This window comes from Sciurus vulgaris, assembly GCF_902686455.1.
Source record: "Sciurus vulgaris genome assembly, chromosome: 14".
Taxonomy (NCBI): domain Eukaryota; kingdom Metazoa; phylum Chordata; class Mammalia; order Rodentia; family Sciuridae; genus Sciurus; species Sciurus vulgaris.
The window spans coordinates 9356632-9489209 of NC_136475.1; the positions used below are offsets into that span (position 1 = coordinate 9356632).

The 132578-nt window shown below is 49.7% G+C and overlaps 3 protein-coding genes, 1 long non-coding RNA gene and 1 pseudogene across 14 annotated transcripts; 3 read left to right on the top strand and 2 right to left on the bottom strand.

Moving 5' to 3' along the window:
- The first annotated feature begins 19396 nt into the window (after positions 1-19396).
- COX5B (cytochrome c oxidase subunit 5B) lies at positions 19397-21221 on the top strand. Its single transcript, XM_079110359.1, has 4 exons — positions 19397-19556; positions 20136-20209; positions 20370-20469; positions 21024-21221. The coding sequence occupies exons 1-4, from the start codon at positions 19454-19456 to the stop codon at positions 21134-21136; spliced, it is 390 nt and encodes a 129-aa protein (XP_078966485.1). The 5' UTR covers positions 19397-19453; the 3' UTR covers positions 21137-21221.
- Positions 21222-26896: 5675 nt separating this feature from the next.
- ACTR1B (actin related protein 1B) lies at positions 26897-33930 on the bottom strand. Its single transcript, XM_079110702.1, has 11 exons — positions 33747-33930; positions 31873-31937; positions 30356-30431; positions 29260-29385; positions 28802-28926; positions 28346-28562; positions 28132-28224; positions 27855-28029; positions 27470-27531; positions 27254-27294; positions 26897-27128 (listed from the first exon to the last, which is right to left on the bottom strand). The coding sequence occupies exons 1-11, from the start codon at positions 33792-33794 to the stop codon at positions 27026-27028; spliced, it is 1131 nt and encodes a 376-aa protein (XP_078966828.1). The 5' UTR covers positions 33795-33930; the 3' UTR covers positions 26897-27025.
- Positions 33931-34085: 155 nt separating this feature from the next.
- LOC306644128 lies at positions 34086-51589 on the top strand. Of its 2 annotated transcripts, none has more exons than XR_013759175.1 (4): positions 34086-35350; positions 36718-37265; positions 40837-40899; positions 51231-51589. It is a non-coding gene; the product is annotated as an uncharacterized lncRNA (long non-coding RNA). The 2 variants fall into 2 exon arrangements; XR_013759176.1 differs by lacking the exon at positions 51231-51589 and adding an exon at positions 44942-45107.
- Positions 51590-52263: 674 nt separating this feature from the next.
- Positions 52264-120801, top strand: LOC306644429 (uncharacterized protein C2orf92). 9 transcript variants are annotated; one of them, XM_079111384.1, is made up of 7 exons: positions 52270-52324; positions 52523-52606; positions 58805-58888; positions 64765-64836; positions 116458-116568; positions 118006-118156; positions 119314-120801. In XM_079111384.1, exons 1-7 carry the CDS (start codon positions 52297-52299, stop codon positions 119444-119446), a joined length of 663 nt encoding a protein of 220 aa, XP_078967510.1. In that variant the 5' UTR covers positions 52270-52296; the 3' UTR covers positions 119447-120801. The 9 variants fall into 9 exon arrangements, 1 of the variants encoding a protein (XP_078967510.1); XR_013759377.1 differs by lacking the exons at positions 52270-52324; positions 116458-116568; positions 118006-118156; positions 119314-120801 and adding an exon at positions 72529-74517 and having other exon boundaries at positions 52343-52606; positions 64765-66204; XR_013759375.1 differs by lacking the exons at positions 58805-58888; positions 64765-64836; positions 116458-116568; positions 118006-118156; positions 119314-120801 and adding an exon at positions 57514-57930 and having other exon boundaries at positions 52264-52324.
- Positions 95297-96521, bottom strand: LOC306643967 (glyceraldehyde-3-phosphate dehydrogenase-like; annotated as a pseudogene). The gene has a single exon. The product of its transcript is annotated as a glyceraldehyde-3-phosphate dehydrogenase-like (transcript).
- Positions 120802-132578: the final 11777 nt, after the last annotated feature.

Here is a 132578-nt window from a genome sequence, read left to right on the forward strand (position 1 = left end):
GGGCTGGGGTGTGCTCCGGTCCAGGGCTTGCCCAGCATGCCCTCAATTTCAGCACCTCAAAGAAAGGAAAAGACAGCTAAAAAGAAAGAAAGAAACAATTAGAAGATCAAAAGAAAACAGAGGGTCTGGGCTGGGCTGAGGCTCAGTGGCGCAGCACTTGCCGAGCACACGTGAGGCACTGGGTTTGATCCTCAGCATCACATAAAATATAAATAAATAAAGTCATAACAAGAGAAAACAGGACTCGAAAAACAATATAAACCAACTAGACCTACAGATACACAGAACACTTCACCCTACAACAGCAGAATGCACGTTCTTCTCAAGCACATGTGGAATACTCTTCAGAAGAGATCACCTTAGGTCACAAAGGAGTCTCAGAAAGTTTAAAAAGACTGAAATCATACAGAGTAACTTCTGCCTGCAGTAGAAGCTCCTAGGTTTACATTGGAGGGACTTGAGATGTCCACATAAGACCTACCCAGCATTATTCATAATAGCTCCAAAGTGCTAACGACCAAACGCCCAACAAACAAGATGTGGCCTTATGACAGAGTGAGATGCTGGGCAGCCACAGAAGGAGTGCAGTTCCCACGCGCCGTCGCCCTGGTGAAGCCGGGAAGGAACCCAGCCACCAACTACAGACTGCACACCTGAACCCAGGGCGTCAGAAGAGAGCTCCAGGGAGACGGCGCACCCTGCTGTCTAGGCCTGGGAGAGAGGAGAGAAGTTGGACGTGGGGCTCAGGGACGTGGTGTCCCTCCAGGAGGTGAGGAAGTGTCCTGAAACCCTGGCAAAGGTAGCGATCCTATGGATTACACACTTTGAGTGAGTGAACTGTATGATACATGAATTATGTCTCAGTAAAACTGGTTTTTGAAAAGTAAGTAATGGCTGGGGCTCAGTGGCTGAGCACTTGCCTAGCACGCGTGAGGCACTGGGTTCCAATGCTAGTACCATATAAAAATAAATAAGATAAAGGCATGCTGTCCATCTACAACTACAAAAAATTAAAATTAAAAAATAAAAGGTGGGGCTGGGGTTGTGGCTCAGTGGTAGAGTACTTGCCTCGCATGTGTGAGGCACTGGGTTCGATCCTCAGCACCACATAAAAATAAATTTAAAAAAATTTTTTTAAATTAAATAAAAAAGTAATAACAGCCAGGCGTGGTGGCACATGCCTGTAATCCAAGTGGCTCGGGAAGCTGAGGCAGGAGGATGGTGAGTTCAAAGCCAGCCTCAGTGAAGTCGAGGCACTAAGCAACTCAGTGAGACCGTGTCTCTACATAAAATACAAAATGGGGCTGGGGATGCGACTCAGTGGTCGAGTGCCCCTGAATTCATTTCCCGGTATCCCTCTCCCCACTCCAAAAAAGTTAAATAACACAGCCAGGTGCAATGGCATGCACCTAGAGTCCCAGTTTCTTGGGAGGCTGAGGCAGGAGGATGGCTTGAGCCCATGAGTTGAGGCCGGCTGGGCAATATAGCACGACCCTGCCTCAAAAAAAAAGTCAATATATGTAAAGAAAAATCAAAGATGACCACTGTGGATAAAGCTGGAGCTTCCAAAAGGACAAAGGAACACAGTCAAACAAAACCAGGACAAGGTGGGCCACGTTCTACCTGATGATCAAGAGAAGAAGGAGAAACAAAGCACGGAGCAGAAAGCCATGCTCAAGCTCCTAGACAAGCCCACGTGAGCAGTGATGCCTTCCGAGGACCTGCGGGGGCAAAGAACTAGCAACTGCTCTTCAAAACACTTCCATCCCAGGACCTTAAAAGCACCAAGCGAATCTACAACATCTGCCACAAACGAGAAACTTCTACCAATGAAGCCAGCGAACGTTCCAGTGTCCCAAGTCCCTAGAGATGCTGAAATGGAATATAAAAAGAAACTGCCGGTGCACCCAGGAAACAGTTCCACGCAGAGGGCTGCCGGGCGGAGGAGGGCACGGGTGAGGACACTTCTCCTCCTTAGATCAGTTTCTTTTCTGAGCACAAGGGCTCTCTGTCATCCCAACAATGCACAGCCCACAAGTTCAGGCCACATAATACCAGCCTTTGTTCCACTCTGGAGTGGACGGTTTGCTGTTCCCGTTTTGGCTGCCCCTCAAGATCCCCAAGCCCAGAAGGCTCTGCTTTTGCAAGTTCAGCAGTCCATGAGGGGTGGGGGCATTCTTTAAAGTGGATCAGAGGAGCAAATGTGTCACTGCTGACTGCAAGAATGACACATTTCTCAGGCCCACTTCATCCTTGTGAGGAAGCTGTGAGTGTCTCTGCACCCCAGCATGCAGCCAGGCCCGGCTCAGAACAGATTCTCCGATAGTAAGGTGGTTGGGGCCACTGTACATCAAGATGCAATACACCAAACCCTGCGGCTGGGCCAGATGGGCCGACTGGAGCTAACAGTATGAGACACATGCATGCCAACCAGACCAAGAATGCAGCTCAGCAAATGTGCACAAATAGACCCACCTAGATGACATTACCCAGGCAAAAACAATAGTACGTTAGCAGCATCCAGAGTCCGCCCTGTCTCCCTCCCAGCCAGCACTCCCATCTGCTGCCCCAAAGGTGAACCATAACACCGTAGGCTCATTTTCCCTGTTTTAAAATATGGAACCAGACAGTATGGATTCTTGTGTCTGCCTTCTTTTGTCCACTGCTACGTGTGTCAGTGTTCACCTTTATTGCTGTATGGTATTCCATCATACAAATATCAACTGAATTGTTCTGCTAATGATAGACGTTTCTTTTCATATTTTACTATTATAAATAATGAACACTGTTACACCTCTCTCTCCCCGTCTCTTCCCCTTCCTCTCATTTCTTTTGGGAATGTACCTGTCAAACTGATGAATCATGGGAAATAGATATTTTCATTTATGTAGATAAAGCCAGATAGTTTCAAAGAGATAGAATGAATTTATCCTCCATATTAGTCAGTTTTTCATAACTAGCCTGGGGCAGGCTACTTTCTAAGGATAAACAAGTGAGGTATGTATGTTTTACCATCACTCTTCTCCAGTGTGTGTGCGCCTTTATGAGGTCAACACAGGATTCTGCCACTGTTGTGCACTGACCAGTCATTCTGCAGTCCATCAGTTGGAGCTCTTCTGTTGCTTCCTTATGACTACATTAAGGTCACCTGTTTTGGGCAGGCATACATGAATGTGACACTGTGTCCTTCTCAGTGCACTATATCAGAAGGCACACATGGCTATAGACATCTGTGCAGAAGACTTGTTTGGGCAGCCCTAGGATGGCAGCTGGCACTGAACCAAGAGGTGGCACATAATTAGTGTTAACACGGCGTGATCTACTTTTGCCTGATTAGTTAGTATCTCCTCTGCGCTAGTGGTCAACAGATATTCCTCATTCTTTCTTGATTGGTACCAAGGGGCATGCTTCAATTGTGCTAATCCTAAGCTGACTGGCTGCCTTAGGTATATGAGACACGCACCTATAGGAAGCACCTCGGATAAGCAGCACCTCTGATAGATCGCAGAACGCGGGGTTGCAGGTTGTAGGACGTAGGTCGCACGCCGCACCTCCAAGAAACGACCCACCTTTAAGAAGCAGTAGATATCTGATAAGCATAGAAGCCTGTCTTTCTCTAAAAACTTCCTCTAAAAGCAAAGTCTCTCTTCCTCTCAAAGAAGCCTCTCTTCCTCTAAAAAAGCAAGCAAGCAAGGAAGCAGCACAGAAATAGAAGTAGTTTATTTCCAGTCCACCTCCAATAAATACCCGCGCAATTGTTGCTGCAGGCGGTAACAAATATCTGCGGGATTGTTGCCAGGGACGGCGACACATCTGTGGGTCACGTGATGAAGGTGTACCTGCAGGTTTCTCTGCTATCATCTCGCTGTCTTTCCCTTGTAATGGACGAGGATCTAGGAGATGCATTCAGGTCCAATGCTGTTTCTCATGTCACTCTCAGCCCTGGGTCACTACCCACTGATGATCTTTTGTCTATTTTTCACAGCTTCAGTTTCCCCACAAACCCTGCGGTGGTCATCGGTACTTCCAAAAGATCCAACTGTGATCGGAAAGACCATGGGGCACTTATCATACAAACAGCCCCAAAGACCTCCTCCAAGATTAAAAAAATAAAAACTAGCAGACCGGAGGTGGCTGTGGCAGCATCCTCAAATGAAGTTGCCCTCCCCCAGGGCCCACATCCAAAAGAAGAGAGCAGTACCTCCTCAAAGCCGCCTTTCCACACAAACAGCCCCGCACCACCTCCGCAGCAGGCTGAGCTATGTCTTGCATGCTCCATGTGTCTATTTCTAGAAGGATCACAAGTCAGTCAGAGAGGGATGGTGGGGCACAGGAGTCAAGTCCAGTTGCTCCTGAGTGTCCTGTGGGTCCAGCCCAGGTCCCTGGAGAGAGGGCAGAGGGTGAACTGGCCTTGTGTTTTCAGGAGATTTTCACGCGGATGTCTAACCTTTCCCAGGCTGGGAAACTGCTCACCTGTTAAACACCACACCTGGCACAGGTAACTTGCTGTGCAACCTGGGATTTGAATACTCTGAAGCTTAATTAGTGCAGCTCTCTGGGGACAAAGTCACCAAGTGAGGTGACACGCAGGCGGGTTCTGATTCATGAACGGACTAAATCCCAAATCTCACTTGACAAGCCACGTGTTAGAAAAGAGTGTCTGGGGAGGAAGGCGGTCTCCCGACTGGCTCATAAAGCCAGGAACCCCGAGCAGCGGCAGGCAGCCCGCTTACAACATGAGTCCTCCGAGATGCAGGGCTTGCGCTTGGGTGCCAGGAAGGCAGCTTATGCCAGCCTGTTCAATACAGTTCCACTCTGCAAGGCCCGGTTCAGCATCTGTTATGTGTCAGACCCTGGGAAGCCGAGGAGGAGGAAGACAAGACCTCTGTCCTGAGGAATTAACAGCAGACGGGAGGTCTCTGTCATGGACAGACCCAGGATCACTGCTCACAGACTCAGTCAGTGTGTTCAGGCTGGCTGGTCCAAGGCTCGAGGACCAGGTTCCTGCTCGGTGGACAGATAAGCCTGGCTGCCTTGAAGCACATTTCACTCAAAGGTTCTGAACTGCCTGTGGTCACATGGATTTCCTACTTCACCTAGAAGGGAGATGCACACCAGCTCTTTCTTCCCTCTCCAACAAGTACCTGTTGTTGTCAGGCTTCACCAAGCCCTTCTTTCACCTTTCTTGAAAACAAACATTTTCAAAGAGGAAGAAAGAGTGACACAATTGCATAAGAGGCCATCTTTCTGGCCTAAGTCTCCATCTCTGACATCTGCAGTCAACCGCCATGACAGCTGACCATCCTCCTTCCCTGGAGGAAACCGCCAGTGATTTTCAGGGCTCTGTGACGTTCTGAGCCACTGAGACAGACAAAAGGTCACCAAGTGAGAGGTGACACAAGGAAAGACACCACTGATAATGGGACCCAACCCAACTTCAGAGCTGTCGTGTGAACACCATGCGTCTTGGAGTCAGTGCTAGACAATCCCTCGGGTTAGCCCCCCACTCTCGAGGCCTGCACGCCAGGTGTCAGGACTCAACACAGCAGTGGACAGAGGTGCTGCACCGTCAATCGGGGACACAGAGGAACATTTACTTCCCTTCTCCTCAAGGCCCTAAGGCCCAACCAGACACCCAGGACCAGATCTTCCTCAGTCTCACTTGGATTCTTTCCAAAGGACTGCAATTATCTGTGCATGTATATATATGCAAACTGTGTGTATGTGATGTGTGTACATGTATGTGTATGTATATGTGCAAATGTGTGCATGTGATGTGTGTACATACACACACGTATACATGCAAATGTGATGTGTACACAAGCGCATGTGTACATGTGGAATGCATGTACATGCACGTGTATGTGTAACGTGTGCATGTGCGTATATGCAAACGTGTGTGACATGTGTACATACATGTGTATATGTGTGCATATATGTAAAGGGGTGTATCTGCAATGTGTACATATGTGTATAAATGTGCATGCAAATGTGTGCATGTTATTGTGTACACGTGCACACATATGCAAATGTGTGTGATGTGCACACATACACACATATACGTACATGTGTGTATAATGTGTATATACGTATATATATGTGTGTATATGTAATGTGTACATGTGTATATCTGCAGAGATGTATGTTATGTGTATGTACCTGTATGTGTATATATGCAAATGTGTATTGTGATGTGTGTACATATGTGTGTATACATACAAATGTTGCATGAGTGATGTGTACATATGTATGCATATATGCAAATAAGTGTACACATTGTGAGTATATGTGCAAATGTGTGTACATGTGCATGTGTATACATATAAATGCCTGTGTAGTGTCTGCACATACATGTGTGTACATGTAAGCGCATGTATGTGTGCACATATATGTATATACATGTGTGCATGTAAATATGTGTATTATGATGCATGTGTACATATATAAGTGTGTTTGTGTGCACACACGTGCACATGCTGGGGACAGAACCCAGTGCCTCAGGTATGTTAGGCAAACACTCTACCATGGAGCTACAACCCCAGCAACTTTCTTAAAGCTCAGTGCCCCTGGCTGGTTCAGCCATATATGTCCCTCTCAAATACAGCCCAGGGACTGTGGCTTCCTCTCCAAATTCTGCAAACCCAAACCCTGAGCCTGTGCCGTTTAACCTCCCTCCCAACCTCCCCCAGTCTCCACTGTGGTCTCATAGTGTGGTTTCAACACATCACCTCAGTTTTTTGTTCTATAAGTAAAATGAAATAATCTATCTCAAAGTATAGCCATGAGGCCAAACAATTATGAAATTCAAAGTGCTGTGAGCTTTGATGTCAAAGGAGCCAAGATTAATTCAGAATATTACAGTTGCCCTATTTCTGTGATATTGCTTTCTAAAGATGCCTTATTTCTAACACCATGTTTTATATCTGTCCTTTTAAAACAAATACTTAGTAGCCTAGGGGTGCTAGTAAGGCCAGTGGTTTGGTCAGCAAGCACTCAGCTCACAATCTGAAAGATGAAATGAGATGAGTTTTATCCACAGAGAAAATAAAACAGTCTCCAGTGCCATAAACTCCACAACTATCAAAGTGGGCAGTGACTGGGAGTGGAAAATCTTTATGGAAAGAGCATACCATCTGTGCCCTGGAGATAATTAAGAAAGAAAATACACTGAAGTAGAGGTAGATGCCTGTAATTCCAGCAACTGGGAAGGCTGAGGCAGGAGGATCACAGAGTCTGAGGCCATCTGGGCAACTTAACAAGAGTGTGTCTCAAAATAAAAAATAAAAAGGGAGGAAGATATAGCTCTACCACCGAAATAAATTAATTAAGATTAAGTTCAAACTTTTAAAAGAAAGAAAATAAAATACAACAGGCCCAGTCAACCAAATCATAAGCCATTTTTCAAGCGAGTTTGAAGGGGGTTCATCTCAACAAGTCAGGCCTTGGCACAGGGGACGAGGCCTGTCATTAGGGCTTAGAGAGTGGGTCAGGCCAGGCCATTGTGGTGGGGGCCACCCCTGCACCCAGCACGGGAACGGCTCCGAGGAAACACAGGCGTTACATGGCCGGTTGGGTCACGGACAGGCCGTGCGCCCACCACCAGCCCCACAGGCCCCGGATCCTCGGCCTCGGTTTCTCACCTGTCAAGTGGAGCCTCAGATCCCTCCGTCTGGGCTGCTATGGACGCCGAGCCTTCAAGGCAGGGCGTGAAGGGCACGGGCAGGAGGCCAACGCCAGAGAGCACAGCAGGCAGCGGGGACAGGTAGGGCAACAGGCGCCGTGCAGCGCATGCGCAGTCGGGAACGCACGCAGCCACGTGCGCAGCCACGTGCCCGCGCAGGACGTGCGTGCGCCACGCCCCTGCAGGCCACGCACCGATGTGTGCCGTCATCCCGTGCCGTCATCCCAGCCTGTGGTGGGGTCTGCGCTTGGGCCTGTGAAGTCATGCAGCCTCGGGACCCTGACTTGCGTCTTACGGTTGAGGACAGTGAGGCACGTTTGCGGAGGACACTAGGGGTGGCATCAAGACTTGAATCTGGAACAGACCATAGGCCACTAGACCGTCCAGATCTTTCCAAAGTTGAGACACCACAGTCGTGAGCGTGCAGTGCACTCGGCTCATAACTACCGGTTCACTTGTGCCACATTTTGATCTCTTGGGCGTGTACCTGTGTGTGTACGAGTGTGTGCATGAACTTCGGGGCATGTTGGCCCCCAGAGTCACACTCTGCAAATACTGGTTGAGCCCCGGCACTGTATCTGGCATTGAGTTAGGCCATTTACACGTGTTTTTTTTTTTTTTTTTTTTTTTTTTTGCCTTAGCCTCAACCAACTCTGTCATCAGTGAAAATTCCCACCCTAAACTCTGGGAAACTGATTTTTAAGTAAGCATCGTGGATAACTAACGAATGATCCTCCAGGACCCTAGGGCTGAGTTGAACAGAGCTTTGCCACAGTGTGGCTAGCAATCTGGCAAGGTCTGTCCCCAGAGGGAGCCCCACTTCTGAGGCCAGGCTAGCATGCGCCAGAAGGCAGCTGCCTGGTGTGTTTGCACGTCTTCCCAATTACTACTTGACCTTTACTTCTTTTGATGGATTCCTCCAGGAGTTTGGGCCCGTTAATTCATCTGACTTCCAGTTGTCACAAGAAATCTTGAAGAGGTTGACAGCATCCCCTCAAAACTCCTTCCTGTTCTTTGGAGAACTGCTACCATTTTAAATGTTTAGGTGAATCCATTTAATGAGCACCCTTTGAAAGTTTAATATAAAGAGACAGTAGATCCCAGGCAAAATTGAGAATAATAACCTATACAAGAATAATCCTTTTTCATTGTACAAATTGCTTCCAGAAACATCACCTCATCTGATCCTCACAGCAGCCTGGACACCGCTATTACTAGAAATATTTTTCAGATGTAGGAGCTAAGGCTTGAAACCACCTGCCCTGCATATAGCCATAAGCTGGGTAATGAGAACTGGACTCAAGCCCAGGGGTCTTGTTGGTGTTGGCCTGTGTTTCCTGTGTCTCTCAGGGTTTGGTCCTCATTTTTTTTTTTTGGTAGTGGAACTTGAAACCAGGGGTGCTTAACCTTCGAGACACATTCCCAGCCCTTTTTATTTTTTTTATTTAGAGACACAGTTTCACTAAGTTGCTGAGGGCCTCGCTGAGTCTCACAGAGTTGCTGAGGCTGCTTTTGAATTTGAGATCCTCCTGCCTTAGCCTCCCAAGCCACTGGGATAACAGGAGTGTGCCAATATGCCTGGCTTGTCCTCACTTTGAGACCCCCGTCTCAAAGGAAAAAAATTATCTTTCCCAGAGAAAGACAGTAGGCAAGGTGGCCCTGCTCCTTCCAAGTCACCCTATGTGAGTGAAGGCTTATCCTTCCAAAAACTCGACTGGTAGAGTGATGCTTTGAATTATTTTATTCACTTATAGTCTCCTTTTCATGTGAGTACCATTTATTGGTCATCTACTATGTGCTACGTGTACCATATACATTGTAATTTAACCTTTAGGACACTCCTACTGTTAAATACAGTTCATAGGAGGCCTTTGTTTTGGAACAGCCTCCTGTGCAGAGGTCCCAGCAGACCAGACCAAACCAGAATAGAGACACTCATGCGAGGTACCAGTAATCAAACTGAACTCTGAACTTGGAAACCAGTCCTTAAGACACCAACAATAGGAGCTTCACGGCAACTAATTAAAAGGGGACAGTTTACCTGAGCTGGCATGCTGAGGGCGTCCCCTCAGTTTTAAACCTATAAGGAAAGTAACTGAAACAACCAATCCACTTTTTGTTCGGTTTCTGCTTTCTTCAGCCCTTTTCTTCTATAAAGCCAAACTTCTCTGCTCAGCATATTGGAACACACATTCTTTTTATGGACTCAGATGCTGCCCTCATTCGGGAATCACAAATAAGAGCCAATTAAGATCTTTGAACTAGATTTGTTGTAATTTTGTCTTTTGACACCAAAAAAGGGAAATTGGAGATTCGCAGGGGTTAAGCAGTTGTTATGCAGGCGTGAGGCCCAGGGCTGTTTGAAGTGTGTTTCTTTTATTCCGGAGCCCAGGCCTTTCCCCCCATATTCTACTGCCTGATTCCAAAACGGCTATTAGAGAGGGCTGGGGTTGTAGCTCAGGGGTAGCACGTTTGCCTAGCCAGCGTGAGGCGCCTGGTTCCATCCTCAGCACCACATAAAAATAAAGGTATTTTGTTCATCTACAACTAAAACAACAACAACAAAAACGGTTATTAGAGAAACGATAGAAAACAGAAACTGCAAAGAGAAGGAAGAGCCCGATTTTGTTCAGGAAGTCTGATGTGATTGTTGTGAACAAGCAGTGAGTCTGGCCCTGAACTTTAATGAAGGCTCAAAAAAAGAAAAGGAGTGGGAACACAAGGAGCATCCGGAGAAACAAATAGAATTTTCTTTTCCTGAATTTAAATTCCACAAAAGTAATTTCTCATGTCGGCTATCATGCAGAGTCTTGGCATCTGAGTGGGGATCGGCAAGTCCTCTGTGAAAGTAGGGAACGCACCAATGAAGAGGGAACAGAGTGTGCAAAGACAGGAATACGGATGGAGCGCGTAGGACAGTGACGTCACTCGCCAACAGGTGAGTGCAGGACTCCACAGAGGACCTCTCGGGGGTGGCAGAACCCAGTTTAAGCTCAGTGTCCAAAGAACTGAACCTGTGCCAGTTGGAAAGGTTTGAAACAGGAGCCCCAGCAGCGCCAGTTGCAAGAGTGTGCAGGGGAGCTGGTGGGACTCTGGGGTTGTTGCTGAGCAGGAAGCCCTGAACTGACAAGAGAGACAGGAGGGGGACCGAGCCAGCTCAGGACAGACCCCGTTATGGGCGAGTGGACTTGAGGTGAGCTCCTTTGGAAGCCACGTCAATCTCAAGAGCCCACGGAGGATTCAGGGGCTGGGATCAACAGGAGGTTAGTTATCCCTGCAGTCTGAGCATCAAAGCAGGACAAAAGCCAGTGAAGGACACATGGCAAAACTCCAGGAACGGCCAGCAGTCCTACTTGGTGGGGAAGTGCCTCCTCTGAGACAGAAATGATGTGCCAGGAGGAGGGATGTGTAACCAGCACGTGCCATGGCCTGTCTTCCTTAAGAGTCTTCCCGCTGGACGTGGTGGCACATGCCTATCATCCCAGCGGCTCAGGAGGCTGAGGCAGGAGGATCACGAATTCAAAGCCAGCCTCAGCCAAAGCAAGGCACTAAGCAACTCAGTGAGACCCTGTCTCTAAATAAAATACAAAAAAGGGCTGGGGATGTGGCTCCATCCTTAAGCCCCCCTGAGTTTAATCAGTGATACCAAAACAAAACAAAAAAAGTGCCTCCCTCCATTTATTTTCTTCCTCCCAAATCCACATAGGCAGAGGAAGATTTGAGCTCAGGTTCTCCGATTTCCTTTTGGGAGAACCTTCTAGAAATTTCCTTCACTGAATATCCTGCCTGTCTGAGCTGGACTGTTGTTTGAGATAAGTACTCAGTTCAGATGAGCTGTCCCCCAAGCCGGGCAAGTTCCTTAGCTTATTCCTTGAATGTAGACACTTGAGGCGTGCTTATCTTCAGTATCTTCCCCTGGCCTTACTAAACCAGCGTGGCTGTCTTTCGGGCAGTCTAGAGTGAATACTTCCTGTGTGCTGGATCATGTGCAGGGCACATGCATGTGTCCCAGGATGCCCTGCTTGGTGAGCTCATCCTTTAACAGGAGGGAGGAGCAGACACAGCCCCTTGCAGCACCAGTAGCAGCTGAGCCACTTCCCACCCATTGCCTCACTAGATCTGGCCCATTTGTCCCCTTCTCTCTTCTGCCTTCTGCAAGGAGGCCCTGATCAGAAGTCAAGAAGATGCTAGTACCATGTTCAGAAGTATGAGTTGAAGACGAATACCTTTCCTTCATAAATTAACCAGTCTTAGGTATCATGTTACAGTAACAGAAAATAGACCAAGACAGTGTTTGATTTTTTAAAATTAAGATGTAATTCAAATATCATAAAATTCCCCTCTCCTCTATTTTTGTTTGTTTGTTTGTTTGTTTTGTTTTGGTGCTGGAGATTGAACCCACGAGCATTTTACCACTGAGCTACATCCCCCACCCTTTTTATTTTTTATTTTGAGACAAGGTCTTGCTAAGTTGCTGAGGCTGATCTTGAACTTGTGATCCCCCTACCTACCTCAGCCCCAAATTGCTGGAATTACATGTGTGTGCCACCACACCTGGAGAAAGTTCACCCTTTCAAAGTGTACAGTTCAGTGGTTTTTAGCATGTGCAGAAGATTTCACAATCATTAGCAATATCTAATTTCGGAGCATTCTCAAAAGAGAACTCAACTTACCCATCAGCAATTACTCCCCGTTTCTCCTTTGTCACAGCTTCTGGAAAACACCAATTGATTTTCCTTCTCTATGAATTTACCTATTTTAAAGTTTTGTTCTTTTTTGAAGCGGGGGGTAACCGGGACTGAACTCAAGGGCACTCTACCACTGAGCCACATCCCCAGCCCTGTTTTGTATTTTATTTAGTGACAGGGTCTCACTGAGTTGCTTAGTACCTTGTTTTGGCTGAGGCCGGCTTTGAACTTACGATCCTCTTGCCTCGGCCTCCCGAGCCACTGGAATTATTATAGGTGAGCTTTTTTGTTTTAGTTGTCGATAGACCTTTATTTTATTTATTTTTATGTGGTGCTGAGAATTGAACCAGTGCCTTGGGCATGCAATACAAGCATTCTACCACTGAGTTACATCCCTAGTCCTTTAAAATTTTTTTTTCTTTTAGATATCAATGGATCTTTTTATTTTATTTTGTTTTACTTCTGTGTGGTGCTGAGTATCAAACCCAGGGACCTCACACATGCCAGGCAAGTGCTCTACCACTGAGCCACAACTCCAGCCCTCCCTAGTCCTTTTAATATTACTTGGTGACAAGGTCTTGCCCCCTGACTGCTCTCAAACTTGAGATCCTCCTGCCTCAGCCTCCTGAGTGGGATTATAGGCATGCACTACTGCTCCAGTTTATTCTGGATATTTTGTTTAAATGGAATCACAGAGCTGGGCACAGAGGCACACACCTGTAATCCCAGTGACTTGGGAGGATGACATAATTCAAAGGGTGGCAATTTCAAAGCCACCCTCAGCAACTTGGATCTCTAGAACTGTGAGCCAAATAAACCTCTTTTCTTTACAAATTACTGAGCCTCAGGTGTTTTGTTGTAGCAACAAAAATGGACTAAGACATTCAGTATCCTTGAAGGCAGAGGGAAGGTGCCTGATGCAGGGAGAAAGTAATTAGCTGGCAGGTAAAGGGCAGTCTTAGTGAGGAGAGGCCTGAAGGGGTTTTTTTTCAAAGACCCAAGGGGAGAGATGAAGGAAGAGGAAGAGGAGTGATGGAGGCTGATGCAGTGCCTACAAGGTAGGCAGGGCTGGGGACTAGGCTCAGTGGATGAAAGAAGCTCCGGGCTCCCAACCTCCAGGTCTCACCAGGGGTGACGATCCATCTGATCATGAGCCTGTAGTGGTGCCAGCAGTGCTAAGTCCTTTGGAAGCAAAACCCAAAAGAATAGATGGTTGGGCACATTCATTCGGTGTTGGGTACCAGTGGGTCAAGGGGCAAGGAACTGAGCCTGCCAGTGGCAGTGTGGCCGGACCACATGCCCAGGTCTGTCCTGAGAGCGCACAGCACTGTTAACCCAGCTTGTGCCTTTGCAGCCATCCTCTGCCCTTCTCGCTGCCGCTGTGCCTGGGGCTGTCCTCCACAGCTGTCCTCCACAGCTGCAACCCTCACCCTCTGGTCGTCGACTGGGCTGGCTGCTGCAGCTCGCAGGTGGGAGGGGAGAGGCTGGCCTTGACTGGCGTCTGCACTCTCCTTTTGCTGCCAGCCTCACCAGTGGCAGATGCCACCATGCCTAGGGTGGTCAGCCTCACCAGTGGCTATCCCCCGCAGCTCCCTCAGGCCTTCCTGTGCCTCTGTAAATAGCAGGAGGCTTGGAAGGTTGAAGGAGGGGGTCTTCCACGGGAGGAAGGAGAAGAAGGGGCTGGAAGAGCAGGTGAGGGAGAGAGGGCTGCTGGTTTCCCAGGGGGACTCATGGGGGGATCAGTGGCACTCCAGGGAATAGGGCTGGGGATCAGCAGGGAGGAGGAGAGTCCTGGGTCTTGGAAGGTGTCCTGAGATGCTCTGATCTTCCACCGGGTTCTTTTGTTTCTTAAATTAAAAAAAAAAAAAAAAAAAGTCTTACATAAAAAGCTTCCTCCGAGCCCTCTGAGCCCTGCTATAGCCAGACCCCGTGCTGAGAGCAAGTCCAGATGACCCATTTTTGGATTCGTGTTGTCTGCATGTGAAACGCTCTGCTCTTCGCTCTGACCTGAAGCTCACAGGAGGTCTGGGTGCTCTGTCCTGTCTTCCTCAGGCCTCCAGAGGGGTCCTTGGCAACCAAGCTGTCCTGCATTGATGGCGGAGCACAGCAGGCCTGTGGGCAGCGGCCCTTCTCCCTGGCCATGATGACAAATGGGCCCCGCTCATTCCCCAGTGCTCAGGCCCATGAGGGCTTGGAGCTGCTCCTCAGGCAGCAGAAACAAAGATGAAGACCGGTTCTTTTTTTGGGGGGGGGGGGGCAGGGGTTGGGTGAGTACCAGGGATTGAACTCAGGGGCGCTCAGCCACCGAGCCACATCCGCAGCCCTATTTTGTATTTTATTTAGAGACAGTGTCTCACTGAGTTGCTTAGCGCCTCACTCTTGCTGAGGCTGGCTTTGAACTCGTGATCCTCCTGCCTCAGCCTCCCCAGTAGCTGGGATTATAGGTGTGTGGGGCGAATCCTTTTTTGACCCCATTACTTCAACTTAATGGAGTTTGCTCAAACCAGGAACACCTTCCCCACCCCTCTGCCACACACAGGGCCTCTTTCTTGCCATTGATTCAAGGCAGAAACTGGGTTTTACTCTTGAAAAGTGACCAGCCTTGGCTGGTGAAAAGGACTCAATATACTTTCCCTAATGTTCAAGAAGAATCAATAAGATAAATAACTCCCCTAAAGATGAGCATCAATAGCCAATTTTGAAAATGTTTGTATTATTTCTCAAATAATTAAAAGAGTGTGCTAGGTGCGGTGTTGCGCACCTGCAATCCCAGCGGCTGTGGAGGTTGAGGCAGGAGGATCACAAGTTCAAAGCCAGCCTTAATAACTTAGTGAGGACCTAAGCAACTTGTGAGACCCTATCTATAAATAAAAAACAAAATGGTATTGGGATGTGGCTCAGTGGTTAAATGCCCCTGGGTTCAATTCCTGGTACAAAATAATAATAACTACTAATATTAATAACAATAACCTAAGAGGTAGGAAGTGAAAAGTCTCCCTTCTGCCTAGTTTCCTTCCCCCATCCGCACCTCTCCGTTCTCACGGACAGAACAGCTTTAGTTCCTGGTGAATCCTTCCAGATCTCCTTTAGATAAATATAAGCAACTACAAATACAATGAATGAGAATTTATTTTGATACCCAGGAGTACTTAACCACTGAACCACATCCCCAGCCCTCTTTGATTTGATTTTGAGAGTCTTGCTAAGTTGTTCAGGGCCTTGTCAAGTTGCGGAGGCTGGCTTTGAACTTGTGATCCTCCTGCCTCAGCCTCCCCAGCCGCTGGGATTACATGCATGTGCCACTGCACCCAGCTGAATGGATGATTTTTAAGGTAACACATTTACTGAGAACTTACAATTGATAGGCACTTGGGTGGAACTGAAGGACTAGTGATTACTAGAGTTTGAGAAGGGTGTGGTGGAGAGGTGAGGGAATAGAAGGAAGTTGGATTTGATCAGTGCATGCTGGATGCATGTGTGGAAATATCACACCAAACTCCACTAGTGTGTACACTTGTTACATGATAATAATAACAAAAAGAAAATGAAATTAAGGCAAAAAGAGGTTAAGAAGTTTGCCTGAGTGGCTGAGCCCAGCAGTTCACAGCCCCGAGGAAATGCAAATAATCCATAAATATTTGAAAGATGCTCGGCTGCCTTAGGAGTCAGGGAATTGAGCACTCACATCAAAACAGCATCTCATTTTTTTCACGCATCCAGTGCAAACTTGGCCAAAGGCCCAGTAACTCTCTCCTTAAAGGCGGGAGCAGATGCGCACCCTCCTGGAGGGAGCACGAATGGCTCCAGACTTCAGGGAGAACAATCCGGCAGTGCACGAAAACGTTGAACGCAACAGCCTTTCACCAAATCCTCAGAAGCAAAGGCTCCAGAATATAAGGCCAAGGCGCATAGACAGACGTGCACTACAGCATTGTTTGCAAGACAAGACACTAGAAATCTGAACAGTCACCGAGGGGGTAGGCTGGGTACATTGTAGTATATTCATAGTAAGGAATACTGCATATGGATGATATAAAATGCTAGATCTGCGTCTTGATCTGGAGGGATGTTCACAAAATGTTTTGTTAAATGAAGAAAGTAATTTACTAATAATAGGTTGCGTTTTTATTTTGCATACAAATACATTTTGACATCTGCTTATATATGCGTATATATATACACACGCATATATATATGTGCATATATATACATATGTGTATACATATACATATGCACATATTTGGGCTTTATTTTTGTGTTGGTACTGGATACTGCACTCAAGGTGTTGAGCTACATCCCTCGTCTTTTTAAAAAAATGTTTTTAGTTGTAGATGAACACAATGCCTCTATTTTATTCACTTATTTTTATGTGGGGCTGGGGATTGAACCCAGTGCCTCATACCTGCTAGGTAAGCACTCTACCACTGAGACACAAACCCAACCCCTCGTCCTTTCTTTTTTTTTTTTTATTTTTTAAATTTTGAGACTAAGTTTCTCAGGGTCTTGTTAAATTGCTCTGGCTGGCTTCAACTCACGATCCTCCTGCCTCAGTCTCTGGAGTCGCTGGGACTACAGGAGAGTGCCACCAAGCCAGCTTTGACACAATTGTATATTTTCAAGAAACTTCCCATATATGTATTTCTTAAGAGCAGGGAACCTTAATCAGGAGTGATTTTTGTCCTTCAGGGACACATGACTATGACTGAAGACATTTCTAGTTGTCACAACTGGGGAGTGTTCATAAATGGCACAGAGGCTAAATCCTACAGACCCACACAGGACAGCTCTTCCCCCGCCCCCTGCAAAGTTTCCAACCCCCAAATGTTAATTGTGCTGAGGCTGAGAAACCCTGGCATGAAGAAAGGAAAAAAAGAACAAACATCAAACTGTTTTTTCCTTACACATCTGTGTTGACTTAATGCCATGTGTATTTATTTTGACAACTAAGAATTATGCTATAAAGAAAAAAAAAAAAAAAAAAAAAACACAAAACTCAATAAAAGTTTATTGTTTTGGCAAAGACAATGACTGAACAGGAGTGGCAGATTGTTCCCCAAGCTAAACTGTTTCCCAAGGAGACCTTAGGGGCAAGGGTGTGAGTGGAGGGTGGTGGGAGCTGGAGGCAGCAGGGGATGGGTGGGGACCCCCTGCAGCCTGGTCCTGATATTGGTGCTCTCCCACACAATCTGAATAATCTAAGTGAGTCTGGGGTTTTCCTGAGCTGGACATGGGCCTGCAAAAATTTCCTATTATTAGGAAAGCTGACTATGAAGGCAAGGAACAAGCCTAAACTTGATTTTCAATTTATAGTCTGGAATATTTGTTCTTATGGTGAGGCAGCAGGGAATCCTAACATATCAGGTTGCCTATCTCACTAGTCTACTGAGGGGCAGGTGGTAGATACTCAAAAGTTTTCATAGTGAAAACAGAAGAAAGTCTGGTTTAAACCACAGCTTAATTACACACGAGTCTTTGGTGCAGTCCTAATCAGAGCCTTTAACATGAGTGTGTATATCCAAGAGGGTGGTCATTGGGTGCAGGGCTTCCCTGTTTTGATCAAGTCCTTTTTCCAAATAGTGTATCTTCAGACTTGCATTCTATGGAACCCACTTTGTGAAACACTAACCTAGTCTAATATTAGTTTTACTGATGAGAAAATGGTTACCCAAAGAAGGAAAATATGACTGGTTGAGCTACCTGGTGGAGCTAGGTGTTTTCTACATCAATGCTTTTTTCCCTCACCAAACACCTAACCACAGGTATAAATCAACTATAAATCCTTGGGGAACATTCCTTGGAGCTAAAGAATTTTTTTTTTTTTTTTTTTTTTTTTTTTTTTTGTGGGGGAGGATTTAATTTGGAGAGGTGTCAGTGTGACGGAAGGAAGTTATCAGTGGAACCATGCACAGCAAAACCCACTTTCAAAGAGGATCAAGAAACTTTTGGTCTCAGAATAGAAACCATTTTATTTTTCTTGGTGGAGGGAGCACCCTGGAATACCAGATGTATTCCTGCAAAGAAATGTAACCTGCATGGAACAGACAGGAACGCCTGGGACTTCAGAACTGTCCAGTTTGCCTCAAATTGACCTCAGTGGGCCAAGAGGAGCCCTGTAAATTGATTCTGTACATTGTTTTAAGTAGTAAAATATACTAAGAATTAACAGATCTTATTATATGCCGTGTCTCTGCAAGGCAATGAGACTTCAACGTTAGAGCATAATCGAAGGGATTTTCAATCCAGTCGGGAGACAGACTTGGCATGCAGCCAGACTGTTTCAGAGCTGTTAGGACAGTGGGATGGAGGGCACGGCGTTCGCCAAGGTTCTCAAGTGTTCATCATGCTAGAGGAGACTTGTGCACTTTCCCTGTGGGCAATGGGGAGCTACGGAAGATGTTACCCGTTTTAAAAAATAACTGGCCACAGCACGTTCTGACTCCAGTACCCACTGTCAACTTCCCTTGCTGCTCCTCCTCCTAACCTCCGCCTGGGCTAACAGCGGAGTGGCCCCCAGCTCACTGCACGTCATGAAGGCCTTTACTCCCGGGAGGAGTCCACATCTGCCCTGCTCCGCTCCTCCCACGGTACAGATGTAACAAGAAACTGCAGCTACGCCTGCGGGTGGGCCCCGTCCAAGTTCTGGGAGTGGGGGCCAGGCGAGCCGCATCGCGATTCACGAGCATAACGAAGCACACAGAGTCACTCCCAAATTTATATCATGGGCGCTCCAGCAAGTCTTGACAGGCGCGGACTTGAGACCCGCATCAGCCGCCTCCGCTACAGAAGCACGGCTCCTGCGCCAATCAGGAACTCCAATGTGGCCGGCACACTGAGTCCCAGAGACCCAAAACGATCTCCCCGGGCTTCGAGAGGCTCACTGTGGTGACCCTGAAATCCTCCATACCTCGGGAGCCACGCAGCGAAGGAACAGGCAGGACCGCGCATGCGCAGCACCGCCTCTCCCACGTGACTCTGCGGGGGCAGGCAGAGGAAGCGGAAAACTGACGGAGGAGAAGTCCCGCCCCCGGAAGTCCCGCCCATTTCGCCTCTGTTCCCGGAAGTGCCGCTGCTTGAAGCGGGCGTGATGGCTTCAAGGTTACTTCGCGGAGCAGGAGCGCTGGCTGCGCAGGCCCTGAGGGCCAGCGGTCCCAATGGCGTGGGTGCCGTGCGCTCCATGGCTTCTGGAGGTACTCGGCACGGCGGGCGCGCCAAGGACCCTAGTGGTTATTCTCCCGGGGTGACCGGTGCCGGGGCAGCAAAGCGGTGCTGGCGGCGTAGCTCCTCGGGGCGCCACTGACCGCTTCAGGGCCCAGAGCGTCCTAGGCTCCGCGGGCATCTCCCAGTCATTTCGGGCGGTCGTCGCCAACCGCCCACTAAACTGACTTGGTGGGAAAGGGTCCTAACTGGAGAGTGTCGGGTGACCTTGTCGTGGGGGCGGGGGCTGCAGCCGGGATGGGGAGGGCCTGGGCCGCCCTTCAAAGCTTTGCCTCCCCTAACCGAACAAACTGATCGATATCCTATTAGAAAAATGTTCCACCATTGGCCTCTCTGAAGAAATGCTTCCGTTAGTGCTGTCATATTTGGGGATGGTGACTCTGTGGTCCTTTGGTAACCATGGATCTGGATAGCCTTTAAGAGCCTGTGAGCCCGTTATAACTTATGCATAGGTTTATGTGTGGCCTTTTCCATCCTGATCATTCAGTGTGTATTTTTTTTTTAATCTTGATTATGTCAGTGAACATCATAAACCTCGCATCTTTCTTTAGGTGGTATTCCTACTGATGATGAGCAGGCCACTGGACTGGAGAGGGAGGTCATGATGGCTGCAAGGAAGGGACTGGTGAGAAACTCTTTTTTGCGTCCTTTGTGGGGCGCATGGTCTTGGATGGGATCAGACTCCTTTCCTGATATTTGGTTCTAGAAAGGTGACTGGAGGAATCCTGTGCTCCTGGAGGGATGGGACTCGTTTGACATAATGGATCTGCTCTTGCTTTTTTCAGGACCCATATAATATACTTCCCCCAAAGGCAGCTTCAGGCACCAAGGAAGACCCTAACTTAGTCCCATCTATCACCAACAAGCGAATTGTGGGTTGCATCTGTAAGTATCTCATCTCTATATTTTCTTGTCCATTTAAAAAATATGTCCTACTGTACAGGATGTCTGTTAGCTGCTTCAGACCTTTTTGTGCGACTGTATGTGTGTAAAGAGGGTAGATGTGCAGATAAGTTGTTCTGGAGCTCTGACTCTCTTAAGCCTCATGCATGAATAAATTGTACTTACTGGAAAGATACAGAACAGCAATAAGACTGGCTCACTGGAAGTGCGTCACAGAGTAGTATTCATTCAGATGATACTTATTCATCCAGATGATACTATTTCTGGGCCAGGCACTGTTTTAGGCACTGGGTATATGTTCCAGTATAGACCCTGCTTTGGGATTCCATGTAGGCAAAGAAATTATTAGAACTTGATGTCAGTTCACTCATGGGTAAACTGGGGGCTTCAGTTTCTTCATCTAAAAGGCAGGACAAGAGCTTGAACTGATTTCTTAAGATGTCAACCATAGTCCTCTCAGATGCGGTTGAGGGAAAGAGATTGATGTTAGAAGTCTCTCTAGGCTAGGTGATCTTCAGCCACCTTTTCCCTTTCAGGTGAAGAGGACAACAGTGCTGTCATCTGGTTCTGGGTGCACAAAGGCGAGACTCAGCGATGCCCAAACTGCGGAACCCACTACAAGCTGGTTCCCCACCAGTTTGCCCACTGAGCCTCTGTACTCACTTACTCAGGATGTGCTGTAAAATTTCTTCTTTCCAATAAAGTCCAGCCACTGTAGTGGCTCCTCCCGCAGATGGCTAGTCTTATTTCTCTTCTGTATTTTTGGGTAGGCGCGGATAGCTTGTATTTTGGGAATAGCTAACTGTTAATACTACTTGTCATCCACTTACTTAAAGTGTACCATCAGTGCTCAGTAAATAGTAATAAAAATAGATTGGGGCTGGTTGTGTAGCTCTGTGGTGGAGTGGTGCTTCGCGTGCCATAGTTCATTCCCCGTATTGTGATTGGGATCACCTCATATAGGGGAAAGGATGGCCTATGGAGTCAGGCTGACTGTAGGCTGATGACCTTAGCTTTGTCATTGGGCCGTGTCACCATGAGCATGTTCTCAAGATGGTTACATTTGCAAAAAGGTACCTTGCCAGGTGTTAGAAGTAATATACGTACAGAGCCTGGCAGGTAGTACTGGCAGGGTGACCTTTTCAGAAAAGCTTGGGTGACTTTGAAGTCTTGAGGGATTGGCTTCAAAACAAATTTATGGGGATGACAGTAGCAAAATTCAGAATGTGGGATAATTTCAGAAACCAAAGACCAGGTTAAGTTGTGAGGTGTGGAGGGGGAAAAAGTAGGGAGAACCTATAGAGTGAAACCAATCAACAGTGTGGGAATGTTGCTTGGGTCTTAATTTTGAGAAAAAACAGTTGTGGGAGTTGGGCTCGGTCCCTTCCCCGCTGCAGGACCTCACTGTAGTGGTCCCTGTACCGATCTCCAGTAGTCCAGCTACTTGGGTGACTCAGGTGGGAGGACCGCTTGTGCCCAGGAGTTGGACCAGCCTGGCAACATGCGAGACCCTTTCTCAACATTGTGAAAGAAAAGATCTGGAATAATTTAAACTCTGGGTATTTGATATTTAGGCATTTATTAAACTTTTAGGTATGATTTTAGAGGTTTTTTTTTTTTTTTTTTTTCCCTTATGCTTTAGAGATACATATGGCAATATTAGGAGCACTTGAGAAAGAAACTGTAAAGTCCCCCACTAGGAGGATCAAACCTCTGCTCCTCGGTAGAGGTGGGCTCCATCTGAACCTATGGCTAGTTAGCTGTGTAGAAATTGAATCCCATCTTCCCTTGCCAAGGAAGAGTACAGGCTTCACTCCAATGGTATTAGATAAACTGTCTGCAAGTACAGAATGAGGAACTTTTTTCCTGGCCCACTTGAAAGATGCTAATCTTATGCCTCTTCACATTCCAGGGTGTCTTTTGTCTTTTGTCTTTTTTTTATTTTAGTGCTGGGGATTGAACTCAGAGCCTCATGTATGGAAGGTAGATACCACTACTGAGCTACATCCCCAGCCCTTTCTTGAAATCTTGAGACAGGGCCTTGCTCAGTTGCTGACAGCCTCAAACTTGAAATCCCATCTCAGCCTCCCGAGTTGCTAGGATTACAGGCATTAGCCACCACACCAACAAAGACATTCTCTTGATATTTACAACATAACTGTCAAAATCAGGAAAGTATGGTTCATATATTTTGATCACATAATCCTTATGCCCTATTAAAGTTTTGCTAAAAGTTCCAATCTTTTTTAGCAAAAGGGCTGAGTCAGAGTCAAATGTTGTCTCTGGTTATCGGGTCTAAGACAGTTGTCTTGATCCTCCTGACCTTGGCACTGCTGTGAATGACAACTTGGGTTTGTGCGTTTCCTCATGGTTGGCTTCAAGTTACTCATCTTGGGCAGGAGTGCCACTGAGGTTGGTGTCCTGCCTGGAGGCACATGGTGCTGACTTACTCCATTGCTCATGAGATTTGCTTTTGGTCACTGAGTTAAGCTCTAATGTCTGCCAGGCTTCTCCACTGTGAAGTTGCTTTTTAATAAATACCTTGTAGGCCAGTACTTGGAGGTGTTACCACTTTGTTCTCCATTACACTTTCAATTTATTTTTACCAGTATGGTTTCGTGTTTTCTTATTTTATTCAGCGGATTGTCATCCGCAACTCATTTATTTAAAAAAAATTTTTTTTAAGTTGTATATGGACACAATGCCTTTGTTTTTATGTAGTGCTGAGGATGGAACCCCAGTGCCTCACATGTGCTAGGCAAGCACTCTACCACTGAGCTACTCCCCCAGCCCTCATTTATTTTTTGATGTTTCACTTGTTCCAAATTTGGTTAGTGGGAACCTCTTCAAACTGGCTCCTCTGGCCTTTTGATATGTCCCTCTCATTCTTTCAGAGCTTATTTTATTTTCTGGTACAAAATGTTCTAGGTTCATCTTCCAGGCTGCTAATAAACCCATGAGGCAGGTGCCATTATCACTCCCAGATTAGAGATGGCAAGCCTGGGAATGCTCAGGATTATGCAGCTAGCAATCCGTGGAGTCAAGATTGTGAACCCAGGCCACTTGGCTCCAGAGCCCAACCCCTTTTGTCCCCCAAGTTTTTATTTTGAAATAATATTAGACACAGAAAAATAGTAAAAGTAATTCCTATTAGTTTCAGAGTTCCTATTTATCCTTCACCAGGTTTTCCCTGGTGAAGCACGGTATAGTCACTGAACGTAGAAAATTATCACTGATAGAGCCCTTACTGTTCATTCACCAATACTTTTTTTTTTTCTTTTTTCTTTTTTGGTACCAGGGATTGAACCCAGGGGTGCTTAACCACTGAGCCACATCCCCAGCCCTTTTTTGTATTTTATTTGGAGACAGGGTCTCATTGAGTTGCTTAGGGCCTTGCTAAATTGCTGAGGCTGGCTGTGAACTTGTGATCCTCCTGCTTCAAGCCTCCCAAGCCGCTGAGATTACAGGCATGTATCACTGCACCCAGTTCTCATAGGGATTTTGCTGGCTTTTTGGAAAATCCTTTTTCCAACCCGGGTCTCACGTTTCACTTGGTCCTTTGTCCTCATGACCTATTACTTTTGAACAAGAGGATTGATCTGTTGGTTTCAGTTTGAGTTTGCCTGCTGCTGGTGCCTGGTTCAACTGACATTTTGCAAGAATACCACAGGTGAAGCTGGGCCTCTCTCAGTGCCTCATCAAGAGACAATGACTTGTCACTGGAGCTATAAAGTTTGATCATTTGGTAAAGGTAATGTCTACTAGGTTTCTCCACCATAAATGACCATTTTTCCTTTTGTAATTAACCTCATGTGCACACACCAACACAATGCAAATATCCTTATTTTTGCCCACTAATGTTTGCATCTTTTCTTGCCTGCAACAATTATTACTGTTTGCCCAGCAATGATTTTCTTTCTCCATTATTCCTTCTACATTTATTGGAGGGGAGCAGGGAGGGTTCTCTTCTTCCCCATGGATGTATTTATTCAGTTATTGTTTTCCCTGTCCCAGGGAATTTTAGAATGGCATTTGGAGACCAAGACCCAACACTTGATATGCTCACTGCTTCTAGGCCCTGCCAGCAAACAGTTAAGTGCATGTACACATTGTAACCCTGGTGTGCTCACACATGCGTTTGCCTCAGCGTGTATGGCACATGCGTGTGTGTTCCACCACCAGGTCCAACACAAGGCTCATTTCAGCCATTCTGCCCTCATACCTGCAGCTTCACCAACAGAGAGCAGCCTGGCAGAGCCTGAACTCTAGCCCATCCCTGCTGGAAGAGGGTGCAGGGAAGATATGGCATTGGGCTGAGATATACGGCAAGGTCATTCTGGTGGAGACTGGCATGAGTGGAAGCTGGCAGGCAAAGCAGGGCACAGTGATGGGTAGGTCTAAGACAGAGAAGGAACAGTCCCACTCCAATTGGGCTTGATTTCGGCAGGCAGTAGAGGACTGCTTGACGTGAGTGTGAAGTTACCCTGCGTTCGGTCTGAGGGCAGGATGGAGCGGTGGTTGTAAGCTAGGTGGTAGTGGCCCTAATGGAAAAGAAAGGACAGGTGGGAAAAGGATAGCAGAAGACCACTGCTTGCCACCTGACAGGGTGGGGGAGGCTGGAGGGGAAGAGTCAAGCGATCAGGCTCAGACCCGGTGGTTTCATCAGCGGACCCAGGAACAGGACCCTATGGTAAGAGTTGGCCTGCAGGGCCACCAGGAAGGGCTCGTGGTATAAACTGACACTGCTGTGACCTGAAGGTCCCACAAAATGTGCAGCAGACACCCAGTCCTCCCCTCCCACCTGATCTCAGTTCGGTGGCCCTCAGTCCCGAACAACGCCAACTGCTCTGGTCAATATTCTCCATGGCTGGCTGCCCAGCACCCGTGACGTGGCCAGTGACCCTCTCCAGGCCCTGCTCATGCCAGTCCAACCTAGTCCTCAGTTCAGTCACACTAGAGCCAGAGACCACTTGCCCAGTCCTCTGAGTTGTCCTCTCCAGCCCCACTGCCCCGCATCTCAGCTCTTACCTCTGCCTAGAACGTTCCCGTTACCTGGCTCACCCTGAGCCCTCGCAAATCAGTCTGACCCACCTGTTGGGGTGCGTGCCTGTCCTGTGGCCCCTGAAGCCTGTACGTTCATTGTGAGGACAGATGTCGTTTACGGTGGCCTCAAGCATTCAGCACCCTCAGAGCTACCGTGGGTGTTCATGTTCACATACTTCCCCGAGGCCCAAACCTCCACCTGTCGGGCCCCCACTGCCTCCTGCACCTCCTGCGCAGCCCAGCGCGGCACTCCCTGCCAGTCCCAAACTGCCTGAGCTGATGACTGATGTCTGGCTGCCTTGGCCAGTGTGGCCCCACTGAGGGGGCATGCGCAGGTGCTCAGAGTAGGTGAGGATGTGATGCCTAGGACCCTGTCCAGGACCCAGAGCCACCTTCTCTGCCTTTCCTGGTGGGCCACAGCAAGAAGGCAACGAGCCCAGCCTGCTGGGGCCTCCTTTCCGCGTTGCCCTGCCAACAACCAAAACCCTCAGGCTTCTGGGCCACAGCAGTACCTGTGCAGTCCCTCTGGTCTCTCTGCAAGTCCCCAGGATGGTAAGCAAACAACGGCACTCAGAGCCACAAGAACACAGCCACACGCTGGGCCTTAGTCGTAATTATTACTATAATGATTTACAAAAGTTTTTTTTCCAGGCAACTGTGTTAAGTTATTGTACAGATCTGGGAGAGGGAGAGGGGGCCCTGGCCACCTGAAGACCTTTCTAGAGGGAGGTGAGAGGAGGAAATGTCCCCCACCACCTCTGGGTCCAACTCCTGATTAAGTGGCTTCCCCTTGACAAATGAGACCATTAACCCTTTCCCGTCCAGGGCATGGGGCCAAGGAGAGGGAGCAGCATTCAGTGAGGTGCTTAGATGGGGAGAGTGACACACACGAGCCCTGGCTGCCCGTGGCTCTGCCACTCCCACCCTGGGCCACAGCTGCCTGCTGGGGATGGAAGACTACCTGGTTCTCAGCCCTACGCCAGGGCACACTGTCCAGGAGGCCAGAGGGCAAAGCGTGCGAGGGTCTGGACTGCCCCGTCGAGTCGGGGAAAGGAGGTGGCAAGAGACACTGTGGTGCCTCACTGCACCAAGGGGCTGCTGGCTGTCCCTCCTTTGGCCTGCTTCCCAGGCAGCCAGGCACTCTGGCCCTGCCTGGGGGCCTATCAGAGGACATGGGGTATCTGGGTGTCTGGCCCTGTAGCTAGGGGAAGCAGTCCAAGAGTCAGAGCAAGGAACCCTGGGCCCAGCTTGCCCTAGCAAGGGGACACCCAGAACCAGCAGCACGGGTTCCTGGGCTGCTCCGCTGCAGCCTGAGGCGCCCACCATGCGCTGAACGTTACTGCGTGCAGGAAGGGCTGCCCCCCATGCCCGGGGGTCCAGGGCATGCAGGGGACCCTAAGTCTGGAGTGTGAGCCCAGACCAGAAGGGTCCAGGGCTCTGCCCCCGCCCCCCACCTCTCCGCCCGCTCTCCCAGCATGCTCTGCCTCTGTGGGCATTAGAAGGTTTTGCGATGAATAGCACGGGAGCCGTCCTCTTCATACTCCTTTTTGGACACCCACATCTTCTTAAAAGTGTCCAGTGAGGCCAGGATGGAGCCCCTGTGAGGACGCAGAGACAATGTTCTTGTGATCTGCAGCCTGGGCCAATCACCCTCTGGCACTCAGAGCTCCGACCCCCCACCTCCACCTGCCTGGGCCAGAGCCTCCCCTGAGCCCCGCCTCACCCGATCCACGTGGAGTAGAGCCGTTCCTGAGGGGCCGAGATCTAGTGGGAGCAGAAGCTGTGTCACTGCCCAGCCCCACCAGCAGCCAGCCTTCCTCCCAGAGCGCAGGCCCGGCTGCGAGGGAATGAGGGGAGGGGGGGTCGCGCAGGGAGGCACCCTTCCTCCCCAGGTCGGCTGGCCGTGCACCCTGTGCCCCCGGGGTCTCCACAGCCCCACCTTGATCTTTACGTCCTTTGGGGCAAGCTTCTTCACTTCACTCAGTAATCGGTCACCGAAACCTGTGGACACAGGACGCTGGGCCTGGGGTCCAGTCCAACCTCCACGCCCCGGGCTCCCAGGCACTGCTGCCCCTCTTTCTGCAGTTCTTTTCAGGATTCAGGGTAAAAAGAGAGCCTCCTCCTCACTGATGTCCCACCAGAACATCTCAGACCTCGTAAAGGTGTCCTCTAGTCACCAGGTAAATATTTACTTTGAAAGCTTAGTGTCTAAAAAAAAATGGGCCCACAGAGCACCACCACATCCCTGGCTCCCGGGTGAGAGGGCCCGGCCGCCTTGGTCTCTGGTCTTGTCACCACCAGTGCCCTGCCACATGCCACAGCACCTTTGAAGAGCGTCGAGCCTCCTGAGAGCACGATGTTGGCGAACAGCGTCCGGCGAAGGTCCATGTCCGACTTGTGGATGGCGAAGGCCAGCACCTCGTGGAGCCCCTCGCTCTCATCCCCCACCAGGTCCGGCTGGAACAGCAGCTCGGGGGCCCGGAAGCGTGCGGGCCCCACCTTTGGAGCAGAGGGTTGGGCAGACAGGCCCCAGAGAAGCCGGCCTTCCCGTTCCTCCAGGCCAGCCTTGGTGGCCGCCCAGTGCCACCCCTGGTCACTTACATCCAGTGTGCTGCCGTCCGGCAAGGTGTACTGCACCTTCTCCGTCTCCAGAGCCTCGTCCTTCTGGGGGTTGATGGACAGGTAGCAGGCGCGCTGTGGGGGCAGGGACACAACCCTCAGAAGGCTGAACGGGACACTTGCAGCCAGGGCTTGACTTTGCACCTCAGTCCCAGGCCCCTTCCCCAGGCTGTCCTCATGTCCCCTGACCCCTCACCTCTTTGATAGTCCGGACGACCTCAAACTCAGCTGAGGTATGAAAGTCAGTTCCTTCCTTGCGCAGAAGCAGCCGGAGGTAGCGGGAGACGTCACGGCCAGCAATGTCCACCCTCATGATGGAGTGAGGCATGGCAAAGCCCTCATAGATGGGCACAGCATGAGTGACCCCGTCCCCAGAGTCCAAAACCACTCCTGTCGTGCGTCCTGTTGCGTACCTGTTACCAGGTCAGCATCCCCTCACCTCAGCCACTGAGGCATGGGGACCTCCTCACCCCTGGGAGGGACCTTGGGACATCTGTATTATCTGTGCTGGAAAAGTGGCACAAAGGACTTCCTAAAGGAGCAGTCAGCAGAGGCAGCAAGGGGTTGTTCCTCCTGGGAAGTCAGACCCCTGGCCACTGCAAGCAGGAGGACAGCATGGGCGGAGGGGGACCGGGGGCCTGGGGGCACTCACAGGCTGAGCACGGCCTGCATGGAGATGAACAGGGCCGGCACATTGAAGGTCTCAAAGAACACCTCGGCCGCCTTCTCGCGGTTCTTACTGGGGTTGAGCGGGGCCTCCGTCAGAAGAACAGGGTGCTGTGAGAGACGGGAGTGGGCGCATGCGGAGGACCACAGGCCAGGCAGCAGGGGCCCCAGTCAGTCCGGAGCCCTGCTTCCTGCACAGGTGGCTGCGGCCTCCTCTTTTTGAGGGCTCCATCCTGTTATCTGTGGCAGGTACTCTTCCAAAGATCTGGCTCTGGAAAGTTCTGCCTGGCTGCCCCTGGCTGTGCGGGCACACAGACACACAGGGAAGCGCCAGCAGCACCACCAAAGGCAGGCAGGCAGGGGGAAGCCCGGCCAGGGGGGAAGCAGAGGGACAGGGCTCAGCAGGGAACGCTGGGGCCTGGGGCAAGGGGCCAGCCGCCACACCTCCTCAGAGAAGGTCTGCAGCTGGTCCTTGGAGTAGACGTACTGCCAGATGCGCTCCATGTCGTTCCAGTCCCGCACCACACCGTGCTCCATGGGGTAGCGGATGGCCAGCAGCCCCCGGTGCTCCTGAAGGAAGCGGGAAAGGCAGGACGTGGCAGCGGGCTCTTCCCCCAGCAGCTGCTTCCGGCCTTCCTGGAAGCTGCCCCCTTCCTCTGCCTTCAGTAGAGCCGCCCTGCCCACTAGCTGTCCCCTGCTCTTGGCAGGATCTGGATGGGGAATGGGCGCATGTGCCCGACAGCGTCTTGGCTCTCAGTGTTCGGTGAGCTTCAACTGGCTGCGGCCCGGAGGAAACCGCAACCTGCCCCTCAGCCGAGCCGCCCCTTCCTCCCACTTGCTGGCCACGCGCTCCCCACTCCTGACCTGCTTTAGGCACCGCTCCTGTCAGCACAGAGTCCTCCTGTGGAGGCCGGTGCCCACTGCTGCCCCAGGATCCTGACCTGCCTGCCCCAGCCCTCGGCTCTCCCCCGGAAAGGCCGCCCCCACCTGCTGTGACATCCTCTTGGGGACACCCCCTCACTGGGCCACTCAGCTTCTCGCACCCACAACCATGGCTCCTACTGACATGCGTCCTGCAGCCCCACGTCTGCTCCTCCAGCACAGGCTTCCTCTCTTGGGGCCCAGATCCATGCCCGCACTCCCCCGAGCCCCACACGGCACCCCCAGTGCCTACGTGGCACCTGCCCAAGCTGGGCCGGTTCCCCCACCCTAGCCGGCTCCCCGAGGGCCTGTCTGGGCATGATGAGGGGCTGTGCAGTAACTTGGGGGCTCTCCCAGGAGCGAGTGCCAGCGTCCCCCCCCCCCCCCCCCCCCCCCCCCCGTGTCGGGGTCATACTGACTCTGAAGCCACTTTTAATAATCACTTATTTTCTCTGTAGTCTCCAAAGAGCTTCTAAAAGACAGGACGTGAGGAGGTCTGAACACGTGCCCCGGACAGACCACCACCCTGCCTCTCAGCTGGGGCCACAAGGGCACTGGCAATGGGCCAGCACTCTGTGACTGGACCCCAGGCCCAGGGAAAGCCAGGCCGTGCGGTCACCTCTGCTTTTGGTCCGATGAAGAGGTCTCCCTCCAGGGCTCCAGCCATCACCCGCATGTGCTTGGGCCGCCCGACGCTGCAAGGACGTGAGATGAGTGAGTGGCGACGGCGGTCTCCAGAGGACCCGGATGTGGCCACAGGGCACAGACTCACACGGGGTCTATGAGCTGCGGGACTGGAGTGGGCCTGGACAGCAGGGGCGCCCAGGACCCGAGGATGGGTCTCCCTCCTAGAGAGCGAGAGCCTGAACGCCAGGATCCTTATATGGCCCAGCCTGGCAGAGGATCAGCCTTCTGCAGGGACAATGACTCAGCCCGCACTCTTGACTTCAGGGGGCAGGGCTGTCGCCACCTTCCACAGACTGAGGGAAGATGGTCCCACAAAGTTGGCGGTGGCTCCCTTGGGCACCCCTCCTTCAGTTGTGGCCTCGTCCTACCACCAGGGCTTCCGGAACAGAGATGCGGCTTTTGGAAACTAAGAGCTACTGCTAGATGAGCTACCACTCCAAATCGTGACCCAGGTCCCCCGACATCAGCAGGAACCCCTCATCACACCCACGAGGGCCGGAGGCAAGCTGAGGCCACGCGGTGCCCCACTGGCTCGACCCCACACCGGGCTGGGTTCTCGGTGTAGCCAGTTACTCTGAGGGCTTTAGGATCCTGCTCTGCCCCAGCCTTAGGTCACTAGTTCCAGAGCCTCCAGATTGGAGAAGAGGCGCTGAGGAGGGAAACTGCCCTCATGGGCTGGAGGGGTGGAGCACTCCAGGTGCCCTCTGGGATGGCATCGCTCTAGGGATGGTCCAGCACCACACAGGGAAAGACCGCTGTGTCCAATGGACGCACACAGGAAAAGGCCCCTCTTGACTAAACAACATTTCCCAGGCTAGGTATGGTAGCACCTGTAATCCCAGCAGCTCAGGAAACTGAGGCAGGAGGATCACAAATTCAAGGCTAGCCTCAGCAACTTAGTGAGGCCCTAAGCAACTCAGCAAGACCCTGTCTCAAAAAAAAAAAAAAAAAAAAAAAAAAAAATTTCCTGGAATCTGAAAACAAACAAGCCCTGGAGAAACCATTTCTAGGGGAACACACGCAGGTAATGATCAGGGAAGAGCTGAGCCTGCCGAGGACCTGGGTTCAATGCCAACACCAAGATCAAAAACCACAAAACACTTCCAGGGAAGAAGGGCTTGCCAACTCTTTCTACAGTTGTTCAGCTGTCCCCTGGGAGAGAGCGCCCTTTTATTCTCGCTGCTGCTGCCACACCCTGTCCCCAGGGCAATGCTGGCTGCTTCTCCTCGATGCTGGCTCAGGGAGACAAAGATGAGAGCCCCCAGAGGAAGGGGAACCCAAAGCCCTGGTCTCTTCAGAGCCTCTTGGTGGGGTTAACCTCACATATCTGGTGTTTCCCTTGCAGAGAGGGGCAAGAGTTGTCCTCAAAGAAGAGAGCCGTGACACAGGGCTGGCAGTCTCCCAGGAAGCAAACAGAAGAGGAAGGGCTGCGGCCCCAGCCACACTTACTAGTTGGGGAAACAGTATTTGGGAATCTGGTCTCCCGCAAAGCCAGCCTTGATCACCCCCGAACCCTGCAAAGAAAAACAATGTTTAGTTCCTGATATTCACCTCCAGGCGGTGGGCCAGGGAGGAGGCCACAGACCCTGCCCGGAGGACCAGCATTTACAAGTACTTGTAAAACTGGGTGTGATCTGTGTCCCTGTGTGGGAACATTTGGCAGTGTATAGTTTCTGAAGGAGGTACATAAAAGAGGGGTTCTGGTGGCGTCTAGTGGATACAGGCCAGGGATACTGCTAAACATCCTACAGTGCACAGTCCACCTTCATGAATGACAATGACCCAGACCAGAAGGTCAATTGAACAAAGAATGGGAAACTATGCAGTGCATCCTCCTCTGCAAGCTCTAAGGCTGGTTCCCCCCAAAGAGAGCTAGAAGCAAACCCTCAGGGCAATTTTCCCCAATGGCCCCCCTTTTCCTTCCCCAAGAGACATGGGTCACATACAGGGCCTGCCAGGGAAGATGACGGGGTACACAAAGGGACTGGCACTTCTCAAGTGGCTTCCCCAGAGACTCCTAAGAGAACTTGGTTCAGCCACTGCTCCAGGCTGGAAGCTGGACTTAGGACTCAAACTGAACCTACATCTAGAAACTATGAGGGAACCAGCTTCTGGACACCTCTTCCCATCCGTCTCCACCACAGCCCTCTGAGTCTGAAGGACAGAAATAGACATCTCCTAGTTATAACAGAGGGGCCAGATGACAAGAGGGGCCAAGTGGTCGCCCTCTGAACTCACGGGCTTATTGATTAGCCTATGTGAATCATTTGCCCACCAAGAAGGGAAGTGGCTTGTCTGACAGCATGTCCCCAATTCCAGTTCTAGCCTCAGTGCTCATTGCCTGCTGACTCAGGCAGCCCACATGGGTACTCCAAAAAAGACGGCCATTCAGGGACCCCCATCTGGGTCATGCAGATGGGAGCCAGACCCCAGAAAGAACAGAAGTGAGTCATTATTAAAAACTCCAAGGCCTGCACACCAGAAGCATCAGCTAGGGGCAGATTCACAGACCCCAACCCTTCCCTTCTCCCCATGTCAGGGCTCTGAGGCCAGAAATCTTCCTACAGCAGCTGAAAGCAAGCCTGAGCCCCAGTGCTGAAGGACAAGGCCATGGGAAGCCAGACACCATCTTTCCTGAGGCTTCCAATGACCCCAACCTGCATCTTGTCGCCACAGAGTGTGGCCCTGAACATTCCACTGTCCCACAAGCTGTGGAATTTCTGCTCAACAGAAGAGTAGTTAAGGAGAGAGGGACAAAATCGCCAAGAGGCCAACCAGGTGATGGTGTTTATGTGTCTGGTGGAGAGTAACCTGCATTTTCTGCTACGGGGCGCAGACCCCTTGTTAAGTGTTTTAAATATCACCGGGTCAACCCGCTCCAAAAGATGAGGCCAGGGGTGTGCAAAATGGCAAATGCCAGCCCACCTCCCCCCGGTGGCCAGAGCCAGGGAAGAAGGATGAGCAAAAGGGGCTGGGGCCGAAACTTGCCCAATGATTCTATTCTCAACCGAGCAGGGTCCGGGTTGCGTCCACGGGTCTGATGCACAGGTGCACCGGACGGACGCCTGGCGGTCGCTCCAGCTGTCTGGGACTTCCCGGGTTCGGGACAGGGGCTCTACTGCGCGGGCGGGATGCTGGTCCAAGGACAAGGTAAAAGGGCCAGGTGGCCTTTTCGCCCTGGCCTTGGAACCGAGCTGCCCTGCAGGGCGACGAACGCGCAGTGACCTGGGGATGAACCGGGATCGGCTGGGGTCCCTTCCCGCGCCGCCGCGTGCACCCCCGGGGGCGGGACACCCAGCCTCCCCCCGGCTGCCGAGCCTCACGTTGTCGATGACCACGGGCTGGTTGGCGATGATGTCGTAGTACTCCATGGCCGGGCAGGGCAGGCCCTGCCCAGCAGGCGGGCTGCAGGAGGGACCGGCGAGCTGGCGGACAGTGACGGCTGCGACTCCCGACGCGAGGCTGCGCCCCTCCCCCCGAACGCGCAGCCTACGCAAGCCCCGCGGGGCTTTCAGGAGGGTGGCCGGTGGCCAATCACAGCTCCCACCTGGCCCGATGGACGTCGGGCGCCGGGGCCGGCCGCGGGGGAAGGGGGCGGGGCCTCCGGAGCCGGTCGGCCAATCGAGGCCGTCCGGAAGAACGGCGGGGCGTTGCCAAGGTAGGCTGCGCTGCGTCGGGGTGACGTCATGGCTCCGTTCTTAAAGGGCACCACGGTGGGTCTGCAGGTGCTACCGGAGTCGGTCGGCGGGTTCGTGTGTCCCAAAAGACGCTTTTCCGGTGCCCCAGCACCTTGACCACCCTCTTCGTGTGCGCACCTTCCAAGGCGGCCAGCTCTGGATGTTTCATCCAAATAATTTCTTTATTAAACACGGAGAGGGATCCCATTCCTTGGAAAAATATACTTCCGTGGCGTGTATTGAGCGCTTGCTGTGCGTCTGCAGCGCGCTTCTATCGACTTTATATAGGTTATATATTAAATCCATGTAACCATTCCATCACGCAGTTGTACTGTTACTCCCATTCGACAGGCGAGGTAACGGAGGAGGGTTCTACTTGTGATACCGCCGTTTACGGGTGAGGAGTCCTGCGTCCTCAGGTGTTGGAGAAGCACGCAGAGGCAAGCATGTAGCAAGCAGGTTTTATTTAAAAGTAGTAACACGGACTTCTCCCGAGAAGAGGGAGAAGGGGGCCGTGGCTGATGTTCTAGAATCCCAAGAAGTGAGTGCACCCTGCATCTTTTATAGATTAGGGTCTTCTTTGTTCTGTTCTCTTCCCCTTATCTTTCTTCTTCCTACCTAGGTGACAAGGCAAAAAAGGTGAGAAGCAGATGGCAGGGGTCAGGGCCGCGGGAGGACTCAGGCAGGTAGGGGTCCAGGGGGCATTAATTAGCAATTCCCTGCCTGTAGTTTTTTGGGAGGGGCAGTTAGGCAGGTCATCTGGGTGATCAAAAAAAGCTCTGGAGACACTGACATTCCAGTCTCCCAGGGGTGGTCTCCAACTTCCCAGACTCTGATGGCCTCCATTCCTCAATTAGACCAGATTTCCTATTCTACACTAACTGCCCATCCTCAATTCTGGCTTCACTTGTATAATTTGTCCAAGGTTATGCAGCTGCTTTGGGGTCAGCTGCTGCAACCTTACAAGATAGTAGAGTCCTAAATTCATTTACCAGACGGATCCGTAATTATTTGCCTCAATATATACCTTTCCCATTAGACATGAGCTTGAACTTTAAAATTTTTTATTTTTTGAGACAGTCTCTCTCCAAGTCACCCAAGTTGGCCTCAAACTCTCCATCCTCTTGCCTCAGCCTCCTAAGTCTCTGGGAGGCATGTGCACAGTGCCTGGCTGATTTTAGGCCATCTCAGGTTTCTGTGTTTCCTTTTTGTAGAGACCAGCAATCAGAAGTGAAAGAGCTGTATCCTAGGTCAGTAGTTATTTTTCTATTGACTGGTCATTTGTTGTTGGACATTTTCTGACTTATGATTATTCTGAGGGTGTGGGTTTTGTGTTGTTTTATGTGTTCTTTTTATACCTTTTTGTTCTAGTTTTTGTTTTTCGAAGGTATTTTAGAGAAATAAGACTTACACTACTGCCAAGTTATAAATTATACTGTGTTCCCCCAAGTTCAGATGTTGAAGTTCTAATCCTCGGAACCTCAGAATGTGAGCATATTTGGAGATCGGGTCTCTATAGAGGTAATTCTGTTATACCGAGGTCACTAAGGTGGCTCCTAATTTAATATGACTGGTGTCCTTGTAGTAGGAAATTAAGACACAGGTGTGTAGAGGGAAGGAGAAGTGAAAACAGGGAGGAGACAGCCATCTGCAGGCCAAGGTCCTGGAAGGGACCCTTCCTTCCCAGCTCAGAAGGAACCAACCCTGCCAACACCGTGATCTCAGACCTTCAGCCTCAAGGACTGTGAGATGATAAATTTCTGTTTTAAGTTACCCATTTTCTGGCATTTTGTTATGGCAGCCCTAGAAAATTAATATACCTGGACTATCCGGCATTCTACTACATAATTTTTGTGTAACTTTTTGCTCCTATAAGATCTCCTCCATCCCAGTCATGGCTACATAATTTATGGGACCTGCCACAAAATGCAGAAAAAAAAAACAAGAAAAAACTGCAGTTAAAGATTCCAGGGCTGGGGATATAGCTCAGTTGGTAGAGTGCTTGCCTTGTAAGCACAAGGCCCTGGGTTCAATCCCCAGCACCATAAAAAAAAAAAAAAAAGATTCCAAAATACAAAGCTTTTTCCTTCAAAAAATAGTCTACTACTTCCAAAACGTAATAGGGGAAATAGTATTTATGAGTAAATATATCAATGAGTCAATGCAGTTTTCAATGTTATAATTTTAGAGCATTGCAATAGTCAGCTGTGACAAAACACCAGAGATAATCATGTTAATAGGAGGAAAGGTTTTTTTTCAGTTCATTGTTTCAAAGCTTTCAGTCCTTGGTCACTTGGCCCTGTTGCTTTTGGGACTGTGGTGCATAGTACATCTTGACAGGAGTATGTGGCAGAGGAGGCTGTTCAGCCCGTGGTGACTGGAAAGCACATAGGAAGGAAAGAAGGAAGGGGCTGTGGTCCGAATATTGCTTACTTTAACCCTATCTCCCAAATATTTCTCTACCTCCCAAATATTTCTCTACCTCCCAATAGTGCCACAGACTGGTGACTAATCCCTTAACACATGGACCTCTGAGGGACATTGCAGATCCAAACTATAGCAACCGTAAGTAACGACACTTTGTTAGTGATGACTTTTTATCTTTATTTTTTTACAGTGCCGGGGATGGAACGCAGGACCTCATGCGTGCTTGGCAACCGCTCAGCCACTGAGCCACATCCCCAGCCCCTTAGTGTGATACCTTGATTAATCCTGTGATTTTTGTGGCCACTCTGGCTGCTTGGGTTGGATTTTTGTCCCTTGCACCTTGAGAGTTCTGTTGATATCCAGCTGCCTTCAGACTGCAGGACGCACAGGGTCGGAGGATGTCAGAGAACCAAGCTGTGAGCGCAGAGGCCGCTGAGGTCGCCAGCGCCCCCCAATCACAGACTTGGGCCCCCTCCCCCTCACTTCTGGAGTGTTACCTCACAGGCTGTGGGTTCCGCCGTATCCTGGAGTCTGAAGGATCCTCAGGAGACTGCTTTCTCCCTGATGGTGTGCAGATGGCAAAGATGAGTGCAGTCGTGATTCTCTTTTCTGTTCTCCTGGACCGCCTGCCGGGTGGGGAGCCCCATCCTTGCCCCCTGCTGGGAGGTACCGTGGTCGGCATGCTGCTGTGGCTGCTGGAGGGGTGTGAGGCTGAGACTCACCGGGAGCCCACTGCAGGTAGGGGCCCCCTCTGCAGGCGGCGGGGCGCAGGTCTGCTCCCTCATGCCTCCCTTCTCAGACACAGAGGGACACAGCTGGGCAGAAGGGAGGACCTTTCACCGCCTACCTGGCTTTGAGGCCTTACCAGATGCTGAGCTCTGCGGGAGGACAGCACACAGGTGCTCTCTGGCTTTTCATTATACGAAAGTAGAGAGATTGGCATTTAGAACTGCCACCTGCCAATCATCCTACACGCCCCAGAAATGATTTTTAAAATAATGGCTTTATGGAGATAGAATTCACATAACTGTAAAATTCACCTTTCTCTTTTTAGGCAGGCAGGTATTGGGGAGTGATCCCAGAGAAACTCGGCCACTGAGCTACACCCACAGTCCTTTTTATTTTGAGAAGGGTCTCACTGGCCTCATGTTTGCAATCCTCCTGTCTTAGCCTCCTCAGTCACTGGGATGACCAGCGGGTGCCACGGCATCAAGCTAACATTCGCTTGATCCCATGAGTTCTAGTCAAGCCTGGGCAATGTGGTGAGAACCTGTCTCAAAAAAAGAAAAAAAGAAAGAAAGAAAAATTCACCCTTTTAAAAGTGTGTAATTGCTGTGTGTAGTGGGGCACACCTGTAATCCCGTGACTTGGAAGCTGAGGCAGGAGGCCTTAGCAACTGAGTGAGACCCCATGTCAACATACGCATGTCTCAGTGGCAAAACACCTGGGGTTGAGTCCCAGTACCCAAGTATATAAGTAAGTAAGATTGTTGAATTTTGCAGAGTTTAGTAAATTCACAGATTTGTGAATCACTTATCTATTTTTTTTTTTTTTTTTTCCCTCCAGTGCTGAGGATGGAACCTGGGGCTTCACATGGGCTGGGCAAGTGCTCTGTCACTGAGTTACATCCCCAGCCCCCATCTAATTTTTGGAACATTTTCACTGTTCTCCTGATTGTTCTAGATTGTTCGTGTAAATGGAGCCATACAACACATGGTCTTTGGACTGGCTTCTGTCACTGAACATGTTTTCCAGTTTCATCCATCTGGTAGCATGTCACAACATCATTCCTTCCTGTGGCCAAGTTACACTGTAGTGTGTGGATCTTGTTTTGTTTATCCTGCCATGCAGCACAGTAGATCCATCATGCAAACGATCAAAGGTGGCCAGTAGGTGTCCTACCGCTTAGGAGCTCCGTCATTTTAAATAAAAAAGGCTGGGAAAGAAGCTCAGTGGCAGAGGGTCCCGGGGGTCCATCACCAGCACCCCCTCACCCACACCCAACACACAAAAGGTGAATTTTATAGTATGTGAATTCTGTCTCCATAAGTGACATAGTCAGGGTGACAGCAGGAAAAGGGTAGAAAAGATCTTCTCTTATCAGGACCTACAGGGTTTCTGTGATGTAATATTTCATGTGTTTACACTTACACTTCCTTTATTGTTGATTCTTAGTGATTCACAAACATCTCAGAAAGAGAAAACTTGTTCTTTCATTTGCCAGAAAGTCATCACACCTGGAAGCAATATCCATGTGCCATTAAGGACCTGGTGGTCAGTGAGGCTTGATGGCATGCACCTGTAGTCCAGCTACTCAGGTGGCTGAGGGACAGGAGGACTGCTGAGGCAGCAGTTTGGGATCATCCTGGGCAACATAGTGAGACCCTGTCTCTTTAAAAGAATAGGCCAGCTGAGTGCAGTGCACATACCCATAATCCCAGTGGCTTGGGAAGCTGAGGCAGAGGATCGCTTATTCAAAGTCAACCTCAGTAGCTTAGCAAGACCCTAAGCAACTTAGTGAGACCCTGTCTCAAAATTAAAAATAAAAAGGACTAGAGATGTGGCTTGGTGGTTAAGCACCCCTGGGCTTAATCCCTGGTACCAGAAAAAAAAAAAAAAAAAGGCCTGACAATCAATTTTCCTACAGAGGTGAAAGCTTCTAGGTGCACAAATTACTCAGTTGCTCAGTCCATAGACTCAGATTTTCAGAAAACCCTGTGAAAAATGAGCTTTGTTACGGGGTTAGGAACTGCAGATGCTTGGAGACACTTCGTGAATGCTCTGTGACACTCAGAATAGGTGGGCACTTTGACCCTGCCAACCCCTTTGAAGGGGGATATAGGTTTTTCCTTCCTGGTGGGTTTGCACACTTGCAGGAAAAAAAAAAAAGTTCACCTTGACCTCGAATCAAGAAATTGTGTCCCAGAGCTGAGCCACTCAGCCTCCATTGGGTAGGCCTGCTGTCTGGGGGCGTGGCTCAGTGGTAGAGCATGTGAGGCCCTGGGCTCTATCCTGGCACCCACACACATACACAAGCATGAAATTACAGCTCATAGTCTCTGCAGGTCAGTACAGTCTGCTGGCATCAGTCATTGTTGTCCACAAGGTGGCCACGTGAGTATCAGGGCGTGTTGACATCCGTCGTCCCTGAGGTCCTGGGGAGATTGTTGCGGATCACTTCCACGGGCTCCTTTGTCTTTTCATTCATCCGTGAAAACATCAGGAGCTCCTTGGCACCTAGTGGACAGGTCACCAGGGCAAAGAGCCCAAACAAACCTTTTCTCTAAGTTGCAGCCATAGACTAGCAGTTAACAGTCACATGGTCCGCTGCCATGGTATCACCATGCTTCTTACTCTACTTCATAATGGCCCCAAAGCACAAGAGGAGTGATACTGGGAATTCAGATATGCCAAAGAGAAGACATGAGTGTTGCCTTTAAGTGAAAAGGTGAAGTTCCTAATAAGAGCAGAATCGTATGTGGAGATTGCTCAGTCCTGCAGTAAAAATGATTCTTCTTTTCTTTGGTGCTGTGCATTGAGCCTAGGGCCTTGTGAATGCTCAGCATACACACTACCACTGATCTACCCCACCCCCCAGCTCCAGAATTAATCTTCTTTTTTTCAGTTGTCAATGAATCTTTTATTTATTTTATATGTAGTGCTGAGGATTGGACCCTGGGCCTCACATGTGCCAGGCAAGTGCTGTGCCACTGAGCCACAACTCGAGCCCCAGAATAACTCTTCTATCTGTGAAATTATAAATAAGGAAAAAGAAATTAGCACTGGTTTTGCTCTTGCACCTCAAGTTATGACAACAGTGTACGGTAAACACTGGATGGAAAAAGCATTATTTTATGCTTTTTATGTGTGTATAGAAGAAAACACACATGGATTCAGTATGATCCATGGTTTCAGGCATCCTCTGGGTGTCCTGGAATATATCCCCCACAGATAAGGGGGATGACTGTATACATAAGTCAGTGAAAGATTGTTTTTGGAGCGTGGGTACTGGGCATTAGACCCAGGGTCTGCCAGGGTTGTACATGCCTGTGATCCCAGCCACTGGGAAGGCTGCGGCAGGAGGATCTCAAGTTTGAGGCCAGCCCCCCAGCAACTTGGCAAGACCCTGTCTCAAAAACAAAAAAAAAGAAAAAAGGACGGGATGTAGCTCGGTGTGGTAAGGCGCCCCCGGGTTCAGTCACCACAGAAGCAGCCTCATACATGCTGAACACCTGCTCTATCAGTCAGCCATGTCTCCATCCCCCAACCCAGTGAAAGTTAATCACAGCTGATTTTATTTCCCCCACAGGTTTGAATAATATGTTCTCCTCAAGTTCAAAAAATCTAGACAAAGATTTTGCTAGTATATTTGGTAAGTAACCACCTCACGTGTCACTTAAGGCTGTGTTCAGAGTTGCATCTTGTTTGCCCTGTCTCCTGTGTCACTTGCTCCTCCTGTTTTGAGGGCAAGAGGGGTACTTTGCCTTGTGGCTAGAATCAGTTCCTTCAAGTGTTGAAGTCCTGAGAAATTAAGCAAAACAGGGAAATGAACTCTTGGAAAGGACTCGGGGAGCCAGAGAGCAGAGGCATGTGGTGGACCCTTTGCTCCAGGTCTGTCTTAGGTCAGGAACTCTGGATCTTAGGTCTTCTGCATGTGCTGTTAGAGAAGCCCTGGGAACCTGCACTGAGCCAATCCCTGGCTGGCTGGCTGGCTGGCTGGCTGGCTGGCTGGCTGGCTGGCTGGCTGGCTGGCTGGCCAGCAGGGGATCAGGACTAAATGAGGACATGCAGCTGGCTCTTGCACATCCGCTCACTGTGCTCCAGGATTGCTGTCCAGGAACCAGAAGACTTGTCCTCCCACTGTGGAGGACCCAGGGTCCTGCATCGAGCCCCACCTGTGCAGGAGGAGCTCGTGCCTCTGCAGGGGAGAGCTCAGGGTCTAGGAGGTTGTCGTCACCTGCCAAGAGCCTGTGGACCTGGCCAGTGTTGTGCCATTGCTGGCCTTGGCAATGCAGGGCACCACTGACTTGCCAGCTTCTCTCTGAGCAAGCTTTTTGGGGACTTATAGGTCAGCATGTTCAGCAAAGAGAGGGTGGTGGTGGGGACCCCCACATTTTTCTGGTGAGTCTATGGTTTGTTTTCTGGTGAGTCCACTGTATGTTCCTAGTCCACCAAGCAAGTGGACCCCTGCCTAAGTGCCAGCAGCCCCTGGAAGGACTCAGAATGTATGCAAAGTGAGTGGGATTTATGCCCGGCACAGTGGTGCAAGCCTGTATCCCAGCCACTAGGGAGATGGAGGCAGGAGAATCGCAAGTTCAAGTCCAGCCTCAGCAACTTAGCAAGATCTGTTTCAAAAAATAAAAAGGATGGGGGATGTAGCTCAGTGGGAAAGAGCCCTTGAGTGTCATTCCCAATACCCCAAACAAACAAAAACCAAAGTGAATGGGATCTGTGGTGATTGCTTTGTTAGCAAAGAAAGCCCAGAAGGGTAAGTAAAACGGCATTTCCCAGGTCAAAGTAGAAGCTGGAAACTTGAAAAGGGAGGGAGACCTTAATGTACAGTCCTGGCTGCATAACGATACTCTGGTCCATGGTGGCCTGTGTATTTGAAGGTGGTAGCCAAGGTGTGTAAAAGATATACCATCTCGGTTTGTGTGAGCACCCTCTTTGATGTTGGGGTCACATGAAGAAATTGCCTACTGATGTGTTTCTCAGAATGCATCCCCGTTGTTGAGTGGCACATGAATATATTTCAATAAATATAATTGAAAAAACATAGTTTTGTAAGCAGAGCACTTTCTGAACTTGTGGCATCTGCTGAAGCTCTCTGAGGACAGCCTTTCTATTTGGGTGTGTCAGGTCCTGTGCAGTCCTGATTTTTGTGGAATGGTCAAGGTCAGGTCCACTCTTGCTCCAGGTCCTTCTCTGTGGGCGTGGGCTGGGTATCAGTCTGCAGCAGCCCTCAGTGACTTCTCCAAGGCCAAGATTGTAGCTTGAGGAATTCTCTTCTCAGAAGGCCATCTCTAAGGTCCTGTGTGTTGTATACGAGCCCACCAGGGCAGCTGTGGGACCATGAACACCAGATTTCTGGTGAAGGGAGTTTTCAGGGGGTGTAGCATCTGTGAACAGGAAGACCTTGAGGTCTCAGTCGATTCAATGGCCAAGAGGATCCGGATCTCAGCTGGTATGGTTTAGATGAGGGGTCCCCAAAAACTCATGTATGAGACAATGCAAGAATGTTCAGAGGTGATCACGAGAGGTATAACCTGATCAGTGGATTAATCCACTGCTGTGGGTTAAACTGGATGGTGACTGGGGTGTACCTTTGGGGTTTGTCTGTGGTGAGCAGAGCTCTCTCTGCGTTCTGTTGCAATATTCTGAGCTGCTTGCCTCTGCCACGTTCTTCCACTGTGATGTTCTGCCACACCTAGGGTCCAGAGCTCTGGAGTCAGCTGACCACGGACCGAACCTCTGAAACTGAGCCAAAATAAACTTTTCCTGCTCCCAGTTGTTCTTGTCAGGCCTTTTGGTCACGGCAATGAGAAAAGGACTAAAACATCAATCTTCCCCAGCAGATTCATTTCCTTTTGCTCAAGTCTGCTCAGCCAGGGGTTTGTCTCTTGCCACTGTGGGCCAGGCTGGTTTTCTTCCTCTCCTCTCTGCCCGCAGGCTGGCTTCACTGCTGAATGTCACTGTGTCTGTGTCTGGCCATGTGTGTGTCTCATTTCATGTCTGGGTAACTCAGACCAGGTGCGGGTTCTCCTCTGCTGAACTCCCAGCAGCTCACTCAGCTCCTGTGCTGAGCTGGGGCTTAGTAAAAGTGTGGTATAGGAACAGTACACAGTCTTCTTCTCTCTCCCAATTTCCTTGGGCATTATGATCTTTAGGAACATAAGTTTGTTCTCTGTGAAGTGGCCAGGTTTGTCTCAGGATTGTCCACAAGAAGCCATGGTGCTGTGCCAGGTAAGAATGCAATTTGACTGTAGTTCAGGGAAGCCTACCTAGAGTGGCTTGAACAAGGAGGGATCTGTTTTCCTTCTGTCACAGGCAGGAGGAGGAGGCACCTCTGGCTTTTGTGCAGTAGCTGAGGTTAGGGCCAGTTTCTCTGAGGTCATTGGGGACTTCCCCGGTGCTTGTGTCTCCTGGTCACAGGACGTCTTCTGCAGCTCCAGACACGACAGCATGCTTTCAAGGCAAGAGGGAAAGGGGATGCACTTCCTTCTCTTCTATCCGGAGAAGCAGCACTTTCCCTGAGTCCCAGGAGTCTTCTGAGGACTTTGTCGCAGGGGCCTGGCCTAGCTGCCAGGGAGGGCGGGAAAGGAGGAGGTGCTGTCTGAGGGCCTGGCTCTCAAAGCTCCAACCACATTTAGGCACTGAAGGAGGTGAGGTTGCCTTGCGGTGGAAGTACACAGAGCTGTGGCCGATACCTCCTTTTTTGTGAGGTGAGAGTGACATCTTTGATTCCTTTGACTTGTCCATCTTTTTTTCCTCCCTTATCTACATATTCCACTTATTCAGGGTTCCAGTGAGCCAGAAATTAGCAGCGTTCATGCTCTGATCTGGGGTTAATTGTCTCCAGACAGACGTTGACGAGCTCTGCCTTCAGCGTCACTCTGCTAGGTGCTTTACGGACGTTGTCATAGTCGATTCTTTGCAGAGTCTTATGAGTTAAATAATAGCATCCCCATCCTATGGGGCAGGAAGCCAAAGATTCAGAAGGGCAAGTTGCATTCTGGAGATCACATTTCACCAACAGCCCAGTTGGGATTTGGGCCTAGGTCTGCATGTCCCCATGTCGGGATTCTGATTGTGGAAATCTTCCTAGGACAGCTAAACAGGCCATTAAAGGAAGAGATGGTGAGGCTCTTGAGGAAACAAGAAAAGTTTTCTTTATGCAGGTGCCAGACTGGGGATGGCTGCAGGGGAGGTCAGAATGACTATGAGAGCAAGAAGGAAGAGGGTGGCACTAGGTATCAAGAGATTTGGGCCAGGCACGGAGGTGCAGGCCCGTAATCCCAGCGGCTCAGGAGGCTGAGGTGGGAGGATCGCAATTCAAAAGCAACCTCAGCAACTTAAGTAACTAAGGCCCTGAGCAACTCAGCGAGACCCTGTCTCTAAATAAATTCAAACTAGGGCTGAGGATGTGGCTAAGTGGTTAAGCACCCCTAGGTTCAGTCCCTGGTATGAAACAAAAGAAGATTTGGGGCAGAGGTTCTAAGCCTGTGTCCCCAGTGGGCAATGCCAACTGCCCGGATCTAGACAGTCACGATGCTCCAGAATGACTTGGGTCCCACGTCCCAAGTCTGGTGGCGAGTCCAGCGTCTGCAGACGCCTCGGTCACTGCACACCCTCTCTCTGGAGCGAGGCCCTCCGTCTGCACCCTGTGCCTAACTTGCCTTTGTCTCTCACTGGAGATGAGATTCTACTGCAGGTGCTTTCCAAGGATCCACACTACGCATCTTTTGGTGGAAGGAGGAACCGCAGTCACCGGGAGCCACTTGAATGAAAGCAAGTATCTGTGTTGACTGTGAGTGTCCCTGTTGCCACAGGCCTGTGTGTGGTAGGACCGTGGTTTCAAGTTCGCATTGTGGAACCCAGTCCTGGTGGGCAAAAGCCAAGTGGAGATGTAGAGGGCAGAGTCGTGTGGCATCCTGTCACACTGTCCATCAAGTGTGGGCGCCTACGACGTTCTGAAGCGTGACTGTCCCCATATGTGGGGGTGATCCCTGATGTGCAGTGTCAGGCGGGTTCTGTCAGTAGGGATGCTGCTCAGAGGACAGGACCCCCGTTTGTAAGTGGGGTTCACTCTCCTGGTGACACAGGCTTGTGCATGGTTGAGACTTCCTTGTCACTGATGCTTTCCATGCTGCCCATGAGGGCTCCCGTCCCTGGCCTGGTGACCAGAGCCTCCCACAGCCCTCCCCAGACCCGCTCCTGTCTCAGCTCTTGTAAAATGCTGGCCCGAGCAGCAGAGCTGATTTCTCCTCAGCACGAACCCTCCAATGCCCAAGCTAAGAGGAGTCAGCTGGCCACCCATGCAGAGCAGCGTGCACATTGGCCACATCACACAGGTGACAGGGAAGGCCTTTGCTCTAAGAAGGAAGTTGACAATGGGCAACGACTTAGGAGGAGAAGCCCTGCCCATGTGCCACATTGAAATTTTCAGTCATTTGGAGGCTGCTGGTCCTGCAGATGCTTTTCCTAAGCCCCCTGGTGGGGAGAGAGTGCGTGTCTCACTCCTTCCTCTTGAGGGGGGTTGCCCTGCGCCATGTTTTATCATGCTCCCGGGTGACAGGAAAGAGGCCCACGGTGTCATCCAAGTGCTGGGGGATCACATGTGTCTACTCCCAGTGATTCCCCTGTGTCTCCTGGACAGGGTCCTGTGCATTTGTCATTGCCTGGACCCGAGTGGTCACACCTGATGTCCCTGGCATGCACCGTCCAGGCCCTGCTGCCGGCTACAGGCTGCACAGTTGCCATCCATGTCCATTGTTGGGAAACCACGTGAAGGTGGCCTTTGTCGCTGGTTTTTTGTTGGAACTTGAGATGCTGCTAGACACTTCCTGCCTGCTCTGTGAGGCTCAGCGTAGGCATCACAGGCTAACTGCATGACGCTCTTTCAAAATACTTGCAGAAGAGTCTGACTTTAAAGGTGGCATGCGGACTCAGTGAAAGAGTGAATCTTAGCTAAGGTTTCTTTTCCCATAGATGATCTCCAGACCAACAGCTTGAAAAGTCCTGAATTTTCACCAAGTACAAATAAGAGAGACGACCATTTGGCTAAATTATTTGGTAAGTGACCTCCTCATGTGAAACCTTTCGGCTGACTTCAAAGTCACGTGCTTGTCCTCGGTTGTCTCCCAGGTAACCTGTTCCTGCTGCTTTGAGGGGAAGGCAAACTCTCTGTCTCGCGGCTATAATTAGTTCCTCTTAGTGTCAAAGTCTCAAGCAATTAAGCAAAATATGAAAAGGTAACCCTTGGAAAGGCCCCTACTCCCCTGAGAGGGGTCCAGGTGGTGGCAGCAGGACCACCATCTTGGAGCATGCAGATTCTCTGGGGGGATTTAGAAAAGAGAGATTCTGCCCTGTCCTCAGCAAGCCAATTCTGTGTGGGCAGTGGTTTTAAAGTCCCCCAGTGATTCTCAGCTGTGCCTCCTTGTTCTGCCAAAGACTCTTGTTTAATATGTGGGAGAAAAAAAAACCCATCTCTGGTTCAGATGGAACTGGTGGGTGGGACACTCCAGGACTTTATCCATTCACCAAAGCAACAACTCTCTTAGGAAAAAACTGTCTTCACTGGACTCTTGTCAGTGTTGGCCAAGATGAAGCGGCTGATAGGTGTTGGTGAATTTCAGCATTTCCCTTAACAGCTACCATTCTCCACCCCCAAGCCCTGTGGCCTGCAGCTGGGAGGACAGCATCCACAGTCCCTGAGCCTGCTGGACAAATGGGACACTGTCCTCTAAAGCTCAGGGTGTGTGTTTTGGTGGCCGATTGCTTCTTCAGGCCACAGAAGAGCTGGCACCTAGACTGGCCATTGCTTCGAGCTTCACAGGCTGAAGAGGAACCCGTACAACTCTGTTGAGGAGATTTATCAAGATGATCCTTTTTTACTTTTGTTGGGAGATAGACTCTTGAGGAAACCTTTACAGGCCATTAGTGGACCTCAGAGATAACAAAACTGGAACAACACCCCGCACAATAAACAATACACACTTTGCAACAATAGTTTGAAACTATCAAAAATGGATGCTTCCATTCCTTAGCAATTCTTTACAATGTTTCATCAGTTACCAAAACATAGTACTCGGAATGTCCACTTGAAGCATAAGAGTCACAAAGAGTACAAAACAACAGGAGGCATGGCTCATTCACAGGACAAAGGAACTTGACAGAACCCAGCCCTGAGGAAACCTGGGCGATGGAACTATTAGTCAAAGATGTTGAATCACCTGTCTTCACTGTGTTCAGTGAACTAAGGGAGCCATGCAGAAGAACATTAAGGAAATCAGAAAAAACACATGTGACCCAAATGAGAATGTCCACATAGGGATAGAAATTATAGTAGCAGCCATAGAGAACTTCTGGAGCTGAAAAGAACAGTATCTGAAACAGACACCTCACCAGAGGGGTTCAACAGCAGATTTGAGCAGGCAGGAGAAGGAATCAGCACATTTGAAGACACAGAAATTATCTGCTTTGAGTCGCAGATAGAAAACAACGAAAAGGAAGAGAACAGGAGGGATTTATGGGACCCCATGAACATATCAGGAGTCACAGTGTGGGACTCTCAGAGCAAGGAGGAGGGAGCATGTTTGAAGTAATAATGGCCCCAAACTCTCCAGTATGATGAAAGAGTTGAGTAGATATATCCAAGAAGCTCAGCAAACTGCACGCAGGTCAACTGAAAGAGATGCCTGTTGAAGCACGTTGTAGTCAGGTTGTCGAAACCCAGAGACATAGAGATGATCTGGAGAACCAGACAGAGTGGGAATTGACTCGTCACATACAGGGGGTCCTCAGTAAAAATCACAGCTCGTTTGTCCTCAGAAAGTGTGGCAGCCTGAGCACAATAGGATGGCTCATTCAAAGTCTTGAATGAAACCACCATCAACACAGAATTGAATGTCTTAGAAAGTGACTCTTTAAGAATAAAGGACTCTTACTTATTTACAAAAAATTAAAACCCTGGGGGTAGGAAGGATAGTAGAATGAAACATATTATTACCTCATGTACATATATGACTGCATGATTGATCTAATGCTACAATATATAGTCAGAAAAATGAGAAATCATACTCCATTTATATATGATTTATCAAAACATATAACTGCATTCTACTATCATGAATAACTAATTAGAACAAATTAAAAAATTAAAATGAAAAAGTAAAACTCAAAATATTTTGGAGATCTAAATACATGAATTACAAGTATTAAACTCAAAGGAAACCAACCAACCAATAAAAAAAAAAAAAAAACTATTAAACTGCTAGCAGAAAACTTCATGACTTTGGATTAGACAGTGATGTCTTGAATTTGACACCAAAAGCACAGGAAACAGGAGAAAACAGATACATAGGATGTTGTCAAATTTTAAAACTTCTTTACATCAAAGGCAGGCATTCCTTCCACAGATGAGAAAATACATTTGCAAATCACGTATCTGATATGCAACTGATATCCAGAATATCTATGAACTCTGACTGAACATTGACCATGACAACAGAACAAACAATAATTTCAAAAAGAACTTGAATAGTCACTATCCAAAGACAAGGCACAAAGCACCAAGAAGCACATGAGAAAATGTCGACGTCATGAGGGGAACATTAGATACCACTGCTTCCCAAGTGCTGGCGAGGATGAAGGAAGTTGGAACCCCCAAGCATTTGCTGGAGAAGATATTTTGACAGCTGCTCAGGACCTCAAACCTAAGACCATCACATGATCCAGCATCCCCACTTGTAGGTAGGCCTCCCAGGAATTGACAGCAGGAGCTCAAACCCTCGTACACCAGTGTCCGTAGCGGTGTTATTCACAACAGGAAAGAGTGGCAGCAATGCAGGTGACGAGAGGCGGAAGCAAAATGTGGAATATTATTTGGTCATAAAAAGGGTGACTTGCTGATCATGCTACAACATAGAGGAACCTCAAAGGCGTTGTGCTAAGGTAATAAGACACAAAAGCACAAGCATCGTAAGATGCTGCTTCCATCTAAAGCAGCAGATTCACAGGCGCATAAAGCAGAACGGAGGGACAGGGCTGGGGAGGGAGAACGGCACTGAGGCTTGTGGCTGGGTGTCTGCCTGTGCTGCGGTCACAGACGCCACACGCTGGGTGACCGACAGTGAACAGAGTTCCTGGGCTCACCTTTGTGGAGCTGCAGGTCCAAGGTTGAGGGTCTGGCCCCTGGAGAGGGCATCTTGCTGAGTGGTCCTGCAGCGGAAGCTGAAGGGCGGGAGAGGAAGGGACAGAGGACGTGAGCAGCCGAGGCTGGGAAGCACATCGTCTTTACATAAAGAGGCCCCCTGAGGGCAGCAGGAGCCCATTCCTGAGGTGGAGCCCCCATGACCCAACCCCGCCCTTGGGGGCCCTGCCCCGAACACCACGCTGGGGGTCAAGATGCGAGGACACATTTAAATGAAAGCAATGGATGCACAGCTTCTGTGGGGCTGATAAGGAAGTTGGGGACACACATGCTGCTGATGTGCACACAGACTGAATGTTCTGGCCGCCACTGAATGGCACCTCTGAACATAGGGCGTGGAGAAGTTCCCTTACCTAGGTTTTCCCAGGAAAAAGAGAAGAATTAAGGAATTTCAAAAGCAACAACAAACGTGAGGCCAGTGAGGTCAGGGCTGTAACTGGGGGGTAAAGCCACCAGCCCAGCAGCACAGGATCCTAGACTGAGTCTCCAGAAATGCAAATAAAAGTTACTGAAACCCTCAAAACTCAGAAGCCCCACTAAGCTGGGAAGTTCTCTAGCAGAGACCTGAGCCTCAGCCACGCCCAGGAGGAGGTGTCCAGATGCAGTGAAGTCAGTCCCCCAGGACTGTGGGCCAGGAGTGGAGACCCAGGTGTCCTCTGTGGGACAGCGCTCCCGGGAGAGCGAGCGCCGAGGCTTCCCTGGGGCAAGGAGCCCTGGGCCAGACATGTTGCTGTCAGAGAGGCCCAGGAACCTGCTCTGAGTCCATCCTGGCTGGCCGGCGGGGCGGCAGGGCACCAGGACTGAATGAGGACACGCAGCTGGCTCTTGCACATCTGCTCGCTGTGCTCCAGGGTTGCTGCCTAGGCAGCAGCAGACTTGTCCTCTCCCTGGGAGGACCCGGGGTGCTGCACTCAGCCCCACCTGTGCAGGAGGGAGCTCGTGCCTCTGCTGGAGAGAGGTGGCCTCCTGGTGTGCAGGATGCCATCACCTGCCAAGGGCCCGATGTTGGGGTCAGGGCCGGGCAGATCTGGCCTTGGCAATGCAGGGCGCCACCGCCTTGCCAGCTGCTCTCTGAGCAAGCTTCTCAGGACTTGTAGCCCAGCACATTCAGCAAGGAGAGAGGGCGGGGGAGGACCCCCATTTTCCTAGTGAGTCTCTGGTGAGCTCCTGTCCTCCAGACCAGTGGGCCTCACCCCCAAGTGCCCGCAGCTCCTGGCAGTGGCCTTGGTGGCCTCATACAGAGGGAAGGGGATGGCAATGGCTTTCTTCTCTGACCCAGCAAGGAACACCTGGAAGGTCAGGTCAAAGGGCCATTTCCCAGGTGGAAGTGGAGTCCTGGAACTTAAGGGGGAGGGAGACCCTAATCCATTTCAAAACATGTGACCTTGAAATATTAGGAACCCTTTTATAAAACAAAGACCTTTCTAGCCTTTAGGAAAGGATTTGCTTTATTTCTACCTGCACATCATCACCCATGGTTGTCGGTCGTCATGGGGAAAGTCTTTGGCGGGTCAGATGCAACAGGAGCAAGAGCAGCACAGGATGTCTCAAAGTGAGGTGGGGGCAGAGGTTCTAAGCCTGTGTCCCCAGTGGGCAATGCCAACTGCCCGGATCTAGACAGTCACGATGCTCCAGAATGACTTGGGTCCCACGTCCCTGGAGTCTGGTGGCGAGTCCAGCGTCTGCAGACGCCTCGGTCACTGCACACCTCTCTCTGGAGCGAGGCCCTCCGTCTGCACCCTGTGCTAACTTGCCTTTGTCTCTCACTGGAGATGAGATTCTACTGCAGGTGCTTTCCAAGGATCCACACTACGCATCTTTTGTGGAAGGAGGAACCGCAGTCACCGGGAGCCACTTGAATGAAAGCAAGTATCTGTGTTGACTGTGAGTGTCCCTGTTGCCACAGGCCTGTGTGTGGTAGGACCGTGGTTTCAAGTTCGCATTGTGGAACCCAGTCCTGGTGGGCAAAGCCAAGTGGAGATGTAGAGGGCAGAGTCGTGTGGCATCCTGTCACACTGTCCATCAAGTGTGGGCGCCTACGACGTTCTGAAGCGTGACTGTCCCCATATGTGGGGGTGATCCCTGATGTGCAGTGTCAGGCGGGTTCTGTCAGTAGGGATGCTGCTCAGAGGACAGGACCCCCCGTTTGTAAGTGGGGTTCACTCTCCTGGTGACACAGGCTGTGCATGGTTGAGACTTCCTTGTCACTGATGCTTTCCATGCTGCCCATGAGGGCTCCCGTCCCTGGCCTGGTGACCAGAGCCTCCCACAGCCCTCCCCAGACCCGCTCCTGTCTCAGCTCTTGTAAAATGCTGGCCCGAGCAGCAGAGCTGATTTCTCCTCAGCACGAACCCTCCAATGCCCAAGCTAAGAGGAGTCAGCTGGCCACCCATGCAGAGCAGCGTGCACATTGGCCACATCACACAGGTGACAGGGAAGGCCTTTGCTCTAAGAAGGAAGTTGACAATGGGCAACGACTTAGGAGGAGAAGCCCTGCCCATGTGCCACATTGAAATTTTCAGTCATTTGGAGGCTGCTGGTCCTGCAGATGCTTTTCCTAAGCCCCCTGGTGGGGAGAGAGTGCGTGTCTCACTCCTTCCTCTTGAGGGGGTTGCCCTGCGCCATGTTTTATCATGCTCCCGGGTGACAGGAAAGAGGCCCACGGTGTCATCCAAGTGCTGGGGGATCACATGTGTCTACTCCCAGTGATTCCCCTGTGTCTCCTGGACAGGGTCCTGTGCATTTGTCATTGCCTGGACCCGAGTGGTCACACCTGATGTCCCTGGCATGCACCGTCCAGGCCCTGCTGCCCGGCTACAGGCTGCACAGTTGCCATCCATGTCCATTGTTGGGAAACCACGTGAAGGTGGCCTTTGTCGCTGGTTTTTTGTTGGAACTTGAGATGCTGCTAGACACTTCCTGCCTGCTCTGTGAGGCTCAGCGTAGGCATCACAGGCTAACTGCATGACGCTCTTTCAAAATACTTGCAGAAGAGTCTGACTTTAAAGGTGGCATGCGGACTCAGTGAAAGAGTGAATCTTAGCTAAGGTTTCTTTTCCCATAGATGATCTCCAGACCAACAGCTTGAAAAGTCCTGAATTTTCACCAAGTACAAATAAGAGAGACGACCATTTGGCTAAATTATTTGGTAAGTGACCTCCTCATGTGAAACCTTTCGGCTGACTTCAAAGTCACGTGCTTGTCCTCGGTTGTCTCCCAGGTAACCTGTTCCTGCTGCTTTGAGGGGAAGGCAAACTCTCTGTCTCGCGGCTATAATTAGTTCCTCTTAGTGTCAAAGTCTCAAGCAATTAAGCAAAATATGAAAAGGTAACCCTTGGAAAGGCCCCTACTCCCCTGAGAGGGGTCCAGGTGGTGGCAGCAGGACCACCATCTTGGAGCATGCAGATTCTCTGGGGGGATTTAGAAAGAGAGATTCTGCCCTGTCCTCAGCAAGCCAATTCTGTGTGGGCAGTGGTTTTAAAGTCCCCCAGTGATTCTCAGCTGTGCCTCCTTGTTCTGCCAAAGACTCTTGTTTAATATGTGGGAGAAAAAAAAACCCATCTCTGGTTCAGATGGAACTGGTGGGTGGGACACTCCAGGACTTTATCCATTCACCAAAGCAACAACTCTCTTAGGAAAAACTGTCTTCACTGGACTCTTGTCAGTGTTGGCCAAGATGAAGCGGCTGATAGGTGTTGGTGAATTTCAGCATTTCCCTTAACAGCTACCATTCTCCACCCCCAAGCCCTGTGGCCTGCAGCTGGGAGGACAGCATCCACAGTCCCTGAGCCTGCTGGACAAATGGGACACTGTCCTCTAAAGCTCAGGGTGTGTGTTTTGGTGGCCGATTGCTTCTTCAGGCCACAGAAGAGCTGGCACCTAGACTGGCCATTGCTTCGAGCTTCACAGGCTGAAGAGGAACCCGTACAACTCTGTTGAGGAGATTTATCAAGATGATCCTTTTTTTACTTTTGTTGGGAGATAGACTCTTGAGGAAACCTTTACAGGCCATTAGTGGACCTCAGAGATAACAAAACTGGAACAACACCCGCACAATAAACAATACACACTTTGCAACAATAGTTTGAAACTATCAAAAATGGATGCTTCCATTCCTTAGCAATTCTTTACAATGTTTCATCAGTTACCAAAACATAGTACTCGGAATGTCCACTTGAAGCATAAGAGTCACAAAGAGTACAAAACAACAGGAGGCATGGCTCATTCACAGGACAAAGGAACTTGACAGAACCCAGCCCTGAGGAAACCTGGGCGATGGAACTATTAGTCAAAGATGTTGAATCACCTGTCTTCACTGTGTTCAGTGAACTAAGGGAGCCATGCAGAAGAACATTAAGGAAATCAGAAAAACACATGTGACCCAAATGAGAATGTCCACATAGGGATAGAAATTATAGTAGCAGCCATAGAGAACTTCTGGAGCTGAAAAGAACAGTATCTGAAACAGACACCTCACCAGAGGGGTTCAACAGCAGATTTGAGCAGGCAGGAGAAGGAATCAGCACATTTGAAGACACAGAAATTATCTGCTTTGAGTCGCAGATAGAAAACAACGAAAAGGAAGAGAACAGGAGGGATTTATGGGACCCCATGAACATATCAGGAGTCACAGTGTGGGACTCTCAGAGCAAGGAGGAGGGAGCATGTTTGAAGTAATAATGGCCCCAAACTCTCCAGTATGATGAAAGAGTTGAGTAGATATATCCAAGAAGCTCAGCAAACTGCACGCAGGTCAACTGAAAGAGATGCCTGTTGAAGCACGTTGTAGTCAGGTTGTCGAAACCCAGAGACATAGAGATGATCTGGAGAACCAGACAGAGTGGGAATTGACTCGTCACATACAGGGGGTCCTCAGTAAAATCACAGCTCGTTTGTCCTCAGAAAGTGTGGCAGCCTGAGCACAATAGGATGGCTCATTCAAAGTCTTGAATGAAACCACCATCAACACAGAATTGAATGTCTTGGAAAGTGACTCTTTAAGAATAAAGGACTCTTAACTTATTTACAAAAATTAAAACTCTGGGGGTAGGAAGGATAGTAGAATGAAACATATTATTACCTCATGTACATATATGACTGCATGATTGATCTAATGCTACAATATATAGTCAGAAAAATGAGAAATCATACTCCATTTATATATGATTTATCAAAACATATAACTGCATTCTACTATCATGAATAACTAATTAGAACAAATTAAAAAATTAAAATGAAAAAGTAAAACTCAAAATATTTTGGAGATCTAAATACATGAATTACAAGTATTAAACTCAAAGGAAACCAACCAACCAATCAAAAAAAAAAAAAAACTATTAAACTGCTAGCAGAAAACTTCATGACTTTGGATTAGACAGTGATGTCTTGAATTTGACACCAAAAGCACAGGAAACAGGAGAAAACAGATACATAGGATGTTGTCAAATTTTAAAACTTCTTTACATCAAAGGCAGGCATTCCTTCCACAGATGAGAAAATACATTTGCAAATCACGTATCTGATATGCAACTGATATCCAGAATATCTATGAACTCTGACTGAACATTGACCATGACAACAGAACAAACAATAATTTCAAAAAGAACTTGAATAGTCACTATCCAAAGACAAGGCACAAAGCACCAAGAAGCACATGAGAAAATGTCGACGTCATGAGGGGAACATTAGATACCACTGCTTCCCAAGTGCTGGCGAGGATGAAGGAAGTTGGAACCCCCAAGCATTTGCTGGAGAAGATATTTTGACAGCTGCTCAGGACCTCAAACCTAAGACCATCACATGATCCAGCATCCCCACTTGTAGGTAGGCCTCCCAGGAATTGACAGCAGGAGCTCAAACCCTCGTACACCAGTGTCCGTAGCGGTGTTATTCACAACAGGAAAGAGTGGCAGCAATGCAGGTGACGAGAGGCGGAAGCAAAATGTGGAATATTATTTGGTCATAAAAAGGGTGACTTGCTGATCATGCTACAACATAGAGGAACCTCAAAGGCGTTGTGCTAAGGTAATAAGACACAAAAGCACAAGCATCGTAAGATGCTGCTTCCATCTAAAGCAGCAGATTCACAGGCGCATAAAGCAGAACGGAGGGACAGGGCTGGGGAGGGAGAACGGCACTGAGGCTTGTGGCTGGGTGTCTGCCTGTGCTGCGGTCACAGACGCCACACGCTGGGTGACCGACAGTGAACAGAGTTCCTGGGCTCACCTTTGTGGAGCTGCAGGTCCAAGGTTGAGGGTCTGGCCCCTGGAGAGGGCATCTTGCTGAGTGGTCCTGCAGCGGAAGCTGAAGGGCGGGAGAGGAAGGGACAGAGGACGTGAGCAGCCGAGGCTGGGAAGCACATCGTCTTTACATAAAGAGGCCCCCTGAGGGCAGCAGGAGCCCATTCCTGAGGTGGAGCCCCCATGACCCAACCCCGCCCTTGGGGCCCTGCCCCGAACACCACGCTGGGGGTCAAGATGCGAGGACACATTTAAATGAAAGCAATGGATGCACAGCTTCTGTGGGGCTGATAAGGAAGTTGGGGACACACATGCTGCTGATGTGCACACAGACTGAATGTTCTGGCCGCCACTGAATGGCACCTCTGAACATAGGGCGTGGAGAAGTTCCCTTACCTAGGTTTTCCCAGGAAAAAGAGAAGAATTAAGGAATTTCAAAAGCAACAACAAACGTGAGGCCAGTGAGGTCAGGGCTGTAACTGGGGGGTAAAGCCACCAGCCCAGCAGCACAGGATCCTAGACTGAGTCTCCAGAAATGCAAATAAAAAGTTACTGAAACCCTCAAAACTCAGAAGCCCCACTAAGCTGGGAAGTTCTCTAGCAGAGACCTGAGCCTCAGCCACGCCCAGGAGGAGGTGTCCAGATGCAGTGAAGTCAGTCCCCCAGGACTGTGGGCCAGGAGTGGAGACCCAGGTGTCCTCTGTGGGACAGCGCTCCCGGGAGAGCGAGCGCCGAGGCTTCCCTGGGGCAAGGAGCCCTGGGCCAGACATGTTGCTGTCAGAGAGGCCCAGGAACCTGCTCTGAGTCCATCCTGGCTGGCCGGCGGGGCGGCAGGGCACCAGGACTGAATGAGGACACGCAGCTGGCTCTTGCACATCTGCTCGCTGTGCTCCAGGGTTGCTGCCTAGGCAGCAGCAGACTTGTCCTCTCCCTGGGAGGACCCGGGGTGCTGCACTCAGCCCCACCTGTGCAGGAGGGAGCTCGTGCCTCTGCTGGAGAGAGGTGGCCTCCTGGTGTGCAGGATGCCATCACCTGCCAAGGGCCCGATGTTGGGGTCAGGGCCGGGCAGATCTGGCCTTGGCAATGCAGGGCGCCACCGCCTTGCCAGCTGCTCTCTGAGCAAGCTTCTCAGGACTTGTAGCCCAGCACATTCAGCAAGGAGAGAGGGCGGGGGAGGACCCCCATTTTCCTAGTGAGTCTCTGGTGAGCTCCTGTCCTCCAGACCAGTGGGCCTCACCCCCAAGTGCCCGCAGCTCCTGGCAGTGGCCTTGGTGGCCTCATACAGAGGGAAGGGGATGGCAATGGCTTTCTTCTCTGACCCAGCAAGGAACACCTGGAAGGTCAGGTCAAAGGGCCATTTCCCAGGTGGAAGTGGAGTCCTGGAACTTAAGGGGGAGGGAGACCCTAATCCATTTCAAAACATGTGACCTTGAAATATTAGGAACCCTTTTATAAAACAAAGACCTTTCTAGCCTTTAGGAAAGGATTTGCTTTATTTCTACCTGCACATCATCACCCATGGTTGTCGGTCGTCATGGGGAAAGTCTTTGGCGGGTCAGATGCAACAGGAGCAAGAGCAGCACAGGATGTCTCAAAGTGAGGTGGGGGCAGAGGTTCTAAGCCTGTGTCCCCAGTGGGCAATGCCAACTGCCCGGATCTAGACAGTCACGATGCTCCAGAATGACTTGGGTCCCACGTCCCTGGAGTCTGGTGGCGAGTCCAGCGTCTGCAGACGCCTCGGTCACTGCACACCTCTCTCTGGAGCGAGGCCCTCCGTCTGCACCCTGTGCTAACTTGCCTTTGTCTCTCACTGGAGATGAGATTCTACTGCAGGTGCTTTCCAAGGATCCACACTACGCATCTTTTGTGGAAGGAGGAACCGCAGTCACCGGGAGCCACTTGAATGAAAGCAAGTATCTGTGTTGACTGTGAGTGTCCCTGTTGCCACAGGCCTGTGTGTGGTAGGACCGTGGTTTCAAGTTCGCATTGTGGAACCCAGTCCTGGTGGGCAAAGCCAAGTGGAGATGTAGAGGGCAGAGTCGTGTGGCATCCTGTCACACTGTCCATCAAGTGTGGGCGCCTACGACGTTCTGAAGCGTGACTGTCCCCATATGTGGGGGTGATCCCTGATGTGCAGTGTCAGGCGGGTTCTGTCAGTAGGGATGCTGCTCAGAGGACAGGACCCCCGTTTGTAAGTGGGGTTCACTCTCCTGGTGACACAGGCTGTGCATGGTTGAGACTTCCTTGTCACTGATGCTTTCCATGCTGCCCATGAGGGCTCCCGTCCCTGGCCTGGTGACCAGAGCCTCCCACAGCCCTCCCCAGACCCGCTCCTGTCTCAGCTCTTGTAAAATGCTGGCCCGAGCAGCAGAGCTGATTTCTCCTCAGCACGAACCCTCCAATGCCCAAGCTAAGAGGAGTCAGCTGGCCACCCATGCAGAGCAGCGTGCACATTGGCCACATCACACAGGTGACAGGGAAGGCCTTTGCTCTAAGAAGGAAGTTGACAATGGGCAACGACTTAGGAGGAGAAGCCCTGCCCATGTGCCACATTGAAATTTTCAGTCATTTGGAGGCTGCTGGTCCTGCAGATGCTTTTCCTAAGCCCCCTGGTGGGGAGAGAGTGCGTGTCTCACTCCTTCCTCTTGAGGGGGTTGCCCTGCGCCATGTTTTATCATGCTCCCGGGTGACAGGAAAGAGGCCCACGGTGTCATCCAAGTGCTGGGGGATCACATGTGTCTACTCCCAGTGATTCCCCTGTGTCTCCTGGACAGGGTCCTGTGCATTTGTCATTGCCTGGACCCGAGTGGTCACACCTGATGTCCCTGGCATGCACCGTCCAGGCCCTGCTGCCGGCTACAGGCTGCACAGTTGCCATCCATGTCCATTGTTGGGAAACCACGTGAAGGTGGCCTTTGTCGCTGGTTTTTTTGTTGGAACTTGAGATGCTGCTAGACACTTCCTGCCTGCTCTGTGAGGCTCAGCGTAGGCATCACAGGCTAACTGCATGACGCTCTTTCAAAATACTTGCAGAAGAGTCTGACTTTAAAGGTGGCATGCGGACTCAGTGAAAGAGTGAATCTTAGCTAAGGTTTCTTTTCCCATAGATGATCTCCAGACCAACAGCTTGAAAAGTCCTGAATTTTCACCAAGTACAAATAAGAGAGACGACCATTTGGCTAAATTATTTGGTAAGTGACCTCCTCATGTGAAACCTTTCGGCTGACTTCAAAGTCACGTGCTTGTCCTCGGTTGTCTCCCAGGTAACCTGTTCCTGCTGCTTTGAGGGGAAGGCAAACTCTCTGTCTCGCGGCTATAATTAGTTCCTCTTAGTGTCAAAGTCTCAAGCAATTAAGCAAAATATGAAAAGGTAACCCTTGGAAAGGCCCCTACTCCCCTGAGAGGGGTCCAGGTGGTGGCAGCAGGACCACCATCTTGGAGCATGCAGATTCTCTGGGGGGATTTAGAAAAGAGAGATTCTGCCCTGTCCTCAGCAAGCCAATTCTGTGTGGGCAGTGGTTTTAAAGTCCCCCAGTGATTCTCAGCTGTGCCTCCTTGTTCTGCCAAAGACTCTTGTTTAATATGTGGGAGAAAAAAAAAACCCATCTCTGGTTCAGATGGAACTGGTGGGTGGGACACTCCAGGACTTTATCCATTCACCAAAGCAACAACTCTCTTAGGAAAAACTGTCTTCACTGGACTCTTGTCAGTGTTGGCCAAGATGAAGCGGCTGATAGGTGTTGGTGAATTTCAGCATTTCCCTTAACAGCTACCATTCTCCACCCCCAAGCCCTGTGGCCTGCAGCTGGGAGGACAGCATCCACAGTCCCTGAGCCTGCTGGACAAATGGGACACTGTCCTCTAAAGCTCAGGGTGTGTGTTTTGGTGGCCGATTGCTTCTTCAGGCCACAGAAGAGCTGGCACCTAGACTGGCCATTGCTTCGAGCTTCACAGGCTGAAGAGGAACCCGTACAACTCTGTTGAGGAGATTTATCAAGATGATCCTTTTTTACTTTTGTTGGGAGATAGACTCTTGAGGAAACCTTTACAGGCCATTAGTGGACCTCAGAGATAACAAAACTGGAACAACACCCGCACAATAAACAATACACACTTTGCAACAATAGTTTGAAACTATCAAAAATGGATGCTTCCATTCCTTAGCAATTCTTTACAATGTTTCATCAGTTACCAAAACATAGTACTCGGAATGTCCACTTGAAGCATAAGAGTCACAAAGAGTACAAAACAACAGGAGGCATGGCTCATTCACAGGACAAAGGAACTTGACAGAACCCAGCCCTGAGGAAACCTGGGCGATGGAACTATTAGTCAAAGATGTTGAATCACCTGTCTTCACTGTGTTCAGTGAACTAAGGGAGCCATGCAGAAGAACATTAAGGAAATCAGAAAAACACATGTGACCCAAATGAGAATGTCCACATAGGGATAGAAATTATAGTAGCAGCCATAGAGAACTTCTGGAGCTGAAAAGAACAGTATCTGAAACAGACACCTCACCAGAGGGGTTCAACAGCAGATTTGAGCAGGCAGGAGAAGGAATCAGCACATTTGAAGACACAGAAATTATCTGCTTTGAGTCGCAGATAGAAAACAACGAAAAGGAAGAGAACAGGAGGGATTTATGGGACCCCATGAACATATCAGGAGTCACAGTGTGGGACTCTCAGAGCAAGGAGGAGGGAGCATGTTTGAAGTAATAATGGCCCCAAACTCTCCAGTATGATGAAAGAGTTGAGTAGATATATCCAAGAAGCTCAGCAAACTGCACGCAGGTCAACTGAAAGAGATGCCTGTTGAAGCACGTTGTAGTCAGGTTGTCGAAACCCAGAGACATAGAGATGATCTGGAGAACCAGACAGAGTGGGAATTGACTCGTCACATACAGGGGGTCCTCAGTAAAATCACAGCTCGTTTGTCCTCAGAAAGTGTGGCAGCCTGAGCACAATAGGATGGCTCATTCAAAGTCTTGAATGAAACCACCATCAACACAGAATTGAATGTCTTGGAAAGTGACTCTTTAAGAATAAAGGACTCTTAACTTATTTACAAAAATTAAAACTCTGGGGGTAGGAAGGATAGTAGAATGAAACATATTATTACCTCATGTACATATATGACTGCATGATTGATCTAATGCTACAATATATAGTCAGAAAAATGAGAAATCATACTCCATTTATATATGATTTATCAAAACATATAACTGCATTCTACTATCATGAATAACTAATTAGAACAAATTAAAAAATTAAAATGAAAAAGTAAAACTCAAAATATTTTGGAGATCTAAATACATGAATTACAAGTATTAAACTCAAAGGAAACCAACCAACCAATCAAAAAAAAAAAAAACTATTAAACTGCTAGCAGAAAACTTCATGACTTTGGATTAGACAGTGATGTCTTGAATTTGACACCAAAAGCACAGGAAACAGGAGAAAACAGATACATAGGATGTTGTCAAATTTTAAAACTTCTTTACATCAAAGGCAGGCATTCCTTCCACAGATGAGAAAATACATTTGCAAATCACGTATCTGATATGCAACTGATATCCAGAATATCTATGAACTCTGACTGAACATTGACCATGACAACAGAACAAACAATAATTTCAAAAAGAACTTGAATAGTCACTATCCAAAGACAAGGCACAAAGCACCAAGAAGCACATGAGAAAATGTCGACGTCATGAGGGGAACATTAGATACCACTGCTTCCCAAGTGCTGGCGAGGATGAAGGAAGTTGGAACCCCCAAGCATTTGCTGGAGAAGATATTTTGACAGCTGCTCAGGACCTCAAACCTAAGACCATCACATGATCCAGCATCCCCACTTGTAGGTAGGCCTCCCAGGAATTGACAGCAGGAGCTCAAACCCTCGTACACCAGTGTCCGTAGCGGTGTTATTCACAACAGGAAAGAGTGGCAGCAATGCAGGTGACGAGAGGCGGAAGCAAAATGTGGAATATTATTTGGTCATAAAAAGGGTGACTTGCTGATCATGCTACAACATAGAGGAACCTCAAAGGCGTTGTGCTAAGGTAATAAGACACAAAAGCACAAGCATCGTAAGATGCTGCTTCCATCTAAAGCAGCAGATTCACAGGCGCATAAAGCAGAACGGAGGGACAGGGCTGGGGAGGGAGAACGGCACTGAGGCTTGTGGCTGGGTGTCTGCCTGTGCTGCGGTCACAGACGCCACACGCTGGGTGACCGACAGTGAACAGAGTTCCTGGGCTCACCTTTGTGGAGCTGCAGGTCCAAGGTTGAGGGTCTGGCCCCTGGAGAGGGCATCTTGCTGAGTGGTCCTGCAGCGGAAGCTGAAGGGCGGGAGAGGAAGGGACAGAGGACGTGAGCAGCCGAGGCTGGGAAGCACATCGTCTTTACATAAAGAGGCCCCCTGAGGGCAGCAGGAGCCCATTCCTGAGGTGGAGCCCCCATGACCCAACCCCGCCCTTGGGGCCCTGCCCCGAACACCACGCTGGGGGTCAAGATGCGAGGACACATTTAAATGAAAGCAATGGATGCACAGCTTCTGTGGGGCTGATAAGGAAGTTGGGGACACACATGCTGCTGATGTGCACACAGACTGAATGTTCTGGCCGCCACTGAATGGCACCTCTGAACATAGGGCGTGGAGAAGTTCCCTTACCTAGGTTTTCCCAGGAAAAAGAGAAGAATTAAGGAATTTCAAAAGCAACAACAAACGTGAGGCCAGTGAGGTCAGGGCTGTAACTGGGGGGTAAAGCCACCAGCCCAGCAGCACAGGATCCTAGACTGAGTCTCCAGAAATGCAAATAAAAAGTTACTGAAACCCTCAAAACTCAGAAGCCCCACTAAGCTGGGAAGTTCTCTAGCAGAGACCTGAGCCTCAGCCACGCCCAGGAGGAGGTGTCCAGATGCAGTGAAGTCAGTCCCCCAGGACTGTGGGCCAGGAGTGGAGACCCAGGTGTCCTCTGTGGGACAGCGCTCCCGGGAGAGCGAGCGCCGAGGCTTCCCTGGGGCAAGGAGCCCTGGGCCAGACATGTTGCTGTCAGAGAGGCCCAGGAACCTGCTCTGAGTCCATCCTGGCTGGCCGGCGGGGCGGCAGGGCACCAGGACTGAATGAGGACACGCAGCTGGCTCTTGCACATCTGCTCGCTGTGCTCCAGGGTTGCTGCCTAGGCAGCAGCAGACTTGTCCTCTCCCTGGGAGGACCCGGGGTGCTGCACTCAGCCCCACCTGTGCAGGAGGGAGCTCGTGCCTCTGCTGGAGAGAGGTGGCCTCCTGGTGTGCAGGATGCCATCACCTGCCAAGGGCCCGATGTTGGGGTCAGGGCCGGGCAGATCTGGCCTTGGCAATGCAGGGCGCCACCGCCTTGCCAGCTGCTCTCTGAGCAAGCTTCTCAGGACTTGTAGCCCAGCACATTCAGCAAGGAGAGAGGGCGGGGGAGGACCCCCATTTTCCTAGTGAGTCTCTGGTGAGCTCCTGTCCTCCAGACCAGTGGGCCTCACCCCCAAGTGCCCGCAGCTCCTGGCAGTGGCCTTGGTGGCCTCATACAGAGGGAAGGGGATGGCAATGGCTTTCTTCTCTGACCCAGCAAGGAACACCTGGAAGGTCAGGTCAAAGGGCCATTTCCCAGGTGGAAGTGGAGTCCTGGAACTTAAGGGGGAGGGAGACCCTAATCCATTTCAAACATGTGACCTTGAAATATTAGGAACCCTTTTATAAAACAAAGACCTTTCTAGCCTTTAGGAAAGGATTTGCTTTATTTCTACCTGCACATCATCACCCATGGTTGTCGGTCGTCATGGGGAAAGTCTTTGGCGGGTCAGATGCAACAGGAGCAAGAGCAGCACAGGATGTCTCAAAGTGAGGTGGGGGCAGAGGTTCTAAGCCTGTGTCCCCAGTGGGCAATGCCAACTGCCCGGATCTAGACAGTCACGATGCTCCAGAATGACTTGGGTCCCACGTCCCTGGAGTCTGGTGGCGAGTCCAGCGTCTGCAGACGCCTCGGTCACTGCACACCTCTCTCTGGAGCGAGGCCCTCCGTCTGCACCCTGTGCTAACTTGCCTTTGTCTCTCACTGGAGATGAGATTCTACTGCAGGTGCTTTCCAAGGATCCACACTACGCATCTTTTGTGGAAGGAGGAACCGCAGTCACCGGGAGCCACTTGAATGAAAGCAAGTATCTGTGTTGACTGTGAGTGTCCCTGTTGCCACAGGCCTGTGTGTGGTAGGACCGTGGTTTCAAGTTCGCATTGTGGAACCCAGTCCTGGTGGGCAAAGCCAAGTGGAGATGTGGAGGGCAGAGTCGTGTGGCATCCTGTCACGCTGTCCATCAAGTGTGGGTGCCTACGACGTTCTGAAGTGTGACTGTCCCCATATGCGGGGGTGATCCCTGATGTGCAGTGTCAGGCGGGTTCTGTCAGTAGGGATGCTGCTCAGAGGACAGGACCCCCATTTGTAAGTGGGGTTCACTCTTCCTGGTCCCATGACCCCTGAGTGGTTATTTCCCACTCAACACACTTTGTGGCTGACATGCCCATGAATTGGTTTGAGCCAGTTTGGTCGTTAACATCTCATTCAGTGAATAATGAGCCCTAAAACGACTGTTCCCTTGCATAGCCATAGAAATGACAGAAATGAAGAACATACCCTTATCCGAAGCAGCTTCATATTATTGAAAAGAAGTAGCAGTTTGAGAATTAAGATATGCAAAGGAAATCAGGATGGAATTGTTTATCAGAAATTGCCAGCTGCAATAAAATCTTCCTGGCTGGCATGGGAAACTGCCCTCTTGCTATTGTGCACACAGATGGACATTGTCATTTCTGAGGGTGACTTTGCATGGCTCCTGCCTGGTCTTTTCACAGCAGAACTCAGGTGCTGTATCTGTGCATTGACATATTACCTCCCAAACACACACTCCTGCCCACAAGTTGGATTCTCTGTTAGCATTTTCACTTAAAAATGTAAAACAATATATAGGTCCAAGATGCTCATAAATGTGTCCTGAAGAAAATCTTTTTCTCTCTCTTTTCCAAATGTTCCATCAAAGGAGCCAGTGATGTCTGGAATTCTCCCAAACCAGAATATTTTCCTGGCACTGTGTACCAAACTTCAGATACTGGTAAATAAAAATGGGTGAAATTGGAGTTGGGAGATAAGTCATAGTTTTTTTTTTTTTTCCCTCTTGCCAAATCTCGGAACCAAATGTGTGACCAAATAAATGCTCAAAGAGTCACAAACTGTCCTATAGAGAAAAGCTGTCTGGATGCTACGGGCGTTTCATGCTGAATTGGGAAGAGTGTGCAGTCCTGGTCAGGTTGAGGATACCGTGGGTCCTTGTTATGGTCTGGATATGAGGTGTCTCCCAAAAACTTCTGTGTTGATGCAGGAAGGTTCAAAGTCGAGATGATTAGGTTCTGAGAGCTGTAACCTAATCAGTGGATTGGATTAACAATTTGAAAGAACTACTGTCCTGAGTAGAACCGTAGGCCAGGGTGTGTGACTGGAAGGATATCCCTCCTCTGAGACCCCTTGGCACCCTCCTGCTTTCTGGCCACCATGAATCACAGCACTTTTTCTCCCACACAACCTTCCGCCATGATGTTCTGCCTCACTTCAGGCCCAGAACCAGGAAGTTGACTGACCATAAGATACACCTTTAAAATCATGAGCGAAAATAAACCTTTCCCCCTCTAAGTTGTTCTGATCAGGTATTGTGGGCCCAACAACAAAAAACCCAATTAGTACGGGAACCTGTGTGAACCTCCTTCTGTAAAATGTGCCATGGAGAAGAGCAGAGATTCGTGCCTTGTCTCTGCCAGATGGACGTGAAGGAGGGGAGGGAAAGAGCTGGCCACAGTTCTGGGTTCCCTCTCCCAAATGTTCCAGCAAGTCCCTTTGTTCTGGGTGGTGGGGTCTTGAGGGCTGAGCACATTCCTGATGTGCCGCCCAGAGGAGTTCTCTCCATCCCCTGCTCCTGCCAGCCAGTGGCCAAAGGCTCACTTGATTGTTCTAATTAAAGTCAGATTGGCTCCAAAGACAGGATGAGCAGCTAGAATTCCAGGAAGCATTTCATCTTTGAAAAATCTACAAAGGAAACAAAAGAAAAGAATAGCCAACTATGTCATCGTCAGAGCTGGCAAATGTGTGGTCTTTCCTGGGCCCAGGCGTCTGAACGCGCCTCAGCCATTGGGTTGGAGGGCAGGGAAGGGAAGAGTGTATCCAAATCCTTATTCCTGGAACCTGCTAAGAGTCTCTAAAAGTGACATCCAGGAATCTGCACATTTTTACATATTCCCCCACTGACTCTTCTGTAGGGACCAAATATCAGACCCTGACATTTGGAGCCGTTGACTTAGGACAATATCTGAGGATTGATACTCAATTCTAGATATGCTATCATGTCATCTGAAAATAGAAATAATTTTACTTCTTTCCAAATTTTTATACTTCTAATTGATTTCTGTGTCATGTTTAATTGCATCGGGTAGTATTTTTTTTTAAATTTTTTAAATTTATTTTTATTGTAAACAAATGGGATACATATTGTTTCTGTTTGTACATGGAGTAACAGCATACATTTGCATATTCATAAACTTACATAGAGTAATGATGTTTGATTCATTCCATTATTTTTTCCTCCCCCCCACCCCTCCCACCTCTCTTTTCCCTTTATACAGTCCCTCCTTCCTCCATTCTTGTCCCCCTCCCACCCCCCATTAAGTGTCATCATCCGCTTATCAGTGAGATCATTCCTCTTTTGGATTTTTGAGATTGGCTTATCTCACTTAACATGATATTCTCCAATTTCATCCATTTGCCTGCAAATGCCATAATTTTATTATTCTTTATAGCTGAGTAATATTCCATTGTATATATATACCACAGTTTCTTTATCCATTCATCAATTGAAGGGCATCTAGGTTGGTTCCATAGTCTGGCTATTTTGAATTGAGCCGCTATGAACATTGATGTGGCTGTATCTCTATTGTGTGCTGATTTTAAGTCCTTTGGGTATAGGCCGAGGAGTGGGATAGCTGGGTCAAATGGTAGGTCCATTCCAAGTTTTCTAAGGAATCTTCACACTGCTTTCCAGAGTGGCTGCACTAATTTGCAGTCCCACCAGCAATGTATGAGTGTACCTTTTTCCCCACATCCTCTCCAACACCTATTGTTGCTTGTCTTCTTGATAATCGCCATTCTAATTGGGGTGAGATGGAATCTTAGTGTAGTTTTGATTTGCATTTCTCTTATAACTAAAGATGTTGAACATTTTTTCATATATCTGTTGATTGCTTGTACATCTTCTTCTGTGAAGTGTCTGTTCATTTCCTTAGCCCATTTGTTGATTGGGTTATTTGCATTCTTAGTGTAGAGTTTTTTGAGTTCTTTATATATTCTGGAAATTAGGGCTCTATCTGAAGTATGAGAGGCAAAGATATTCTCCCACTCTGTAGGCTCTCTCTTCGAATTGCTGATAGTTTCCTTTGCTGAGAGAAAGCTATTTAGTTTGAATCTATCCCAGTTATTGATTCTTGCTTTTATTTCTTGTGCTATGGGAGTCCTGTTAAGGAAGTCTGATCCTAAGCCAACAAGGTGAAAATTTGGACCTACTTTTTCTTCTATAAGATGCAGGGTCTCTGGTCTGATTTCAAGGTCCTTGATCCATTCTGAGTTGAGTTTTGTGCAGGGTGAGAGATAGGGATTTAGTTTCATTCTGTTGCATATGGATTTCCAGTTTTGCCAGCACCATTTGTTGAAGAGGCTATCTTTTCTTCATTGCATATTTTTGGCACCTTTGTCTAGTATTAGAAAATTGTATTTATTTGGGTTTGTGTCCGTGTCCTCTATTCTGTACCATTGATCTACCTGTCTATTTTGGTGCCAATACCATGCTGTTTTTGTTACTATTGCTTTGTAGTATAGTTGAAGTTCTGGTATTGCGATACCCCCTGTTTCATTCTTCCTGCTAAGGATTGCTTTAGCTATTCTGGGTTTCTTATTCTTCCATATGAATTTCATGATCGCTTGCTCTATTTCTGTGAGGTACATCATTGGGATTTTAATTGGAATTGCATTGAATCTGTATAGCACTTTTGGTAGTATGGCCATTTTGACAATATTAATTCTGCCTATCCAAGAACATGGGAGATCTTTCCATCTTCTAAGGTCTTCCTTAATTTCTTTCTTCAGTGTTTTGTAGTTTTCATTGTAGAGATCTTTTACCTCTCTAGTTAGATTGATACCCAAGTATTTTATTTTTTTTGAGGCTATTGCAAATGGAGTTGTTTTCCTCATTTCCCTTTCAGCTGTATTATCGCTTGCGTATAAAAATGCTGTAGATTTATGTGTGTTGATTTTATAGCCTGCTATTTTGCTGAATTCATTGATGAGGTCTAGAAGTTTTCTGGAGGAGGTTTTGGATCCTCTAAATATAGAATCATGTCATCTGCAAATAGTGACAGCTTAAGTTCCTCTTTTCCTATTTGTATCCCTTTAATTTCTTTAGTCTGCCTAATTGCTCCGGCTAGAGTTTCGAGGACAATGTTGAATAGAAGTGGTGAAAGAGGACATCCCTGTCTTGTTCCCGTTTTTAAAGGGAATGGTTTCAGTTTTTCTCCATTAAGAATGATGTTGGCCATGGGCTTAGCATAAATAGCCTTTACAATGTTCAGGTATGTTCCTACTATCCCTATTTTTTCTAGTGTTTTGAGCATGAAGGATTGTTGTATATTGCCAAATGCTTTTTCTGCATCAATTGAAATAACCATATGATTCTTATCCTTAAGTCTATTGACATGATGGATTACGTTGATTGATTTACGGATGTTAAACCATCCTTGCATTCCAGGAATGAACCCCACTTGATCGTGGTGCACAATTTTCTTAATATGTTTTTGGATACGGTTTGCCAATATTTTGTTAAGGATCTTAGCATCTATATTCATCAAGGATATTGGTCTAAAATTTTCTTCCCTTGATGTGTCTTTTCCTGGTTTGGGTATGAGGGTGATATTAGCTTCATAGAATGAGTTGGGTAGGGTACCCTCCTTTTCTATTTCCTGGAAAACTTTGAGAAGTATTGGAATGAGTTCTTCTTTGAAGGTCTTGTAGAACTCGGCTGAGAATCCGTCTGGTCCTGGGCTTTTCTTGGATGGTAGATTTTTAATGGCTTCTTCTCTTTCATTGCTTGATATTGATTTGTTTAAATCGTGTATGTCCTCCTGGTTCAGTGTGGGAGGAGCATATGTCTCTAGAAATTTGTCAATGTCTTCGGTACTTTCTATTTTGTTGGAATACAGATTTTCAAAGTAGCTTCTCATTATGTTCTGTATCTCAGTGGTGTCTGTTGTGATATTTCCTTTTGCATCATGTATTTTAGTAATTTGAGTCTTCTCTCTCCTTCTCTTTGTTAGTGTGGCTAAGGGTTTATCTATTTTGTTTACTTTCTCAAAGAACCAACTTTTTGTTATGTCAATTTTTTGAATAGTTTCTTTTGTTTCAATTTCATTGATTTCAGCTCTGATTTTAATTATTTCCTGTCTTCTACTACTTTTGCTGTTATTCTGTTCTTCTTTTTCTAGGGCTTTGAGCTGTAATGTTAGGTCATTTAATTGTTGACTTTTCATTCTTTTCTGGAATGCGCTCCATGCAATGAATTTTCCTCTTAATGCTGCTTTCATAGTGTCCCAGAGATTTTGATATGTTGTATCATCATTGTCATTGACCTCTAAGAATTTTTTAATCTCCTCCCTGATGTTTTTTGTTATCCATGTTTCATTCAATAGCATATTATTTAGTCTCCAAGTGTTGGAGTAATTTCCTTTTTTTACTTTGTCATTGATTTCTACTCTCAGTCCATTATGATCTGATAGAACACAAGGCAGTATCTCTATTTTTTTGCATTTCCTAAGGGCTGCTTTGTGGCATAACATATGGTCTATTTTCAAGAAGGTTCCACGTGCTGCTGAGAAGAAAGTGTATCCACTCGTTGATGGATGGGATATTCTACATATGTCTATTAAGTCTTGGTTATTGATTGTGTTATTGAGTTCTATGGTTTCTTTGGTTGGATATCGTTTGGAAGATCTATCTAGTGGTGACAGCGGTGCGTTAAAGTCGCCCAGAATTATTGTGTTGTGGTCTATGTGATTCTTGAAATTGAGAAGGATTTGTTTGATGTACAGTGATGCACCATTGTTTGGGGCATAAATATTTACTATTGTTATGTCTTCCTGATTATGGTTCCTTTAAGCAGTATGAAATGTCCTTCTTTATCCCTTCTGACTTAACTTTGGCTTGAAGTCCACTTTATCTGATATAAGGATGGAAACCCCCGCTTTTTTACTGGGTCCATGTGCATGGTAGGTTTTTTCCCATCCTTTCACCTTTAGTCTGTGGATGTCTTTTTCTATGAGTCTCTTGCAGGCAGCATATTGTTGGGTCTTTCTTTTTAATCCATTCTGCCAGTCTATGTCTTTTGATTGAGGAGTTTAGGCCATTAACGTTCAGGGTTATTATTGAGAAATGATTTGTATTCCCAGTCATTTGGCTCATTTTTGGTTTTTAAGTTGGCTTGGTTTCTCCTTGAGTGGTTTTTCTCTAAAGTAGTTCCTCCCTTTGCTGACCTACATTGTTGTTTTTCATTTCCTCCTCATGGAATATTTTTGAGAACATTCTGTAGTGCAGGCTTTCTATTTGTAAATTCTTTTAACTTTTGTTTATCATGGAAGGATTTTATTTCATCTTCAAATCTGAAGGTTAGTTTTGCTGGGTATAGGATTCTTGGTTGGCAACCATTCTTTCAGAGCTTGAAATATGTTGGTCCAGGCCTTTCTAGCTTTTAGAGTCTGGGTTGAGAAGTCTGCTGCTATCCGTATTGGTCTCCCCCTATATGTAATCTGATGCTTTTTTCTCATGGCCTTCAAAATCCTATCTTTCTTTTGAATGTTAGGCATTTTCATTATAATGTGCCTTGGTGTGGGTCTGTTGTGATTCTGTGCATTTGGTGTTCTGTAAGCCTCTTGTATTTGATTTTCCATTTCATTCTTCAGGTTTGGGAAATTTTCTGATATTATTTCATTGAATAGGTTGTTCATTCCTTTGGTTTGTATCTCTGTGCCTTCCTCAATCCCAATAATTCTTGAATTTGGTCTTTTCATGATGTCCCATAGTTCTTGGAGATTCTCTTCATGATTTCTTACCATCTTCTCTGTTTGGGCGACTTTATTTTCAAGATTAAATATTTTGTCTTCATTGTCTGAGGTTCTGTCTTCCAAGTGGTCTAGTCTGTTGGTGATGCTTTCCATTGAGTTTTTTATTTGGTTTATTGTCTCCTTCATTTCAAGGATTTCCGTTTGGTTTTTTTTGAGAATCTTTTTTGAAATGATCTTTTGCTTCCTGCAGGTGCTCTTTGAGCTTATTGGTATTATCATTCATTGCCTGCATTTGCTCTCTTATCTCATCCTTTGCTTCGGGAATCATCTTAATCATGTATAATCTGAAGTCCTTTTCTGACATTTCTTCTAACATACTGTCATTGGATTCTATTACTATAGAATCTAGATTTGTTTGGATCATTTTCTTCCCTTGTTTTTTCATGTTGTTCATGTATCTTCCCCTTTAGCGCTGCAGATCTGGGGTATTGCAGATTTCCCCCTATAGGCTTAGAGTGGCCCTATAGGTGTCCAAAACCCTTTCTTTAAGGGGAGATCAATATTAGCAGTACCCAAATCAGACAGTATGCAATCCTAGACCAAATAGCTCCTATGGGGACAATAACATCATGTAAATAAGGGAGAAAGTGACTCTGAGGGAACAGGTAAACAGAAGAAAAAGAAAGCAAGAAACGTAAAGAAATAAAAACTTAAATATTTTTTTAAAAAGGAGAAAAAAGAAAATCTGCTGTATAACAGTCATATACTAATGAAACCTCCTAATGTATGAGAGGTACCTGACAATGGGCTTCAAGCCTCCAGCAGGCATCGCAAGATGGGATTTGCCCCACCCGAAGATCGGAGCTACGGCTTCCAGGATTATCCAAGATGGCTGCTCTGGCTTCCAAATGTGTTGGCAAATGGGGAGCTGCAGCTCAGGGGTGGACGTGGTCAGCTGGAGGTCCTGGAGACAGGATGCAGTTGGTCCAGCAGTGGCCCTGGAGGTTGGGTGTGTTTGGTGTGGTTGTGGGATCCAGGAGGCTGGTGCAATCAGTTGGTCTGGGTTCCCGGTGATAGGGCACAGTCAGTTGGTCTGGGGGTCCTGGCGGCAGGGAGCAGTCAGTTGATGTGAGGGCCCCAGAGGCAGGGAGTGATCGGTCGGGCTGAGGGATCCTGGAGACGGGACTCAGTCAGTCCGGCCAGGGGTCCTACAGGGCCTGGTGGTTGTCTCAAAATGGCGGCAGCCACGTGTAATCAAACCTGCAGGTATTGTAACAGTGAACTTCCAGGCAACAGCAGGCAGCTAGTTCTCCACTGGCAGTCTACGGTCAATCTGCTGGCAGCCGTCGGACGATCAGGAGGTGAACCTCGAGCGTTGGGTGATGGATAGGGGCAAGGTAGGCGATGGACAGGCGAGAGGCAGGCAAATGGCGGATGACAAACGCCTGACAGTGAGCAATCTGCTCTCAAAAAAGGCGTCGATATGTTGGCAGATTGCAGGTGATCACAGCAGACAAATGGGGTAAAGAGCAGGGGATTGATAAGCAGCAAAAACTGCCTCACTGAGAAACAGATATCCTCTGCTTGAATCTAGCATTGTGGAGCAACAAGGAACGCAGCCTCCCTCTAGACCACCATCTTGGATCTCCGCATCGGAGTATTTCCAGGACAATCTTGAGTAATGTAGAGATAGTAGTCATATCCTGTACTGTGTGTCTCTTACAGGAAATGTTTCTTGATCAGGAGAATGGTTAAAAGACTGATATGAGAAAGATTATCTGTCCATCCATCCGTCCATCCACACAGATAAATAAATTCATACTGTGAATGTACCTTTCAATTTCTATTTGCTCAACATTTTTAAAACCAGGAATGGATATTGAATTTTGTCAAAGGTTCTTTTAGTGTCTGTGGAACTAATCATGATTTTCTCCCCTTAAGTCCATTAATATTGTGTGTGATATTAATGGATTTCCTAATGTTGAGCCAACCTTGCATTCCTGGAATAAATCCCACTTGATCATAGTGATGTTTGGTGACACCGAACGTTACTGATCAGGAGTTGTGGGTCAAGTTCCAGCTTTGCCTGCTTCAGCATATCTGTGCCATCACTCAGATGGGTGTGGGGGCCTGGATGGTGGGTCTCCTCTAATCACCCAGGAAACAGTAGGCTACTGGTCTTTGTGTGGCTATATGGAATAAGGCATGATTCACAACTTTTAAGTATCGTGTAAATGATGTATTTCTCCATTTGCATTTTTAAAAATTTTTTATTGTGATTGAAATACTTAGGATAAAATTTATCATCTTAACCATATATAAGTGTACATTCTAGTGTTATTAAATGCATTCATAAGTGTATGCCACCATCACCACCATCAATCTCCATGACCTCTTTCATCTTATAAAACTGAAACTCTGTATTGATTAAAAAAATAACTCCCCCTTCCCTCTTCCCTCTGTCCTTCGACAACCAGCACTTCATTTGATGCCTGCATGATCTTGTCTACTTTAAGTATCTCATAAGTGGAATAATATACTATTAGTCTTTTTGTGACTGTCTTATTTTACCTACCGTAATGTCCTTGATGTCTATTAATATCGTAGCATATGTCAGAAAAATCTTTTCCTTTTTAAGGCTGAATAATATTTCATTTTATGTATATGCTCTGTATTGCTTATCTAGTCATTGTTGATGGTCACTTTGCTTGCTTCCATATTTCAGCTCTTGTGAATAATGTCAAAGAAATATGTCAATTAGAAAGCTTCTCTTGGGACTATAATGTTAGGTTGAATCATTTGAACTTACTGTTTTTGTGGGTCAAAAATAGTCAAATATCTATAATTTCATGTGGCACAATCTAATATCTTGGAAACCATCCTGATTTGTGTACAGGTCACATTCCATGTCCAGGCTTCCTGTAGAGTGTAAATCCCTCAGAAAGGGAGACACTTCTTTTTATTAACAATTCTTATAGAATGCCTGAGCTAGCGGGTTCAAAGCCTTGTGTTCATATGAACAGATATGATTGTTTCCTTTACTCAGCTGCGTTCCTCAGAATTCCATTTCTAGTGTAGTTTGAAAATACGTAGCGCCTTTGCTCCCTGACCTTTCTAAAAGTGGAGCTGCCTATGAGTGTGGGCTAGACTTTGTGCCTTGCTTCTTAGGAGTAGAACATGGCAGAAGCAATGGTGTGCTACTTCATAGATTAGGTCATAAAAGACATTGTGGTTCCCGCCTTGCGGTCTCTTGGATCACTTGCTCTGGTGGAAGTCAGCTGCCATGCTGGGAGGACGCTCAAGCAGTCTGAGGAGAGAGACTCTTGTGAGGAGCAAAGTCCTCTTGCCTCCAGCCGGTGAGGAGGCAAGGCCTGTGCTAACTGCTGTATGATCAAGCCATCTTAGAAGTAGATTTTCCTGCTGGTCAGCCTTCAAATGACTGCAGTCGTAGCCCACAAGACAGGGTTGTCTGGGTGGTTCTGGCTCAGAGTCTTTCCTGAGTTGTGGAAGAGATTCTAAAGATTCACTCTCTCCCTCAAGGACTAGCTCCTGGTCTTTCCAATGTGGTCATAGGTACTATGCCGAAGCCAGAAAGCTAAATCAGGTGTTCTTGTCCTCCAGGAGCTCCCAGCTAATATAGCCAAATAATAAATAATGACTAGATATAAATAAGTTAAAATTGAAAGTATTTAAAAAGTGATTTGGTTGTATCTGCATAGAATTTTGGGAGAATAAAAGCCAGGCAGGTCTCCTTGATAATTCTTTTTTTCTGTTGGGGATTAAAGCCAGGGCCTCACACATGTTAGTCAAGCTGTACCTCTGAGCTACGTACCCAGCCCTTTTAATTTTTTAAAATTTTAAGTCAGAGGTCTCTAAGTTGACGAGACTGACCTTGAACTTGTGATCCTCCTGCCTCAGCCTCCCAAGTCACAAGGTGTACCACCACACCCAGCTAAATCTATTTTTTATATCACCCTGTGAGGGAGCAAGGAAAGCACAACCTCTTGTGGACCGACTCCATGTTACCCCGAGTGTTCTGTCTGTGGCTCTTTGCTTGACTCTGATTTGACAAGTTGGCCTTTCCAAAGCCAGGTAATCATGAATCATGTTAAATCGGGAGTTTCCTCTTTTCTAAGCCAAGTTGAATAAGGAACAAATTCCTGTCTTCCCCAGGACAAATCAGAATTTGGAGGAATCTAACTATCTAAGAATTTGGAGGCTGTTGTCACACACACACATAGTAGTCTTAGTCACTCAGTGAAAATTCTTCATTCCTTGGAGACCCAGGCCGAGGAGGATCTAAACCCACCCACAACTGCTGCTTCCTCCCTCTCAGAGTCTCCCACCTGGGCTGGCGTAGGATCTTCGTAGGATCTGAGTCGTTGCTTCTCAGCCTCTTCCATTCCTTTTTTGGTAGGTCTGCTTCTAAAATGCTGGAGTCCAAACAGATTTCCCCAGGGCTCCTGCCCGTGGGTTCTGGTGTGTTCTGTGGAGCTTCTCAGAAGCCCTCTCAGCCTCGCCCCGGCCACTCCTGCATCTGGCAAAGCCAGCTCTCCTGGCCTCCCAATTGTCCAAGCTCATGTCACTCCTGGGTCTCACACAGCTGAGTCAGAGGCGGCCGGTGGCAGAGCTGGGGTGCACATACTTCTCACTTTCAGCCTCTCTTGCTGCTCGACCATTCTGTGGTCCCTCTACCAAAAATATCTCAGTGGGCTTCACTTTCCTATTTTCTCCTTGCAATTTGAAAAACATTTTGTATGGTACTTTGTGGTTTAACTATTTTCACAACCTATGCTCTCTGTGAGGCAGGTCTTATTATTTCTAGTCTATGTGCATGGAGATGGAGACAGGCTGAGGGACTGGCTGGAAGGTCGTCATGAGGGTCCTGCTGCCCCCAGCAGCAGAGGTGCCTCTCAGGATAAGTGAGGTGTGTGTGTCTCAGGCCCCCTCCAGACCTGCTGAGTCGGAAACTCAAGTCAAGCCCTCCCAGTGATTCTGATGCACCATCCTCCATGAGAACCATGGCCTCAGTCAAGGGAAAGTCATCTGGGAGTGCGTTAGATTAAAAAACTAGTTAGATTCCTCCAAAATCCTAACTCCTCACCTTGACTCTTTGCAGAAGCTACTTTCATCATCAAAACAATGAATTCCTGGTCAATAGTTGGTTGTAGCTGAACACAAGTGTTTTCAGCTTTCTGTCAGTATAATGAAATGCCTGAGTTAATCAACTTATAAAGAAAAAAAGGTTCATTTTGGCTCACAGGGAGATTCCAGTCTGTGATCGATTGGCCCTGTTTTGGGGGGCCTGTAGCAAGGTAGCACATTATGGCAGGGGTGCCTGGTGGACCCAGCTGCTCGCCTCGTGTCTGGAAAGTAAGAGAGAGCGTGGGAGGGGACTGGGGTCCCACAGTCCCCTTCAAGAACACACCCCAGTGACGGAAAAGCCTCCCAGCAGGCCCTGCCTCTGGTTCCAACATCTCCCAAGAGCACCACCCTGGGAACCAGGCCTGGACCACATGGCCTTTGGGGGGACATGCCAGATCCAGCAACTTGTCATCCTTTGTCTTTTGTAGATCACATTGCAGGAGAGAGGAGGGATAAGCAGTCTTTCTGTTCAACAGAGATGTCACTGAGAAGAAGACTACTGTAGATAAAGAGACTCTTCAAGGAACAGTTAGTCAAGGTAATAATCCATGCAGCATGAGCTGAGTACGAGCCTCGAGTGCGGACGCTCTGCGGTGTGTCTTTTGCCTTGCATGGTGTTTTACCTGAATAGGTATCAGCCCATGTTTAATTCACCTGCAAAAGCCGAGGGTCTTGCAGTTAAAACTATAAATTAGGGCTGGGGCAGTTGGTCCCCGATAGAGTGCTTGCCTGGGGTGTCTGAGACTCTGGGTTCCATCCCCAGCACTGCAGGAGAAAGAAAGAATTAAAACCCAACACAAGTATGAATTAAACGTATGAACTCTTAGGAATTTGGCCACCCTTTTATAAAGAGGTCACTTTTGTTTCTACGTGGCTAGGGCCACTCAGAGCGTGGACTTTGTCTTCTGAGTCCCGCCTCTGCTGAGCTCCAGGCTATCTGAGGAGCAGGAGGGATGCGGGGCACAGGTGGGCCTCTTCCCTCAGGTGCCTGGCTCCTTCCCCCTCTTGGGGCATGGAGGTTGGTCCTGGTCAGGCTGGGGAGAGACTCGCCAGCACATCCCTCTGCACAGCCATTGGTGATCAGAACTGTGCTCAGTGTCTCTTCCTCCCAAAAATGGAGAGCTGAGTGATTCTCAGAGGGCCCGTGGAGTGGCCCATGGGCTGCCTCCTGACAGAGCAGAGGTGCAGGGTTTGTGTGTCCAGTTTCCTCCACGTGACCCAGGAAGGCCCCAGGCCAGCACGGCCTGCCCACACCCCCTGGCACCCAGCACTGTCCATATAGCCCAGGGAGGAGAGGGCAACAGCAGGTTTCAGCACTGCCCTGGGAAAAGCTGCAAACCCAATATTTGCCTCCATTTTAAAATTATTTTAAAATTTCATGCTGGGGATGGAACCCAAGCCCTGGCACATGCTAGGCCAGTACTCTACCCCTGCTACCCGCCAGCCCTAACCTCAGTCGCTCTTAAAAGCCTTTCAGGTTGTGACGGCGCATGCCTGTGATCCCAGCGGCTCAGGAGGCTGAGGCAGGAGGATCGCGAGTTCAGAGCCAGCCTCAGCAACTCAGTGAGGCCCTGTCTCTAAATAAAATACAAAGATAGGGCTGGGAGCCTGGCTCAGTGGTCGAGTGCCCCTGAGTTCAATCCCTGGTACCCAGATAAAACCCAAAAAGCCCTTCAGTAGGGCCGCTTGGCCCCCCGCAGGCCCCTGCCCTCTCTTGGCACTTGCCTCTGTTCTCACCTCCGTATTTCCGGCTGCTCTGTTGTTTGCCCACCAGTACCCTCTGCATCTCGTCGGCCGCCAGACCACTTAGACACTCAGAGTGTCTTTCCTAAACGAAGCCAGTTCCTTCCCGGCAGGATTATGGTGTTCTTGCTTCTGCTGGGCGAAGGCCTGGCTGCAGGTCAGGTCCCCGCTGTGGGTCGTTGCCCGCGCGGGGCTGCCCTCCTGCTCACCTCTGCCGTCTCCTTCCCCAGACTTGCGCAACAAGAATCTGCCCTGTGGGCCGCTCCTGAACTTCCTGCAGAGGAACATCGTGGTCGCCACCCTGGCCGCGGTGGCCATCCTCGCGGTCACTGTGCTGCTGCTGCTCATGTTGGCCACGTACATGAGGAGGAAGCAGCCCCTGTGAGTGCCCCAGAACTCGGTGGGGAGGAAGGCGGGACCCAGGCCGGTTCGGCTGCGCCTGGCCATTCCGACGTGCACGCAGGCTCTGGGGCTGTGCTTACAGGGCTACTCCTGAATATGGAGGGCTACTGAGAGAGGAGGCCATATCGCCTCAGACCGGAAGATGGGAAGCTAGGAATATGGATGCAGACAAGAAAAAACCCAGCTTGGGGGATGGGGAGGGATGAAGCCTTGGAGGAGAGAGGAGGTCGGGAGCAGCCGCAGGTGGTTAGAACATTGCTAAACAGTCCCTTCCCGGAACCTCCCGCAGGCTTCCTGTGACCCTCTAAGTGAAGGCTTAGTGACGGCACAGCAGAGGGCTCGGGAGGCAAGATTCCAGCAGTGGTCATTTTGACCGTCCCCGTTGTTACGTGTTTCAATTATCATCCTTGGGGAGGGCTCAGGCATGGAGACCTGAACCTTGAGCAGACACGGAAGCAGATCGCTTGCAGGATATGCATAAGTGAATGAGCATAATCACCTCTTTCTGCATCTTGGGAGAGATGCATTCCTGGGCGCTGGGGGACAAGCAGCTGCTCACAGGCCCCTCACTCTGGGGTGTTCAGCTTCCCCCTGAGAGAAGGGGGATGTGTGATGGGGACACGTCCCCCGCACTCTGAGGCGACTGTACTTAAATTTCCCCACAAGGGGGCATTGCTTTCCCTAAGGGCCAAGGCCCTGGACATGGGTAACCTATCCAGGACGGTCACTACCACCTCACATCCCACTTCCCCCTCTGAGACTGGCACGGGTCCCCTCAAGCCAAGTGGGAACCTCGGATGTGGCAGAGGTTAGAGGTAGAGGACTTGAGAGCTCCTGAACACAGGCTGCCCACTTCACGGTCCTGAGCACGGCTCACCCGTCAGACCTGCCCGTTTCCCTCCACGTTCCTCGAGGGTGCCAGTCAGGGTGGTGACCCAGCCTGCAGAAAGGAGCCCGGCTGTGGGTGGCCCACGTCAGTCGACAACATGAGGAGGCAGGTGGGGATCCCAGGCACGAGGGGACGCAGAATCCTGACCGCCCCCAGGAGCGATGGCTCTGTCACCGTCCAAACGACAGACGGTGGGAGTCCCTCCATATTTTGCGAGCAGCAGCGTGTTTTTGTTGTTTTGTTTTAGATATCCTCCAGCAAATATGACATACAACATTTCATAATGAATGGAAAGACTTGGTGGCAAAAGTCTCAAGACACGAATCTCAGGAAAATCGCAGAAAAGCAGAAACCGTTGAAGTGCGATTCCTGTGTCTAAGCCAGGCCCAGGGCCAGCCAAACCAGGACTCAGAACCGTGCCGCGAGGCCACTCTGGTCCAGACACCACGGAGAGGCAGCTGCACTTCTGCCTGCGAGGTGTGTTCTGCAAAAATGCTCGCCTTGTCTTCCCGACCTTGGATGTGCCAAGAAAACGTGCCTGCTTCCCACAGGATGCCTCTGGCGATATAGCACTAGTGACACGTGCCACGGACTTGGCACGTTTACCCAGAGACAGCAATGACAAATGACGAGAGATTTCTTCATTTCATAAAGCGCCGATTGATTTGTCCCGTCCTTCATTCCTGAGGTAGTCACTGAACACCTGATAGGTAGACAAAATCCAAATACGACGCGGTGCGCACAGAGAAGCCAGGTCGGGGCGTTCACAGTCGCCCGTGGGAACCCGACCACCCCACATCTCTTTTACCCTTTCAAATAGAAATATAAAAGCATGATGCAAAGAACCGGGTAAGATTGTGGGAACTCCCTGGGGTGAGAGTTCCTGCTTGCGTGGTCGGGAAAAGGACATGGGGACATTGAAAGTGGAATGAGGGGGATTTATTTGTAAGTGTCCGAACAGAGTTAGAGGAAAGGGACAGAGACTTGGGAAGCGGCCTGGAGCAAGCAAGAGAAGGAAGCTCTGCATCAGGACGGGAGCAGTAAGGAAACACCCAGGGACGTCGGAGAGAGCCCTGACAGGCTGTCGTCTTGGGTGGAGGAGCAGGGCAAACTGTAACCACCTAACAGGAGGAGACTCGGGACTCAGCACGCAAAGTGGCGCTGCTCCTCCCGACCACTTCCAGGTGTCTTTCACTGGCCACGCCCACCATGGAGCAAGCCAGCAGGGAGGTCACTGTGCAATTCCGCAGCCTCGCAGGGCACAGCAGTGTTGCAAGGAGGGTGAACCACAAATATTTAGAACTGCCCATTGCTTTGGTCCATCAGCATCCATTTTCCCCCACTTTGGGTACCAGGGATTGAACCCAGGGGCGCTTAACCCCTGAGTCACTTTCCCAACCCTTATTTTATATTTTATTTAGGGATAGGCTCTTGCTGATTTGCTTAGGGCCTCGCTTAGTTGCTGAGGCTGGCTTTGAACTCGCGATCCTCCTGCTTCAGCCTCCTGAGCCGCTGGGATTACAGGTGTGCACTGCACCCAGCTCAGCATCCATTTTTGTACTTTTTAATGAGTGACTATTCCAAACTCCATGCACACCCCCCTCGCCACATGGGTGACACAAAGTCTCAAGAGTCGTATGCCATTGAAGCATGGTGTCAGTCCAGCAATGGTCCCACTGAAATTTAAACATTGGCCATACAGTGTTCTTGATACAAGGAACAGGGAAAAAAAGGGGGTAAGTGAAAAGAGGAGATAGCAGTGACAGTCCCTGGGAGGGTAACTGCCGTGAAAGTCAAGTTCACGACCACAGCCTTCCCATCTTCTGCCCACCCCACTTACTCCGTCTCTTGCACCTTGGCACATGGGGCTCATTTCCTGGCGGAATGTTCCAGCCATCCATGTCTGTAGATCCTTAGTGGATCTGTCTTCTCCGGTGGCAGCTTTGCACTGGACATGGATTCCTGACTGTCCCTGAGTGACCTGTGGTTCTGGATGGAGTAGCCCTCCTGGTTCTGTCCACAGAGCAACCCGCTTTCCTCCTGGTGAGCGGGTCACTCGGGCCGACCCCCAGCTCCTGCTGGGCCCGACAGCAGTGGGACGAGGAGCTCCACTGTGACAGAGACAGCTGCATCTTGTCATTGAATGGGAACGACTTTTCCTCCCTGTGGCAAAGTAGAAGGAACACTTTATTTAGCATTAAAATCTAGCACCTAAGCAATTTATTATTATTTGATTTTAGAATTTGTTCTTTTTAGATACGCATGATGGTAACGAGTGTTGACATATTACGTAGAGCACACTTCCCATTCTTTTTTGAATTTGTTCCCCTCAGTCATACATGTCAGTAGAATGCACTTACCATTTTGTAGCTCAGACGTCAGCAGAGTGTAATCCCCAGTTCTTCTGGTTGTACATGTTGCAGGATCCCACTGGTCATGCAGTCATACCTGCACATGAGGCAATAATGTCTGTCTGTCTCTACTGTCCTTCCTACCTGTACCCCTTCCCCTCCCTTCACTCCCCTCTACCCAATAGAAAGTACCTCTATTCTTCCCTAGCGCCCCCTATGGTGAATCAGCATTCACACAGCAGAGAAGACTTTCAGCCTTTGGTTTTTGGGGTTTGACTTATTTTGCTTTGTGGTTGCACATGATGTGGAGTTTCCCTGGTCGTGTATTCATATATGAACACAGGAAAGTTCTGTCCCATTCATTCCACTGTCTTTCCTGTTCCCATCTCCCCTCCCCTCACTTCATTCCCGTTTGTCTAATTCAATGAACTTCTATTCCCCACATTTCCAACATGTGAACCTTTGGGATGCTCGAGGTAGAGTGGCAACCTCAGCAGAGACGGTGGTTGGGAAGGGCTCGAGGTGCCGCTCCTTTATGATTCTGGCTTCCTTACACATACTGAGCCCTTGGGTGAGCACTTAGGTGGGACCCAAATAGTCTCATGCTTTGCACATTTTTGTACCCAGACCATCTGTCCCCATTCTTCCAGTTCTGTTCTTTCCAAGTCCCCATCTGCTAGCTGGACAAGAGCCACTGTCCATAAATTCCCGAGGAGCAGTGTTTCTCAATCCGGGGCAGCTGGTGACATCTGGAGACATTTTCTGTTGTCATGCTGCGGGGGAGGGGTGCTCTGGCATCCAGCAGGGAGAGCCCAGGATGCAGCTCACCCAGCAAGGAATCTTCCAGCTCAAAATGCCAGTGACGCTGAGTGGGGGGGTTCCTGCCATGCCCAGAGTGGGTCAGGGAAGGGTTTCTGTCAGAGAAGCTGCTGGCTGTAGATCGCTCACTAAGAAACTTATTTAATAAATAAACACAGGAGCCAATTATCTTTTTAAATCGAAGGGGGAGCGATGGATTGAGCCATGCAGAGATCTGGCCTATAACAGCAATGGAGGAGCCCACTTTGCCTGTATTTATAGTGGTACAGTAAGGACTCTGTGGGGAACGGGAGGGTGGTGGAGGGGCACAGAGCCATGTACCCTGCTGTCCAACAGTCTCTCACGAGCCGGTTCCTGGGAGTCAGACTTCCCTGTCACGCGGCTCAGCCGAGTCGGATTCTGCTCGTCGTGGATGGCTTCCCGCAGCTGAGTGCAGACCCTGGTGTGGGTCTGGACCTGAACAGCCCTGCCGAGGCGTCCTCCCTCATTGTCACTCCTGAGTGAGCCAGTAGTGTGACTGCTGTCCACTTCTGGGTGGGGCCTGCGTGCGTCGTGGAGCCTCTCGTCACCCAGCCCCAGCCCTGTTCCTCCTCTGCAAAAGCCCAGGAGGACTTCTGCATGAAGTTGTGACGTGGTCTGAGGACCGGGCGGTGGGACGTGGGAGTGTGTGGGACGCGAGGCTGAGCCACCCATCTGGGTTGGTCCTCAGCCTGTGCTTATGTACAGTCACCTGCGGATGACAGCTGCGGTCTCAGAAGTGCCGCGCCGGCTGATGCCGTTGTCCTGTCCCTCCACAGGCTAGGCTGGACCCGACTTCACCGGGCAGTGTCATCTCGGGAGTGCCGTCCCAGCCCTCAGTCCTTGCCTGAAGCGTCACTATGCAGTGACTACACGTGAAGTGCCCATGATTTAGAGGGTCAGATAACACCCAAGGTGGGAGGTTAGGGTTGTGAGGGTGGCCGGCCACTTGGTGTCCAGTCTCTGCCAGGCCTCAGTCATAGTCAGGAGCTTTTCAAATGGAGAAGAGGTGTCTTCAGGAGACAGCCTGCCCGCCTCCGACCCACAGGACCAGATTGTGATTCTCCTCCTGGGGCTTGAGGGTCTATGGCTTCTCTCATCCACAGATTCTTCTAGTATTTTGGGTCCACGGGGTCAGAGGACTCAGGAGGAAGCAAGCTTCCTTGCAGCTGGATCTGGTTTGCAGAGGCTGTTCTTCCTGTGGGGTTTCTTCAGAATGGATAGTCTTCTTGGTTCTTATTGGAAGAGAATTGGAAGAGCAATCCAACGTGGAATATATTGCCTTACCCACCAAAGCCCTGGGCTGCTTTTTGCCAGTGACGTTTGTTCCTTCGTTTGTTCGTTCGTTTGTTCGTTCATTCATTCATTCATTCATTCATTCATTTTGAGGTACTAGGGATAGAACCCAGGGCTTGTGCCCTGAGCTACACCCCCATCCCTTCTTAAAATTTATTTTGAGGACAGAGTCTCACTCAGTTGCCTGGGCTGGCCTCAAACTTGCAATCCTCCTGCCTCAGCCTCCTGCAGCACTTGGATCACAGGCGTGTGCCACCATGCCCACCTCGCAGTGATGTCCCTTCGTGGGTGGGTGTCCTGTAAGCTCCAGGACAGACACCTGGCAGTTTCAACCACGTGGCTGGCTCCTCTGCCTTCGCTGGGCGCAGCTTCCACCCTCTGGCAGTCATTATCGGGCTCAGGGTTGTGTGATGCTAGTTCCTCTCTCGAGACCGTTTGGCAAGATGGCATCAATGTCATGAACCAGCTGGGTGCTCTGTAAAGCAGGGGGTTCTGAGCTCTCTGTGGATGGCAGGGGGGTTGACCTCACCGGGAAGCAGACAGGGAAGGCGTACTCTTGTCCTTATCACTAGAAAGCAAATTGGTCCCCATCAGTGGCCCTAGCTGGTAGGGGAAGGCGTGAGACGGTAAATGCAGAGCCAGAGACTTCACGCCAGGGTCCAGGGTTTTACAGCTCCAGCTGGGGTGGCACCCCCACTGATCCAGTTCGTGATGGTACCTGTCTTCCAAGACCAGCTTTTGCACCAGCCAGAGAGGAACATGAAACGGAGTGGTAGGAATTGCCACCCCTGTGTCTTTCGACCCTTGAAGCTCTTAAAGTGGCCTTAAGCTCTGCGGCTCCCTCCCAGGTGTCATATGGCCTTTGGTTTACTCTTGGCCAGGGGGCAGATCCAGGGGACTTCCATCTGGCCATGGGCCAGAAGATCAATGGGAGGGTTTTTCACTCTTTCCTACGAAGAATGTCTCACTAGGAGCCGGGGTAGCTCAGCGGTAGAGCAGGTGCTTGGCATGAGCAAGGCCCTGGGTTTGACCCCAGCACACGTGCACGCGCGCGCACACACACACACGCACACACACTGTGCATCCTAGAGTTAAAACACAGAAGATGGATGTGTCATCATGAGATGGATTCGAGCCATGACTTCATCTCTGGGACTCCGGAGACTCTCCTCAGTCCCCGCCTCTGCGGAGAGCATTAGGGTTTGGTGATGTCCTGCCCCTCTGCGGTCCTGCTGGGGCTCACCCACTGACCCCCCTCTCCAATCCCTGCGCTCTGCAGGGCCTCCCGGACTCCCACACTCCTGCCAGCTGACTTCTGCCCAGGTCTGCCAGTAGGAGGCACTGGCATGAGCTCGGAAGTTTGAAGGAGAAGAAAGCAACTCTCTTCCATCTTGGAGTGAGCTCAGAAGCAGAGTCCCAGCCACCTGCCTCAGTGGCAGGAGGCCCTAAGGATGCTGCCAGGGCCTTCACAGTAGAGGCTGGGGGAGGGTGTCCAGCCGCAGTTGCTCCTGGGTCCACACGCTCAGGGCCACGTCCAGGCTGGCTGCAACCTGGATGAGAGGTGGATCCTCTAATGGCATCAGTGGGGACGGGGATGAAGTCACCTACTGGGGCTCAATGCTGTGCACATCAGGCCCAGTTGGAGGTCTTGGCCCCTCTTGGGATGGGGTAAAAGAACAGGGATGGGACACGATTGGAGTCCAAGGAGCAGGCAGTAGTTATGTAAGCACTGTGGCCTTAGCAAAGAGGCACAATCAAGGGGGTGCCTGGTCGAAAACCCACAGGAGAGGCGTGGCCTGAGGGTCTCAGCACAGGGGCGTGGCGGAGTGTTTCCAGGAGGCAATCTGGATGTGGCCTGTGGGCAGGGACACGGGCAGGACCTGTGGGCCACATAGGGGTGGCCAGAGCTGACAGGTGTTGGTGTGGAGGGGTGGCGCCCAAGGCAGGAAGACCCTTTTCTGACAACTAGCACCTCGAGGCAGTAGGATTGATAGGGCCATTTATCAGATGAGTCCTGCTTCCTCAGGGGAGCATATGAAGCAGGTTTTACTTAAAGGAAGTAACGCAGACTTCTCCCAGGAGGGAGAAGGGGACCATGGCTGGTGTTCTGGTGTCCCAAGAAGTGAGTGCACCTTCGTCTTTTATGGCTTTAGGGTCTCCTTTGTTCTCTGCTCTCCCCACTTCTCTCCCCTTCCTGCCTAGTGACCAGGCCCAGGAGATGCTGTTGAGATGGAAAAAGGTGAGGGGCAGATGGTGGGGAGGGCCAGTGGAGCCCGGGGCCTGAATCAGCAACTCCTTGCCTGCAGTCTTCTTGAAAAGGGGATGGTAAGCAGGTAAATTTGGGATCAAGGGGCTCTGGGGGTCTTCCACATCCCATTCTCCCGGGGCGGTCTCCAACCTCCCAGAGGCAGATGCCTTCATGGCCTCCATTTTCTCGATTTGACCCAATTCCCTATTTCTACACTAATTGCCTGTCTTCGTTCTGGCTTCAGTATTAGGTGGGTCCAGGCCACTGAGAGGAAGTGGGGTATGTTTAGGGAATCAAGAGGGGTGGTCAGAGATGGGGCGACCCTGGCTGGCCATGGCCCCTGGAGGTCGTGGTCAGCAGGTCCTCAGTTCCCTGGGGGCAGCTGATGAGGGTCCCTGGCTAGTTCTCTGTGCACGGAGGGGGCTTTGGGAGCTTGGCAGATGCCTCAGGGGAAGAGCAGGCAGGCTGCAGGTGTCCAGCAGGATCCTGGAGGGCTGAGGACCAGCCACAAGGGGGGTGAAGACGAGGCAGCATCAGAAGGCTCTTCCCGGCTTTGTCCAGCAGGAAAGTCAGTCCAACCCAGAAAAACTCTTCCACAACATCTGGTCGTTGAGTTAAAAACTGACCTGTTAGTGGCTTGGATTTTGGTCCTGTCTGGGGCTACGTGTGGCCTCAGGTATTGGACAGAGGGTGACCCCACCCAGTTCCTCAGGGCCCTGGAGAACCAGCCCAGACTCCTGTCTTGTTCCCTAACTGCTTAGGACACTTGTGGCCCCCAACCCCCCCCCACCCCCCCACTCCCCCACCCCGCGCCACTGCCCAGGAGGGCTCAGGGCCTCCCTGCCTCGCCCACTGCCTGGGGTGGTGCCTGTGGGCGGTTCCCAGTCCCCTCAGCCCCTGCCTCCTGCCAGGGCCTCCACACACCAGAACTCCACCCCAGGCGATTACAGTCACTCAGAGACTCAGGCCACACCCCTCCATTTCCCGACCTGGATACACAATGCAGGAGACATGACTTCTGCCTCCCAAGTAGGCTCACACACGCAGACGCTCGGGAACCCGCCCAAACACGCCAGACACACGTTTCACATGCTCAGGCGCGTTCGTCACACCAAAGGATCCCACACCGTCACATCACTCACAACCAGGCTGTCCGTGCCCATCAGCCCCAGTCCAGCCCCATCAGACCAGGATACAAGGCCACACTGGAAGCCCTAGGCCCCTGTCCCAGGGGGCAGGAAGGAGGCCGGGAAGGCAGTTCCTGCAGGGTTACGAGGCCCCTGGTGGGAATGGGGGCGGGGAGGCTGAGAGAGGCAGGAACAGGTGACGGCAGGGATGGGAGAAGGCCAGGCAGGGACTAGGGCAGGTGGGGAGGGGAGGATTTGAACGGAGGAGGATGGGAGGGGTCAGGAGGAAGGCAGGTGGAGGGTGGGGGAGGGAGACTGGGGCTGATCAGCCGCCCCCTCCATCCTGAGGTGAGCTGGCCTTTCTCATTTCACACAGAAAGCAAATGACAGAAGCCAGAGAGAGGAGGGTGGACTGTCCATGGGAGCAGGCCTGTTTACCCCAGGTGGCCCCTGAGAGCTTGGCTAGGCCAGGCAGGGTCTCCAAGAGAGGCACGGGTGGCCCCCGGGATGGGGTGGCTGGTCCCATGGATGTCTGCCTGCCCAGGCATGGCCGCTGGGGAGCTGGTCCTGCGGGTCTCCAGTACTGGTCCTGCCTTGGCCTCCTGCAGTGGGTGTTGGGAGGTCTGAGGCAGCTGGATGGGGTCAGGGCATCAGGCGCGCCGAAGAAAAACCAATCAGACGCCAATGGACAAACCCTGGTGGCCTCTAGCAACCACCCGCCAATCAACAGAGTCCCCAGCCAACCCCAGGAGGACACCAAACCCTCAAGCCTTTCCCCCACCTGTCCTGGACTACAGAAAGCCGCCCATCAGCTGGGACGCGGCTTCCCTGGCCCTCCACCCTGGCCTTCACCCTGGAGGACTGGCGAATCTGCCCGAGAGCCACCCCAAGAAAGCCTCATTCGGTCCGCTTTGGTCTGACTCCTTTAGGCCACCCGCATCCGCCCTCACACATGGCGCCAAAACCCGGAGAGTCCTTGGGCCTCCTCCGTTGGGGTCGAAGTCCACCCTCTCCCTCAGACGAACCAGGGAACTCCTGCGCCACTGTCACTCCCCGTCAGGACGACAGCAGTGGGGTCAGTTCCCTCCCCTACGTCTCCCTGGGCCCTCCGGTTGCACTCTCCGTTATGGGGTCACAGGACCCCCGCCCGTTGACCGTGAAGCAGTTCCAGTCTCTAGCTAGCCCCACCTTCGTTCTGGGCCCCCGGAGGCTACAGAGCCTATCGGCCTCCAGCTTGCCTGCTTCCCGTTCCCCGGTGAACACGATCAGAATTTGGGACCTCTTTCTGCTCCTGCTTGTCCCCCAGGTAATACCGAAAGACCATGGGAAACACCAGCTCCTCCCTAGACCCCCAGCCAGAGGGAGCTTTGGACAGTTACTGCTGCCGGACAGAAATGGGCACGAGTGCCTTACTTTCAGGCTTTTTGGGATTTGTACTCTCGTCCGCTGCCTTTGTTCTACCTGCTCCACTGCCCAGGTTCTCCTCGCCAGGGACGGTCCCAAACCTCCCCCCATCGTTCTCCTATGTCTTCTTCCTCGTTTTCAGATCCACCGGCCGGACCCTCCGGTCCTCCCCGTCCTTGCTCAGGTCCGTCTTCCTCTTCCTCCTACAGCTCCAGCTCCTCCTCCTTCCCCAGCAGGTCCCTCCTCGCCCCCACCTCGCTCCCCTCCTGTCAGGCTCACCGAGCTCATCGCCCCTCCCCCACCCAATTCGGAACCCTTTGTCCTCTCTGGGAAGTGGCAGGTACAGAGGGCCTCGGGCGAGTCCACTTCCCATGCTCACTTCAGGATCTTCCCCAGATGGAAAAGCACCCAGGGTCTTTCTCTGCTGACTCCTCTACTTACATTAAGGAATTTAGACATTTCTCTCAGGCTTCCGATCTCACCTGGCATGAGGTTTATGTGGTTCTCTCTTCCACTCTCACCCCAGACCAACAAGCCCGCATCCAGCAGGCCCCACAGGATCATGCCAACCAGGTCGGCTTAACAGACGTAACTCTCCTCACAGGTAAAAGAGTCTTTTACCTGAGCTCCAGCAAAAGTAAATTGTATGGTGCTTTACTAAAATAATTAGTTTCCATACATTTTTTCCAGGACTCTCATTTTTTCCTTAAATTCTATAATTTATGAGCTCATAACATTAATTTTTGTTGATCAGTCCTATTTTTATTCAAGTTTTTGAACATCTGTTACATTGCAGTGGAGATTCACCTATAAAAAGCTACAAGGCCTTTGCTTTTGTGTTATGTGTATATCTTGTTGTCTGTCTATTGTGTGTTCAAAATTCCTGTACACGATATCATAATTGACATAAATAATGAGTGCTCAAGAAATTAAAATTTAAAAAATGGATCCACATACCTTTAATTCACGGGATTCAAAAAGGTTCAATTGAAATTAGGTAAACAAATGAAAGATGTCTTTAAAATTACCTCACAAGTCTCCAGATGATCAAATTAATAAAATGTTATTTGATATTAATCAATTGTTTCTAGGACTTTTTTTTCAACAGAAAAGAGATGGCAGATACTGCTCAATATACTTATCTGATATCTTGGTTTTTACAGTAAACTATGTAAATTGAATTTGACATGTGTGGGATTACTCAAGTGTGTTTCTTGGAGACACCTGATTAATTTGCAGGGTTATATTAAATATGTTCATAACTTCCAGTTACACAAATCTTTAAAGCAGCAAATTCATCAAGCTGCTGTTCTCCAAACTAAACTTGTCTGTAATGGCAATTTTAAACTTATAAGAATAGCAAATTTTATTGGGACTTATTTATATCATTTAATGTTCTATAATAGGACCTGTTATCAATAAGGTATATAGTGTCTTTTTACACTGAGGTAAAAAATTTAAAATGTATTTTTGAAGAAAGATGAGATCTATTTAAAGGTTAATATTGTAAAACATAAAAACATTTTGCTGCTTTTCCACACAAAAGGAAAGTTGAACGTTCTCTCAGTCTTCCTTTAATTTATATTTTAGATATAATGTTATATTATGTTAACTAATGTTGATATAGACTCTGAAAGCAAAATATGCAAACTTTGTAAAATGATATTTAAGAAAGAGTTTGAAGTGTAGTAGTGGAGGATGGGACAGCAGTGATTGAGATCGGGGGTCTCTGGTGACCTCATGGCTGTGGCATGTCTGGTGCCTGGGAGTGTTTCTGTGCAGGGGCACAAGATGCCTGGCTGCTGGGCGGTGCCCTGCCTGGAGAGGCGCTGTGCAGGAGTCCTGTCAGCTTTGACGTTGATCTCAGGCACACAGCTCCTGGGTCGGAAGGATTTCTTTTGCTAGACAACCACAATGTTTCACCAGCTCCCTGCTCTGGTTCCTGCTGCCTTACAGTAACTTTGGACAGTGGACTTTCTTGAGAGCTACACAGAGTTCCTAACATTGCACTTTATAGCTGTGAAAAACTTACATAGATGTCCTAGTCTCTGTAACTTTCCTGAATACAAAGAATAATGCTTACATAGTCTTTGACCTGATAATAAGACATATATAAATAAATGTCTGGAGCCGGCAGGTCATGCGCCCTGCCTTGCCTCATGGTCACGCCCCCTGCCTCACCTCATGCTGAGCTAAGATGGCGCCTGCCGGATGCTGGTGGGGTGTGCCTCTACCTGTATACACACCTGTCAGACTATACCAGGTGCATCAGACTAGATTGCGTGGTGCTTCATGATTGGCCAACTACACTTCCTTATTCGAGTTCTGGCACGAGACTAGTCTTGCCTTCGCGCTTTCCTCTGATTGGTTTTTGTACTTTATATTAGCTGTGTTTATTCCCCTAATAAACGAGACTTGATCAGGCTTTTGTCTTGTCTCCATTTCCTGTGTCTCTTGTCTCTCCCAATCCCTGCTCCCCTCTCCAGGTTCCCGTTGAAGTCCTGCGGGTCGGGACAAATAAAGATTGCTGGTGTAACTCTTTAAATCTGCATCTCCATCAGAGAACAGAGCTCCATCTGATCCCAGCTTAATCTTCAAAGTGTGTGTTTATAAATCTTTATTTCCAATCCTCCTTTGCCCCTCACTGGACCTGAGAGTTTGGTCATGCTGGTCATGGCAAAAGAGGCAAAAATCAGCTTCAGAATTGGAACATTTACCTAAGATTTGTAAAGAGCCCTGCCTTATCTGAGATAAGCCTCCCACCCTGCTGCATGTCAGAATGACTCCAAAATAAGCCAGACTTCAGCTTATTTAAAGTTACATTCAAAAGATTGGTTTTTGTTGTAAAATTGCTGTGATCTCAAACAGGGGATACAATGAATATCTCAGCCAAAATTCAAGATAGCTATTACACAAACTAAATGCTTTACTGTTTTTGATTCCATTTCATATTTTCCTTGTAAACTCTATAACTGTTGCCTGATTAATGTTTTGCAGAAGTACTACTTCAAGAACAAACAACATAAATACATTTGAAATAGTAAGCTATCACCTTTAGGGCAGATAATATAGACACCAATTAAATAAAAGGTGGTAAATAATTGTAAAGTCATAAACATAAAAGTTAAAGCCCAGTACTCTTACTTTATAACTGGTGAGACTGACTTGCTGGATGTTTAAGATCAAACTTAGATATTGAGATTAAAACAAAGGGCCAGGAAAAACCAGTATTTAGCTCTTGCCCTCAGATTCAGCCTGAACCGAGGTAACAAGAGAACTTCTCTAAGGAGCTTTGCAACTCTGGACCACACGACCTCCCAATCAGGGAGATTGATGAGACCACTAGAGGATGAAAATCCAATCAGTGCACCTGCTGCAAAGTAGGGTCATTGGAAAAGGGAGACATTCCTGATACTTCCAAGGGAAGCCACCTCATCAAGGAGACCCTACCTAGTGAATGGCACTAAAGGAGCTAGAAGCTGCTCTCAAGTTCCCCACGAGTGACCCCTGTGGGAACCCCATTGATGCTTAACAGACAGGAACAGGTCAATTTAACCAGCTTGATCTTAAACAACTAGCAAAACAGTTAAAACCAAAACATAGCCATTCCTGGCATTTAAAAAAGAAACAATAGTTCAATGTAACTGAAGATGTACTCTTGTGTTAACCCCCTAGAATAAGACTGGAGGCTACAAAAGAGAGGTTCTTTAGCAGGAGTGCCTGATAACTGTCAAGAGGAACTGCCAGGGTCAGAAATTTTTAGTCAGTTTAAGGCCTACCGATCTTCCTAAGCTACACAGGTAGGCTTAATGTATGTTTGCTAGTATGATTATCTAGCCCTGTCACAGAAATACAGAGATCTACACAGGTCATACCAATAAAAGGATATTTTACAGAACTCAGATGACATTAAGTAGCTTAACTATATTTTCTGGGAACATCAATGACATTAAAAATTAAATGTTATGTTTACATTCCTGATAACTCTGACAATGTCAAAGTTCCCAAATAAAGGCCTTGTCCTCTCCAGCCTTTGTTAGGCCTTGTTATGGGAACAACTCAGTTCTTCCACCTCCTGGTGAGAGATTGACTTCTGTGATCCTCATGATATTCATTGACATGTTCCAGATGCTGCAACATTTATTCTGTATTCATCTCATTTCAGTACTCATGTCTTTTTGTTTCTCTTTCAGAAGCACCCACTCTCAGATGATTCACACGGGGCCATTTTCCTACCAGTGGTGGTTGGACTCTCCTGGCCTCCTCTCTCACAGCCTCCAGGTTGGGAGGACTTGGTCATGCAGTCACTGCCACCAAAAGCTAGAACGGCAACTCCAGAAGGCAGTAGAGGCATCTGCTGCTTCCCTGGCCTCCCTACAAAGACAGATAACATCTATTGCCTGAGTTTCCTTGCAGAACTGCCGGCACTGGATCTCCTGACAGTGGACAAAGGGAGAACATGTTTTGTTCCTAAAGAAGGATGTTGTTATCACATCAATGAAACTGGTCTGATGAAAAAATGTCAAAACTCTCAGACACCTGAGTGAAAGGCTGAAGCAACAACGGCCAAATGACCCTTGGTCAGGCTGGTTGACCTCCACTCTTGTCACCTGGTTGACCCCTATCCTTACTCCCATAGTAGTGATAGGATTCCTACTAATGATTGCTCTCTGTCTTCTCAGGTTCCTCCAGACCTGCATGAGTGAGGTCGCCAGAGTGACATGCAACCAAATGCTCTTGCACCCCTATAGCTGCCTCCCTACAGAACCCACATCCGAGCCTTCTCCCCACAATGCCCCCTATAAGCAGGAAGTAGCCAGATGGACTTCAGTGCCCTATATTATCAAAAATGCCAGAATGTTAGGGAGGTCCTGAGGCAGCTGGATGGGGGCGGGGCATCAGGCGCCAAAGAACAACCAATCAGACGCCAACAGATAAACCCTATGGCGTCTTGCAACCACCCATCAATCAACGGAGTCCCCAGCCAATCCCAGGGGACGCTAAACCCTCCAGCCTTCCCCCACCTATCTTGACTACAAAAGCCACCCCATCGGCCCTCCACCCCTGGCCCTCCACCCTGGCCTTCACCTGGAGGACTGGTGAACCTCACTGAGAGTCAACCCCAATGAGGCTTCGTTCAGCCGCTATTGGTCTGACTCCTTTTGGGCCGACTGCATCCGACCTTATGGTGGGTATAAGCAATCCCCCCCTTTACAGTGCTGTTTCAGCAGCAGCAAACATTAATTGAGCACCTGCTGTGTGCCAGATGCTCTGCTAGGCTGGGTGCTGGGGACAGCATGGAAAGTGAGTGCTGGTGTTCTGAGCTGGGAATGAGAAGAGGTCCCCAGGTGTTAGGCATACAGCAGGCACACCATAAGTACCAGCCTCCTGTGAGCTCTCAAGAGGTTGTACCTGCATCCTCAGCCTCTCTGGACCCTGGCTGCTCTGAGGGGCATGCTGTCCCCTTCTTGGCCTCCTACCCCCACAGTCTTCCTTTTGAGGAACACATCAGGATCAGCTGCCTCAGGCCTCTGCCCGCAGCCTGGGGGCCCACTGCAGCTGCCTACTCTTCTTTTTTCCTTCCTTCCTATACGAACGATTGAGTCTGGGATGCTGAGCTACATCCTCAGTCCTTTTTTGTTCTTTTCTTTTGAGATAGGGTCTCAGTAAATTGCCCAGGCTGGCCTCCACTTGTGATCCTTCTGCCTCAGCCTCCCAGGTAGCCGGAATTATAGTCCTGAGCCACCATGCCTAACTTTTCCAGTTTCTTCTTTTTTTTCATCAAAAAGGTGCTTCCTCTGCCTCTTCAGTTTGCTCTCAGGCTAAGGCACCCTGCCTTCCCCTGCATGGATGGTCCAGCCCCCTCATCCCACCAAATGGCACTGGGTTTAGGGTGGAACCCTGGGGCAGCTCCATGCTCCCTTTGAGCCAGGAGATTCCAGGTTCTGCCACCTACTAGCTGTGAAATCTCAGCTTCAGTTGACCTCAGTTTCTGTATGGAGAAAACAGGGCCCACCTATTTGGTGGTGCTGTTGTGAGCCTTAAAATTCCCTTAGCCAGGGCCGGCACCTAGTAGTGCTCAATGTAAAGGAATAAATTAATTTTAGCTATTCCGATTATTCTTCAAAGCGTCCTCTCCCCTCCCCCTGCACCGGCCCTAAGCCAGTCCCACATCCCATCCCCTGGCTTCAGAGACTGGTTGGGGGATGGTTGTATGATGCACTCAGTCACGAGTGTGAGGAGCTTTTGCAGGGAATGCTGAGATTCTTGCTCACTGAGGGGGATTTGAGGCTGAGTCCCTGTCCTGGAGCACGGGAGAGCACTTCCCTGAAAATTACTTCAACTGGTGGAGGAGGCCATCATTTGAGCCCAGAGCAAGCTGTTCCTGAAGCTCATCCCTAAAGTGTTCAGGCATCCGGGCAATATTTGTTAAGACCCTTCGGGGCCGCTTGGCTCTCCAGTTCTGGAGACAGTCCCCGCCTCCAGCGCAGAGCTGTGCCAGGTCCTTGCACTTGCTGGCCTCTGCCTGGCCTGCTAGCTCCCTGACACCTCCTGCCCCCCGCCCCCACACCTACTCAGGGCTCCACCTCTGAGAACGCTGCGCGCTGACTCTCTGCTCTGCACCGAGGCCCGCAGGCCTCTCCGGCTCTTTCCTGATGAATTCTCTTCCTTGGCATTTGCGACCACCTGGCAGACTCTGGGATATTTTGCTAACTCTGTCTTCCCGCTGCAATGCCAGCTTCTCCGAGGGGGAAGGGACCTAGAACAGGCGGGGCGTGGGCACAGAGTAGGTGCTGTGTCACGCACAGGGAGCCCAGGCGGGGCTGGGAGGGGTTTCAGGAGGAGCCAGCCCCTTGAGAATCCCCCAGCGAAAGGCCCAGCATGGGGCTGCCGCAACCCGCAGTTCCCTTCTGACTTAAACCTGTTCGGTTCACTTTTATTTGGGGGTACGGTGGGGACCTTCATCTTCACTTTTTCTTTTTTTTTTTACTGGGTACAGTGAACTTTATTGATGGTATGTGACAGTAGGGCTCCCTAAGCCCCTCCCCTTCTTCAGGGGGTCTGGGATGGAAATTGGGAGAAGGGGAGATTCTCAGTGTGTTGAGGGACTGAGTTAGGGGCAGGGATTCCCCAGCTGAGGCCTCTCTCTTCCTCTGTGTTCTTGCTGGGGCAGATGGTCCAGGGGCTCTTACTCCTTGGAGGCCATGTGAACCATAAGGTCCACCACCCTGTTGCTGTAGCCAAATTCATTGTCATACCAAGAAATGAGCTTGACAAAGTGGTCGTTGAGGGCAATGCCGGCCCCAGCATCAAAGGTGGAAGAGTGGGTATCACTGTTGAAGTCGCAGGAGACAACCTGGTCCTCTGTGTAGCCCAGGATGCCCTTGAAGGGCCCTCTGATGCCTGCTTCACCACCTTCTTGATGTCATCGTATTTGGCAGCTTTCTCCAGGCGACAGGTCAGATCCACAACTGACACATTGGGGGTGGGCACACGGAAAGCCATGCCAGTGAGCTTCCCATGCAGTTCAGGGATGACCTTGCCTACAGCCTTGGCAGCTCCAGTGGATGCAGGGATGATATTCTGGGCAGCCCCACGGCCATCACGCCACAGTTTCCCAGAGGGGCCATCCACAGTCTTCTGAGTAGCAGTGATGGCATGGACTGTAGTCATGAGTCCTTCCACAATGCCAGAGTTGTCATGGATGACCTTGGCCAGGGGAGCTAAGCAGTTGTGTTACAGGAGGCATTGCTGACGATCTTGAGAGAATTGTCATACTTCTCATGGTTCACGCCCATCACAAACATGGGGGCATCAGCAGAAGGGGCAGAGATGATGACCCTTTTGCACCGCCCTTCAAGTGAGCCCCAGCTTTCTCCATGGTGGTGAAGACACCAGTGGACTCCCACAACATATTCAGCACCAGCATCACCCCATTTGATGTTGGCGGGATCTCGCTCCTGGAAGATGGAGATGGGCTTTCCGTTGATGACAAGCTTCCCATTCTCAGCCTTGACTGTGCCATGGAATTTACCATGGGTAGAATCATACTGAACAGTAAAACCATGTAGTTGAGGTCAATGAAGGGGTCATTGATGGCAACAATATCCACTTTGCCAGAGTTGAAAGCAGCCCTGGTGACCAGGCGCCAATACGGCCAAATCCGTTCACCTCCGACCTTCACCATCGTGTCTCAGGGACGTGGCTGGCACTGCAGGAGTTGAGAAGATGCGGCTGTCTGTCGAACCGGGAGGAGCAGAGATTCATCTTCACTTTTTCAACCTCCAGAGTTGCTTGGTAGCATGCACTACTCAGCGATGCCTCTGAGGGCGCAAGAGAGGCTGGTGGCTGCACTTGGACAGCGGTCATCAGTCGGCTGGAGAAACTGGAAAAATCTGTTGGTGGTGATGGTGGTGCTGGTGCTGGTGGTGCTGGTGGTAATAATGGAGTAGAATTTGTTTTGGGGCCTATTTTAATTTTCATAACAGCCCCACAACATAGATACCATATCATCCCCATTTCCCAAACAAGGACACATAGGCACAGAGAGGTCTAGTAACTTACTCAAGGTCCCTCAGTGATAAGAGGCAGAATCAGAAAAGAAGGAAGAGATAAAAGTGCCATTTGTCCGACCACCTAGCAGAAGGCAGCTGAGCTTCACAGTGTGTGGGAGGTGACCCACGAGGGCCCGGGGGAGGGGGCTGACATCCTTCTGGGGCTCACTGAGCTCCCTTGTGATTCCCCTCCTCCACTCCTAGTTGCCCACAGATGTCTTCCTGCAGGAGCTGTGTGTCCCCTCCCCAGGGAGCTACATCTGGCCTGCTCAGCTTCAGACAACCAGACGCAAAGGCCCCACCCTTTTCCAGTTCGAGGACCGGAAGGCTTCCCGGAGGAAGCCACATTCAACCAGAGGACCTGACGGTGGCCTGACAGGAGTCGCCGCTGAAGAGAGCTCAGGCGGGGCAGGTGATCAAAGCGGAGGTGAAGCCCGCCCGCAGCTTCTCCCGAGGCTCTCTGCACGTGGAGTGAACATTCCCCGGACCCCAGAGGGCGAGACCCCACGACCATTCCGTCCCCTGTTTCTGTCCGTTCACTGTTTCCTCTGAATGATCAAAGGAGGCAGAGAGATGACTATTTTGCAGGGCCCCCCCTCAGTTATCTGCAGCCCCATCTCGGCAAGCTCTGAGCATCCTGCGGAGGCTTCTTCACAGTTTCGAGGTTGGCCTCTGGGACAGGAAGGGGGCTTGAGGCTGCTGGCCATGCCAGGGGTCCCAGGGGCCCCTTCTCTGTCACCTTCTTCTGTCCTGAACCTGGAGTCTGCAAGCCCCAGTCCACCCACGGGCCCCTGCCCCTTGGTGCCCAAGCAGCCTGCTCAGCTTCCGGCTCCCTGGGAGGCCCCCACCCAGGGTGTTTTGAACCAGCGTTTTCCTCCTGTGGGCATCAGTGTGTGGGTCACAGGAAGAGTCCTACCTGGGTGCCTGGCACCTGTTTATTTGCCTCCACTGACCTCTCCTTACTTCATCTGGAAAATGGGTCAACTGGGTCATCGGTCCTAAGTGCTCACAGAGCAGTAACCGGGCTGTCATTGTTATCGGCGTCTCTGTGTCTCTGGCCACGTGATTTCTGCTCTTTCAGTACACCAGACACCCTTCTCTCATGACCCCAGGAGAAACATACCCAACTGTGTGCACAGGACTTTCTGCACCCCAGGTGTCATGGTGTCAGTAGGAAGAGGCAAAGCTTCTTGCAGGCTTGCGGGCGGTGAGCCCCATGGAGTCATGCCAGGGGAAGGCACTGAGGCCGCTGGGTCACAGCGAGAGCCTGGAGGGGTCCCGGAAAGAAGGCTGGGGTGGAGGGCGGCCCCTCAGGCAGACTGGGGGACGAGTGTCCTCCCCCGCGGCAGCAGGACCAGGGAAGAAAGGGCCCCGGGGTCTCGACAGCCGGCCTAGAGTGCCTCTGGGGCCCCATGTGTGGCGGCTGCTGAGGACAATCTGCAGTGTCCAAGAGGAACTTGGAGCTGGGGCAGAGAGGCCCCGGAGGTCCTGGGGCACTGGAGGGCCCCATGCAAGGACCTGGGTATTCAGGAGTGGCCTCCTGGTCTGCTCCGAGGTGGCTTGGGGCCATCGGGGAGGGGGATGAGGAAGAGGCCGTGACAAGAGTGGCGGTGACAAGCCAGGTGCAGCCTGGTTGTTGTGCTCCGGGGGACACCCATGTTCCGGTCTTGACCGAGCGGGCTGACGCCCCTGGGGACGCTCCCTGGGCGGCCTTGGGGCTACTCTGGGTGCACACAGCGCTTCAGGCGACCACCGTCCTGGGCCCGGTCTCCCTGTGGGCAGCTCCCCTTCCAGTCCCTCCAGCCTCGGAGCCCTCCGAGGCGGGGATGGACTGTCACCTGTCCCCGTTCCTGGTGCACAATGGGAGCTCCTGAACCTTTAGGGGGTGGCCTGACTTAGTGGGGTCCTCCTCCTCCGGCACATGGAATGAATCAATCAGTCCGGGGGCAGGCCCGCGTCCATGCCCCCCTTGGGAGGGGAGCGGGGACATTGCAGTTTCCAAGGCGTCCTGGGGCTTCCCCTCCTCCCACGGCCCCCGCCCACCCCGCACACGCAGGTCCCCTCCTTCTCACCCTCAGGGAGGGTGCTGTGGGGGTCCTCCTACCAAGCCCTGCCTGCCGCAGGCCTCATGCCCTCTGAATCCCCCACCCACTCGGCTGGGGCAGACCCCGTGTGGCCCCGGAAATGCTCTCTGCCCTCCCAACCATGTGACCCGAGGTTTTCCTTGAACACAGCACTTGTGACTTTGACACCACTTCAAATGCAGCTTCTTTCCTGTCTTCACCACAGAGAAGTAGGTTGAGTGGCAGAGAAGTTGCTGGTGAGAGCCCCAGGGACGCCAGGCCTCCCCGCCCAGGCCCCGTTCCTGCTGGCCCTGTGTGTCCCTGGGGTGCCCAGGTGAGTGCCCATCCTGGAGCCGGCTGCTCACATCCTGCCTCTGGAGCCCCAGGCCCCAAGTGTGACAGCCAGCAGGATATGGCTCCCTCACACCCAGCGGGCGTCTGAGGAGGGCGGGAGCTGGTGGCCCTCAGGCTGAGGGCTGAGGGCAGAGTTGACTTCCTGGCTCTGATTCTCCATTCAGAGCCAGCTCTGTGTGGGTGTTGGGGGCCAGACACCCCGCAAGTGGCCCACCTGCCTCCACATCCACAGGCACGACCTCAGGTAAGAGACGCCTGGACGGGCAACCTTTGCTGGGGTGGCCGGTGTCTGCTGGGGAGGCAGCGTGCTAGCCGGGAGTCTGGAGGCCTCTGCTGCGGAGCAGGAGGGGACCCAGCCTGGGAGGAGGGCCCATGTCCAGCTGGAGAAGGAACCTTGAGGAAAGCAGCTCTCCCTTCAGATGGCTGGTGACACAGAGTCCAGGGGACACAGAGATGCCTGCTCGGTCTCTGGCCTGCCACCGGGCCCTGGCAGGGCTGCATTTTGGCTTCAGGATCAGCAAGGATTCCAGAGAGAGCAAGTGTGTGCTCTGGTCCGCGGGCCCCATGAATGTGGGGGCGGCTAGCAGTCTGTGAACTTGAGCCACAAATGCCCGCCTTCTGAGGAGGGGGCCCAGGGCAGGCTAGGGCTGCTCACCCGGACCTGGGAGGTGCTGGGCCCTGGTTGGGCTCTGCTCAGCCGCCTCAGGGCCTCCATTTGTATATCTGTCAAATGGGCACCTCGGAGCTGCAGGGCCTGGCTGTCACTGTGACCTCAGGCAAGACTTCAGGTCTGTCTACAAACCCGGCATGGGGTCCCTGTGGGTTAAGAGGGGGACATCGCCAGTGTGCCTGGCGCGTGGTAGGTGCTATCTGAGCGTCTCGCTGTGATCCGATTGTTAGTCCTGGCTCTGGGCAGCCTCAGGCTCTGGGCTCCAGAGTTTCCAGAGACTCCCAGGGGCTGCAGCAAGCAGACCAGTCCCTGCTGAGGCTCCTTGCGCGCGGACGGGGTGAAGCCTGGGCCTCTGTCTGGAGCCAGTCTGCCTCCCGCATCCCACAGGGACTGTGGGTGTTGTCTGGAGACATTTTTGGTCACATGGGGGGGGTGTCGTGGCATCTTGCGCACAGGGGCCAGGAAGGCCGCTGCCCCTGGAATGCGCAGGGCACCCCACGCTGCCCTCTGGCTTTCCTGCCGGCCACCAGCAGGTCTTAGCGCGGGATTTGGGGTCCTGCCCCAGTGCGGCGGGAGAAGGGCGTTGGTGCTGTCCTGAGCCGAGGGAAGAGCCCAGGCAGGCCCCGCCGGCGTGGCCCCTGTCCACTGTCCCGGAGTCAGAGACCCTCTAGCCCACGCTCAGTCCCCACCGCGACCCTGGGCCCCTTCAGGCTGCTCGAGACACTCAGGGCTCTCGGCCCATCAGAGCAGACTGGAAACCTTGTTAGGTACCCTTTACTGTGGGCTCTGCCCAGCACGGCCGTGTACTGGGGCCTACTGTGTGTCGGGGGGATACAGGCAGCAGAGAAATGCAGTCCGCACTCTCCCCCTCCCCCATGCTGGTTCCAGCAAGACGGCAACACCTGGTCACATTCCAGTGGTGAAGAAGCTGGGTCAGGGATGGCGGGAGGGGAGGTCACAAAGAGGAGGAAGTCAGAGAGGCCTCTTAGAAGAGGCCACACTCAGGCACAGGATGGAAGGAAGTGAGGATATTGGAAAAGAGCACCCAGGCTGAGGGCACAGGTGGTGCAAAGGCCTGAGGCTGGACTCCCTGATTAGTTCAAAGAACCTGAACCAGTAACACAGTCCACGCAGTCGGAGGGGGCAGGGAGGCAGGAAGGTGCCAGGCACATCACCCAAGGCCATGGAGTGAGGTGGGAGCCCAGGAGGGCTGGAGGATGTGCTGTCACATCCTCTGACCAAAGCCCTCCTGCTGAGTCCCTTGGGATGGAGTTTTATGTATATATATATTTGTACCAGGGACTGAACCCAGGGGCCTTAACCACTGAGCCACGTCCCCAAACCTTTTTATATTTTATTTGGAGACCAGGTCTTGCCCAGATCTTAAGGCCTTGCTAAGCTGCTGAGGTGGGCCTTAAACTCCTGATCCTCCTGCTTCAGCCTCCCAAGATTACAGGCATGAGCCCCTGCGCCTGGCTCCTCGGCTGCGTTCCCTGTTGTTTGAGTGCAGTCGTGTGTCCCTCCGGCCCCTCACAGTGGGCACCAAATCAGGGTGTTTGATGCTCAGCGGACGTCCCCTCAGAGGCCTGCATGTGGGAGGCGAAGCTGGAAAGGTCCACCTGGGCCCCCGGAGCCTCTTCTGTCCCCATGGCATTTGAAACGCTTGACCCCCGGGCCCCTTTCCTTGGCGGTGCTGGGGACTCTCTGGGACAGGGGTGATGTAACGCTGCTGTTACCTAAAGAGGACACTTGAGTGGGGGCACGTCAGGCAGATCCAAGGCTCACAGCATTTCTCCTCCGGCCTCCGGGCTTGGGCTGAGAACGGGCTGGTCTCCCCTGGCTGTTCCTGGGGTGACCTAGGAGCACCGTCAACTCTGCGACAGACAAACGAGGCTCTCGGGACCGTGAGCTCAAGAGGTGGTGGGAGAGGCCAGCCCAGGCACCTGGGGACTAGGTCTGGGGTGAACAGGCCAATGGTTGGCTGAGAGTCGGCGGCCTGACCCAGCCCTGCCTGTGCCCTCTGCAGAAGCCCCTGGGTCAGCCAGGCAGGACGGGGCCGGGAGCTCCTGAGGTTGGAGTGTCCCCTGGCCAGGCCAGGAGTCTGCAGGGACGCAGCTCAGGACAGGCCTGTCTGACCCCTGGGTCACCATCAGGCTGCAGGCTGGCCTGGCCTGGAGGGGGGCCGTGTGCCCACGTCCTGCCCCTGGACCTTCCGCCTGCTGCCTCTTCTGCCCTCCCCTGGTCTCCCCAGTGTCTCTGGCCACAGGGTCCCCAAGTTTTACTGATAAGGCCAGGTGGGTCCAGAGGGGCCCAGGGAGATGGCGTGGAGGTGTGCTCAGCTGGCCCCGGGGGGTATTGTTGCCATCGACGGTGACACAGGGCGAGTGCCTGCCCCTGGGACGGCCCAGCCTAGGGTCTGAGGTGGCCCCTCTCAGCCTGCGGCCCTGGACTGGCCCTGAGGACCAGCCTCCTGTCTCCCCTCTGCCCCCACCCGCTCTTGCTACCCAGGCTGCACCTGCAGCCCCCCTGAGGGCGGAACTTCTCAAACCGTGTTGCTGATTGATAGCTTCCGGCCACAGCTTCCTGCCCAGAGACCCGTGTCACCCCACCCCGTGTGCCTGGACAACCCCCCCACACCCCCGTGCCTCATCCCGTTCCCAGTACTCGATGGAAACAGCTGTAGGGGCTGCCAGGAAGGGCCTGCTGGATTGGGAGGATGGGGGACTGTACGGATAAAAATCCAGAGGTGAATTTGAAGGAAGGCGGGAGACAGCCAGTAGGACTGAGGTGGGGGGAGTTTGGATCCAGAGAGGTTGGCAGGAGGGAGACAGGGGGTCCCTGAGCACAGGCAGCCTTCGCATGCAGGCCTGGAGCTCAGCTTATGTGGAAACAGATTGTGGGGTTCAGCCCACCGCAAGCACCCTGTGAGTTAGATCTAGATCTCAGGTTGTATTAATAGAAACAGTTGGTAGAGATCAAAGGAGGTGATGCCAGCACAGACCGACCTCAGCCTGGAGATCTGAGTGGGGGTGGTGGCTTGGGTAGCCATAGACAGGATGGCCCAAGTAAGGGCTGAGGCTGGGGAAGGAGAGAGCAGAGAGGATCAGAATAGGAGGAGGCAAGCCAGGGGCTATGCTGAGGACCAGAGAGATCTGTGAGGCATCAGGGGCTGGGGCCACTGCTTCCGTCACTCAGGGGACCCAGCATCGAGGAGGGCATCATGTACTTGCCTGGCACTACCACCTGCTGGTGGTGGCATGAGGGCTGGGGACCAGCAGGGGATGCAGACTGCCAGGCTGATGAGAGTGGGGTGGGGGTCGGAGAAGCAGAGAGCCATAGCCAGCCCCTGACAACCTTACCTTCTGCCAGGAGAGGTGCACGCCTGTCATCCCAGCGGCTCCGAGGCTGAGGCAGGAGGATAGCAAGGTCGAGGTCAGCCTCAGCAACTTAGCAAGGCCCTGAGCAACTCAGCGAGGCCCTGTCTCAAAATAAAAAATAAGAAGGGCTGGGGGTGTGTCTCGCTGGTGAAGCGCCCCAGGTTCAATCCCAGTACCAGAAAATAAATAAGTAAATGGGCAAACGTCCTTCCCTACTTCCCTTATGATTTTGATTCTTTAGGGCAAGACATTTTCCCTCCCAGCTCCTCCTCTCTCAGATAAATGAGTCGAGGTACTTCACATACAGTAAGAGTCATATGCCATCTTAGTGAAGGGTGAGATTTGACAGAGGCATGCAGCTGGGAAATGGCCACCTCCATCAGGTGTTCCCAAGTCCCTGGGGCTGCTCAGTGGTCAACCCCTGCCGCACGGAACCCCGGACGTTCTCCATCCCCGCAGTTTTGAACAGAACCTCAGTTGGAGCCCTGAGTCGGGCTTCTGTCACTCGGAGTGACGCCTTCGAGATGCCTCCGGGTTACTGTGAGTGTTAGCATCTCACCGATTCCCGTTCCAGTGTCTTCCTCTCGGCCTGAGTGCCCGTCCCTGCCGTCCCTGCCCATCCCCCGGGGCAGATGTGGCTTTCCCCATCTGCAAACATGCTTTTTTTTTTTTTTTTGGTTTGCTACCAGGACCAGGAATTGATCCCAGAGGCACTTACTACTGAGCCACATCCCCACTTCTTTTTAATATTTATTTAGAGACAGGGTCTCACTAAGTTGCTGAGGTCACTAAGTTGCTGAGTCTGGCCTTGAATTCGTAATCCTCCTGTCTGAGCCTCCCAAACCACCGGGATTACAGGTGTGTCTCCATCCTGGCACTCAACAATATTACATATTTTTGGGGTACTGGGTGTCAAAGCCAGGCACCTGCCGGATAAGCACCTCACACTAAGTGATACCCACAACCCAACCATACTTATTAAATAAGGTGCCTTGAAACAGAAAGACATGTACAAGGTTAGAGCTGGATCACTTGACAAGAACGTGAGCAGACTTGTAGGAACCTAAATCGGTATTTCACTTAGGATGGTGGGTTCAGTACTTGTTAATCCTGGGGTGATTCTGCAGAACTGTGAATGAGAACCCCTGGACCTCCTATCCATGGGCCCCTCCCTCAGCATCTGTCAGTCAGGATTAGTTTTTGGATACCTTTCAAAATAAATTACTGTTGTCAGTACACATCACACCAAACATTCTGCGTGCAGAACATCAACCAGCCCTCGATACAGTATGGTTCTTTCTTCTTGAGGGGTGCATACAACAAACTGCAAAAGCTGGGCGCGGGGCACATGCCAGGAATCCCAGTGGCTCGGGAGGTGGAGGCAGGAGGATGCAAGCTCAAAGCCAGCCTCAGCAACTTACTAACCTAAGCAGCTCAGTGAGACCCTATCTCTAAATTATATATGTATATATAAAGGGCTGGGATGTGGCTCAGTGGTTAAGCACCTCTGGGTTCAATTCCTGGTACCAAAAAAAGAAAGTCTAAAGTGTACACTGAGTTTTGATTAATTCGGACATGTGTACAGGGACTTCTCTCAAGACACTATCGTCATCGTGGTCCCCAGCTTCGGGTAGACAATTTTAGATCATCTGCCTTACCAGCTTATCTATCCACCCTTCCCCGAATCCCACACATTTTGCTAAGTGGCTGTATTCAGGTTCATTCTGGAGTCAAACACTGATCCTCGGCTCAGGGATATCAGATGAGTTTACCCTTTGTAAGAACTTGTTAAGGAAGGGAGAGGGGCAAGGCAAGGGGGCTTTCCAAGAGGGAGCTTCAGTGGACGAGAGGGAAAGGCCCGCGCGGCAAGGGTCCTTTGATGAACAAAGCTTGTTCCAGCCTCAGGGCCTTCCACATGCGGTTCCTGCTGCCTGAAGTGCCCCCCGCCCAGGCTTTTGAAAAGCTGGTTCCTCCTCATCCTTCTACTCCTGCCTCCTCAGAGAAGGTGACCATCCTAGCCATAGTGACCTCTTTATCTCCATATCTCGCTGTCCATTTCCTTTATAATCCTGACTTTCATCTGTAGTGCATATTTTTGTTCTAGTCTGCCTGCCAATGCCCGACCACCTGGTATCATCCGGAGGGCAGAGGGACCCAAGTCTGCCTCAACAAAAAACCCAATTAGTACGGGAACCTGTGTGAACCTCCTTCTGTAAAATGTGCCATGGAGAAGAGCAGAGATTCGTGCCTTGTCTCTGCCAGATGGACGTGAAGGAGGGGAGGGAAAGAGCTGGCCACAGTTCTGGGTTCCCTCTCCCAAATGTTCCAGCAAGTCCCTTTGTTCTGGGTGGTGGGGTCTTGAGGGCTGAGCACATTCCTGATGTGCCGCCCAGAGGAGTTCTCTCCATCCCCTGCTCCTGCCAGCCAGTGGCCAAAGGCTCACTTGATTGTTCTAATTAAAGTCAGATTGGCTCCAAAGACAGGATGAGCAGCTAGAATTCCAGGAAGCATTTCATCTTTGAAAAATCTACAAAGGAAACAAAAGAAAAGAATAGCCAACTATGTCATCGTCAGAGCTGGCAAATGTGTGGTCTTTCCTGGGCCCAGGCGTCTGAACGCGCCTCAGCCTTGGGTTGGAGGGCAGGGAAGGAAGAGTGTATCCAAATCCTTATTCCTGGAACCTGCTAAGAGTCTCTAAAAGTGACATCCAGGAATCTGCACATTTTTACATATTCCCCCACTGACTCTTCTGTAGGGACCAAATATCAGACCCTGACATTTGGAGCCGTTGACTTAGGACAATATCTGAGGATTGATACTCAATTCTAGATATGCTATCATGTCATCTGAAAATAGAAATAATTTTACTTCTTTCCAAATTTTTATACTTCTAATTGATTTCTGTGTCATGTTTAATTGCATCGGTAGTATTTTTTTTTAAATTTTTTAAATTTATTTTTATTGTAAACAAATGGGATACATATTGTTTCTGTTGTACATGGAGTAACAGCATACATTTGCATATTCATAAACTTACATAGAGTAATGATTTGATTCATTCCATTATTTTTTCCTCCCCCCCACCCCTCCCACCTCCTTTTCCCTTTATACAGTCCCTCCTTCCTCCATTCTTGTCCCCCTCCCACCCCCCATTAAGTGTCATCATCCGCTTATCAGTGAGATCATTCCTCTTTTGGATTTTTGAGATTGGCTTATCTCACTTAACATGATATTCTCCAATTTCATCCATTTGCCTGCAAATGCCATAATTTTATTATCTTTATAGCTGAGTAAATTCCATTGTATATATATACCACAGTTTCTTTATCCATTCATCAATTGAAGGGCATCTAGGTTGGTTCCATAGTCTGGCTATTTTGAATTGAGCCGCTATGAACATTGATGTGGCTGTATCTCTATTGTGTGCTGATTTTAAGTCCTTTGGGTATAGGCCGAGGAGTGGGATAGCTGGGTCAAATGGTAGGTCCATTCCAAGTTTTCTAAGGAATCTTCACACTGCTTTCCAGAGTGGCTGCACTAATTTGCAGTCCCACCAGCAATGTATGAGTGTACCTTTTTCCCCACATCCTCTCCAACACCTATTGTTACTTGTCTTCTTGATAATCGCCATTCTAATTGGGGTGAGATGGAATCTTAGTGTAGTTTTGATTTGCATTTCTCTTATAACTAAAGATGTTGAACATTTTTTCATATATCTGTTGATTGCTTGTACATCTTCTTCTGTGAAGTGTCTGTTCATTTCCTTAGCCCATTTGTTGATTGGGTTATTTGCATTCTTAGTGTAGAGTTTTTTGAGTTCTTTATATTCTGGAAATTAGGCTCTATCTGAAGTATGAGAGGCAAAGATATTCTCCCACTCTGTAGGCTCTCTCTTCGAATTGCTGATAGTTTCCTTTGCTGAGAGAAAGCTATTAGTTTGAATCTATCCCAGTTATTGATTCTTGCTTTTATTTCTTGTGCTATGGGAGTCCTGTTAAGGAAATCTGATCCTAAGCCAACAAGGTGAGATTTGGACCTACTTTTTCTTCTATAAGATGCAGGGTCTCTGGTCTGATTTCAAGGTCCTTGATCCATTCTGAGTTGAGTTTTGTGCAGGGTGAGAGATAGGGATTTAGTTTCATTCTGTTGCATATGGATTTCCAGTTTTGCCAGCACCATTTGTTGAAGAGGCTATCTTTTCTTCATTGCATATTTTTGGCACCTTTGTCTAGTATTAGAAAATTGTATTTATTTGGGTTTGTGTCCGTGTCCTCTATTCTGTACCATTAATCTACCTGTCTATTTTGGTGCCAATACCATGCTGTTTTTGTTACTATTGCTTTGTAGTATAGTTGAAGTTCTGGTATTGCGATACCCCCTGTTTCATTCTTCCTGCTAAGGATTGCTTTAGCTATTCTGGGTTTCTTATTCTTCCATATGAATTTCATGATCGCTTGCTCTATTTCTGTGAGGTACATCATTGGGATTTTAATTGGAATTGCATTGAATCTGTATAGCACTTTTGGTAGTATGGCCATTTGACAATATTAATTCTGCCTATCCAAGAACATGGGAGATCTTTCCATCTTCTAAGGTCTTCCTTAATTTCTTTCTTCAGTGTTTTGTAGTTTTCATTGTAGAGATCTTTTACCTCTCTAGTTAGATTGATACCCAAGTATTTTATTTTTTTGAGGCTATTGCAAATGGAGTTGTTTTCCTCATTTCCCTTTCAGCTGTATTATCGCTTGCGTATAAAAATGCTGTAGATTTATGTGTTGATTTTATAGCCTGCTATTTTGCTGAATTCATTGATGAGGTCTAGAAGTTTTCTGGAGGAGGTTTTGGATCCTCTAAATATAGAATCATGTCATCTGCAAATAGTGACAGCTTAAGTTCCTCTTTTCCTATTTGTATCCCTTTAATTTCTTTAGTCTGCCTAATTGCTCCGGCTAGAGTTTCGAGGATAATGTTGAATAGAAGTGGTGAAAGAGGACATCCCTGTCTTGTTCCCGTTTTTAAAGGGAATGGTTTCAGTTTTTCTCCATTAAGAATGATGTTGGCCATGGGCTTAGCATAAATAGCCTTTACAATGTTCAGGTATGTTCCTACTATCCCTATTTTTTCTAGTGTTTTGAGCATGAAGGATTGTTGTATATTGCCAAATGCTTTTTCTGCATCAATTGAAATAACCATATGATTCTTATCCTTAAGTCTATGACATGATGGATTACGTTGATTGATTTACGGATGTTAAACCATCCTTGCATTCCAGGAATGAACCCCACTTGATCGTGGTGCACAATTTTCTTAATATGTTTTTGGATACGGTTTGCCAATATTTTGTTAAGGATCTTAGCATCTATATTCATCAAGGATATTGGTCTAAAATTTTTCTTCCCTTGATGTGTCTTTTCCTGGTTTGGGTATGAGGGTGATATTAGCTTCATAGAATGAGTTGGGTAGGGTACCCTCCTTTCTATTTCCTGGAAAACTTTGAGAAGTATTGGAATGAGTTCTTCTTTGAAGGTCTTGTAGAACTCGGCTGAGAATCCGTCTGGTCCTGGGCTTTTCTTGGATGGTAGATTTTTAATGGCTTCTTCCTTTCATTGCTTGATATTGATTTGTTTAAATCGTGTATGTCCTCCTGGTTCAGTGTGGGAGGAGCATATGTCTCTAGAAATTTGTCAATGTCTTCGGTACTTTCTATTTTGTTGGAATACAGATTTTCAAAGTAGCTTCTCATTATGTTCTGTATCTCAGTGTGGGTTGTGATATTTTCCTTTTGCATCATGTATTTTAGTAATTTGAGTCTTCTCTCTCCTTCTCTTTGTTAGTGTGGCTAAGGGTTTATCTATTTTGTTTACTTTCTCAAAGAACCAACTTTTTGTTATGTCAATTTTTGAACAGTTTCTTTTGTTTCAATTTCATTGATTTCAGCTCTGATTTTAATTATTTCCTGTCTTCTACTACTTTTGCTGTTATTCTGTTCTTCTTTTTCTAGGGCTTTGAGCTGTAATGTTAGGTCATTTAATTGTTGACTTTTCATTCTTTTCTGGAATGCGCTCCATGCAATGAATTTTCCTCTTAATGCTGCTTTCATAGTGTCCCAGAGATTTTGATATGTTGTATCATCATTGTCATTGACCTCTAAGAATTTTTTAATCTCCTCCCTGATGTTTTTTGTTATCCATGTTTCATTCAATAGCATATTATTTAGTCTCCAAGTGTTGGAGTAATTTCCTTTTTTACTTTGTCATTGATTTCTACTCTCAGTCCATTATGATCTGATAGAACACAAGGCAGTATCTCTATTTTTTTGCATTTCCTAAGGGCTGCTTTGTGGCATAACATATGGTCTATTTTCAAGAAGGTTCCACGTTGCTGCTGAGAAGAAAGTGTATCCACTCGTTGATGGAGGGATATTCTACATATGTCTATTAAGTCTTGGTTATTGATTGTGTTATTGAGTTCTATGGTTCTTTGGTTGGATATCGTTTGGAAGATCTATCTAGTGGGTGACAGCGGTGCGTTAAAGTCGCCCAGAATTATTGTGTTGTGGTCTATGTGATTCTTGAAATTGAGAAGGATTTGTTTGATGTACAGTGATGCACCATTGTTTGGGGCATAAATATTTACTATTGTTATGTCTTCCTGATTATGGTTCCTTTAAGCAGTATGAAATGTCCTTCTTTATCCCTTCTGACTTAACTTTGGCTTGAAGTCCACTTTATCTGATATAAGGATGGAAACCCCCCGCTTTTTTACTGGGTCCATGTGCATGGTAGGTTTTTTCCCATCCTTTCACCTTTAGTCTGTGGATGTCTTTTTCTATGAGTCTCTTGCAGGCAGCATATTGTTGGGTCTTTCTTTTTATCCATTCTGCCAGTCTATGTCTTTTGATTGAGGAGTTTAGGCCATTAACGTTCAGGGTTTATTATTGAGAAATGATTTGTTATTCCCAGTCATTTGGCTCATTTTTGGTTTTTAAGTTGGCTTGGTTTCTCCTTGAGTGGTTTTTCTCTAAAGTAGTTCCTCCCTTTGCTGACCTACATTGTTGTTTTTCATTTCCTCCTCATGGAATATTTTTGAGAACATTCTGTAGTGCAGGCTTTCTATTTGTAAATTCTTTTAACTTTGTTATCAATGGAAGGATTTTATTTCATCTTCAAATCTGAAGGTTAGTTTTGCTGGGTATAGGATTCTTGGTTGGCAACCATTCTTTCAGAGCTTGAAATATGTTGGTCCAGGCCTTTCTAGCTTTTAGAGTCTGGGTTGAGAAGTCTGCTGCTATCCGTTATTGGTCTCCCCCTATATGTAATCTGATGCTTTTTCTCATGGCCTTCAAAATCCTATCTTTCTTTTGAATGTTAGGCATTATTCATTATAATGTGCCTTGGTGTGGGTCTGTTGTGAGATTCTGTGCATTTGGTGTTCTGTAAGCCTCTTGTATTGATTTTCCATTTCATTCTTCAGTTTGGGAAATTTTCTGATATTATTTCATTGAATAGGTTGTTCATTCCTTTGGTTGTATCTCTGTGCCTTCCTCAATCCCAATAATTCTGAATTTGGTCTTTCATGAGTCCCATAGTTCTTGGAGATTCTCTTCATGAGTCTTACCAATCTTCTCTGTTTGGGCGACTTTATTTTCAAGATTAAATATTTTGTCTTCATTGTCTGAGGTTTGTCTTCCAAGTGGTCTAGTCTGTTGGTGATGCTTTCCATTGGTTTTTTATTTGGTTTATTGTCTCCTTCATTTCAGGATTTCCGTTTGGTTTTTTTGAGAATCTTTTTGAAATGATCTTTTGCTTTCCTGCAGTGCTCTTTGAGCTATTGTATTATCATCATTGCGCTTTGCTCTCTTATCTCCTCCTTTGCTTCGGGAATCATCTTAATCATGTATAATCTGAAGTCCTTTTCTGACATTTCTTCTAACATACTGTCATTGATTCTATTACTATAGAATCTAGATTTGTTGGATCATTTTCTTCCCTTGTTTTTCATGTTGTCATGTATCTTCCCCTTAGCGCTGCAGATCTGGGTATTGCAGATTTCCCCCTATAGGCTTAGAGTGGCCCTATAGGTGTCCAAAACCCTTTCTTTAAGGGGAGATCAATATTAGCAGTACCCAAATCAGACAGTATGCAATCCTAGACCAAATAGCTCCTATGGGACAATAACATCATGTACCATAAGGAGAAAGTGACTCTGAGGGAAACAGGTAACAGAAGAAAAAGAAAGCAAGAAACGTAAAGAAATAAAAACTTAAATATTTTTTTAAAAAGGAGAAAAAAGAAAATCTAGCTGTATAACAGTCATATACTAATGAAACCTCCTAATGTATGAGAGGTACCTGACAATGGGCTTCAAGCCTCCAGCAGGCATCGCAAGATGGGATTTGCCCCACCCGAAGATCGGAGCTACGGCTTCCAGGATTATCCAAGATGGCTGCTCTGGCTTCCAAATGTGTTGGCAAATGGGGAGCTGCAGCTCAGGGGTGGACGTGGTCAGCTGGAGGTCCTGGAGACAGGATGCAGTTGGTCCAGCAGTGGCCCTGGAGGTTGGGTGTGTTTGGTGTGGTTGTGGGATCCAGGAGGCTGGTGCAATCAGTTGGTCTGGGTTCCCGGTGATAGGCACAGTCAGTTGGTCTGGGGGTCCTGGCGGCAGGGAGCAGTCAGTTGATGTGAGGGCCCCAGAGGCAGGGAGTGATCGGTCGGGCTGAGGGATCCTGGAGACGGGACTCAGTCAGTCCGGCCAGGGGTCCTACAGGGCCTGGTGGTTGTCTCAAAATGGCGGCAGCCACGTGTAATCAAACCTGCAGGTATTGTAACAGTGAACTTCCAGGCAACAGCAGGCAGCTAGTTCTCCACTGGCAGGTCTACGGTCAATCTGCTGGCAGCCGTCGGACGATCAGGAGGTGAACCTCGAGCGTTGGGTGATGGATAGGGGCAAGGTAGGCGATGGACAGGCGAGAGGCAGGCAAATGGCGGATGACAAACGCCTGACAGTGAGCAATCTGCTCTCAAAAAAGGCGTCGATATGTTGGCAGATTGCAGGTGATCACAGCAGACAAATGGGTAAAGAGCAGGGGATTGATAAGCAGCAAAAACTGCCTCACTGAGAAACAGATATCCTCTGCTTGAATCTAGCATTGTGGAGCAACAAGGAACGCAGCCTCCCTCTAGACCACCATCTTGGATCTCCGCATCGGAGTATTTCCAGGACAATCTTGAGTAATGTAGAGATAGTAGTCATATCCTGTACTGTGTGTCTCTTACAGGAAATGTTTCTTGATCAGGAGAATGGTTAAAAGACTGATATGAGAAAGATTATCTGTCCATCCATCCGTCCATCCACACAGATAATAAATTCATACTGTGAATGTACCTTTCAATTTCTATTTGCTCAACATTTTTAAAACCAGGAATGGATATTGAATTTTGTCAAAGGTTCTTTTAGTGTCTGTGGAACTAATCATGATTTTCTCCCCTTAAGTCCATTAATATTGTGTGTGATATTAATGGATTTCCTAATGTTGAGCCAACCTTGCATTCCTGGAATAAATCCCACTTGATCATAGTGATGTTTGGTGACACCGAACGTTACTGATCAGGAGTTGTGGGTCAAGTTCCAGCTTTGCCTGCTTCAGCATATCTGTGCCATCACTCAGATGGGTGTGGGGGCCTGGATGGTGGGTCTCCTCTAATCACCCAGGAACAGTAGGCTACTGGTCTTTGTGTGGCTATATGGAATAAGGCATGATTCACAACTTTTAAGTATCATGTAAATGATGTATTTCTCCATTGCATTTTTAAAAATTTTTTTATTGTGATTGAAATACTTAGGATAAAATTTATCATCTTAACCATATATAAGTGTACATTCTAGTGTTATTAAATGCATTCATAGTGTATGCCACCATCACCACCATCAATCCCATGACCTCTTTCATCTTATAAAACTGAAACTCTGTATTGATTAAAAAAATAACTCCCCCTTCCCTCTTCCCTCTGTCCTTCGACAACCAGCACTTCATTTGATGCCTGCATGATCTTGTCTACTTTAAGTATCTCATAAGTGGAATAATATACTATTAGTCTTTTTGTGACTGTCTTATTTTACCTACCGTAATGTCCTTGATGTCTATTAATATCGTAGCATATGTCAGAAAAATCTTTTCCTTTTTAAGGCTGAATAATATTTCATTTTATGTATATGCTCTGTATTGCTTATCTAGTCATTGGTTGATGGTCACTTTGCTTGCTTCCATATTTCAGCTCTTGTGAATAATGTCAAAGAAATATGTCAATTAGAAAGCTTCTCTTGGGACTATAATGTTAGGTTGAATCATTTGAACTTACTATTTTTGTGGGTCAAAAATAGTCAAATATCTATAATTTCATGTGGCACAATCTAATATCTTGGAAACCATCCTGATTTGTGTACAGGTCACATTCCATGTCCAGGCTTCCTGTAGAGTGTAAATCCCTCAGAAAGGGAGGACACTTCTTTTATTAACAATTCTTATAGAATGCCTGAGCTAGCAGGGTTCAAAGCCTTGTGTTCATATGAACAGATATGATTGTTTCCTTTACTCAGCTGCGTTCCTCAGAATTCCATTTCTAGTGTAGTTTGAAAATACGTAGCGCCTTGCTCCCTGACCTTTCTAACAAGTGGAGCTGCCTATGAGTGTGGGCTAGACTTTGTGCCTTGCTTCTTAGGAGTAGAACATGGCAGAAGCAATGGTGTGCTACTTCATAGATTAGGTCATAAAAGACATTGTGGTTCCCCGCCTTGCGGTCTCTTGGATCACTTGCTCTGGTGGAAGTCAGCTGCCATGCTGGGAGGACGCTCAAGCAGTCTGAGGAGAGAGACTCTTGTGAGGAGCAAAGTCCTCTTGCCTCCAGCCGGTGAGGAGGCAAGGCCTGTGCTAACTGCTGTATGATCAAGCCATCTTAGAAGTAGATTTTCCTGCTGGTCAGCCTTCAAATGACTGCAGTCGTAGCCCACAAGACAGGGTTGTCTGGGTGGTTCTGGCTCAGAGTCTTTCCTGAGTTGTGGAAGAGATTCTAAAGATTCACTCTCTCCCTCAAGGACTAGCTCCTGGTCTTTCCAATGTGGTCCATAGGTACTATGCCGAAGCCAGAAAGCTAAATCAGGTGTTCTTGTCCTCCAGAGCTCCCAGCTAATATAGCCAAATAATAAATAATGACTAGATATAAATAAGTTAAAATTGAAAGTATTTAAAAAGTGATTTGGTTGTATCTGCATAGAATTTTGGGAGAATAAAAGCCAGGCAGGTCTCCTTGATAATTCTTTTTTTTCTGTTGGGGATTAAAGCCAGGGCCTCACACATGTTAGTCAAGCTGTACCTCTGAGCTACGTACCCAGCCCTTTTAATTTTTTAAAATTTTAAGTCAGAGGTCTCTAAGTTGACGAGACTGACCTTGAACTTGTGATCCTCCTGCCTCAGCCTCCCAAGTCACAAGGTGTACCACCACACCCAGCTAAATCTATTTTTTATATCACCCTGTGAGGGAGCAAGGAAAGCACAACCTCTTGTGGACCGACTCCATGTTACCCCGAGTGTTCTGTCTGTGGCTCTTTGCTTGACTCTGATTTGACAAGTTGGCCTTTCCAAAGCCAGGTAATCATGAATCATGTTAAATCGGGAGTTTCCTCTTTTCTAAGCCAAGTTGAATAAGGAACAAATTCCTGTCTTTCCCCAGGACAAATCAGAATTTGGAGGAATCTAACTATCTAAGAATTTGGAGGCTGTTGTCACACACACACATAGTAGTCTTAGTCACTCAGTGAAAATTCTTCATTCCTTGGAGACCCAGGCCGAGGAGGATCTAAACCCACCCACAACTGCTGCTTCCTCCCTCTCAGAGTCTCCCACCTGGGCTGGCGTAGGATCTTCGTAGGATCTGAGTCGTTGCTTCTCAGCCTCTTCCATTCCTTTTTTGGTAGGTCTGCTTCTAAATGCTGGAGTCCAAACAGATTTCCCCAGGGCTCCTGCCGTGGGTTCTGGTGTGTTCTGTGGAGCTTCTCAGAAGCCCTCTCAGCCTCGCCCCGGCCACTCCTGCATCTGGCAAAGCCAGCTCTCCTGGCCTCCCAATTGTCCAAGCTCATGTCACTCCTGGGTCTCACACAGCTGAGTCAGAGGCGGCCGGTGGCAGAGCTGGGGTGCACATACTTCTCACTTTCAGCCTCTCTTGCTGCTCGACCATTCTGTGGTCCCTCTACCAAAAATATCTCAGTGGGCTTCACTTTCCTATTTTCTCCTTGCAATTTGAAAAACATTTTGTATGGTACTTTGTGGTTTAACTATTTTTCACAACCTATGCTCTCTGTGAGGCAGGTCTTATTATTTCTAGTCTATGTGCATGGAGATGGAGACAGGCTGAGGGACTGGCTGGAAGGTCGTCATGAGGGTCCTGCTGCCCCCAGCAGCAGAGGTGCCTCTCAGGATAAGTGAGGTGTGTGTGTCTCAGGCCCCCCTCCAGACCTGCTGAGTCGGAAACTCAAGTCAAGCCCTCCCAGTGATTCTGATGCACCATCCTCCATGAGAACCATGGCCTCAGTCAAGGGAAAGTCATCTGGGAGTGCGTTAGATTAAAAAACTAGTTAGATTCCTCCAAAATCCTAACTCCTCACCTTGACTCTTTGCAGAAGCTACTTTCATCATCAAAACAATGAATTCCTGGTCAATAGTTGGTTGTAGCTGAACACAAGTGTTTTCAGCTTTCTGTCAGTATAATGAAATGCCTGAGTTAATCAACTTATAAAGAAAAAAAGGTTCATTTTGGCTCACAGGGAGATTCCAGTCTGTGATCGATTGGCCCTGTTTTGGGGGGCCTGTAGCAAGGTAGCACATTATGGCAGGGGTGCCTGGTGGACCCAGCTGCTCGCCTCGTGTCTGGAAAGTAAGAGAGAGCGTGGGAGGGGACTGGGGTCCCACAGTCCCCTTCAAGAACACACCCCAGTGACGGAAAAGCCTCCCAGCAGGCCCTGCCTCTGGTTCCAACATCTCCCAAGAGCACCACCCTGGGAACCAGGCCTGGACCACATGGCCTTTGGGGGGACATGCCAGATCCAGCAACTTGTCATCCTTTGTCTTTTGTAGATCACATTGCAGGAGAGAGGAGGGATAAGCAGTCTTTTCTGTTCAACAGAGATGTCACTGAGAAGAAGACTACTGTAGATAAAGAGACTCTTCAAGGAACAGTTAGTCAAGGTAATAATCCATGCAGCATGAGCTGAGTACGAGCCTCGAGTGCGGACGCTCTGCGGTGTGTCTTTTGCCTTGCATGGTGTTTTACCTGAATAGGTATCAGCCCATGTTTAATTCACCTGCAAAAGCCGAGGGTCTTGCAGTTAAAACTATAAATTAGGGCCGGGGCAGTTGGTCCCCGATAGAGTGCTTGCCTGGGGTGTCTGAGACTCTGGGTTCCATCCCCAGCACCGCAGGAGAAAGAAAGAATTAAAACCCAACACAAGTATGAATTAAACGTATGAACTCTTAGGAATTTGGCCACCCTTTTATAAAGAGGTCACTTTTGTTTCTACGTGGCTAGGGCCACTCAGAGCGTGGACTTTGTCTTCTGAGTCCCGCCTCTGCTGAGCTCCAGGCTATCTGAGGAGCAGGAGGGATGCGGGGCACAGGTGGGCCTCGTCCCTCAGGTGCCTGGCTCCTTCCCCCTCTTGGGGCATGGAGGTTGGTCCTGGTCAGGCTGGGGAGAGACTCGCCAGCACATCCCTCTGCACAGCCATTGGTGATCAGAACTGTGCTCAGTGTCTCTTCCTCCCAAAAATGGAGAGCTGAGTGATTCTCAGAGGGCCCGTGGAGTGGCCCATGGGCTGCCTCCTGACAGAGCAGAGGTGCAGGGTTTGTGTGTCCAGTTTCCTCCACGTGACCCAGGAAGGCCCCAGGCCAGCACGGCCTGCCCACACCCCCTGGCACCCAGCACTGTCCATATAGCCCAGGGAGGAGAGGGCAACAGCAGGTTTCAGCACTGCCCTGGGAAAAGCTGCAAACCCAATATTTGCCTCCATTTTAAAATTATTTTAAAATTTCATGCTGGGGATGGAACCCAAGCCCTGGCACATGCTAGGCCAGTACTCTACCCCTGCTACCCGCCAGCCCTAACCTCAGTCGCTCTTAAAAGCCTTTCAGGTTGTGACGGCGCATGCCTGTGATCCCAGCGGCTCAGGAGGCTGAGGCAGGAGGATCGCGAGTTCAGAGCCAGCCTCAGCAACTCAGTGAGGCCCTGTCTCTAAATAAAATACAAAGATAGGGCTGGGAGCCTGGCTCAGTGGTCGAGTGCCCCTGAGTTCAATCCCTGGTACCCAGATAAAACCCAAAAAGCCCTTCAGTAGGGCCGCTTGGCCCCCCGCAGGCCCCTGCCCTCTCCTTGGCACTTGCCTCTGTTCTCACCTCCGTATTTCCGGCTGCTCTGTTGTTTGCCCACCAGTACCCTCTGCATCTCGTCGGCCGCCAGACCACTTAGACACTCAGAGTGTCTTTCCTAAACGAAGCCAGTTCCTTCCCGGCAGGATTATGGTGTTCTTGCTTCTGCTGGGGCGAAGGCCTGGCTGCAGGTCAGGTCCCCGCTGTGGGTCGTTGCCCGCGCGGGGCTGCCCTCCTGCTCACCTCTGCCGTCTCCTTCCCCAGACTTGCGCAACAAGAATCTGCCCTGTGGGCCGCTCCTGAACTTCCTGCAGAGGAACATCGTGGTCGCCACCCTGGCCGCGGTGGCCATCCTCGCGGTCACTGTGCTGCTGCTGCTCATGTTGGCCACGTACATGAGGAGGAAGCAGCCCCTGTGAGTGCCCCAGAACTCGGTGGGGAGGAAGGCGGGACCCAGGCCGGTTCGGCTGCGCCTGGCCATTCCGACGTGCACGCAGGCTCTGGGGCTGTGCTTACAGGGCTACTCCTGAATATGGAGGGCTACTGAGAGAGGAGGCCATATCGCCTCAGACCGGAAGATGGGAAGCTAGGAATATGGATGCAGACAAGAAAAAACCCAGCTTGGGGGATGGGGAGGGATGAAGCCTTGGAGGAGAGAGGAGGTCGGGAGCAGCCGCAGGTGGTTAGAACATTGCTAAACAGTCCCTTCCCGGAACCTCCCGCAGGCTTCCTGTGACCCTCTAAGTGAAGGCTTAGTGACGGCACAGCAGAGGGCTCGGGAGGCAAGATTCCAGCAGTGGTCATTTTGACCGTCCCCGTTGTTACGTGTTTCAATTATCATCCTTGGGGAGGGCTCAGGCATGGAGACCTGAACCTTGAGCAGACACGGAAGCAGATCGCTTGCAGGATATGCATAAGTGAATGAGCATAATCACCTCTTTCTGCATCTTGGGAGAGATGCATTCCTGGGCGCTGGGGGACAAGCAGCTGCTCACAGGCCCCTCACTCTGGGGTGTTCAGCTTCCCCCTGAGAGAAGGGGGATGTGTGATGGGGACACGTCCCCCGCACTCTGAGGCGACTGTACTTAAATTTCCCCACAAGGGGGCATTGCTTTCCCTAAGGGCCAAGGCCCTGGACATGGGTAACCTATCCAGGACGGTCACTACCACCTCACATCCCACTTCCCCCTCTGAGACTGGCACGGGTCCCCTCAAGCCAAGTGGGAACCTCGGATGTGGCAGAGGTTAGAGGTAGAGGACTTGAGAGCTCCTGAACACAGGCTGCCCACTTCACGGTCCTGAGCACGGCTCACCCGTCAGACCTGCCCGTTTCCCTCCACGTTCCTCGAGGGTGCCAGTCAGGGTGGTGACCCAGCCTGCAGAAAGGAGCCCGGCTGTGGGTGGCCCACGTCAGTCGACAACATGAGGAGGCAGGTGGGGATCCCAGGCACGAGGGGACGCAGAATCCTGACCGCCCCCAGGAGCGATGGCTCTGTCACCGTCCAAACGACAGACGGTGGGAGTCCCTCCATATTTTGCGAGCAGCAGCGTGTTTTTGTTGTTTTGTTTTAGATATCCTCCAGCAAATATGACATACAACATTTTCATAATGAATGGAAAGACTTGGTGGCAAAAGTCTCAAGACACGAATCTCAGGAAAATCGCAGAAAAGCAGAAACCGTTGAAGTGCGATTCCTGTGTCTAAGCCAGGCCCAGGGCCAGCCAAACCAGGACTCAGAACCGTGCCGCGAGGCCACTCTGGATCCAGACACCACGGAGAGGCAGCTGCACTTCTGCCTGCGAGGTGTGTTCTGCAAAAATGCTCGCCTTGTCTTCCCGACCTTGGATGTGCCAAGAAAACGTGCCTGCTTCCCACAGGATGCCTCTGGCGATATAGCACTAGTGACACGTGCCACGGACTTGGCACGTTTACCCAGAGACAGCAATGACAAATGACGAGAGATTTCTTCATTTCATAAAGCGCCGATTGATTTGTCCCGTCCTTCATTCCTGAGGTAGTCACTGAACACCTGATAGGTAGACAAAATCCAAATACGACGCGGTGCGCACAGAGAAGCCAGGTCGGGGCGTTCACAGTCGCCCGTGGGAACCCGACCACCCCACATCTCTTTTACCCTTTCAAATAGAAATATAAAAGCATGATGCAAAGAACCGGGTAAGATTGTGGGAACTCCCTGGGGGTGAGAGTTCCTGCTTGCGTGGTCAGGAAAAGGACATGGGGACATTGAAAGTGGAATGAGGGGGATTTATTTGTAAGTGTCCGAACAGAGTTAGAGGAAAGGGACAGAGACTTGGGAAGCGGCCTGGAGCAAGCAAGAGAAGGAAGCTCTGCATCAGGACGGGAGCAGTAAGGAAACACCCAGGGACGTCGGAGAGAGCCCCTGACAGGCTGTCGTCTTGGGTGGAGGAGCAGGGCAAACTGTAACCACCTAACAGGAGGAGACTCGGGACTCAGCACGCAAAGTGGCGCTGCTCCTCCCGACCACTTCCAGGTGTCTTTCACTGGCCACGCCCACCATGGAGCAAGCCAGCAGGGAGGTCACTGTGCAATTCCGCAGCCTCGCAGGGCACAGCAGTGTTGCAAGGAGGGTGAACCACAAATATTTAGAACTGCCCATTGCTTTGGTCCATCAGCATCCATTTTCCCCCACTTTGGGTACCAGGGATTGAACCCAGGGGCGCTTAACCCCTGAGTCACTTTCCCAACCCTTATTTTATATTTTATTTAGGGATAGGCTCTTGCTGATTTGCTTAGGGCCTCGCTTAGTTGCTGAGGCTGGCTTTGAACTCGCGATCCTCCTGCTTCAGCCTCCTGAGCCGCTGGGATTACAGGTGTGCACTGCACCCAGCTCAGCATCCATTTTTGTACTTTTTAATGAGTGACTATTCCAAACTCCATGCACACCCCCCTCGCCACATGGGTGACACAAAGTCTCAAGAGTCGTATGCCATTGAAGCATGGTGTCAGTCCAGCAATGGTCCCACTGAAATTTAAAACATTGGCCATACAGTGTTCTTGATACAAGGAACAGGGAAAAAAAGGGGGTAAGTGAAAAGAGGAGATAGCAGTGACAGTCCCTGGGAGGGTAACTGCCGTGAAAGTCAAGTTCACGACCACAGCCTTCCCATCTTCTGCCCACCCCACTTACTCCGTCTCTTGCACCTTGGCACATGGGGCTCATTTCCTGGCGGAATGTTCCAGCCATCCATGTCTGTAGATCCTTAGTGGATCTGTCTTCTCCGGTGGCAGCTTTGCACTGGACATGGGATTCCTGACTGTCCCTGAGTGACCTGTGGTTCTGGATGGAGTAGCCCTCCTGGTTCTGTCCACAGAGCAACCCGCTTTCTCCTGGTGAGCGGGTCACTCGGGCCGACCCCCAGCTCCTGCTGGGCCCGACAGCAGTGGGACGAGGAGCTCCACTGTGACAGAGACAGCTGCATCTTGTCATTGAATGGGAACGACTTTTCCTCCCTGTGGCAAAGTAGAAGGAACACTTTATTTTAGCATTAAAATCTAGCACCTAAGCAATTTATTATTATTTGATTTTTAGAATTTGTTCTTTTTAGATACGCATGATGGTAACGAGTGTTGACATATTACGTAGAGCACACTTCCCATTCTTTTTTTGAATTTGTTCCCCTCAGTCATACATGTCAGTAGAATGCACTTACCATTTTGTAGCTCAGACGTCAGCAGAGTGTAATCCCCAGTTCTTCTGGTTGTACATGTTGCAGGATCCCACTGGTCATGCAGTCATACCTGCACATGAGGCAATAATGTCTGTCTGTCTCTACTGTCCTTCCTACCTGTACCCCTTCCCCTCCCTTCACTCCCCTCTACCCAATAGAAAGTACCTCTATTCTTCCCTAGCGCCCCCTATGGTGAATCAGCATTCACACAGCAGAGAAGACTTTCAGCCTTTGGTTTTTGGGGTTTGACTTATTTTGCTTTGTGGTTGCACATGATGTGGAGTTTCCCTGGTCGTGTATTCATATATGAACACAGGAAAGTTCTGTCCCATTCATTCCACTGTCTTTCCTGTTCCCATCTCCCCTCCCCTCACTTCATTCCCGTTTGTCTAATTCAATGAACTTCTATTCCCCACATTTCCAACATGTGAACCTTTGGGATGCTCGAGGTAGAGTGGCAACCTCAGCAGAGACGGTGGTTGGGAAGGGCTCGAGGTGCCGCTCCTTTATGATTCTGGCTTCCTTACACATACTGAGCCCTTGGGTGAGCACTTAGGTGGGACCCAAATAGTCTCATGCTTTGCACATTTTTGTACCCAGACCATCTGTCCCCATTCTTCCAGTTCTGTTCTTTCCAAGTCCCCATCTGCTAGCTGGACAAGAGCCACTGTCCATAAATTCCCGAGGAGCAGTGTTTCTCAATCCGGGGCAGCTGGTGACATCTGGAGACATTTTCTGTTGTCATGCTGCGGGGGAGGGGTGCTCTGGCATCCAGCAGGGAGAGCCCAGGATGCAGCTCACCCAGCAAGGAATCTTCCAGCTCAAAATGCCAGTGACGCTGAGTGGGGGGGTTCCTGCCATGCCCAGAGTGGGTCAGGGAAGGGTTTCTGTCAGAGAAGCTGCTGGCTGTAGATCGCTCACTAAGAAACTTATTTAATAAATAAACACAGGAGCCAATTATCTTTTTAAATCGAAGGGGGAGCGATGGATTGAGCCATGCAGAGATCTGGCCTATAACAGCAATGGAGGAGCCCACTTTGCCTGTATTTATAGTGGTACAGTAAGGACTCTGTGGGGAACGGGAGGGTGGTGGAGGGGCACAGAGCCATGTACCCTGCTGTCCAACAGTCTCTCACGAGCCGGTTCCTGGGAGTCAGACTTCCCTGTCACGCGGCTCAGCCGAGTCGGATTCTGCTCGTCGTGGATGGCTTCCCGCAGCTGAGTGCAGACCCTGGTGTGGGTCTGGACCTGAACAGCCCTGCCGAGGCGTCCTCCCTCATTGTCACTCCTGAGTGAGCCAGTAGTGTGACTGCTGTCCACTTCTGGGTGGGGCCTGCGTGCGTCGTGGAGCCTCTCGTCACCCAGCCCCAGCCCTGTTCCTCCTCTGCAAAAGCCCAGGAGGACTTCTGCATGAAGTTGTGACGTGGTCTGAGGACCGGGCGGTGGGACGTGGGAGTGTGTGGGACGCGAGGCTGAGCCACCCATCTGGGTTGGTCCTCAGCCTGTGCTTATGTACAGTCACCTGCGGATTGACAGCTGCGGTCTCAGAAGTGCCGCGCCGGCTGATGCCGTTGTCCTGTCCCTCCACAGGCTAGGCTGGACCCGACTTCACCGGGCAGTGTCATCTCGGGAGTGCCGTCCCAGCCCTCAGTCCTTGCCTGAAGCGTCACTATGCAGTGACTACACGTGAAGTGCCCATGATTTAGAGGGTCAGATAACACCCAAGGTGGGAGGTTAGGGTTGTGAGGGTGGCCGGCCACTTGGTGTCCAGTCTCTGCCAGGCCTCAGTCATAGTCAGGAGCTTTTCAAATGGAGAAGAGGTGTCTTCAGGAGACAGCCTGCCCGCCTCCGACCCACAGGACCAGATTGTGATTCTCCTCCTGGGGCTTGAGGGTCTATGGCTTCTCTCATCCACAGATTCTTCTAGTATTTTGGGTCCACGGGGTCAGATGACTCAGGAGGAAGCAAGCTTCCTTGCAGCCTGGATCTGGTTTGCAGAGGCTGTTCTTCCTGTGGGGTTTCTTCAGAATGGATAGTCTTCTTGGTTCTTATTGGGAAGAGAATTGGAAGAGCAAATCCAACGTGGAATATATTGCCTTACCCACCAAGCCCTGGGCTGCTTTTTGCCAGTGACGTTTGTTCCTTCGTTTGTTCGTTCGTTTGTTCGTTCATTCATTCATTCATTCATTCATTCATTTTGAGGTACTAGGGATAGAACCCAGGGGCTTGTGCCCCTGAGCTACACCCCCATCCCTTCTTAAAATTTATTTTGAGACAGAGTCTCACTCAGTTGCCTGGGCTGGCCTCAAACTTGCAATCCTCCTGCCTCAGCCTCCTGCAGCACTTGGATCACAGGCGTGTGCCACCATGCCCACCTCGCAGTGATGTCCCTTCGTGGGTGGGTGTCCTGTAAGCTCCAGGACAGACACCTGGCAGTTTCAACCACGTGGCTGGCTCCTCTGCCTTCGCTGGGCGCAGCTTCCACCCTCTGGCAGTCACTTATCGGGCTCAGGGTTGTGTGATGCTAGTTCCTCTCTCGAGACCGTTTGGCAAGATGGCATCAATGTCATGAACCAGCTGGGTGCTCTGTAAAGCAGGGGGTTCTTGAGCTCTCTGTGGATGGCAGGGGGGTTGACCTCACCGGGAAGCAGACAGGGAAGGCGTACTCTTGTCCTTATCACTAGAAAGCAAATTGTCCCCATCAGTGGCCCTAGCTGGTAGGGGAAGGCGTGAGACGGTAAATGCAGAGCCAGAGACTTCACGCCAGGGTCCAGGGTTTTACAGCTCCAGCTGGGGTGGCACCCCACCTGATCCAGTTCGTGATGGTACCTGTCTTCCAAGACCAGCTTTTGCACCAGCCAGAGAGGAACATGAAACGGAGTGGTAGGAATTGCCACCCCTGTGTCTTTCGACCTTGAGCTCTTAAAGTGGCCTTAAGCTCTGCGGCTCCCTCCCAGGTGTCATATGGCCTTTGGTTTACTCTTGGCCAGGGGGCAGATCCAGGGACTTCCATCTGGCCCATGGGCCAGAAGATCAATGGGAGGGTTTTTCACTCTTTCCTACGAAGAATGTCTCACTAGGAGCCGGGGTAGCTCAGCGGTAGAGCAGGTGCTTGGCATGAGCAAGGCCCTGGGTTTGACCCCAGCACACGTGCACGCGCGCGCACACACACACACGCACACACACTGTGCATCCTAGAGTTAAAACACAGAAGATGGATGTGTCATCATGAGATGGATTCGAGCCATGACTTCATCTCTGGGGACTCCGGAGACTCTCCTCAGTCCCCCGCCTCTGCGGAGAGCATTAGGGTTTGGTGATGTCCTGCCCCTCTGCGGTCCTGCTGGGGCTCACCCACTGACCCCCCTCTCCAATCCCTGCGCTCTGCAGGGCCTCCCGGACTCCCACACTCCCTGCCAGCTGACTTCTGCCCAGGTTCTGCCAGTAGGAGGCACTGGCATGAGCTCGGAAGTTTGAAGGAGAAGAAAGCAACTCTCTTCCATCTTGGAGTGAGCTCCAGAAGCAGAGTCCCAGCCACCTGCCTCAGTGGCAGGAGGCCCTAAGGATGCTGCCAGGGCCTTCACAGTAGAGGCTGGGGGAGGGTGTCCAGCCGCAGTTGCTCCTGGGTCCACACGCTCAGGGCCACGTCCAGGCCTGGCTGCAACCTGGATGAGAGGTGGATCCTCTAATGGCATCAGTGGGGACGGGGATGAAGTCACCTACTGGGGCTCACTGCTGTGCACATCAGGCCCAGTTGGAGGTCTTGGCCCCTCTGGGATGGGGTAAAAGAACAGGGATGGGACACGATTGGAGTCCAAGGAGCAGGCAGTAGTTATGTAAGCATGTGGCCTTAGCAAAGAGGCACAATCAAGGGGGTGCCTGGTCCGAAACCCACAGGAGAGGCGTGGCCTGAGGGTCTCAGCACAGGGGCGTGGCTGGAGCTGTTTCCAGGAGGCAATCTGGATTGTGGCCTGTGGGCAGGGACACTGGGCAGGACCTGTGGGCCAAGGGTGTGGCCAGAGCTGACAGGTGTGTGTGGAGGGGTGGCGCCCAAAGGCAGGAAGACCTTTTCTGACACTCGCACCTCGAGGCAGTAGGATTGATAGGGCCATTTATCAGATGAGTCCTGCTTCCTCAGGGGGAGCATATGAAGCAGGTTTTACTTAAAGGAAGTAACGCAGACTTCTCCCAGGAGGGAGAAGGGGACCATGGCTGGTGTTCTGGTGTCCCAAGAAGTGAGTGCACCTTCGTCTTTTATGGCTTTAGGGTCTCCTTTGTTCTCCTGCTCTCCCCACTTCTCTCCCCTTCCTGCCTAGTGACCAGGCCCAGGAGATGCTGTTGAGATGGAAAAAGGTGAGGGGCAGATGGTGGGGAGGGGCCAGTGGAGCCCGGGGCCTGAATCAGCAACTCCTTGCCTGCAGTCTTCTGAAAAGGGATGGTAAGCAGGTAAATTTGGGGATCAAGGGGCTCTGGGGGTCTTCCACATCCCATTCTCCCGGGGCGGTCTCCAACCTCCCAGAGGCAGATGCCTTCATGGCCTCCATTTTCTCGATTTGACCCAATTCCCTATTTCTACACTAATTGCCTGTCTTCGATTCTGGCTTCAGTATTAGGTGGGTCCAGGCCACTGAGAGGAAGTGGGGTATGTTTAGGGAATCAAGAGGGGTGGTCAGAGATGGGGCGACCCTGGCTGGCCATGGCCCCTGGAGGTCGTGGTCAGCAGGTCCTCAGTTCCCTGGGGGCAGCTGATGAGGGTCCCTGGCTAGTTCTCTGTGCACGGAGGGGGCTTTGGGAGCTTGGCAGATGCCTCAGGGGAAGAGCAGCAGGCTGCAGGTGGTCCAGCAGGATCCTGGAGGGCTGAGGACCAGCCACAAGGGGGTGAAGACGAGGCAGCCTCAGAAGGCTCTTCCCGGCTTTGTCCAGCAGGAAAGTCAGTCCAACCCCAGAAAAACTCTTCCCACAACATCTGGTCGTTGAGTTAAAAACTGACCTGTTAGTGGCTTGGATTTTGGTCCTGCTGGGGCTACGTGTGGCCTCAGGTATTGGACAGAGGGTGACCCCACCCAGTTCCTCAGGGCCCTGGAGAACCAGCCCAGACTCCTGTCTTGTTCCCTAACTGCTTAGGACACTTGTGGCCCCCACCCCCCCCCCACCCCCCCACTCCCCCACCCCGCGCCACTGCCCAGGAGGGCTCAGGGCCTCCCTGCCTCGCCCACTGCCTGGGGTGGTGCCTGTGGGCGGTTCCCAGTCCCCTCAGCCCCTGCCTCCTGCCAGGGCCTCCACACACCAGAACTCCACCCCAGGCGATTACAGTCACTCAGAGACTCAGGCCACACCCCTCCATTTCCCGACCTGGATACACAATGCAGAGACATGACTTCTGCCTCCCAAGTAGGCTCACACACGCAGACGCTCGGGAACCCGCCCAAACACGCCCAGACACACGTTCACATGCTCAGGCGCGTTCGTCACACCCAAAGGATCCCACACCGTCACATCACTCACAACCAGGCTGTCCCGTGCCCATCAGCCCCAGTCCAGCCCCATCAGACCAGGATACAAGGCCACACGGAAGCCCTAGGCCCCTGTCCCAGGGGGCAGGAAGGAGGCCGGGAAGGCAGTTCCTGCAGGGTTACGAGGCCCCTGGTGGGAATGGGGGCGGGGAGGCTGAGAGAGGCAGGAACAGGTGACGGCAGGGATGGGAGAAGGCCAGGCAGGGACTAGGGGCAGGTGGGGAGGGGAGGATTTGAACGGAGGAGGATGGGAGGGGTCAGGAGGAAGGCAGGTGGGAGGGTGGGGGAGGGAGACTGGGGCTGATCAGCCGCCCCCTCCATCCTGAGGTGAGCTGGCCTTCTTCATTTCACAGAAAGCAAATGACAGAAGCCAGAGAGAGGAGGGTGGACTGTCCATGGGAGCAGGCCTGTTTACCCCAGGTGGCCCCTGAGAGCTTGGCTAGGCCAGGCAGGGTCTCCAAGAGAGCACGGGTGGCCCCCGGGATGGGGTGGCTGGTCCCATGGATGTCTGCCTGCCCAGGCATGGCCGCTGGGGAGCTGGTCCTGCGGGTCTCCAGTACTGGTCCTGCCTTGGCCTCCTGGCAGTGGGTGTTGGGAGGTCTGAGGCAGCTGGATGGGGTCAGGGCATCAGGCGCGCCGAAGAAAAACCAATCAGACGCCAATGGACAAACCCTGGTGGCCTCTAGCAACCACCCGCCAATCAACAGAGTCCCCAGCCAACCCCAGGAGGACACCAAACCCTCAAGCCTTTCCCCCACCTGTCCTGGACTACAGAAAGCCGCCCATCAGCTGGGACGCGGCTTCCCTGGCCCTCCACCCTGGCCTTCACCCTGGAGGACTGGCGAATCTGCCCGAGAGCCAACCCCAAGAAAGCCTCATTCGGCCGCTTTGGTCTGACTCCTTTAGGCCACCCGCATCCGCCCTCACACATGGCGCCAAAACCCGGGAGAGTCCTTGGGCCTCCTCCGTTGGGGTCGAAGTCCACCCTCTCCCTCAGACGAACCAGGGAACTCCTGCGCCACTGTCACTCCCCGTCAGGACGACAGCAGTGGGGTCAGTTCCCTCCCCTACGTCTCCCTGGGCCCTCCGGTTGCACTCTCCGTTATGGGGTCACAGACCCCCGCCCGTTGACCGTGAAGCAGTTCCAGTCTCTAGCTAGCCCCACCTTCCGTTCTGGGCCCCGGAGGCTACAGAGCCTATCGGCCTCCAGCTTGCCTGCTTCCCGTTCCCCGGTGAACACGATCAGAATTTGGGACCTCTTTCTGCTCCTGCTTGTCCCCCAGGTAATACCGAAAGACCATGGGAAACACCAGCTCCTCCCTAGACCCCCAGCCAGAGGGAGCTTTGGACAGTTACTGCTGCCGGACAGAAATGGGCACGAGTGCCTTACTTTCAGGCTTTTTGGGATTTGTACTCTCGTCCGCTGCCTTTGTTCTACCTGCTCCACTGCCCAGGTTCTCCTCGCCAGGGACGGTCCCAAACCTCCCCCCATCGTTCTCCTATGTCTTCTTCCTCGTTTTCAGATCCACCGGCCGGACCCTCCGGTCCTCCCCGTCCTTGCTCAGGTCCGTCTTCCTCTTCCTCCTACAGCTCCAGCTCCTCCTCCTTCCCCAGCAGGTCCCTCCTCGCCCCCACCTCGCTCCCCTCCTGTCAGGCTCACCGAGCTCATCGCCCCTCCCCCACCCAATTCGGAACCCTTTGTCCTCTCTGGGAAGTGGCAGGTACAGAGGGCCTCGGGCGAGTCCACTTCCCATGCTCACTTCAGGATCTTCCCCAGATGGAAAAGCACCCAGGGTCTTTCTCTGCTGACTCCTCTACTTACATTAAGGAATTTAGACATTTCTCTCAGGCTTCCGATCTCACCTGGCATGAGGTTTATGTGGTTCTCTCTTCCACTCTCACCCCAGACCAACAAGCCCGCATCCAGCAGGCCCCACAGGATCATGCCAACCAGGTCGGCTTAACAGACGTAACTCTCCTCACAGGTAAAAGAGTCTTTTACCTGAGCTCCAGCAAAAGTAAATTGTATGGTGCTTTACTAAAATAATTAGTTTCCATACATTTTTTCCAGGACTCTCATTTTTTCCTTAAATTCTATAATTTATGAGCTCATAACATTAATTTTTGTTGATCAGTCCTATTTTTATTCAAGTTTTTGAACATCTGTTACATTGCAGTGGAGATTCACCTATAAAAAGCTACAAGGCCTTTGCTTTTGTGTTATGTGTATATCTTGTTGTCTGTCTATTGTGTGTTCAAAATTCCTGTACACGATATCATAATTGACATAAATAATGAGTGCTCAAGAAATTAAAATTTAAAAAATGGATCCACATACCTTTAATTCACGGGATTCAAAAAGGTTCAATTGAAATTAGGTAAACAAATGAAAGATGTCTTTAAAATTACCTCACAAGTCTCCAGATGATCAAATTAATAAAATGTTATTTGATATTAATCAATTGTTTCTAGGACTTTTTTTTTCAACAGAAAAGAGATGGCAGATACTGCTCAATATACTTATCTGATATCTTGGTTTTTACAGTAAACTATGTAAATTGAATTTGACATGTGTGGGATTACTCAAGTGTGTTTCTTGGAGACACCTGATTAATTTGCAGGGTTATATTAAATATGTTCATAACTTCCAGTTACACAAATCTTTAAAGCAGCAAATTCATCAAGCTGCTGTTCTCCAAACTAAACTTGTCTGTAATGGCAATTTTAAACTTATAAGAATAGCAAATTTTATTGGGGACTTATTTATATCATTTAATGTTCTATAATAGGACCTGTTATCAATAAGGTATATAGTGTCTTTTTACACTGAGGTAAAAATTTAAAATGTATTTTTGAAGAAAGATGAGATCTATTTAAAGGTTAATATTGTAAAACATAAAAACATTTTGCTGCTTTTCCACACAAAAGGAAAGTTGAACGTTCTCTCAGTCTTCCTTTAATTTATATTTTAGATATAATGTTATATTATGTTAACTAATGTTGATATAGACTCTGAAAGCAAAATATGCAAACTTTGTAAAATGATATTTAAGAAAGAGTTTGAAGTGTAGTAGTGGAGGATGGGACAGCAGTGATTGAGATCGGGGGTCTCTGGTGACCTCATGGCTGTGGCATGTCTGGTGCCTGGGAGTGTTTCTGTGCAGGGGCACAAGATGCCTGGCTGCTGGGCGGTGCCCTGCCTGGAGAGGCGCTGTGCAGGAGTCCTGTCAGCTTTGACGTTGATCTCAGGCACACAGCTCCTGGGTCGGAAGGATTTCTTTTGCTAGACAACCACAATGTTTCACCAGCTCCCTGCTCTGGTTCCTGCTGCCTTACAGTAACTTTGGACAGTGGACTTTCTTGAGAGCTACACAGAGTTCCTAACATTGCACTTTATAGCTGTGAAAAACTTACATAGATGTCCTAGTCTCTGTAACTTTCCTGAATACAAAGAATAATGCTTACATAGTCTTTGACCTGATAATAAGACATATATAAATAAATGTCTGGAGCCGGCAGGTCATGCGCCCTGCCTTGCCTCATGGTCACGCCCCCTGCCTCACCTCATGCTGAGCTAAGATGGCGCCTGCCGGATGCTGGTGGGGTGTGCCTCTACCTGTATACACACCTGTCAGACTATACCAGGTGCATCAGACTAGATTGCGTGGTGCTTCATGATTGGCCAACTACACTTCCTTATTCGAGTTCTGGCACGAGACTAGTCTTGCCTTCGCGCTTTCCTCTGATTGGTTTTTGTACTTTATATTAGCTGTGTTTATTCCCCTAATAAACGAGACTTGATCAGGCTTTTGTCTTGTCTCCATTTCCTGTGTCTCTTGTCTCTCCCAATCCCTGCTCCCCTCTCCAGGTTCCCGTTGAAGTCCTGCGGGTCGGGACAAATAAAGATTGCTGGTGTAACTCTTTAAATCTGCATCTCCATCAGAGAACAGAGCTCCATCTGATCCCAGCTTAATCTTCAAAGTGTGTGTTTATAAATCTTTATTTCCAATCCTCCTTTGCCCCTCACTGGACCTGAGAGTTTGGTCATGCTGGTCATGGCAAAAGAGGCAAAAATCAGCTTCAGAATTGGAACATTTACCTAAGATTTGTAAAGAGCCCTGCCTTATCTGAGATAAGCCTCCCACCCTGCTGCATGTCAGAATGACTCCAAAATAAGCCAGACTTCAGCTTATTTAAAGTTACATTCAAAAGATTGGTTTTTGTTGTAAAATTGCTGTGATCTCAAACAGGGGATACAATGAATATCTCAGCCAAAATTCAAGATAGCTATTACACAAACTAAATGCTTTACTGTTTTTGATTCCATTTCATATTTTCCTTGTAAACTCTATAACTGTTGCCTGATTAATGTTTTGCAGAAGTACTACTTCAAGAACAAACAACATAAATACATTTGAAATAGTAAGCTATCACCTTTAGGGCAGATAATATAGACACCAATTAAATAAAAGGTGGTAAATAATTGTAAAGTCATAAACATAAAAGTTAAAGCCCAGTACTCTTACTTTATAACTGGTGAGACTGACTTGCTGGATGTTTAAGATCAAACTTAGATATTGAGATTAAAACAAAGGGGCCAGGAAAAACCAGTATTTAGCTCTTGCCCTCAGATTCAGCCTGAACCGAGGTAACAAGAGAACTTCTCTAAGGAGCTTTGCAACTCTGGACCACACGACCTCCCAATCAGGGAGATTGATGAGACCACTAGAGGATGAAAATCCAATCAGTGCACCTGCTGCAAAGTAGGGTCATTGGAAAAGGGAGACATTCCTGATACTTCCAAGGGAAGCCACCTCATCAAGGAGACCCTACCTAGTGAATGGCACTAAAGGAGCTAAGAAGCTGCTCTCAAGTTCCCCACGAGTGACCCCTGTGGGAACCCCATTGATGCTTAACAGACAGGAACAGGTCAATTTAACCAGCTTGATCTTAAACAACTAGCAAAACAGTTAAAACCAAAACATAGCCATTCCTGGGCATTTAAAAAAGAAACAATAGTTCAATGTAACTGAAGATGTACTCTTGTGTTAACCCCCTAGAATAAGACTGGAGGCTACAAAAGAGAGGTTCTTTAGCAGGAGTGCCTGATAACTGTCAAGAGGAACTGCCAGGGTCAGAAATTTTTAGTCAGTTTAAGGCCTACCGATCTTCCTAAGCTACACAGGTAGGCTTAATGTATGTTTGCTAGTATGATTATCTAGCCCTGTCACAGAAATACAGAGATCTACACAGGTCATACCAATAAAAGGATATTTTACAGAACTCAGATGACATTAAGTAGCTTAACTATATTTTCTGGGAACATCAATGACATTAAAAATTAAATGTTATGTTTACATTCCTGATAACTCTGACAATGTCAAAGTTCCCAAATAAAGGCCTTGTCCTCTCCAGCCTTTGTTAGGCCTTGTTATGGGAACAACTCAGTTCTTCCACCTCCTGGTGAGAGATTGACTTCTGTGATCCTCATGATATTCATTGACATGTTCCAGATGCTGCAACATTTATTCTGTATTCATCTCATTTCAGTACTCATGTCTTTTTGTTTCTCTTTCAGAAGCACCCACTCTCAGATGATTCACACGGGGCCAT

Coding starts and splice junctions, on each gene's coding strand:
- COX5B (XM_079110359.1), top strand. CDS start 19,454: ATGGCTTCAAGGTTACTTCGCGGAGCAGGAGCGCTGGCTGCGCAGGCC. Junction 19,557..20,135: donor GCGCTCCATGGCTTCTGGAG/GTACTCGGCACG, acceptor ATCTTTCTTTAG/GTGGTATTCCTACTGATGAT. Junction 20,470..21,023: donor GCGAATTGTGGGTTGCATCT/GTAAGTATCTCA, acceptor TTTCCCTTTCAG/GTGAAGAGGACAACAGTGCT.
- ACTR1B (XM_079110702.1), bottom strand. CDS start 33,794: ATGGAGTACTACGACATCATCGCCAACCAGCCCGTGGTCATCGACAAC. Junction 28,563..28,801: donor ATGCAGGCCGTGCTCAGCCT/GTGAGTGCCCCC, acceptor ACCTGGTAACAG/GTACGCAACAGGACGCACGA. Junction 27,129..27,253: donor CTCTACTCCACGTGGATCGG/GTGAGGCGGGGC, acceptor GCGTCCTCACAG/GGGCTCCATCCTGGCCTCAC.
- LOC306644429 (XM_079111384.1), top strand. CDS start 52,297: ATGTCCATTGTTGGGAAACCACGTGAAG. Junction 52,325..52,522: donor TGTTGGGAAACCACGTGAAG/GTGGCCTTTGTC, acceptor CTTTTCCCATAG/ATGATCTCCAGACCAACAGC. Junction 118,157..119,313: donor ATGAGGAGGAAGCAGCCCCT/GTGAGTGCCCCA, acceptor GTTTTGTTTTAG/ATATCCTCCAGCAAATATGA.